This window comes from Halichoeres trimaculatus, unplaced genomic scaffold, assembly GCF_033239565.1.
Source record: "Halichoeres trimaculatus isolate MK-OKI-2021-1 unplaced genomic scaffold, fHalTri1.1 fHalTri1_scaffold_19, whole genome shotgun sequence".
Lineage (NCBI taxonomy): Eukaryota > Metazoa > Chordata > Actinopteri > Labriformes > Labridae > Halichoeres > Halichoeres trimaculatus.
In genome coordinates this window covers 2,192,933-2,337,111 of record NW_027437197.1, presented here as the reverse complement: position 1 = coordinate 2,337,111, position 144,179 = coordinate 2,192,933, and the positions used below count along the sequence as shown (strand labels likewise).

The 144,179-nt window shown below is 41.0% G+C and overlaps 1 protein-coding gene across 1 annotated transcript; it reads left to right on the top strand.

The window, feature by feature from the left end:
• Positions 1-44,455: 44,455 nt before the first annotated feature.
• Positions 44,456-135,034, top strand: klf7b (Kruppel like factor 7b). The gene is made up of 4 exons (XM_074695511.1): positions 44,456-44,916; positions 108,290-108,941; positions 126,105-126,228; positions 132,034-135,034. The coding sequence occupies exons 1-4, from the start codon at positions 44,815-44,817 to the stop codon at positions 132,083-132,085; spliced, it is 930 nt and encodes a 309-aa protein (XP_074551612.1). The 5' UTR covers positions 44,456-44,814; the 3' UTR covers positions 132,086-135,034.
• Positions 135,035-144,179: the final 9,145 nt, after the last annotated feature.

Genomic DNA, 144,179 nt, shown 5'->3' with positions numbered 1-144,179 from the left:
TTGTTCAACCAGTCTGTCCATTCTCCTCTGACCTCTGGCATCAACAAGGCATTTTGTCCCACAGAACTGCTGCTCACTGGATATTTTCTCTTTTTGGGACCATTCTCTGTAAACCCTAGAGATGGTTGTGGGTTAAAATCCCAGTAGATCAGCAGTTTCTGAAATACTCAGACCAGCAACCATGCCACGTTCAGAGTCCCTTAAATCACCTTTCTTCCCCATTCTGATGCTCGCGTGTTCAGTTGGCCTGTATGTGGCGCTGTCCGTGGTGCTGAAAGTTATGAAACCATATTCACTCCTCAGGACCTGCTTCACTCCAACAACCTACCATCAGTGATCAAACTTAAGCTTTAAAGAGACAGAAATGACTCTGAATCAGAGTTTAAAGACAACTTAAACTTTGTTTTCTAGCAGACATGCTCGGCTCATTTCACACTAATGCTGCCTTCCTGTTTTCAGTTTTGCGCTCACGTAAACTTTACGTTTCCCCTCAACTCTTTAAAAACCTAAAACCAGCTCTGACTCCTGATCCATCAGTGAGAAAAGAAAAACTCCCAGATTGCCTTTTTAATAGCTTCCTAACTCCCTGATTTAATTTGTTTGTGGAGGAGACAGGAGCTGGAGGAGTCGACATCGCGCTCAGTTCAGCAGGAGTTTTTGACCACTGCGCTTTTTCTGCCAGGACATTAATTATCTTTATATGCCAGCGTCCCCTCCTGTTTGTCTTTCTGCTCCTATCAGAGGAATGGATCAAAGTCATTACTCTGAATGATGAGCATGTTCACCTAGTTTACACAGGAGTTCAATTACAGCGTATAGATCTACTTTCAGCTAATGTTTTCTGAAGACAAACAAACCTTCAACTTAATGAGCAGCTCGCTAGAACAAATTTGGACTAAATTGAATTAGACCTCGTGCTGAGGCCGCCCATGCTGAGTACTCTGCACACTGGGTCGTTTGTCAGTGCCACCGCGGCGATGATGTGATGATGTTAACGTGACTTAAAAACAAATCTGGCTGAGTATCGAGCTCAGGACCTTGTTATGAAATGCGCGATGTAATTACGAGTCATTTTAAGTCTGGTCGCAGTTATTGTTGCTATCATCACACACACAAAGCTGCAGCCACTTCGCTGATGAACTGGAGGATGCTGCCATTTGTCACTGTCACACACTGACACACAGCGAGGGAAATACATAGCAATACACACACACACACAAACACAACTCCACTGGATCACATACATAGGTCCCTACATAAACACAAAACCTCAATTAGGCTATATGTTTTTTTTAAACGAGCTCTTTGTCAACACATCATGGAAGAAAAACAACTGCAGAGTATCAGAGTTTCTTTAATGATCACATTCAGGGTAAAATCCTTAAGAAAAAGTATGAGTTGTTTTCTGCACACATATATAACCATATATTTATAGCTTTAATATAAACTGCCATCCAGGCTTTATTAGGGCCTGTGTCCACTGACATAAGATAAACAAATAGAACTTATCTTTTCTTATAGTTCAGGATAAATGAGGGCCTGAGTCGACTAACGTTACATGAATGAATGTAATGTTGTATAACTCAGCAATCATGTTACATTAGGGCCTGTTTCCACTAACATTGCATAAATAATATGACCTCTCTAAAACCTACTGTACACATATAACTAGGGCCTGTATCCACTAATGCCTTATATATAAATACAACTCTAACTTTCCGGTAAGGCTCTATAAGGGCCTGTCTCTACTGACATTATGAACATAGCATTACTTTTACTTGTTTTTAAGGCTCAATCAGGGTCTATGTCCACTTACTTTGTATGAATACAATTTGACTTTTACTCATTTTTGATGTTGAGTTGGGGCCTGTTTCCACCAACACTTTTGAAATAACATTATTTTTCCTCTACCAGCTTTTCAGGCATAGTAAGGGCCCGTGTCCACTTAAATTTTCTCTAATTATTTAATCTTGTTTTTATTGACTGTTCAAGATTAGGGCTCTATCCTCTAACTTTATTTGCATAGATGCACCTTTAAATAATAATTTAAAAAAACACTCCTGTTAGGTAAGTTCCTAGTTTTACTAACATTATATAGAATTAACATAACTTTCAGTTTACTCACTGCTTAGGTTGAACAAGGGCCTGTCTCCACTAACTCAGTATGAGAATATTCAACTTCAAGTTTACCAGTCATTCAGGGTTTTTGTCCACAATGTAATATGGATAAATACAACTATACTTTCACAGACTGTTGACATCCAATTAGGGCCTGTCTCCACTAAGGCGTCTTGAATAACATAAATTTTACTTGGTGATCAGGCATAGGTAGGGCCTGTGTCCACTATCATTTTCATAAATAATGAAACTAAACTTGACATACTATTCACCTTTATTTAGGGCCTGTGTCCACTAACATTAACCATACAAATATAACTTTACTTTTACCTACAGATCAGGCTTAATTAGAGCCTGCTTCCACTAACATAGTATGAGTAAAAAATACTCAGTTATATAAATATTTTTGACATCATTTTTACTCACTGCTGAAACTGAAAGGGCTGGTTTCCTGAAACGACTGTACTTTTACTTACTATTAACATTCAGTTAGGGCCCGTGTCCACTTCTGTTTACGTAAATAACATCTAGCTTGTATAAATTTATTTGCATAAATACAGCTTTACATATAAGCACAGTTCCTGTTAGATAAGTGCCTGGTTTTACTAGTGTTATGTATATCAACACAACTGTTGGTTTACTCACTACTTAAGTTAAACTAGGGCCTGTTTCCACTAACGCTTTATGAATGACATAACTTACCTTTTACTTACTGTTCAGGCATAGTTAGGGCCTGTGTCTACTGTTATGTTCACCTTTATTTAGGGCCTGTATTCACTAACATTAACAAATAAGTTTAACTTTGCTTTTACCTACAGATCAGGCTTAATTAGGGCCTGCTTCCACTAACACTGTATAAACATGTACCTTCAGTTAGGGCCTGTCTTCACTAAGTTATATAAATGTTTTTTATGTCACTTTTACTCATAGTTGAGGCTCAAAGGGCTTGTCTCCTGAAATGACCGCGCTTCTTCTTATCGTTAACCTTCAGTTAGGGCCTGTGTCCACTCAGAGCAGTTATTAACCATACATAGCAGTTTAAGTAGCGTTAAAGCTGTCAAAAACCTTGTGTACAGTTTATTTATTCTTTTGCTGTCAAACCCTTTACCGTCAACTCTCTGTGAGGAGTTCCCATCCCAGCCTCTCCTCCTCTGAATCCTCCCAGCGCTGTTCTCATGAAGTAAACGGTACATTTAGTTCAGAACACATAATTTGTTCCCCGGTGGTCTCCACATGTGCCTGTTTTTTCTGTTTTTAATCTCGTAGGTATTAAAAACCGTATCCAAGGACACCGTTTTGCCTGGTAACAGAGAAAGAGGAGAAGAGAGAGCAGCTTTAAGGTCGATATAAAACAATTCCCTCAAAGGTGTTTCAGTCCAGCTTTTTGTATCTGAAACATTTTGGAGATGGAAATATTTTCTGGAGGTTTGAAGTCTCATGGTTTCAGCGGTGGACGCTTTTTTTGTTCAGGGTTTTTCTAGAAATAAGTGTCCGATTATTACGAGAGTGGGCTTTCCTCCAGACCTCCTGTGTATACCGTGTGTTCAGTGTGTGTGTGTGTGTGTGTGTGTGTGTGTGTGGGTTGGGGGTACACTCACCTTCACCCATTTCCTTGACCCAATTTCAGCGTTGTGTCCCCGCTGCACCTTTTTAAAGGCTGAAGGAAAAGAAATCCCATTTAAATCCCCCAACATGTCTGACCTTCTCTGCTGCCCCTCAGAACACACACACACACACACACACACACACACACACACACACACACACACACACACACACACACACACACACACACACACACACACACACACACACACACACACGCACACGCACGCTGCATGTTGTCCTCTTTCTGCCTGGCTTCACCACAGAATTTGGGCAAGAGAGTTGAATTATTCAGCATCACCCCACCCGCCAAACACACACACACACACACTCACACACACACACACACATACACACCCATCCTCAGGTCTTTCACAGGGCTGGAGTAGATTAAAGCAGAGGTGGAAATTACAAATCTGTCCACAGATTGAAGCATTCGAGTCCGATCACATCTCCTCTTCCTCTGGTTTTCGTTTTTCTCTGCTTCTCGTGGAGCGTTTTCTTTTTTTTCTGGCCTCACACCAGCTGACCTTTTGTTCAGTTTGATCCAAGTGTGTGTGCAAAAAACACACCATATGCACCATAACTTAAAGCAGCTTGTGTTATATTGTATGCATGATGTGTTTTGTTGTTGTGTGAGGGGTCGTTCATGGTGAGAATTATCACCAGCTGCACGCTTTACTGCTCTGGAGTCGTGGCACATTCAGAGTTTCAGCGGTTAAAAAGTGAGAACAGACATTTTCAGGCTTTATTTGTAGAATTAAAAGGTTGATAAAAACATTTAATGGTTAAAGATTGGGTGTTGTCTGATCCTACCAGGGGTCAGTTAGTGTTTGGTGTACAGGTGTCTGCACAGTCGTTATGTAAGACGCTGATTCTGTAAAGTTGTGACTGTGGTACAGTTTCCAGACAGACCCTGAGTCACCGCGCCTGTTGCGTAAGAAGTCAGCTGTCATAAACTAGACTGATTCCTTTAGATCTGTCACTTAATTTAATAAGCATCCTCCCCGGTTTACTGAATCACGCTGATTCTTCCCTGCCGCCGCCGTCCTCCAAAGGTGACCACATCATGTTTCAGCCAGAAAACTACAACAACAACAACAGCAGCAGCAGCAGCATTCATCATTTCATTTCACTCCACGTCAGAAAAACAAAGTGACAAAGCCGTCTGCCAGCTGTGAAAGTTATGTCCTGCGTCCGTCTGGAGTGAAGGAGGACATCAGGTGTTTTAACGAGGAGGATTCACCGTTCACAAAACGATGTGCTAACTCAGAGACTAGACGCTTTTTGTTTCCTGTTTTTCTTTCCTGTCAAAATCAGCTTCTTTTGATGACAACAGGATTGTTCCCTCAACAAGTTTTTAACGACTTTCCCTCTAACCTAACTTAAATCAAAGCAAAATAAAAAACTTTTAAATGCTTCTTTGCTGCAAATTACTTTTGAAAAAGCACAGACAAATTATGTCATTCTGATATAAGTAGAGTTTTGAGTCCTACCTATGATTTTTTTCTTCTACATTTTCCAGAAATAAAACTTTTTGGCCATAACATATATTTTTTAAACATTTTATGTGTTTAAGATTTCGTTTTAAATAAAAATATGAATATCTATACATTTTCAGCTTATTTGGAAACACGCATACAGAGCACATCAACATTAACACACAAATAAATAAATAACTAAATAAATTTATATGCAAAATAAATAATATATTAATTAATAAATATGTATGCAAAATTAATTTATAAATAAATAAATAAATTTATAAATAAGTTAATAAATAAATAAATATGTGTATGCAAAACATTTAAAATATAAATAAATAAATAAATGTGTATGCAAAAAATAAAATAGCTATAAATGAAAAAAAAACAATAAATGTGTTTGAAAATAAAAAATAAAAATATGTATGCAAAATAAAAAATAAATAAATAAAAAAATGTGTATGCAGAAATAAATAAAAAATAAATCAATCAATCAAAAAATGTGTATGCAAAAAAATAAAAAAAATAATAAATAAATAGATAAATAAATGAATATGTATGCAAAATAAATATTAATCAAATACGTTTGCAAAATAGATAAATTAATTTCTTCATCAATAAAAATATAAAAAAAATAGGAGTGCATTCTGATTTACAAAAAATAAAGGAAAGACCCGCAGAATTGAGTTTAGTAAGTGTTGCAGTTTTGAACATTAATCACATCAATGAATTTCTTAACACCCACAAATATTTCTCAAAAATGAACATATCCTCAAATTTAAAGAGGGGTAGCATGATTATATGAGATTTTCACAAGACTTGCTGAAATCATTAGGTCATCACATAAGGATAATTGTCCTAATTGGTTCATGATATGTTGGAGGGACGGGACCTCAAACACCAAGGTCTACATTAGCTTTACCATCTGTTTGCCTTCAGAGAGCTGGCCAATCAGAGTAGAGGGGGTTTGTAGAGCAGGGATCCAGACATAAGTTGAAATAAGGGTTTACTAAAACACCAGAGAGGGGATTTTTTTTTTTTTTTAGCTTTAAATCATGTAAAGATACTATGAGAGCACAAAAGGGACAGAATAACGACTGAAAAAAAGCAACATACCCCCTCTTTAAAACGTCTCGGTTTTTCTCATCGTCCTGCCTGTACAGATTAGTTAAACTGGACTTATTTTAAATGATTAAATATCTGATTTACAGTGTTGTTGGGTTATTTCTGAGACATTTTGTTTCAGCAGATTTTGAAACCCACCAAAAACACAGCCCAGCCTCCTCCGTCTATTCACAGACTCCCTGGTTATCTGTCCCCTGTGAGCGCTCGGATCAGCCGTTTCGTCTTTCGAGGCCGTACTGATGAAAAGTAACAAAAAGCCTGAAAAATTGTATTTTTAGTTTGCCAGCATGGATTTTTTTTCTGCGTGCCAACAAAACTGAAATAATCCGAGCGCTGCTGTGCCTAAATATACGCTCAGTGTTGTGCTGTCTTGTCATCTTTGTCCCTCGACATGCGTTTCTCCTCCTGCAGCACTCTCCGTCTCTGGGTTGTTATTTTGGTTCGGTTTCTCCCCTTAGGCCCAGCTTATCAGACAGACCCTGAAGTATTGATGCCGAAATCCCCGTCTAGATTCTGTGCAGCGCTCAGCAGGTGGCTGCACACTCACACTCGCAGTGATGCTCCTGAGGGACGACGGCAGAGGAGGAAGAAGCAGGGAGAATAATACCGCTCCTGCCCGCGCTGGTGTGGAATTAAAGAGCTTTCTGTCTTCTGTTTCAGATTCTTCTTTAACCTCCAGCCATCCTTCCAACAAGACAGATTTTGTAGCCTGTGGTTCATCACAGCAGGCTTCACACACATGGATGTACACTCACTGGCTGCCAAACGTTGCAGATGTCACCGCTGGGCTGATGAATGTTCGCTCTGCCAGCTCAAAACAATTATTTCCTACGATAAAAACAACTTTAATGAACCAGCTCTACCTCAGTCAGCGATATCTATCATCCACGTCTACATTTTCTGCTTTAAACGGTGAAAAAAGTGTGTCGACCCACCTTAAAGCTCTGAAGAAATCAGATTTGTTGTTGTACTCTTAAAGATATTTTAAGAAGGCTTCATTGATCCTTTTGTTGACATTTCGTCTCATTCAATCGATATATTTTCACATTAATTGTAGAAATCGACTCGAGCTGTGCCAGCACTGTACCTGTGATGTACCGTGTGATGTGCGTGTTTGATTTTATCCGAGCACCAGCACCAGATGGTGGTTTTATGTCCCGATAGCGTCTTCCTCACAGTGTTCAGACGCAGAGACGAAATCCAAAAGACCTGTGGCAGATTTTCAGGCAGAGATATGAAAAATACACGCTAACTACCTGTGGCATTTATTCAAATGAAGGACAGATGGTGGCGCGCTGATAGAGGAGCGTGGAGATGAGAGGAGACGGAGGAGATAAGGAGGGTCCATGAGGAGCTGGTCCTGTGTCCTGATCCGGTCTGGTGGTTGCTGTCGTTGGATGGTTCAGAGATGAAAGTTTACCGTGTGTTTCTGCTTCAAAATGACTTTCAGAGACAATGAGTCCCACAGAGAGGCCGATTCTGAGCCGGACTCTGGACTCTGGTCACGTCAGGAGTTACTGGTCTGTGAAGACGTGTTAAGCGTGTTTCTTGGATGTAGTCACCGTGACGTCATGTGACTGAAGCAGAGTGTTAAAAGCTTATCCTTGTTCGGTGCATTAATGCTGACTCATCCTGTCTTTAGTCACTCCAGGATGAGGTAAAGAGGCGGGTCTTAAACCTCTCCGCTAACAGCTACAGGAAACATCAGCCACGCCTTTGCTTTCTAAATGGAGCGCCTGCTTAGGGCCCAACTGCCACTAGGGGGCCCCCAAGAGCAAGTAACAAAATAGAATTCAAAGCATTTTCTTTTTCTTTTTTTTTTTTTGCATGTTTGAGTAATGAACTCTATGTCATCATTGATATATAACTGTACAAAAACACAACTTTCTTACTGTCTGGGTAATGGGAGCCTCCTGCTGTGCAGTGCGCGCTGCACAGCCAAAGCGCAGGTCGTTAAAAGCAAAATAATGTCGCCAAAAACAGACTTATCCTTCAGGGCTTTTGGGTTAGAGAAAAGAAAAAGAGGAATAGTAGAAAAAAATGCATGTCCTGGTGATGTTTATCAAAGAGGTTTGTGTAGCCGTTAATAGCATGTTAGCTAGCTGCTTAAAAACAAGAGAAACTGATCTCTTAAAGGTCCCATATTATGCAGAAATCACTTTATTAAGTGTATTTTATTTTTTTAGTGTATTTTTATTTTATTAAGTTAATTAGTGAAATTTGTGGGTCTTTGTCTTTCCTCCCAGCCCACAAAATGTGATATTTAATGACCAAACCTGTTCTTAGTAGAGCTTGTGAATGTAAAATCCTGACCTAACACCAGCTGTTTGGAATTTCCAGGATTTGCTGATGTCAGTGATTCCCTTTTTTGACCAATCAGGAGCAAGTCTGACCTGATTAGTCCACCAGAGCAGATACCCCCACTCCTCTCCCCGCTGCTGTTTAGAATGCCAAAGTTGAAGAGCCATCACTGCTCTGTTTTTGGCTGTAAACAGCCTCATAGCTCCATGCTCAAGCTTCCCATCTCAGAAGAAGACAGACTAAGTGTCTAGAGTTCATTTATCAGGAAATGTTCCAGCTACACTCAGTAAAACTGAGCATGTGTGTGCTAGTCACTTCACGGCCGACTGCTTTTCCAACTTTGGACAGTCCAACAGAGGGCTAGCCAATAGACTGGTCCTGAATCCAGGCGCATTACCAACCATCCTCCAACAAACCTGGGACCCTGGAAATGTGAGTATTTTAAATGCTGTGTGCTGTGGAGCAGATGGAAGAGCTTTTCCTCAGTGTCCCCCCTGTCTCTGTGTTAGCTTCAGGATGCTAACTTTAGCTGCAGTTAGCCTGTTGTTTTAGCCTGTAATGTTACGGTAAACGAGCTTCTCTGTTTTCTAAACATTGTGCACTCGGAGCTCGTGGCGCCGCTCTCAGTGACGTGGAAGAGCGGGGCGGTATCAGCGGTGGCTCATTTACATATGAAGGCCACGCCCACTAAATCAGACAAAGAGCACATAACTTAAGATCTGTGGTCAACTGCCGACCAGTCGTCAGCGAGGACCAGAAAAGGGAAGGAGGAAGGAAACAAGGAAGTGGATGAAGCTGTTCTAGAGGCCTGTGGGACAGGAAACGTTAAATAGCTGGTACTCGTGCTTTCATTTGGAAGAAATGAACGAAAATGTTTAATCTGACGGATCTGAGTCAGAGCTGTACATGGACCATCGCTCTCTGGTTACTGAGCTAAAATTAAGTTCCTGGACGGACGTACCGGGACTTTCTACCAGCTGCCAGATCTCCTTCCTGTCCTCCCCGTGTTACGGTTTCTCTTGGCAATTCATCATGGCACCAAAAATACATTACCCACGATGCACCATGTGACACATGCTTCCTTTTGTAGGCGTAACATGGCACTCACTTGTCAGAGAGTAAAAACTTTGAAAATAAACCACGTCTGGATCTCTGGTGAAGTCTTTAAACCGTTTGTTTTTTCCAACTCCACCAAACGAAGACATTTCTGAGGCCACAAGTTTTTATTCCCAAGAGAGAAACTCTCACAACGAGCCCTCAAAGATTTGGAGAAGAGGTTTTGGAGAGAAAGCGGGGCACAGATGAGGGATGGGTGGATGGACAGATAGATGGAAAGATGGAGGGATACACAGAGATGCAGCACAGACAGGAGGTGAGGAGGCGGAAAGCAGTTTGAGAAGTTTCAGACTGCACAGCAGAGATTTTCAGAGGGGCAACTGTGCATGTGTGTTCACGTTGTGTCTATCCATGTGGAAAGCTGATAACTGGTGTGAATTTATGTGCGTAGGTGTGTGTGTATATGTGTGTGTGTGTGTGTGAGTGTGTGGGTGGATACAGAATGTGCGATAAGGTTTCTGGTTCACAGAAGTTTGGAGAAAATCACCAGAAGCACAAAGTAGAAAAGTGCAGTTTAGAGGATTTCAAACTCAGATTTGGCTGTTTTTGCCAACCTGCGCTCAGCCCGGCTCCCGCCTCACACGACCTCCGCGGCAGAGGCGAGCGCAGGCTTCCAGTAACATGATGTCATCGCTGAATAAAACATGCCGCAGCCGAGCGAGGCTTCTCTGTCGGAGGAATGATCTCATCGCTTTACGGGAAGAAAATCTTCTGACATGATTTTAACGCCGGTGTCAGCGGGTTATATCACATCAGATCCAAAAGAGAAGCATGGCCACGTGAGGGAGGAGGGACACACACACACACACACACACACACACACACGCGCAGACATAGGATGACTCATAAACCATCATTAAATCTTAAAAACTCTCAGATTATGTCAGATTCTTTTAGGTTAATCCCTGATCTCCCTCATCGAGCTGTTTCCTCCTCTGAGTTTTGTCACTTAGCGACGCTGACGGCCTCTTGAGTCATCAGAGAAACATGGTTTAACACGTCAGGATTCAAACATGGCAGCCTGGTCCACAGCTCAACAAGACTTAAAGCATCTGCAGAAGCTTAGGTAGCAAGAAGGGGCTCCACCCTAGAAGAATGCAGCGTCCATGATTTCCAAAACGAATTTTGGACTTGGACATAGTGCTCCTCTCAGGCCTGGTGAGCAGCGAATAATGACCCCATCCTTGATCACAACAGGAGGGTTAAGACAAAATCAAGTTTCTGGATCCTGTTTTTAAAGATTTCCTTTTTCATGTCACAGTTTGAAGCTGTGTTTGTGGATGCTCCAAAAAAATGTGTTCAGACATGTTTTAGACATGATTGTGAGCCTATGCGGTGACTTCCACTACAGAGTCAAGTCTCTTTTTAATATGGTGCTCCCTCAGGTTCTGAAAATTACAGCCTTGTTCTTTAGTTTTGAGATTTCTTTACATTTTCTGGGTCTTTTGCCATGAAATCCACCAAATTTTATGCCGAGGAATATTTGTCAGATACATTTGCTCACGCAGTCTCTGTCCTTAGGTCTGAATGCTTTTTTTTACACCCGGTCATGTGGCTTACCTGATGAAATGAACCTAATTTATCTGGACATGTTCTTCCATCTGTTTTTATCTTGACCAACTTTTCCTGAGATTTGTCGTCACTGGCTCCATTTACATGAAGTCGATTTTTGGGTTAAGCTCAATTTTCTGTTTTCGGACACATTCAGAATAACCCGTTATTCCTGTTTACATGGTTACCTGATCAAAACAGCGACGCACAGAGAATTTGATGACAAAATGTGCATCATTTCCGCTTCCTCTTCCTGTATCCATAGCAACGGCAGCAACAAGAAGCGTACTCAAAAGACCAAGATTCCTTGCGAACAGAACATGAATACATATTAATGTTCCTGTGAATGGAGATATCCTGATAGGCGTATATATGAGCAAATATTCAGGTTATAAAAGGAGGAACCCAGGGGGATTTTCAGGTTTTAAAACCAGGATATAAGCATATTTTGTTTTTTAAAAAGTGTTTTTGGTGTTGACATGACCAGGCGTAACCGGGTTATTGCAAATACTTTGAGTATGAAAGGGTTAATGACTGCATGTAAATGTAGCCAATGTTTCAGCAACTTTAAATCTTGTTACTGGCATTACATCTTCACCCTTGGCAGCGCCATCAGCCGGAGCATCAGTCCATTGCTACGCTGATGATACTCTACTCTATATAAAATCGACCTTCTCCCATCTGCAGCCTCACTGTCATTGTGTCGTCGTCATTGGCTCTAAGTTCGTATCTTAAGGACATAAAGGTTTGGCCATTCATACATACATAACTCAAATCACCTTGTGGTCAGCGCATACCCCAGTTGACTACACCTGGGTGACCCTCATCTTACTTTTGACGCCCACATCTGTAGTCCTCTTTTTACCACCTAAGGAACCTTGCATGACTCCGTCCCACACTCAGTTTATCAAAAAGTCACACATTCAGCGTGAACTCTATGCAGCGTCTATAGCAGCTGGATACCCAAGATCATAAGGGAGAACCATGTGTTCCTGCAGGAATTCCCATGACCTATGACAACATACCTGCATAATGCATTTTAAACCCACCTGGTCCTCCCAAAACTTCAGCACCTTCTGCCTTCTCCTTTCTGTTAGTGTCCTTATAGAGGGATGTGTTGTGTCGTATAGGATTCTGAAGTTTTTCGCCTCCAAGATGATGTTTTCCTCATCCAAAATGTCAGATTTTCTCTGGGTCTGACCTGCTGATGACTTCTGCCCATTTGTCAGTGACGTGGTTCTGATGAACAAGGATGAGATTTCCGATCAGGTGCCAAAGCATGGGGCTTTATTTTGAAATAACCGGATACTCTGAATGTTTTTATGTCTGATTTCCTGTTTGGTAGGATCTTCTCTGCAGGGATTGACGCATTTCTGCAGCATCTTTCGGCAAAAATAGCCAAGTAGCGAAACAGCCATGCACAGCCGTTGGTGATCGCGGTGCCTGCTTACAAGAGCCTTTAAAAACTTGAGGACACCCAGAACGGCACTGATAGGATCCTGATGAGGGTGCAGGAATATGACTTTATCACACCCATCCTTCACTTCCTCCATTGGCATCTTGTCACATTTAGGACCAAGCTTCAGCTTTTAGCTCAGCTGCTATTCGCCTGCGTAGTACCCACCCCGACCACCTGAGGACTCCACTAACAGCTGAAGTTTGTGCCCTTACACTCCTGTTTTAATCTTGTTTAACTCTGTAGCACTTTAAGATCTATTATTAGTATCATTTAAGTTAAAACAGGTCATCATATAAACATTTCCTATGTCATATTTGCACAAATTTTAACTGAGTTTGGGAGCTAAATGACATTCAAACCTTCAAATTCAGTTTTTGCAACTTTTAAAGTTGGACTTCAGTTTCAGAAAACTGCTTCTCCTCAAAGACAAAGTTTGACCTGAAACTCAACAAACCCCTGACTGTTACGTATCATTTTATTTGATCTCTGAAAGTGGTTTTATGTTTCTGTTTTCTGGTCTCACAGATGAACACAATCAGAAACGCAGTAATGACGCTCGAAGCGGGACGTGCAGCCAGCTCAGTTGTTCCAGTTTGGCACAATAGAGCTGTAAAAATTACCCAGGAGTGACACAAAGCATCGTTCAGAGCCAAACTGTGCAGGTGCCAAACAAGTGAAATGCAAAGAGAACAAATAAAAACACAAAATCAGAAAAGTGAAAAACGCAGCAATCAGAGAGAAATCTGACACGAAAACGCTTCAATCAACTTCTCTGCTGATCATTTCAGCGAAGCAATCAACTTAATGAGAGCGAAGACGAGGAAGTGAACACGCAGTAATTACAGGAGAACATCTCGACCTCCTGCTTACACACCCGGGGCACAGGAAGTGACACGTGAGAGCGCGCGCTGCTTAATTACTATTGACACTGGGCTGACGTCCCACCTCAGCCGCTCCCCGTGCTAAAATAATTAATGCCGTCGCAGTCAGCCCCGCTCCCTGTAGCCATGGCGATGAGAAGATTTTCCCCCGGGTCCCCCCCTGGTTGTCAAGCAGCAGTGAGCCAATGAGGAGAGCACCGTGTGTGTGTGAGTGTGTGTGTGTGTGTGTGTAGTTACTGTACAGACACACTGGGGATGGTTTTAGGTGAAGCTTTAAGTCTGACGCATTTAAACCAATGATAAACTCAGAAAACAAAATCAAAGATTAACAAAATCACTTCCTGTAACATGAACATTTGACGCAGGAGTTTGACTGAAAACTGCAGTTCCTCAAGTGCCCACTAGAGGCTGTCTCCAAAAGTGAAGAAATCTCCATCAGAGCTCATTTTAAGAACGCAAACAGCAGCGAACCATGTCAACGTTTTGTCTCGTTGCCCCGGCAACCTCCCTGTCTGCTTCCTGTCTGTGTCCTCTTCAGGACTCTCCTCCGCTCTCCACATGACTGTCTCCTCCTCCTCCTCCTCTTCCTCCTCTTCTACATCGTTTTCTTCTCCGGCTTTTAGGGATTAAATCTCGATGAATATAGGGGGCAAACAATTTGAGACAATGCACTTGAAAAGGATTATGGGATACTTGACATTTGTGTGTGTATGTGTGTGTATGTGTGTGTTAGTGTGTGTGCGCGCATGCTCATACGGATCAGAAGGTGTCCTGGTGGTCCTCTGTTTTCTGTTGGACCCTCTAATCCTTTTAAATCAGCTTTGTTAATCCCACTTTCTCCTCTCAGCTTCACGGCTCCACGCAGGCACATACGAGCCGTCACAGCGCCGAGCGGACGCACGGGTTTTATTCTGTCTGCTCCGAGAGGAGAGTGGACGCTTTCTGAAATTGGCTTGTTTGTTGGCTCGGTATGACATTTTTCTTCACTGAGCACCAAGAGTGAAGCTTTGAGTCTGTTTCTAAAACCGAACTACAACAAGGACGTGTGAAGAAGTTTGAAATTCAGTTTAACTCTAACATTAGACTCATGTCAGTGATTCTTCAGTAGACGTCAACCACAAAGTCAGGAGGAAGTGTATGAGAGCGAAACACCAAAAACAATCTGGGCCTGTTGCTGTTTTATTTTGGTCAGTTCTGAAGTTTTTAACCCTGACTCATCGTGAATGTGTTAAAAAAGATGGCTGAGATGGCGTTTCTGCAAATTAAACATCAGAGAAACCAAAGAAAAGCATCAACAGGGGTCAAAAACACTTTGGAGCAACTCTTAAAAGTCAATACCATTTGAACTTGGCAATTGCAAAAAAAAAAAATCTGAAAATACCACATTAAAAAACATTTTAAGTGCCAAATTTACATTTATTTTGAAACCTAAAATTTCTAAAATTATTTATAAAGAGAAGTCATCATTTTTGTTTTACTCCCAAAAATCAGATTTTTGGGGGGGGATGTGATGAGCATCAATTTTGACAAAAAAATTCATAAAAAATAAAGATAAAACAATTTATAATCTGTATATAAATAAAGATAATTTAAAATATATTATCAAATAAGAATTAAAATTAATTAATAATATATTAAAAAATAAAAAAATAAAAACAATTTATAATATATAGATAAGTAAATAAATAGATAAAAAACTAAACAAATAAATAAAATAATTTATGGAAAAAGAATAAATAAAGTCAAAAATTAACAATAAATAAAAAATAATTAAAGATATATAAATAAATAAAATGAAATAATTAACAATAAATAAAAAATATTAATCTATAAATAGATCAAATAAAATAATAAACAATAAATAAGAATAATTTTTAATAGATAAATTAAATAAAAATAATTTGAAATATATAAGAGAATAACATTAAAATAATACATTATACATGAAATAGTAAAACATTCAGCCTCTTACACCCTGTAGTTTAACCTCTGTAACTTTGCATTGCTTTACTGCAACACCACAATATTTGTTACACATAATTTTAAGATGTGTAACTTTAGTTTTCTAGAGATTTTAGCAACTACTACATTTCTACTCTGAGATATTGTCCTAAACTTAAACATTTTCTTGGCGGAAATAAATCTTCAATGTGTGCAACATTAACTGTCTTTGACTCAGCATCGTTAAACTTACAGTTCCTCTTCTTTTAACAGGAGTTTCTGCTTCAGACCAACACAAAGATCTGTTCTGATGTGGACCAAAGCCACCTGAGGGATCCTGAATGGTTTATTGGTGAGTTAAATGTTTTAAACTTCTTCTGTCTGACTGCTTCTACCACTCAAATGTAAAACTGAGGCTGGATTTTGGCCTCACTTTTTGAAGATGTTTGAAGCATGTCATCCATACTTATCTACAGACAGTGAGTCAGCTCACTGCAGGGTTTGGTTCGGGGTATTGTCCATTTTTACACCTTCTCCAGTTTGAGTTTCAGCGTTTTGAGTTTGGTCTACTCATAATCAGCCTGTTTTCAGCGTCTTTAAGAATTCATGAGTTTACGTTTTTCTCATTTCGTTGTTGTTGTTGTTTGTGTGACCCTGGTGAATAGTAAGATTTAAAATGTGAATAAAATGAGTTGAACCGTCAGAGATGTAACAGGAAGAGGGAGAAAAGGACGAGCAGTGTGAGATATAAAGCAGCTCAGCCCCTCCCCAGAGCTGCCACTGGGATTTCTTTTTTGTTTTGCAACTTTGCCCTTTTTCTCCTTCACCTAATCTCTCTCAAATATTCTCTCAACTCTCTCCCACCTCCTCCTCCCCTCCTCCCCTCTCGCTCCCCTCTTCCCAAAGATCTGTTTATGGAGGCAGAGCCTTTGAACCCGGCAGTCTTTATAGTTCAGAGGCTGCGAGGTGGCAGCTGCTAATGTCAATGCTAATGATGCTTCCCCAACCTGGTGAAAACACCTCCACTCTCCCAGCTCTCCCAGCTCTCCCAGGCCCAGGTGCCAGTCCTGAGTGTTTATTCTGGAGGATTCAGGTGGGGTGAAGGTTTTTCCTGGGCTCTTTTCTGTGGATGCATTGAAGGGAAACAAAGATGAGACAAACAGCCCAGAGTTGCTGAGCGTTTCGAGATGAGAGGCTGCATTCTTCAGCTAGCATGTCAACACCAAATTAGCATGGCAGCTGGAGGCCGCAGGGACAGAAACACTGGGAAGCCCCTTTCTTCCCCGGCTAAAGAAATCCTGAAGAGTGACACAAAGCTGCGGGGAGGTGGAGGATCAGAATAAGGACAGTTTTTTTTTTTATGGTGAGTGTGTGCAGCTGTGTCCTCTGTCAGGCTCCGCCCTCCTGCGAAGGATGGCGTCTGTCCTTAAGAAGGCTGAAGGTTAGCACGCTAAGTCTGCAGGCTGCGGAGGATTTATGGTTATTGTGAGTTCATGCTTTGGCTCGCTGCTCATTAACGCAGATAGTTTTGATAAAAGGTGGGGCGCAGAGATGAGATGCAGGTGTGAAGCAGGGTGACGTCAGCTGGTTCGAGAGGCGAGCCCTGTTTGACTGACTTAGTTTCAGCTCAAAACGATCTATATCTTCTTTTCTCAAGGAGGATTTTTCTGGATACTGTATCTCCTGCTCAGTTGTGATGACCCAGCGTGCTCTCCTCTACCCACACCTCCAGGTTTCCAGTCAAACCGTCCCCTGCAGCTGAAATGAAACCGTGCTCGTCTTGTTTCCCTGCACCCCCCCTTCTTTCAGCCTGTGTCTATTTTCTGACTGGTATTTATCTTCAGTCAGTTTATGCCGTGGTTTAACCTAGTTTTCTATTCCCCTGTTAGCTCTGCTGTTCTTCACAATTAGCGTCCAACACTAACTGGCTCTTAGTTAGCAATTAGTGTCCTCTCCCACAATGAAAGACTTCAGTAATAACTGCAGGTCTCCGCGCGCTCTCCCAACTGAAAAATACATAAACACATCAAAGCAATTCAATTAGATGCCCACAAAACACAAAACACAGATTATTACATTAAGCAAATGAGGACGCGATGAGCAGCTGAGCCAGGATGAGGTGATTAACACGTCTTTTCCACAACATCCAGGAGAGGGCGCTGTGTGGAGGAGCTGGTGTCATTTAAAAGAGATTTTTATAAACTGTTGATGTTGATTTTAGCAAACGATCCACTTTTGACTCTACCAGCTGTTAGTCCAGAGATGAGCAGGAAAACTTCTTTATGTCGACTAGTAGCAAACGCTAAGTTGATGTCGTTTCTGCAAATTGAGCATTAGAAAAAACAAAAAAACAGCATCCACTAGGGTCAAAAACACTCTGAAGCAAGAGTAAAAAGTCAATACCTTCAGACCGGGCATTTAATAAAAAGAATTGGGAAAACACCATATTAAAAAACATTTGAAGTGACATGTTTACATTTATTTTCAAACCTAAAATTCCTAAAATTATTTATTAAGGGGAGTAATTTTTTTTGTTTGACTAAGGAAAAGTCAAAGACAATTATTTTTATATATGATGAGCATTAATTCTGACAAATTAATAAATAAATAAATAAATAAATATATATATATATATATATATATATATATATATATATATATATATATATATATATATATATATATATATATATATATATATATATTTATATATATGATAAATAAAAACAATAAATCAACTAAATAAATAAATGTTTCATAATATCTAAATAAATATATTAAATTATTTATGATATATATATATATATATATATATATATATATATATATGACTAAAATAATTTATAATATTGAATAAAATAATTAATATTAAAAGCAAAAAAATTAAAAATTAAATTTATGAGAATAAACTTGCAATAAGTAAATAAATAATAATACCTAAAGAAATAAACAGTTTATTTGGCCTCTTACACAAAAACACAAACGCAAAGTTTATATCTCCCAATGTGAGTTTTAAAAAGATGAACAAAAACATAACATCAAACCTGATAATAACCCTTTTATAACTAAGATAACTACCAGACATTTTTTAAATACACCAACAATTCCAAACAATAATCAAACTGATCAATAAACTGATCCAAGAAGGTTAATTTTGTCTGGAACTGTCGAACAATAACCAGTGAACTAGCTCCTGTTGGACTAATAACTGATTAATCCAAAAGTCAAACCCAACATCCCCAAATCACAATATTTAAAAACTGTTCCTTTGGATAGATTTGGCTTCTGTGGTATGAAGGTTTACTAAATTAACTTAAAAAAAAATAGTTGGCTCTGAATTTTGAGACTTTTTAAAAATCTAGAATAAAAAAAAAATCTGCTTTGTTTTTCAGGATTACTGAGATAAATTGCCACAGGTGCAGCCTGCTTCATCTTTTAACTATTAAAAATGCTGTAACAGGATGGCAGATCCATGACGAACCCTGCAAAGTCCTGATGATCAGAATGACCACATCAAAATAACACCAAACATCATCATGTTTCTAAAAATTCTTCCATGGCCTGAAACCTGGTCCAAAATAATACTGGATTAAAGGAATCGTTCATTACTTTTCTCGTAATTCTGAGATAATTTCTCATTAATTCAGAAAAAAAAACAGAGGAAAATGGCCTCAAGTGGACTCAACATCCAGACTAAAGAGTCTCTGAAGTCAGCAGGTTTGATATGAAGAGGCACAGAGTGTGAAGGACTGAGTCTCTGCTGTATGGTATAGAATCAGGGTTCAGCACCACGGACAGGGACGGCTGCAGATCTGAGTCTACGTTTACATCCACCACCAAGCTGGAGACACAGGACAGAGATTACAGCCCAGGATCTGAGTCTAACCAGCTCTGAATAATAATCAGTTAGAGGAGAGTCAGACTGACTCCACACGCTCATTCACCACTTTCCAATTTCAAAATGACTTTTTCACACGTTCACTTTCAGCCCTCCCACAGGCCGTGTTGTCTCCAGTTAGCTCTGCTTTTCATCCCTCACCCCTCATTAAAAGATCCCCGCCCAGCCAGAGAGAATGAAATGACATGAAAAAGAAAAAGTTGTGGGTTAAAAAGGCTTTTAACGGCTGGTTATCTAAAAGGCAAAATGTCAACACATTCCCAGCCTGGAGGCAGAATCCCCAAATCAAGAGCCTCCATCTTTTTATCCCCCGGTGCAGAACTCAAACACTGAGGCAGTTGGCAGTTGCATAGCAATTAGAGCTGGATAAATCAATACCTCCCAGGATGTGACACAGGGAAAGAGCCTCCTTTCACACAAGCAATGAAGTATTAAGGCTGCTGAGAAACATCTACTTTTAAAGTGAAGGGAGCCGGGGGACTCTGCGTTAGTCATCCCGCTCTTCAGGCAGCCCAAAGCCAGCGCGGGGTGTCAGAGGACGGGTTTTATGAAGAGACGCTAATATAAATATGCGCAGGTGGCATTTGTTTGAAGCAATAGAGCTGTTTCTAATTATTCCTGGCTTTGAAGGAAATACCAACCCAGAGCAGGAAGCGTCAGCTGTCAGAGACGCTCCTTATGCAGGGTTCAGGTTTTACCGTTTCAGCCCAATTAAAATCCAGACTGATGGGTCTGAAGCGGGTGTTAAACAGGGACAACTCCGGGTTTTGGTTCTGAAGCTTGTTTTACCGTGTTTCTACTGTGGACAACAGCTGCTATCACACGGCCTTCAGGAAAGATTTAGCCCAAGTCAAAGTTTTAATAGGATGAGTCGACTCCCACAGGACGATTTGATGCAGAAGTTTTTTAAAAGTTTCCTGAAAGAGGCTGAACTCAGGAAACGTCGCCAAAGATTCTTCTTTTTCACCAATCAGGGTCTGTTAAAGAGGAAGAATCAGATATTTAAAATAATTTTCTTTACTAATCTTATGTATATTAAAGCCTGACCTTAAACAGTTAGTGTACTGAAAATCACTCATACATATATATATTTTTTATTATAAACCAGTAAAATCATGTAATCAATGAGCACTTTTAGGGTTAAAATTTAAAAAATAATAATAAAATAAAATAAAAATGAGTATTTAGTGTTTTTGATTAGGACTGAAGTTAAATGTAACGTGAGGAAAAAAAGGGCAAAAATAATTATCTGTTATGTTTTTAAAGCAGTTTTTGGTCGAGGACATTTTTGCCCTCTAATTACCTTTAAGGGTAGAAAATAAATTAATTAATCAAATTAATTAATTAATTTGACAATACAAAAAAATAGAAATGCATTAAAATAATTTTCTTTACTAATCTTGTGAATATTTGAGCCTGATCTCTAAAAAAATATCCCCAGTTCTCTAACTTCTATGGTATGGAAAATAACTAATTTTAAGTGATTCTGCAACAATATACTTCAACCTTCAACAACATTCAGTATTAGTGCTGAAAAATCACTGAGAGCTGGGTCTGAGACCTTCTGACTCTGATTCTCCCCCTGAGGACAAAGAGGAGAAGGCTCAGATTAAGGGTCTAAGTAAGTCCAGATGAGTCTTCAGACAGCTCTTAAAGTAGAAAGGATTGTGGATTGTATAGAGTCAGGTATAGAGTCAGGTAATTCATTCACCATTTGGGAACAACAGAGGAGAAGAGTCTGGCTAGCGATTTGGAGCCGCGCTGGGCTGGGAGCACCAGGCGTCTTTCACAAGCAGAGCGTAGTGGACCTGAAGGAGTGTAGACCTGGATGAGGGACCCCAGGTAGGCAGGAGCTGTTCTTGTCAATATTTCTAAGCCAGAAGAAGAGCTTTGAATTTGATTAGAGACAGACATGCTGCTGCATTCTGGGTAATCTGCAGAGGTTGAAATGTACACGCAGGGAAGCCTGCTAGGAGGGAGCTGCAGGAGTCAATGCGTAAAATCACAAGGGCCTGTACCAGAAGCTGTGTGGCCTGTTGTGTCAGGTAGGGTCTGATCCTCCTGATGTTATAGAGGGCAGATCCACACGATCCACCAATCAAGGCCACATGAGCCTTAAAGATCAGCTGGTCATCAATCATGACACCCAGATTTCTGGCAGAGTTTGTGGCACAAGTTGATTGGCATCAAGCAGGACACTGATCTGAGGTAATTAAATACTTCTGTATATTTGATCCAGTTTGAAGCTGATTGTAAGACTTAAGCAATAAAAAGTCAAAAATTCAAATCTGTTATGTTAGGGTGGCTAATTGAAGCGTCCCGTGAGGGTCAAACTCTCAAACTCTGAGGCTGTTAGTATAAAGGTGTAAATATTTATACACTGAAAAGCATAAAAGTTTCTTGGAGATCTTTCGTCCTCGTTGCTGCTTTGGACGTGAGCGTCTCTTCGTCCTCGACCAGCACTTTTCATAACCAGGTGAGGAGCGCAGCAAAGGTCTGAAAATAATGACCCCCCTCTCTTAATATAGGCCACATTAGCATCACATTAACCTTTGCAAAGTGTGTTTGTGCATGAGTGTGTGTGTTAGAGGAGAAAAGGGTCAAACTGTTTTCCTCTCAGGTTCTTCGATCACCTTGAGGGATGTGTGGACTCTTCTCCTTCAGGAGCAGAGACGTCTCTAACATGAATCTAACATGAATCTGTCTGCAGCAGTGATGAACCGTGGTCAGAGCCCTCCTGATGCCTGTGGAGTAAATTAAACCAACAACATGCTGAAATTAGTGGAAATAATGTGAAGAAACGTCCTTTAAGTGGGTGAACAGAGTCATTCAGACCTCCTGGACTTAAAGGAGTCAGATATTACGCTCTGAAAACCCAGCTCCTCTTCTTTCAGGAATGTTTGATTTTTTTTCTCTTGCCCAAAACTTTGAAGAGTTACGGTAATCACAACACCCTGATACCACATATATCACCATAACGCATGTATTTTCTTCTCTAACACTTTAAAACCCAACATTTTCCAAGTCTGCAAGGACATATCTTACTTTTTCACAAACTGTAGTGCAGCTCTTTTAAGTACTTTTATTTGCTTTACATCAATCTAAGCCTGATATCCCAAGTTTTAATCTTATGTTTTTTTTCTTCTTTTTTTAAATTTAGGATCACACATTGACAAGTATTTGTACGTATTGTCCATTTGGAATTTGACAATGGAGTGATTCCTCTTATTACATATTTTTAAATTTATTCAGCAGAAAAAAATCATCTTAAAACAAAAAATAAAATAAACAGGTGAAAAAATGGAAGCAAAAGGAAAAGAAATAGAGGGTAAAAAAGGAAAATAAATAAAAAATAAATAAACAAACAAAAGTAAAAAAAAGAAAGAGAAAGGAAAAGAAAAAGAGGGGGAAAAATCTTAAAAAAAAAATAAACAAAAGTAAATAGAGAAAGTGAAAGGAAAAGAAAAAAAATAAAATTCTTAATATTTTTTTTAAAGAGCAGTTAACCTAACAGATCCAAATACATACATTTTACAAACTTGTAAATAAAAATAAGTTGCACAATATCCTTTGGAACCACGGGAAATATATTTGTAATCTGTTCATAACCTAATTTTTTAGATAATGTCATTATATTATTATTAGTATTCAATAGTTAAAAATGAAAATCTATTTTAAAAAGTGCAGAATTTGCAAAGAGACAGCTGATAAACATGAAAACAAAGTATATACAATGGTATTATCAAATTTCTAATTCAGCCAGACACAAAAACACATGTACAGCACCGTGCACCTTAAAAAAAAAGGGTTTACCAAGTTGAAACGACTTATAATTTTACAACATGATGACGTTAAGTTCAACAAAGGAAGTGCTGCAAATACCAGCGGCCTTGTTGATAAAGAGTTTTGTTGTGTTTTCTTTTTTTGTGCTCTGAGACGTGCGAAATATGGGTTTAACTCCCCAGATTTTATTTGCAAAAAGAGCGATTGATCCACCTCATCTGGTTTCAAATCCACCAAAAATCAAATCTGTTGAATTTTTTCACTTTCACAAGTTACAAACACTTCCTGGAGACCGACGTACGAAGACCAGGAGCGTGTGAGTTTGGGCCAGAGTGAAGAAAATCTTTATTTACTTTGTCTACTGTCTTCATCTTCCTCTTGTAACATCCAGAGAGCGATTAAACTCTTCCTCTCTCTGTCAAACTCAGCCTGTACCGTCCCGTCCCTGTCGGAGTGTCCACACACACACACAAACACACACACACACTAACACACACAGAGTCAGCGGGGATGTCAGAGTGGCTCTAATGGTGTGATGAACTATCCTTGTGTGTCTGACAGCTTCCTCGCTGTCAGTAAATATAGGATTTATAGAGTCAGAAACAGACCTGAGGCTCTGCGCTGCACCATATATATTCCTGCATGAGTGTGTGTGTGTGTGCATGTGTGTGTTGCCTCCTCACACACTCAGCCTGCTGGTGTGATGGAGCTGGATGGACTGCAGCTCTGTTAGAAGGTGGCAAAGGAGGAGAAGGGGACAAATTCGATCAGTTTCACCAGTTTGTTCCACTAGGAGGAGATCAGGGTGTGTTTAGCTTAGCTTAGCTTAGCTTAGCCTAGCTATGTTTCAAACCAGGAGCTGCTTACATCCTGTTTTTGAGCTGTTTCTTTACAAAATATCAAACTTAGTGCCCATAAAACCTGCAAGACATGTCCCTGGTTGTGTTTCCTGACAAATTATTTCTTTAAATTAATTTATTGTTGCTCTAAAAATGAGCAGCAGACGAGCTTTAGCGACATTTATCGTCCGTGTTACTCGAGGTGTGATATCTCCGTCCCTGACCTGCTAACACACGTCGCAATAATTGCAAAACTCCACTACAGAGAGGTCCAGACGTCCCAATGTCATTTTTAAGCTCCAGAATTTATAGTGTGTGTGTATGTGTGTGTGTGTGTGTGTGTAAGTGTGTGTAAGTGTGTGTGTGTGTCAGTCAGTCTGTCTCCATCCTCCCTCCTCTCTCCTCCCTCCCAGAGCTGAGCCACTAATGGAGAACAAGCCTGTTAGAGCAACACGCCACGCTTTGCTAGCAGCACACCAGGGACACACACACACACACACACACATACACACACACACACACACACACTGCACGGACTAAATAACACACCAGACAGACAGAAATACTCAAACACATTCATGCAAAAAGATAACACACCACAGAAGTCTCCAAAAATGGGAACACACACACTCACACACACAGATGAACACTCAGGGTAACAACAAGCATTCAGTGCCATAATAGGAGACTCACACACACACACACACACGCTCACACACACACATCCCAGTGGAGTAGAGCGCCATAGCAACAGCCTGCAAACAGCTAATCTATTCAGTGATGCAGCAGTCGTCTCTCAGCGGGAACACAGCCTCCAATTATACCTTCATTTGTTTGTCAGTTTGTTTTTGAAGTCAACATGAAAACCAGCAGAACGACGGCGCTTCAGTTTTAACTTTGGAGCAGCTTCACACACACACACAGATCTCTCAGACACACACACTCACACACACACTCATGCAGCGTGGTTTTATGTCTTGGAGCTTCAGGCCAGAGAGGAAGTATAAACACAGGTCACAGCTGGAGTCAGAACATCGTCGAGAAACAGAGAGGAGAAAATGAGGTTTGCAAAAACTGCAGTTCCTCAACCGTCCACTTGAGGCAGTCTCTGAAGGAACAGAATCAGCTTTTGGCCAATCCCAAACATCATTCTTATGCCTTTCCCTCAGTCCTCTGTTTTAAGGGCCAAGGGGAAGGGTGAGAAAAACATCTCTCAGAAACAGGACGCCACTCGATCCCTGCTGCGTCATCACCCCTAGACGCTCGCTGGCTGACGTAGGCAGAACACCTCCAAACAAAAAACATTTTTACAAAGTGATGATAAACTGACGTCAAACTAACAGTAAACAGACACCACCAGGATGAACTGCATGACGAGTAAGGAGACAGCTAAGCCATGAAAAGCTAACATTAAGCTAACGTTACAGTATCCAGAAAGTGGCGATTGCTCTAAGACTGCAGGAGAAGCTCAGCTTCCCCTAAAATGTCCCAAACAAAGTGTTGATATGTTCTGCTGTGTGAACATTTCATTGATAAAATCTGAGCTAGAATTCCTTCATCTTTTGTTCAGAATCAGCTCCTATCACAGGTAACTGGCTCCACCTCCTTCTCATTCATCCCCGCAGCGTCTCAGCGCTTTAACACAGTCGGACGCTGAGCGTCTTCTGACTTCAGCGGGGAAGCGTAGAGTGGGTTGTTCCACTGTGGAAACTGGACGGTCATTGGATAAAGGCTGGGCTTTGTCCCGCCCATCGGACGCTCAGCGTCTCTGGGGGTCTATGAGGCAGTGGGCTGGCCTGGACGCTGGGCTTCTGCATGATGATTGGATGATCTGTCTGAGGCTGAATCCCTTTTTGATTGACAGTGAAATGAGCCAGACAGAGATCTTGACGTGTAACCCTCCACCAGAACATCTTCTCAGTTTTACAGTCTGATCTGGAGGTTTTATCGATCCTCAGAGAGTTTACCTTTCCTAAAAACGACAAGCGTTGTGTTTAAAGATTCTCTCTCTTTTCACCAATAAGCAGCTACAGCTACAGCTGAGGAGCTTCTCCTCCTGTCACTCACACTTACAGCCTGTCGTAGTCTCACGTAGCAGCTCCAGCTGCTAACAAGCTGACACAGAGGGTAGAATTTACCTTTAAATTAATAAACAAATTTATTATGTAGGCTGGAAAAAATGAGCTTCCCCTCCTTGACTGACCAACAGCCGCCACTGCCAGAAGCTACATAATGTGGCTCCTGAATACTAACGTTAGCTTTTTATAGCTTGTAGCTGATGCAGTTCCTGAATGCAGCTTTTCTGTCCAGCTGTAGCTGTCCCTATAGCAGCGTTAGCTAGATTGTTATGTTATTTTATCATTTATTATTATTATTATATTTGTCACCCAGCTCCTCTTTGATTCTCCCAGAATCCCTCAAAGTCTCTACAGCGCTGACTCTGCACAACTGCTTCAATGGCGGCGCCTGTGACACTTAGTTTGTCTTCTTATATGTTTTGGAAGGGATGTAACTGAAATGAAATTTCCTCTCAGAGATCAATAAATTATTCTGATTCTGATCAACATCCAGCTTACACGCCGCCTATCATGATTGGCTGTGGAAACACAAACAGGATCAGGCTCTGACCTGCACAAACTGTACTGATCCAGACCGGACCACTTGGTAGAAACGGGGCTTTAGTCTCGTATTTCTGGTAAAACCATCCGTATGCATCACTAACGCAGCCTGAACCGTCTCTCTGACACAGTTTAAACCCAGTCTGCGTTTCCTCCATCAGCGTTTCCTCGTCCTCCCCGTCATCATCTCCTCGCTTCGTTCTGTAGACGTGGGTCACCGTGGCAGTCACATTGTGGGATTTTGGTCCAAAATTTCTGCCAATTTCGCCAAATTTCCAAAGCAGCCATCTGTGAACTCGTCTCACTGAGCGATCAGAGAACACTGTTTTTGGGTTGTTCACCAAATTTCACCACCTGTCCCTCCAACTTTACTGGGAAAGTCCAACATGAGAGTGAAACTCGCTCCAAACTTGAAAGCGTATATTTGAGTTTTTAAAGGACTGGGACCTTGTTTCTGGTTTGGCAGGAAGCGGGCAGATTAAATTTGGGATGAACCCTGAGGTGCTCGGCCCTGACCAGCTGTCTCTGCGACCAACAGTCCGAGAGCCCAGCGAGGGCTTCACCAGCTCCGGGCAACTTTTAGAGTTTGAGCAACTTCATGATCCTGTTCCTGTCAAACTCTCACTTCCTGTGGAGAAAGTTTTTAATGATACCATGGACTATTTTTCTACATTTCTGGGGCCAAGTTATTTACTGCTTTAAAAATATAGACCCAAAAAGAGGCTAAATTTGATATAAAAACATTAAAACAGTATTTTATGACCTTAATTTGTTTCCTGGCGTTGCTGTTTTGGGCATCACAGGTGAAAAGGCCAGGAACGAAAGATATTTCTTAAGAAAACACAAACATACAGGGTGGTTTCAGGCAAAAAAAAAAAAGAAAAGTTTATGTATGAGGTGCAAAAAGTGACATTTCACCCATAGGAGCTTTAAAGCTACTGTGAGGAAATTTCAGCTTGTGTGGATTTTGGCGCCACCTCCCTGGAAAAGATGGACATGCAGTCTCTTAACTCCTGAATTTATTAATAACTGTGAATATTTGCTGTTTAAATCTTAAGAAAAGCTGCTCTCCAGAGGGCTGTCAGCGAACTGGCCTGACTCCTACCCCCTCACTGAGATACCAGATATTATGAATTTCAAGGTAAAAGTTTTTACTTGTGTTTCTGACGGTCTGATTTGGTTTTTGTAGGTCATACAGATGTATAACCTTTATTTGATAAGAAAAAAAAATCCTCACAGGAGCTTTAATATTTCTCCAGTACTGTGGCAGGGCAGAATTTACAGCCAGCGCTCATTAATAATTTAATTTAATTTAATTTAATTTAATTTAATTTAATTTAATTTAATTTAATTTAATTTAATTTTACAATTTAATTAAAAGTAATTCAATATTCAATTTAATTTAATTTAATTTAATTTAATCTAATTTAATAATTTAATTAAATTGATTTAATTCTATTTAATTTAATTTGATGTGCAATTGAAGACAAAATCATATATTTTTTAACTTTATCTTGTTAGCAGAAATGTATTTATTTATTTTATTTTAATTTTATTTAATTTGAAATTAAAGACAAAATCATACTTTTTTTTACTTGATTTTGGAGAAATTTATTTATTCATTTATCTATGTATTTATTATCTTTGAAGGTCTCATCCTACAGTGCCGTATTAAAATAAAGTAAATTTAAAAAAAAATCGAAAAAAAAATTGATATAAAAACAGGCAATCTAAAAATTAGATGAATATTTGAAAATCTTTTATTGTCGTCGCAATGAAGAAACATAAAACATGTATCTATTAACTTAAACACATTAAAAAGCCAACCTTCTCTTTATTGAACCCAAACCTCTGATTAGCATCAAAAACATGCAGCAGAGCATCATGGGAAATCCTGTTTTCATGAGATAGTATCCCCTAAAACAGGTGATTTTGTTTTTTTTTCAAGTGAATGAAATATGAATAGGATTGTCAGCCTTGAATTGCAGTTTAAAGCAGGGGTGTGCACAGAGGGGGGGCAGGGGGAGGCTGTTGCTCTCCCTTGTGGCCCATTTGTTGAAAGCACGTGCTTTAGTGCTCTATCTGGAGCCAAAACACAGATAACAGCCCCTGTTGGATGGAAGAAACACACAAAAATGGCAAAACGTGCGCTCCGTGTGCCTCTTTTGTTCTTTTTGCCCCTGCCCTCAAAAAGTCTGTGCACGCCACTGCTTCAGAGTAATTTTATGCTAAATAAGAGCCTGTTTTTAACACAGAGCTTCTCTTTTTTGGTCTGTTTTTAATGACACAGAGTTGAATATCTCAGTGAGGGATTCACCGACCGCTCCATGGAAGAATATATCAGGAGTAAAAATGACAGAAGCATCCCTCCCCTCTTTTCCCTCCCCTCGCCAAACTTGAGAGCCTGCATACAGCAGCAGTTCAGGCCCCAGGGTAACACCAAACTTACAGCGCTCAGATGTTGAATCCTCGCTGGCGACGGAGACGGCGAGTAGAGCGCAGAGAGGAGCAGAGAGGAGCAGGATGAGAGGAAGCGGGGAGCGTTTCAGAGACACAGCAGCGTGTTAACGGGAGCCAAGCATGGCAAATTGGACTGAATTTTCCGCCTGTGCGATTTCAATACACAAACGCAGGCGTACATAACCACGCTTAATAAGTGCCGGGCTAATGCATTGTATAATCTCCTCTAAATTAATATGTTAGACACAATTGCCTGGTAATTAATTCCTGTCACAGCATATCCAAATGAGCAGATTTATTCTCTTCTGTCAATCATAAAACCCCCGAGCCCGCGGCGGATTATGGCCCAGCATGAGGATGATGGTGTGGTTAGTGTGCTGGTTTACGTCCTCCATGTATAAACATCCATTACCCCGGCCTTTAAAGAGCCAATGACGAGGGCCGGTCATCAAACGAAGGTCAGCGCGATGGAGGGAAACACAGCAGCCTTTTGTTTTACGGCTTCATAAAGAACAGGACGTCTCCACGGGCTCCTCAACCGCTCCACATCCTCCGCCGCTCACTTTCATGGCTTTTCCTTTCCCACCACTGCAGCCGCTGCCGCCGCCGCCGCCTCGCTGCCTGATTGTTTCCCAGGATTCCCTTGGAGTGAAACTGCAGCGAGGTTTCTGCGGTGCACACAGAGACTTGCCTGAAGACTCAGAGTTTTTTATTCCTGCAATTGAAGTCTTAAATGACTTGCACCCTGCAGCGGCAGGAAGTGTAAATTTGTGAGTAATGACTGTGGCTGAATGGAGCTTACTCATCCCGCGCTGGAAACGAGGATTTGTGAAGCTCACACACTCTGATGTCAGCTGCTGGAATTTATATTAGATGCAAATTTACAAAAACACAATTATTAACTTGGCTCGTTGTTCCCCATCTTCTTCTTCTTCATATTTCTCTCTTTATGTCGTCTTCCTACATCCTGCTCTCTCATTGGTTGAATGTTTCCATGGCCTCATTTTGACATATTTACACACACTGCTGAACCCAAAGTGTTCTGGTTCTGTTTGTGAGACGGTTTTAGACCGAGTGGGATCAGAAGGTTTTGTTACAGTGAGTATGGAGAGCAGAAGCAGGCAGGAAGCAGTCGACTGTCAGGACAGTTTGGCGATAATCTGAGGAATCAATTTATTCCTATAAACAGAAATCTGACGCCAACAGTTCACTCTAAATCTAAATCTTTAACTTCTTCTGTTTGTATTATGATGATATTTTTGCTAACCTAATATTTATTAGTTGCAATGAACATCATGGATTTCTGGGTTTTCTTGTGTTTCTTGTGTTAATCTTAGTTATTCTTTTCCTGTGTTTCCTGTTTTTGTCTTGTTCCTTGTGGTTTTGGTTCAGTTTTTGTCTGGTGTCGGTCTTTTGTTAAGTTTATTATTAGTCTTTCTGTGTTTCTTGAGCAAATGGCAACCTCGAGTCTAAGGTGGGCTTCACACGAGTATGAATTTCTATGACTCCGGTAAAATAAACTATCGATCCTGAGATACTGACACATGGAGACGCATATCTGTCCATGACTCTGAATCTTTTTTGAAAACGGGTCTGCAGGTGGATTTCTGCATATTTGTCTTCATGCCGTATTTGGAATAAACAGATAAGTCCGGAAAAGACGGTGACCTCATAGTACCCCTCCTACTCCCCGCCCCCCAACCCACGTTGTCACACACAACAACAACAACAACAACAGTGGCGGCAGGCGGACTGACGCAGCATGTTCACTGCAAAAAACTGAAATCTTATCAAGTGTTTTTGTCTTTTTTTTAAGTAAAAATTGTCTTATTATGCTCGATATGAGCCACTTTCAACTTATCAATCCAGAAAAATGTCTTGTTTCAAGTTATCAGAGTACAAAAATGAGGTTTGAATCGCTTGTAACCAGTAAAAAAAATCTGCCAATGGAACAAGAAAAAATTGCTTGAAAATTTCCATGAGACTAGAACAATGTCTTAATACAAGTCACTTTTCTCTTGTTCCATTGGCAGATTTTTTTTACTGGTTACGAGCAATTCAGACCTCATTTTTGTCCTCTGATAACTTGAAACAAGACATTTTTCTGGATTTGGCTCATATTGAGTCTAAGAAGGAATTTTCTACTGAAAATAAGACAAAAACACTTGATAAGATTTCAGTTTTTGCAGTGTTACACATGCATGAGCACAGAACCAGACGGGCAACCAGACGACAGTTTTGCATTGTCATGTAAATGCACAAGCCTCTGTACAATACAATGTGTAAACAGCGATACATGTTTTGATGCCTACGCCAAGACGATACGGGGAAGTCCTCGTGTGAGGAGGGTCTAAGAATATGAGACAATGTGGAAGTGCTAAAATGTGCTGTAAAATAATTCACCCCCCGTACAGAGTTTGTTGATAGTAAAATTAGCGACTCAGACAGGAGACGTTTTTTGAACCAGGCTGTAAATAGGTTAATTTCTGCTTTGAAAACTGTTTTTTTTTATTTGGGCTTCCTGTTCTTCCGGAGCCAGCCTCAAGTGGAGTTTGACCACAGCCCATCTGGAATGACTGGGGAGATGGATTTTTGACCTATCCTGGAGCCAGCCACCAGGGGGAGCAGTTTTTGTGGCTATCACACTTCGAGCCGAGCAAGATGACATCCATTTTTTTTTTTACAGTCTTAAATCTTTACATGATTTACAACTTTTAAAAAACCTTTCCAGATTTTTCTCTCTCTGTGGAGTTTTAGAAAAGTGGTTTTCAAGCTTTTTCAGTGATGAAATGTTTTTTCTGACAAGCTCAAAGCAGTTGTGGTTGGAAAAAAAAGGTAGATTCATGATTTTTTTTTAAGTATAATATTGTTTTAACCCTAAAAATCATGATCAGAAAGGCTTAAAACATTATACATACATTAGCTTTAAGATAAAAATGTCTAAAGACATATAAAAGGGAAAATTTGTGCAAATATGAATAATTATTTGGTGTCAAAGTGAAGAGCTCTTGCAGATAATGGATGAACTTATTTTTCCAAATACTGATGGAGTTTTGATGGTTCTGGTTTTGTCTCCTTTAACGCGTTTCCTTCGGTGTTTTTACTTTAATTTGTTTTATTTCTCTACTGAAGACTTATTCTTACAGAAGAGCTTGTATTTTGTGATTCTAGCCTATTTTTCTCTTATTTTATCTATTTTTGTGGATTTTATTGGTTTTGCTTCTGTTCATTTATTGTATTGTCTGGCTGTTTGTCTTGTTTTGGTTGTTTTTTACCATCTGCTTTTCATTTTTACCTATTTTTCACTGTACTTTGTGAAGCACTTTGTTGCTTGTGTTGAAAACACTAGAGCAGAAATGCTTTACAGACATCCTAGTCTGGCATAGTGAAAAGGAGAAACAAGCATGATATGTCCCCTTTAACAGGCAAAAAGTTAAGAAGCCAGTAAAAAACGCAGAGTTTGAGTTTACCTCGAGCATAATCCTCCAGGACTTGATGAGTTCAGAGTTTTGACCGTTCGCTTTTTCCTCTTTCTCTTTCCTTAAAGATTCCACCACATCCACGTTTGGTCCGTCTCCATCACAGCTCCAGATCTGGTAGGTTTCAAATCTAGTTAATTCAACTTCCTCTGGCTTTGCTCTGTCGCTTTTCAACTGCGATCCAGATCTTTCCACATCAGATGTCTAGCACCAGATTCGATTCATCAGTTTGCACGAAAGTTTTCTGCATCGACTGAAGAAGAAGCAGAAATAAAATGAGGAGCTCCGGTGTTCGATTGTTTCTCCTCCTGTTTTCAAACCTCCTCACTTTCTTCTAAAACTGATCTGAAGTCGTCACGATGTGCTTCCCAAAAATCTGCTCATTAATTTGTTTTTATTTTGTGTTTTAAAGATTTAATGACGAACCTGAGCTCTGCAGAGAAATCCCTCTGTGAGCACACACACACACACACACACTCTCTCACAAAGCCAAAAGGTGTTTCACTTTCCAACTATTTGCTCATGCTCGGAGCTGGTTTGAAAACACACACACACACACACACACAAACACACACACACACGGGCCTGCAGGCGTGTGGTTTTTCTTTATTAAAAACCAGAAAGCGCAATTAGCTGCAGAATCTGCTTAACCCCGCGCGGCTCCTCAGCTCCAGGATATATCGCTGCTTCCTCTCCATTATTAAAAATATCACAGACGTGAGAGGAGGAGGAGCAGACAGCAAATATCACAGCTGTGTGTTTGGGGAGGCCAGGTGAGGAAGCGTGTGTGTGTGTGTGTGGAGATTGATGGAGTGTGACAGCGTCAGATTGACCTGATTTCTGATTAATCTGAGGAGAAATGAGGAGTAAATTCACAGACAGTGTTTATTCTCCTCCTCTTCCTCCTCTTCCTCCTCTTCCTCCTCTTCCTCCTCGTCCTCCTCTGACTCTGAGGAAGTTTCTCCAGCGTCGCTCTCGGTTCTTTACTCCAGCGTGTCTGACGGTTCACAGCTTCTGCCTTCACCTCCGAGCTCTCAGGATGACACAAAGTTTCTGCTCGTGTCCGGTTCACTGCTCCAGCTGTGACCCTCACAGCAGAACATGGAGTGTGAGAGTGTGTGTGTGAGTGTGTGAGTGTGTGTGTGTGTCGCCTCCTCCTGTCAGGGACACGGAGGATTTGTGGGGTGTGTTCGGCGTGTTGTCTGCTCTGAGTCCGTTGTGTACTCTGGTCTGAACTGGGGAGAACATGCTCAGGCTCCATTCAGATTGTAGCGTCTTTAAAACTTTGAGGCTTTAACGACGTCCTGCTTTAACCCATTACTGCTTATATATTCATTTACTCATCATAAGTTATAAATTAGACCATGAAGAAGGGACTGGAGGTGTTTTTGTACCTGTAGTAGCTTCAAATCAACATTTAAACATGAAGTTTCCTTTGGCTTTTGGAGTCTGCCTCAAGTGGACACTCAAGGAACTGCAGCTTCTGTGCACTAACATATCACTTCTTTAGAAAATGTCCAAAAATGTGATATGTTCAACTTTGTTTTCAATCATTTGAGATCAAAAGTAGGAATTTTCTGGGAAAAAGAGTCAGAATTCAAGTTAAAGAGGGGTGTTTACCATTGTGCAGTTTTGAAGCCAAAATTCCTCGTCACAGGCGCCGCCATCAGCAGCCAGAGTCTGCGCAGTAGAGACTGTGGGAGAATCTGAGTGGAGCCGGGTGACAAAAATAATATATATTTTTTTCTTTCGAGAGTCTAATCACTTCTTGACTCTACCTCCCAACATATTTCACAATCCCAGAAAAAAATACACAAGAACGTCAGCTGTCAATCATCGTTAAATGTGACGTAAAACCTTGTTTTTAACAATTAATAACTAATGGAAATGAAACTTTTCGGAAAAAAGAGGACTTGGATACAAGACAGCCAAATGATATCTTCAAATCACCACAACAATCAGACGTGAGAAACATTTCTACCAGGTGTATTAATTTTTTAAAGTTTGACCACAGCCCATCTGGAATGACTGGGGAGATGGATTTTTTGACCTATACTGCAGCCAGCCACCAGGGGGAGCAGATTTTGTGGTGATCTCACTTCGAGCCGAGCAAGATGACGTCCATTTTTTTACAGTCTATGATTTTTATATGTTTTACAGCTTTTTTTTAAAATCTCAATTTTTCTCACTGATGTTTTAGAAAAGTGGTTCTCAGGCTATTTTCAGTGACATTCCCCCTGTGAAATTATTTTTCTGCCAAGTTCCCCCTGACAAGTTCAAAGCAGTTGAGGTTGGAAAAAAGACATAGATTCATGATTTCATTAAGTATGACATTGTTGTTAACCCTGAAAATCATGACCATAAATCAGCTATAAGATAAAAATGTCTAAAGACGTATAAAATGGAAAAAAAAAGTGCAAATATTAATTATTATTAATTTAAAGTTCCCTCTTTTGGTGTTAAAGTAAAGAGCTGTTGCAGTTTATGAATGAACATCCCTTTGAGCATATTTTTCCAAATACTTATGGAGTTTTGATGGTTCTGGTTTTGCGTCCTTTAGCGCATTTCCCTCCTGGTTTTCAGCAGCATTGCTGCTATACTTTAAATATGATGCTTTCATTTGTTTCATTTCTCCATCGAAGACTTATTTTTACAGAACAGCTTGTGTTTTGTGACTCTGTCTTTTTTTAAATCTGGATTTTATTCTTTTTGCTTCTATTGATTCGTTTTATTGCTTGGCTGTTTGTCTTGTTTTAATTGGTTTGTACTGGACATTGTGAAGCACTTTGCTGTTTGTATTGAAAAGTGCTATACGATTAAGTGTTACTGGTTTTATTATACTTTGTGTTATCCTGGTTTGAAGGAGACTCTTATTTTGGCGGGGCTGAAACGACATTGAATAACCTTCTGGATCTAACATTTAGTTTATGAATGTGAGCTCATATTTGGTTCAAACTGTTCAAAAAATTGTGAGTTTTTCGGGGTTGCTTTTTTAAATTATACATTTTTAATCTTGTGAATGCCCTCGCGTACCACCAGGGGGCGTGTACCCCCATTTGAGAACCACTGTTTTAGAAAACTCTTTTTTCAGCTTCTTTCTGAAAAACTTAGCAGCTGTCTCTTTAAGACTCCCTCTTTCATTTGATTGGCCAGCTCTATGGAGGCCTGTCAGGGGCAGAGCTATGAGCGGGCCTTGGTGTTTGAGGCCCCTAAAGAGTTGTTATCGTTTAAGCAGCTTATGCTAACTGTAAAATGAAGTGGTGTAGAAAGCGGTTTCCTTATGAAATGTGAAAAAGTCTGATTAAAGAGGCACTTCAAATCTATCCTCCTCACGGCCTCTTTAAACCGTTAAACCGAAACATCAAAGAAAAGTTTGTTTAAAGTGACTAAATGCAGTAGATGGACCTCAGCTGAGTCAGATTCCTTTGTTTATTCATCAGATCTAAATCATATTCAGCTCTGAGTCTCCTCGACTTTAAAACGCTCCCTCCTCAGATCTCTTCAGGCAGATTCTCACCTGTTAACGCAGGACTTACTCTCCGTCTCCAACGCTGGGTTTTCCAGACACAGAAATAATTAGAAAAGACTGAAAATGAAAAATTCACACTGCCTGAGGCTGTGCAGGAGCCGGCGCAGCTGAGGGACGCTGCGTGGATGTGGGGCGGCGCTGCGTCTGTGAGATTTACAAACCGATCGTTGGTTCACCTGCACGAGGACGAGACGCTAACGTGCAGAAAGTTCAGAGGAAGTGGAAGAAGATGCAGAACTCAGATGTGTCACGATGCATGTCAAACATGAGCTGACTGCACAATGCTGCAGCCCACATGCAGTGGGCGGAGCTAGAGAAGTGTCAATCAAATTTGAAAGGCCACGCCCACACAATCTCAAAAAACGGTGAAATTAGCCGCATGTTGAGTCCAGTTTTTTCATCTTCTGCTCGTTTTATTTCACGTTTATCTTCCTGGATTCTACCTGAAACTCTGAACTTTCATCTCCTATTTTTTTTTTACTTTTAGACGAATTTCTGAAGCTTTCAGTTCGTCTCCTGATGAGATGATGGAAGCGCTGATAAAATCCTTTTTCCTCTCCTCCGCCCTCCTCCTACTTTCCTCCTCTCCATCCAATTCTTCTCAGTGCCAGAACAACACAACACAATAATAAGATTACACACCAGTGTGTGTGTAAGTGTGTGTGTGTGTGTGCTGGGCAGAGATGCCCACATTTAAAAGGTTGTGTAGCAGTAAACACACACACACGCCCACACACATGCTTGTGCACACACACACACAGAGCGTTTCTGGTTTCTCGACAGAAAGTGAAAACGTGGAATTACACTGATGATCCATTTTACTGTGAAATTCTCTTTTCTTCTTCTTCTTCTTCTTCACTCCTTTCTCCTCCTCTTTTTTTCTTTTTAATCCTCTTTGTGTCTCTTTAATCGTTTCTCTCATTTTCTGCAAAAATCATTTTCAGCAGAGGAGACAAAGAGGAGAGGTTTGAACAAAAACAGGAGGAAGAGGAGGAAGAGGAGGAGGAGGAGGAGGGTTATGGTGGTTGATGTGATCCAGGTGAGATCCAGGTGTGAGTCGAGGACAGTGGTGATTCTTTGTTACCGTCACTGGAGATTAAATCTCAGCGTAAGGATCTGATAAGAGCCTCTTAAAGGCAGTCAGTGGTTATATTGATCCATTTTTCTTCAACTCCACCCCCTCCACACACACACACACACACACACACACACACACACACTGCATCTCCTTCCTGCCTCCCCCTCCTTCCTCCCTTCCTTCCTCTGATCCTCGAGTGGCAGACTGAGCTGTAAAAATCAATGTGGAAAATGTCCTGAAACAGGCGATCCAGGAGCCATCTGGCCCCCGCTTGTCCTCAGAGACCTGCAGCCCGTCTCCCAGGGGGGAGGAGGGGAGGCGGGGGACACTGAGGAGGAGCAGAGGGAGGAGAGGAGAGGAGAGTCAGGCACACGACACAAAGAAAGTGTTAACTCAACAACATGAACTCAGAGCGAGGCTGCGTCTCGTGTTTCTGTTACATAAGAGACCAGCAGGGGCGTATTTAGTGGTTTGGGGGCCCAAGGCAAACCCAGTCCATGGGGCCCTCCATGTCCTTGTAACTCCTCTTCCTCAGAGCTAGACTGGCCTTCCCTGGGTCCACTGTCTCTTTCCCAGAATCAAGGCATGAGACAGCGCTAATCTTGTTCATGCTAACTTAACACAACTAAATGCATTTCCTCAAGTTCTGTACTTTAGTTTGATTTAGAAAAAAGTGAATCCATCATTTAGTCCACTTTGTCCTGGATTTGAAATCTTTTATGGTCCATTGACAGCTTATTTGTCCCACAGTGTGGAATTTACAGAGTAACAGGAACAAACAAGAAAGGATGAAGTGAAAAATATTACAATAGGTAAATATTGAAAAAAAAAAATCATTTAGTAAAGAAAAAATATGTAAATATCAAGCACAACATCAAACTGGAAAAAAATCTACTGAAAGAGGTGATATTTACAGTTACCATACTTTTTGGTACTATTATTTTAAAGTTAATGTATTTTTATTTGACCCCCTGTCCAGTGAGTTATGTTTCCAAAAAAGAGATTTTATACAATAATGTTTATCAGCAACTCCAAAAGTTTGATTTAGAGAAAATGATCCTGTTTCCTGGGCTAGATAAAGTCCTTAAAATCCTAAAAGTCTGATATGTTTATCTCAGATCTCAGAGCAACATTGGTTTGATTTCACACTTGGTTGGAAATAAAAAAAAAATGGTAAAAAGTGTTTTTACCACTTTCTTCCTGAATCAAATGTTCAGATGTGTTGTAACATGGAATAGCCCATTGAATAAGAAGGGAGGGGGAGGAGCCAAAACCATCATTACAGATTAAGCCTTTGATGGATTTTGAAGCATGTGAAGTAAGATTTAGAAAAAAGAAATGCTTTCAGTTGAAGAGAACTTCATAAATCAGTTTTTAAGAGATGCTTTTTCAGTGTCTGACCTTTGCTTCATGGACTCCACGCTGTTGTTTGATTGTTGTTGTGTCCTTTAACGAAAGAAGAGTCAAGATGGTTCAGTCTCCAGAAAGAGCCAAAGTTGTCATCCTCAGGGCCCGAATGCATGACCAGCCATTAGCGAGGAAAAAGGACCGCTTCTGCTAACAGCTGTTTATCGCGCGATGCGTTACTGTGCAAGACGAAATAAACAAAGACAGTAGAAAGGTGGCGATGTGTAGTCATACCGAAACTTTGGATTTAGGAGACGCAACATTTTTTCAGTGAACAGATGAGATAAGGGAGACAATCAAAGTCATAGATGTGTGAGGGTGAAATGTTGGAGTTCATTAACTTCTTTGACAGTTATTCATGGAGGTACCGGGGAATTGCTGCAGCGCTCGTTCCTCAAAACAGCTTTAATATTACAGATTTTATTACTGAATTTTTCTACTGTGAGCTCAGAAACACCACACACATTCACTCTGTTCAAGATCGCCAAACTTTCTCTTTCTCTTTGTTTACACAACTGACTCACTGATAACAGCTGTTTTTGTATCCTTGTGATAAAATCTCCATTTCTTCTGCTGAAAAATGTTTTTCTCGATCTTTTGTCTGTCACAGAAGCTGCGTTTCCAGTTCACTTTCGGAAAATCAAAGCGATATTTCTGAAGTATAATAATGTCCGTCCAGACGCTGCACTGATGATGATGCCGATTCTTGAATGTTAGTGTTTTTATTCACTGCTCAAACTGTCGGTCGTGGTCGTGCGTTGTTATGACAACGTGACGTTTTTGCGAAAAAGGTGTTTCCATTGCACTTTTGCGAGAAATTTCAATACCGAAACTTCTGAAAAATCACCTCATGACAGCGTAAAAACTTTTATCGGAATTTGAGTTTTTTTTTTCAAAAATGTGGCGTTTCCATTACCGTTTTTTATTACAATTGTTACGTTTTGCGCAATACTAGGTGTAAAGGAAACACGGATACTGTTACCACTCGCTAAGTTTATTTCTGTTTATGAGAGGTAGACATGCGCAGTTCGACTCTCTATTATGGTGATTATGGTGGACGATTATTTGCAGTCGTGCATGTGGCTAACGCTGCAGCTAAACGGGCCGTTCCATAACACGACCTAAGGACCTAAATACTGTACGTAAGTAGATTTTTTGGTATTTGTACTTTCATGAGTATTTTTTCAAGTGTGTAATTTTGCTCAAACTTTAGTACAGTTTACACCGTGTAATCTACTTCACTACTTTTAAAATCACGTTACCACTGAGTACGACACCGTCTGCATCAATATTCAGACCTTCCATCTTCACGTTGGAGCCATTAAGGCTGTCTGATCGTGACCGCGCCGATGACGTGAGGAAAGAAAAACTGTGCTACTGCAAGCACAGGTGTCTGAAAGTAACATACCAATGCAACAGAGTTAATACTCGAACTGATACTTGACGAGGACCCATGGTCGTACCTGGAGGAGTTTTTCATGCACAGGGGGAGAAAAGGAGACAGCCTCCAGATGCATCAGTCAACCGTAGAGCTTTCCATCATTTTCTGAGATGTTTTTGTAGATAATGAGCTGCGTATTGGAACAAGTTACACGTGGAAATCGATGTTTCACTCTCCATACCATTCAATCAATCAAACTTTATTTCTACTGCACTTTTCATCGAGGAATTTGTAATATAAAGTGATTTACATGGGGAAAAAAAAATAAATAAAATGAAATAACAAGAAAAAAAAGCAGAAAAATGCGTAATTTCCTAAAATGAAAACATAAGACCCCTGCAATCCCCTCCCTAAACCACATTCAACATACACACACACTCAAACGCACAGACATAAAAAGGAAATTCTGACAGAAAACAGAATTAGAGGACTGAAGAATGCGATCTTCAATTAAAATGAGGAAATAAAGGAGCTAAAACTAAAATAATAATTTAAAAAAATACTCAAAAATACTAGAGGGTAAGATAAGGAAATGTGAAAATACATAAATAAATAAAATAATAAAATAATAAAACAATATAAATTAAAGTTGGAAAAAATTGAACTGAAGTGTATAAAAAAAACAAAATAAAAGGGTTGAAATGAGTTAAAATATAAAATAAAATAATAGCAATTACTATCAGCTAAAAGCCAGATTAAAAAGGTAGGTCTTGAGTTTACCAGTCAGTTTAACAACGTCTGAGTCTTTAATAGTTTATGATGTTAATGTGAGTTTTCTTCTTCTTGGACCTTGCTGTCAAACTCTCAAACGCTCGATATCCAAGCAACCAGAAAATGGTGATGAGGTCACAAATTATGACTGGTTGCAGATGTTTCTGCAACACTGGCACGTTTTTTTTTTTTGTTTTTTTTTTCTTGTGGAAATACTGTGTGTTTGGTATGCATGCATAATGGAAACTTTTTCTTTACAGATAAACAGCTTACAGAATGTAGAACGTGAATAGATAGAGTTTTGCAATGATCCCAAAATTAGTTTACACTTGCGACATGATAAAGCGATATATCTGCAAAATCAGTGAAAGAGTGACTGTCATCAGCTCTCTAACCCAAACTGGAGGAGGAAGACGTTAACGTGTCTCAGATTAAGTTTTGACCTTTAAATAAAAACCACCTCCAGCAGCAGCTCCAGGTTTATGCTCCGAGTCCGACCGGCGGTCTCTGCGACCACGGCTCTGGTTCCCACATTTTGACCTTTCATTGCTGCACGCTCATTAATCCAATTAATGTGATTGGTTCAGAGGAGCTGGATGTGTGATGTGGTCTGTGTCAGTCAGGATGACGGCGTCAGAGGTTTAGGAGAGTGAGGTGTGAGGGGGGACAGGGAGGGATTACCAAGACCTGGGTACAGGTACAGAGCAGGACTTACAGTTTACGTCACTTTTTTATGTTTTGAGATTTAAAGCCTTTAAACTTTCTTCAAACTTCACCAGCATCTCCAGGCCAAGAGGTAAACAAAACTTAACAAACCCAGAATAAATTAAAAAAGAGACGAACGTGGGGAAGGTGGAGATGTGTCTGTAGACCTGGTCATCTCTCATCCATTCATCCACTCACAGCGCGTTCATGCCGCTAAAGAGGGCACCACATGTTGCACGCTTTCAGGCACCTTAGCGCATTTTTTACCACCCAAGAAAAAACAATACCGAGTTTTTCCAGCCAAATGTTTTTTTCCACCCTTCAAGGGCCACTTCAACACGTGTTTTTAACACTTGGGCCAACCCCCACCTTAAAAACAGCTTAACTGACTTCTTTCGATGTAAAGGAGCATCAGCTCCTCACACTCACTTTGGCCTCTGCAGCACAAATAACGGCGCCATGCCAGACTGGACCTGGTCACGTTGTTCCAGTCTCTCCTCCCTGGTTTGAAACCCTCACCAAAAACTTTCAGAGATGGTTAAAAAGACTCAGATTAAGGCTTTCCTGGTTAGAGCGAACTTTGATTCAAGGTTTGGTGACTCCCTGCAACAGTGGAGGAGGCTAAACATCGGATGACGTATTTTTCTGGAAAACAAAACGATATAAGAACAATGAAGAATACCACAAGGTGAGACCCCTACAAAGATTGATTTATCATCGATAAAGTTAGAAAAGAAAATCATTTAGTTTCACAATTTGTCTGTGTCTGTTGGAATACCTCACCTCTTCTATGCATTCATGTTGTCACTTTTGCAATAATGTTTTTGCTTTTGCATTTCTGTTTGTCGCTTTTGCATTAGTTTTTTTGCTCTTGCATTGGTGTTGTTGCTCTTTCATTCATGTTTTTGCTTGTTCATTCATGTGTTTGCTTTTGCATTTGTGTTTTTGCTCTTTCATTCGGGTTTTCGCTTTCGCATTTGTATTTTTGCTTTTGCATTTGTGTTTTTGCTTTTGCATTTGTGTTTTTGCTTTTGCATTTGTGTTCTTGCTTTTTCAGTGGTGTTTTTGCTATTCATTGGTTATTTTTATTCTTTTGCTTTAGTGTTTTTGCTTTTTTATTCATGTTTTTGCTCGTTCATTCATGCTTTTGCTCTTGCATTGGTGTTTGTTGCTTTTGCAATTGTGTTTTTGGTCTTTCATTCCTGTTTTTGCTTTTGCATTTGTGTTTTTGTTTCTGAATTCATGTTTTTGCTCTTTCATTTGTGTTTTTGCTCATTCATTCATGTTTTTTCTTTTTCATTAGTGTTTTTGCTCTTGCATTGGTCTTTTGCTCTTTCACTCATGTTTTTGCTTTTATATTTCTGTTTGCAGCTTTTGCATTTGTGTTTTTGGTCCTCATTCGTGTTTTTGCTATTGCATTGCTTTTTTTGGCCTTGCATTGGTGTTATTGCTTATTAATTTGTGTTTTTTTTCTTTTGCCGTTGTGTTTTTGCTCTTGCATTGATCTTTTGCTCCTTCATTCATGTTGTTGCTTGTTCATTCGTGCTTTTGCTCTTGCATTGGTGTTTTTGCTCTTTTATTCTTGTTTTTGCTCATTAATTTGTGTTTTTTCTTTTGTATTTCTGTTTCTTGCTTTTGCATTTGTGTTGTTGCTCTTGCATTGGTGTTTTTGCTCATTCATTAGTGTTTTTGTTTCTGCATTCGTGTTGTTGCTCCTTCATTTGTGTTTCTGCTTTTTGCATTTCTGTTTGTCGCTTTTTGCATTTGTGTTTTTGCTCATTCATTCGTGTTTTTTTTCTTTTGCCGTAGTGTTTTTGCTCTTGCATTGGTCTTTTGCTCTTTTATTCATGTTTTTGCTCGTTCATTCGTCCTTTTGCATTATGGTTTCTGCTCTTGAGTTTGCGTTTTTGCTCTTGTGTTTCTATTGTCACTTTTGCATTCAGGTTGTCACTTTCGCATATGTGTTATGGCTTTTGCGAAATGTTTGACACCCACCAGCCACCGTACAAATGAGCCTTTCACAAACTTAATTTTTTCACAAACTGGAAACCAAACATCCTGACCTGAGTTTGTAGCTCTGTGCGATCGTCTCATTAAAAATAAAAAATAAATGAAGTTTTTTTGGGGAACAGGGATTTTCTGATCGATAGACCTGTTCGTTTTATAAACTTCTCTGGCTGATTTTTGGATTTTTCTCTGAACGTTCAGTCACATTTTGCAGCTGTGTGGACGACACATCTGGAGAGTTTTCATTTGAAGCGAAGCGACAGAAAAAGCTGTGATTTGGATTTCCTCCAGAGAAGGAAAGAAAGAAGGAGGAGGAGGGGGCTGTGTTAAGGTGAACAGGTGGGAGGATCGTGTTGAGCTCTCCCCTCCTCTGCCTCCCTGCTCTCCGCAGACTCCACCACATGGAGACCACATGGAGGAGTCTCTGCGGTAAAACCTGACAGAAACTAAACCCAGGACGCAGCGTCTCTCTCCAGGATCCCTGCTGCTGCTCCTCACCCTCACACCATCACTTCCAAACTCTCTCTTTGGATGTTTTCACGGTTTTGCGGCTGCTTCCTCGGCTGCGGAGGGAAACGCGCTCGTGGTTTGTCTCCTCTCTGCCTGCGCAGCTTGTAATGACTGAGAGAGGAATGCTGCTGCTTTTATATAGGCCTCTAAAAATAACTCACCCCTCACTGCCACCCGCTCTCAGACTGACAGCGCGCTGCAGCCAATGGCGCGCCTGCATCCCCCAGAGCTCCGCCCCTTCCCTCAGTCTCAGCGCCTCCTTAATTGGACGCTAGTGACATCATCAACCCCATTTACCTTATTAGGTCACGCATGAAAGTGAGTGACAGCTGGCTCCGCCCCCCGCTCCCTCCCCTCGCGCGCCGGTCGCCTGGATTGCAGCGGGGTCCAGTCTGCTGCTGCAAGCGGAGCAAACCTGGCAACCTGGCAGCTTTTACGGGAGACCGACTGGCAATCTGGCAATGCGGAAATAGATCTGGCACCCCCGATCCCGGACTGAGGAGAGAGGCGTGATATAGCGCAGGCAGAGAGGAGAGGAGAGCAGTGATAGAGATAAAACAATCAACTCTTTCTTTCCTGTTTTTCCTTTTTTTTCTTCAAAGTGCTCAGGTGCGCTCCTCCTGCACCGGCTGGATCCTTCCAGCGCTTCTTTCTTTTAATTTGACAAGTCTGAGAGGAGCACAGGAGGAGCACAGGAGGAGCAGGAGTGCGTTTTATCGCTCGGGATCCGGACTTCTTTACTGACTTTTCCTTTTTTTTGCATCAAGCATGGATGTGTTGGCGAATTACAGTATTTTCCAGGAACTCCAACTCGTTCATGACACTGGTTATTTCTCTGCGATGCCTTCCCTGGAGGAGAACTGGCAGCAGGTAAGATGCGTTTTATCATCTTTTTCTTTTCCTGGGGTTTAGATGCTGGGTGAGGTGTCACATGGGCGCAGTTTGGGGGGTGTTTTCTGAGAGTGTTTTTACCGCTTTGCATCCGCGGCAGCAGCGGTAGTTGCGTTTTTTTTCCTACCTACCTCGCTCACATGGAGCACGGCGAGGTCCGCTGACAGGAGAAAACACACACACACACACACACACTCACACACAGGGAGAGGGAGAGTGGGAGTGGGTGAGGAAGGGGGGCAGACAGAGCTTTACGCACTGATGGCACAGACGCGTTTTTTAAGACGCGTAAAAAGACTCTTTCCACTTCCACACGTTTACCTTTCAACTCCACGCGCTCCACGCGCTCCACGCGCTCCACGCCTCACCTGAGACACATCTCAGGGTCCTTTAAAGCCGTTTGAACGATCAGGCTGCAGCTGGAGCGCGTTGTCTGTGGAAATCATGGTGAAATGATCCCACATGGCGCAGAAAAACAGCCTGAAATGTGGATTAAGATGGAAAAGATGGAAATGTAGCATCTCTTAGGGATCAAATTCAGCAGATTGACTCATGCAATTTTGGAAATGACCACTAGAGAATCCTCAATTTGCTGTTTTGTAACATTAAACCTCTGAAAAGTTGACATTTAGAGCTCCTCTTCTTCTGCTTTTCAAACCTTCATGTCATTAATCTTTATCCTAAGTTTCAGATTTTTGTGAAATGACTCTGTTTCCTTGGTTTGGATGTTTCAAGAGAATCTGTGATGCAGTCTGGAGCTGATGCTGGAGGAGAGAGGCTGTTTTTAGAGTGACAGATCTGATCGATAGAGCAGTCTGTCAGCCTGATGTGTTTGGATTATCACACACACACACACACACACAGATGCCACAGGAGATGGACACATGCCTAACAGCGAGTGACTCCTTCTTAAATAATATATCTGCATCTGCCACTGTTTGTTTGCAGATGCTCCTGCTGAATAAAACATCATCACCTACTATAGAATATTTACTGGACTCTGTGTGAGGGTTTTTCTGCGACTAGAAATCTGTCTGTGTCTCTGCGATGTGGAAAATCTGGTGTAGTGTCATCGTTTGTGTCGTCTGAGGAAGGAAATGTTCAGTTTTCTCTTCTTTTCCTTCAAGTTTCTCCTCAAACTGGAGACGGTTGGTTTGAAGCATCCCTAACGGTGTCTGCATTCTGCTCACATGGTGCCTCATTGGTCAGATGTGTGTGTTTAAAGGGGCTGGACTGTGTGTGTGTGTGTGTGTGTGTGTGTGTGTCATCCCTCCTCTCTGACTGTCTTACTGACACAAATTCTCACAGCCTCATCCTATTTTTAGTCCCAAACAGCTCGTCGTTTCGTCCCCTCTAACCTCCTTTTTTTTGTCTGTAAGCATGTTGTTAATTGATTGAGAGGTTTTTGTAGAGTTTCAGGTTTTTCGTGTCATGTCTCATTTTCCACAGAGCGGCTGGAAAAGCTGTTTAAACCGGAGCCTGGAGACAGAAATACAGACCTGAGCGAAAAGCGATTTCACTCACTTTATCCACACTTTGCTCCAAGACACAAGGTTTACATTTTTCAGACTCTGTGAAAGAGGAGTCTGCGTAGTTTGTCTTTTCGTTCTTCTCAGAAACTGACATAAATCACTCCTGTAGCTGCATGTTTTAAAAAGTTAACCCAAAGATATGATTAGCCTAGCTTAGCATGAGCACAAATGAAAGGAAACTGCAGCTAAACTCTTCAAAAGTAGCATTTGAAATCAGTTTTTGCTGACATGTTTTAACCATCAGGTGCATATCTTGATTTTTTTTTTTTTTTATGCGGCGTATTCATGTGTATTTAAACCATAATTTTGTAGTTTTGTAGTTTCGTAGTGCAACAGAGAGACAGCGTTAGCTAAAAAAGAATAAAAATATCAGGAAGCTGGAAGCTTTTCGGGCATTTTAAAGTCCAGTTTGTTCATTTAGCTTCTGATTTTGCAGATGGGAAAAGTGCATGCAAAGGGTGGCCAATCAGACTTTTAAGGGCTCGTGCCACCTTAAGTGTAACCCTGAGAAACGCCCCTGTCAGTGTCATGAATTGTGCAGAAAATCCCCACAACACCCTATAAAGCTTCACTCAGCTGCTACAAACCTTCTTTTAGATTCAGTTTGCAGACATTTTGCTGTTTATCTTGACATTGTCAGACTTTTCCAAAAGATTCTTTGACCCTTAAATATCTGTTCTTTTTGAATATTTCATCTTGGATGGTCATGCCAAACCACGATGCCCTCCACCTTTGAAACAGCGCTAATCCTGTTGTTAGCTAAAGGCTAATAACTGCCTGTTTTGCTTGCTATAGCAGATGCATAATTAAAGTTCCCATATTCTGCTCCTTTTCTGCAGTTTAATCTGGATCATTGATGTCTTCATGAAATGGTAGTAACATGTTTTGGTCCAAAAAGCCAATAAATCAAGCACAGCAGCATTGTTTCCAGGCTCTCATAGCCCCTCTGTTCAGAACGCTCTGATTTAGTGGGCGTGGCCTTCATATGTAAATGAGCCACCGCTGATACCGCCCCGCTCTTCCACATCACTGAGAGCGGCGCCACGAGCTCCGAGTGCACGATGTTTAGAAAACAGTGAAGCTCGTTTACCGTAACATTACAGGCTAAAACAACAGGCTAACTGCAGCTAAAGTTAGCATCCTGAAGCTAACACAGAGACAGGGGGGACACTGAGGAAAAGCTCTTCCATCTGCTCCACAGCACACAGCATTTAAAATACTCACATTTCCAGGGTCCCAGGTTTGTTGGAGGATGGTTGGTAATGCGCCTGGATTCAGGACCAGTCTATTGGCTAGCCCTCTGTTGGACTGTCCAAAGTTGGAAAAGCAGTCGGCCGTGAAGTGACTAGCACACACATGCACAGTTTTACTGAGTGTAGCTGGAACATTTCCTGATAAATGAACTCTAGACACTTAGTCTGTCTTCTTCAGAGATGGGAAGCTTGAGCATGGAGCTATGTGGCTGTTTACAGCCAAAAACAGAGCAGTGATGGCTCTTCAACTTTGGCATTCTCAAGGGGAGTGGGCAGGAATCGTTGACGTCGGCAAATCCCCAAATTCCAAACAGCTGGTTTTAGGTCAGGATTTTACATTAACAAGCTCTACTAAGAACAGGTTTGGTCATTAAATATCACATTTTGTGGGCTGGGAGGAAAGACAAAGACCCACAAATTTCACTAAAAGACTTAATAAAGAGATTTTTGCACAATATAAGATCTTTAAAAAAATTGAAGCTGTAACTGACATTTACAAGCCGGTAGAAGATGCTTGAGCTTTCTTTTTAAAGCAGCATGCAAAACTGAGCTAACAGCATCATGTGCTTCTCCATTCATTGTAAACAGAGCTAAAGCTAACGCTAAAGCTAGTGCTAACCTGATTCTTATTCTGTGAATGCTGCGTCCTCCATCACATTTTTGGATTCAGCTGTTAAAAAAAAATGTCTCCATTCTGATTCTACAAACTACAGCCTGAGTTTCATATTCTCCATAGACACACACACACACACTCACACACACACTCACACACACACACACACACACACACACACACACACACACACTCAGTATTTCAGAGCTGGCTTATTGTGTATGGACGACCACGACTGAGAGGAAAGGATGATTTTTTTTCCTCCCTCAAATGTATCTGCACCAGTTGGGACCCACACACACACACACACACACACACACACACACACACACACACACACACACACACACACACACACACACACACACACACACACACACACACACAGAGTGAGAGCAGGCACACCCACGTTTTTTCCACTCTTGTTCCTTCTGTCTCCCTCCATCCCCTATTTCACTCCATCACACACACACACACACACACACACACACACACACACACACACACACACACACACACACACACACACACACACACACACACACACACACACACGCTCGGCTGGCATGCACTAATGGAAAGCTATGGTCTGGCAGGACTCATCCCGCCACTTTCGACAGTAATTGGCCGTTTGCTGTCAGACGGACCGAGCCACACACACGTGTACACACACACACACACATACACACACACACACACAAACAAACAACAGGATTTGTGTGCGTCATTTATCTTCCCTGTCTGTCGCTGCATCATGCTCCTGCTCTTTGTTTCCTCGGACAGGCTTCTTTTATCAGCTGCTTTGCATCATGGCTAAACATGTGGAAACACACACACACACACTCACACACTCACACACTCACACACACACTCTCTGCTGTCTATCAGCCTTGTTGCCTCTGACAGCACTCGCCCATGTTCTGCATATAATTGCTGCATCTTTGCAGGTTGGGATGATGTGACGGCTTTAGGGATTTGTGTGTGTGTGTGTGTGTGTGTATGTGTGTGTGTGTGTGTGTGTGTGTTTGGAGTGTCCAGGGATAAAGTACCATACCCAGACTTCCCAATTAGATCTGATCCATTTATTTCTGAGCAGAGCTGGAGTGGAGTGTGTTAGAGGTGAAAACTGACGCAGGTTTTTTACGTTTGGAGCATTTCTCTCTCTGCAGCGTCTGCAGCGTCTGCAGCGTCTGCGCCGTGCTGCACCGCCGTCTCTCGTCTGGACTCTTAATCGCGCTCGCTGTGTCTGTAGATCTTTTCAAGCTGATTGATTTATTTGCTGCGGGGTCGTTACAGCACGATGCATCAACCGGCTCCGTGTTACTGATACCCAGAGTCTCCATCAGGGCCTGGGAGCCTGCAGCACGCGGCCCTGCATCTCCCAGGAGCGTGGTCTGTCAGAGGCAGACACACAACGGCTTTAACCCTTTCATGTCTGGTCCTTACAGCACAGAAAACTCCACTTTATCCTTTTGAAGGAGCAGTAGAAGCTAGTAGCATTTAGCCAAACAGAAACAGTGGAAACGGAAATGTTTATATCAGTTTGTGATGTGAACAAACTGCCGTAAAACTTTCCTTTTCTGTTTATTAAGTGAGAAAAAAGATTTTTATATTTACAGTACTGCAGGTCCTGTTCACAGAGGCAGACATAACAAACCACCATGTTTGTCTACGGCAGCATTTAGGGGACAGAAAGAGTCAAACAGGGTTTTCAGTTTGAGTCTGCCGGTCCTAAAATCTACCTGGTAGTCAGACAGAGAAGAAGAGAGAGGACGTAATTTTTTCAGTAGAAGAAGAAGAAAAACTTGTTGTTGAAGAAGAAGAGGAGAGGGTATATTTTAATGTTTTGAATGAAAGAATTGGTATTAAGTGGGGATGTCCCAGTACAGACTTTTTGACTTCCGATTCACAGTTTTACAGTTTGATTAATCAGACGCTTTTGTCCAAAGCGACGCACAGCACAAGCAAGAATTTAGGCAGACGGAAAACCTAGTTAGTGCAACAACAGCGCTACAAGTTAGCTGCAGGTGCTCCCATTAAGAGCAGGATTTTTTTGTTTAATAATGTAGAATAATCAAGCAAACAAACCACAATTAACTACTGCAACAATATACTTCAACCTTTGGCAATGTTCAGTAATTAGTGCTGAAAATTCCCTAAGAGCTGAGTCTGAGACCTTCTGACCCATTCTCCCCCTGAGGACAAAGAGGAGAAGGCTCAGATTAAGGGCCTAAGTAAGTCCAGATGAGTCTCTTAAAGGTATACTGGCAGACTACCTGTGCTTGTTTATATCTGGCACCCCACGCGCGCCTCGTAGCCAGCTGTGGCTCTGCAGCGGAGGTAGCGCTGTTTTACGACACGATGAGAACTAGAGCCTTATTTAGCGGTGTTTTTGTGTGAAAGTAACGCGCTGAAAATTCTCTAAATAAAGCGTGAATGCAGACCCATATCAGATTTTTTCAGTGTGAGTCCGTTTATTTGTGTTTTTGGTCAAGTAAAATATGGTCCCGTCTGAGTGCAGAGGAAACCAGCAGAGGAGCAGGGAGGGGGTGTTTGGTGCGAGCGCTCTGGGCTTCTGCTGCACAAAAACACTGCTGTAGGGGTAATTTCTGCCCTAAACCTTGTGATAGGACCCAACTTGTTCCATCCTGGAGTATCACTTTAAAGTAGAAAGGGACTCTGTGGATCGTATAGAGTTAGGTAATTCTTTCACCATTTGGGAACAACAGAGGAGAAGAGTCTGGCTAGTGATTTGGAGCCGCGCTGGGCTGGGAGCACCAGGTGTCTTTCAGGAGTGTAGACCTGGATGAGGGACCCCAGGTAGGCAGGAGCTGGTCTTGTCAGTGTTTTGTAAGCCAGAAGAAGAGCTTTGGATTTGATTGGAGCTGCTACTGGAAGCCAAAGTGCTGTTTTGGGCTGGTTAAAGACCAGATGTGCCTCTGAATTCTGGGTAATCTGCAGAGTTTTAAATGTACACGCATTGACTACTGATCAGATCTGATTTTTTTATGATATGTTCCAGTGCCAACCCGATATGTTTCCCCTTTAAAGCCTGTCCTTCGTTGAATGATCTCGTAGTAAATGAAGAATCAAAGAATTTTTTCTAACTCCGTTCAGAGGATATTAAGATCCCGAGCTCGCCCAATCAGAGGCACAGCTCAGGGTCACGTGACCGACAGTCGCCCTATAGCTGTATGCGAAGCCCTTGCCCCTACCAATATGGCCGAGATAGCCGATCTGCTTCGTTTTCCATTTCAGTAACAGATGGGTGATGTCAGGGAGACTTCCTCCATGTTTTATACAGTCTGTGGGTTTGATTTACAGCAGCCGTAAAGTGTGATGGTGCTGAAAACACATGAGAACTTGAACTGGTCCCGATTACATAACATAATTCGATGCTTGCCTAAAAAAACAGCCATATCGACGCCGATACCAATCAGTGTATCGGATCAGGACATCCCTATTATTGAGAGCATTTTCAATCCCAAACATCGTCACATTTTGGTCCAAAAAGATCAGGAAGAAATGAAGAGAAACCAGGACAGACAACGACTAAAAGGAGAGGAAACATGTGAGTTGTCCATGAAAAGGCGCTAAATTCTCATTTCTACGCACTGCACCTTTAAACTCATCAGTGAGACACAGGCCGATCACACACATAACCTGTTTTTGCTGCTATTCAAAGTGGAAACAAACCAAATGCTGCGTGAAACAAAGGATGAAAGCCGGATACTGAGCTGAGCCGAGTAGCTCCTCAGAGCTAACCTGTTAACCCGCTGAAGCACCGCGCGGGGCCGCCGCTCCTCGCCGCTCCTCGCTGCTCCTCGCCTCTCCCCCCACCCGTGGCTCCAGGCCGGCCCTGGGAAGTTTGACAAGATAATGAATTGCCATGCATGCTGCAGTTTTTCACATTTCACAGCCCAGTAACCCTGCGTGTAGGGACGGGGGCAGAATGGATGGAGGGATGACGGGTAGAGACGGAGGAGGAGAGGAGGAAACCAAACACACGAGCAGAGGTCAGGAGACGAAACGCAGGCCGGTCAGGAAAGACGAGGCTGTTTTAGGAGCTCCATCCTCCTGTTCCTCTCTTGTTGCCACTCTTCCTGTGTCACACACTCACACACACACACACACACACACACACACACAGAGTTATGTAATTGTCTGTGGTGCACAGCTGCTTCCTCATGATCACAGCAAAAAGAGGAAGACGTGAGAAAAACAAAGGAATGGAGAGAAAAGGAGGAAGGAGGAGAAGAGCAACAAAGAGGGACTTTAAAAAAAGACAGGAAGGAGTGATTATGTAAAAAAGATTAAATGTCAGGAAATAGTTCATTAAATGTCACAAACTGAGTGTTTGTGTCACGTTTCCTGGATTTATGAAGCAGAGGAGGAAAACGTTTGAGGTAAAGAGTCAAATCTGTCTCTTTGTCCTCGGTGACTCCTTCTTTCTGTCAGTAAACAGAGCTGGAGCCGCTCGAACGTATCATCACCTGTAAGGACTGTTATCACGGCCCAACCGGGCCACAGTGAATTACCTTAATGACTATAATACGGGTCGCCATAAAGTTGACCTCGGTGATTCTCAGACTTTTCTTAGAAGCTCAGCAGGAGGTCAGATCCTCATTTTCTTTCATTAACTCCTGGTTTTATGGAAGGAAAAATTAATCTACTACATCAATATATCGATTTATATTCCTATGATCCAGCTCCATCGATCTGTGCTCGGCAAGTTGTCCTGAAAAATCGATTGTGTTGTCTCCGTATGTCAACCTCAGACTTTCTACGGATGTTTTTGTTGCACTTTGTTCAAAGAAAATCTTAATTATCTTGCCGTTAATTGTTGTTTGTTGATGTCCATGAATAATTTACACCTGATTCATGAATCAACAGAAAGCTAGGAAACTTCAGCTGCACTGACCAGGTATTTATTTCACAGTCACACTGGTTAAATTATGGCTGAAAAGTCACTGAATTGTTTCCGATTGTATCGTTTAAACGAACCAATATCATCCTTGAATCGTATCGGAAATCACGAATCATGATACGAAATGAATCGTTGTTAAAACAAATAGTTACGCCTTCACTAATTCTGTTTGTTTTTCACGCTTGTGGGTAAAATGTGAAATTATAAACTGGCGTTTCATGACCCACGCTTTGGGAACCACTTCACCAGAGTGTACCCAGCTTTACCGTCTGATTACAAACGTGACTTTAGTTTATACATTAAACATGATGCCATGATGAAACTTTTGCTCAACACTCTAAAATTATTATTCAAAATGTTAACTGAGGTGAAAAATTAGTTCAGATCCAGCTTTTTTCTTTCATAGGTCACTTTAGCCGCGTTTCCACCAAGCAGACCGGTTTGGTTCGTCTCAGTACGGCGCGCATTTTGTGGCGTTTCCACTGACTTATCACGGGACAGATCCCCAAATAACTGAGACGAGCCGTCACACTTTTTGGGACCCTTTCATATGGGTGCCAGACTGAACCGATCCACTCTCAGAAAGTGGAGCTACAACACTGCAGACCGTTGATTGGTCAAAAGAATCATCACTTCCTGTTCCTGGTGGCTCACAGACTTCTCTGAAACAAAGTTTGATTGTTCTTTGTATCAAAGAGCTACATGCCAATCACGGAGAGGGCGAAATGCTGCATGTCTTCATCGTTGATCTTTGTTTACTGTGTCATGTTTTTCGTCTTTGTTGGATTTATTATCGGGGTAAACTGTGTCGCACTTTCAGCATCCAGCTTACACGCCGCCTACTAAGAGAGGGCACAGTTTGCTGTGGAAACGCAAACGGGATCAGGCTTAATTAAACCAAACCGTGCCAAACCATACTGAACCGAACCAGACTGCTTGGTGGAAACGCGGGTTTTGATATTAGATTATTCTGCAGCCAAAGGAGTCGCCCCCTAGTGGTGACTACAGAAACACAGATTCTGAGTGTGTCAGGGTGTTTTGAATGGATGCAGATGGTTTGGAAAAGGAGAAATCTGCATGACTTAAAGTAAAGTTACATGCAAATGTCTGTCGCAAATGCAATTTAAAAAACTTTATTTATCCCTGAGACGCAATTTAAGGCACAACGAGCAGTAAACAAGATGAGGAAACAGACAGTGCACCAAAACTTTAGACGCTAAGTTACAAAATTCAGGAAAATAAAGTAGAAAACAGTTTGTTTGAATAATAAAAATACTAAAAATACTGAGTATTTTGGTGGAAAGTTATGAAGTTGAAGTCCAAATTCAAAAACCTGCAGCATTTGATGACAGAGACATACAAGTCTGATCCTGGGAGGAGCAGAGGCTCAGCGGGGGCCCCTGTGTGAGGGTCTGTGGAGCCAGCACGATACCTGCAGGGCTAACTCAGATCTTTAGAGAGCAGCGTCATCCTCACCTTTTGTAAAATTAAAGATTTAAAGCATTAAATTAAATTAAAGCTGGGTCTCCTCTCCGCTGTGATTTCGTTTTCACCAAACCCACCAGGCCCCGTCTGCTCCGTCTTCATGTGTCGACTGTGATTGACTGGCGACCTGTGCAGGGTGACCTGCCTCTTGCCCAATGCATGCTGGGAGTGAGCTCAGCCTGCTGTGACTCTGACAGGCCGATCTCTGCAGAGTGAAGTCTGAAGTATGATTGATGAGCGTGCAGCTGTGCAGCTCTTTATTAGCCGTACGAGACGATAAACATCACGTTTCATTAGACGAGCGTCAGACGCTTTAAAGAGAGGAGGTGTTAAAAACAGGACGTCCTCAGGATAACTTGACTCGTCACTTTTTGCAGCGTGGGAGCTGCTGCCAATATTTTCCTCCTTATGAGCCGCTCTAATCACTGCATTCATTCATTTTCTTTTTTATCGTTCCCCCAACACACACACTCACACACACTCACACACAGTTATTGTTCTTTCCTCATAATTTGAAATCACTCGAGTTGAACACCCCCCTCACACACACACTCACACACACACACACACGCTCACACGCTCTCGCCCCAGAGCCCATAATTCAGTAAGTGAATAAGGCGTTGAGTCTACGGTGGCAGAGATTAGATAAGAAAGTGAGCAGTCAGGCTGCTGCGGCAGGAAAGCAGAACAAATGAAGTGCGCTGGTGATGGAGGGAGAGCGTTTACTGTGAAAACCATCGGCCTGATCTTTCAAGATGAGTGCTTCTCTATGGAGGGCAGCTCTCCAGCACCATTCACCAGCGAGCCTGATTACTCCAGTTTACAAGGAGATTTAGCCATTCATCTCTGCACGCCTGCAGCGCACGAGGAGCTGCTGCTGCTGCTGCTGCTGCTGCTGCGTGTGAATCATCCTTTGTCACCAGTTGCTTTACGTTTATTGATTCCTCCGTGTTTATCAGAGCCCAACATTTCAGGAAATGAGTTTGTTTGGTTGTGATCGGCTGTCAGACGAGGAAACCTGAATCAGTTTCTGGTCTGTGGTGTCGGTGGAGGCAGGTATTCAGAGCAGCTCATGTCTTTGTGTCTAAAACTGCTGCAGTGATCAGCTTCAAGCTTTTTTTAAAGCGCAAACAGCAAAGATTCTCAAAGAGTGACAAATCTGATGGTTAAAAGAGATCAGGAAGACATCTAACCACACTGGAGGGCGCTAAAATCAACCTAAAAGTCGTTCAAAGGAGCTCGTCCATCATGTCGATTTGATTTTTTGACTTTAAAGAGGGGGTATCCTGGTCTGTTTAGTCTTCATTTTGTCTCTTTACGCCTCAAAACTCACCAGTTTAACGTCCTTGAAAGCTTCTGTAATAAATTCCACATTTTAGCTGCTGTTTAATGAAGCATCCGAGAAGCCTCCTCCACTGTTGCCATGCTTAAATTAAGGTTTTCATTGAGTTTGATAGTCTTTAAGTTGTTTTAAATGATCAACAGCTCAGAAAATATCAGATTGGTGTCACTGAAACCCACTGTTAGAAAGCGATATTTAAGCTACTGTCTCTTTAAGGTCTTTCTAGAAGCCTCCTCCACTGTGGCTGTGCTTAAAAAGTTTTCATTGAGTTAAACAGTGTTTTAGTTGTTTTAAATGATTAACAGCTCAGAAAATATCAGATTGGTGTCACTGAAACCCGCTGTTAGAATTTAAATATTAAAGCTACTGCCTCTTTAAGGTCACTTCAGAAGTCTTCTCCATTGTTGCTGTCCTACAAAGTTGTTGTCATTAAGTTTACTATTGTTTCTCTTTCTCAAATGGCTAATTGTGAAACCAGAAAGTTTATTTTGAACATAAAAACTTGTGCTTCAGTGCATTAAAGAGGGGTATCATAGTTTGTTGTCTTTATTTTGTCCCTCAGGTGCCCCTGTAGTATCTTATCATGACTAGCATCAACAACAAAAAAACTATTTTTCTCTTACTGAAATACTTTCTTTTAGCTGCTGACTTTTTAAGGTCTCTCAAGAAGCCTCCTCCACTGTTGCCATGCTTAAAAAAACAGTTTTTATTGAGTTAAACAGTGTTTTAGTTGTCTTAAACGATTAACAGCGCAAAAAAAAAAAGATTGGTGTCACTGAAACCCACTCTTAGAAATACGATATTTAAGCCACTGTCTTTTTAAGGTCTCTCCAGAAGCCTCCTCCACTGTTGTCGTCTTACAAAGTTGTTGTCATTAAGTTTACCATTGTTTCTCTATCTTACATAACAAATCATGAATCAAGAAAGTTTGTATTACACATGAAGGGCACACTTTGGTACATTAAAGAGGGGTATCATGCTTTGTTCTTAGTCTTTATTTTGTCCCTTGGGTCCCCCTGTAGTATCTTTACATGATTTTCAGCATCAACAAGAAATTATGTTTCTCTTACTGAAACACTTTGTTTTGGCTGCTGTCTTTTTAAGGATGCCAGTTGCTCCACAAACCCTCTTCCATCTGATTGGTCAGCCCTCACGAGGCCTGGGCGGAGCTATAGGATCTCTTCCTTGGTGTTTAAGGCCCATCCTTCCAATATGTAAATAACTTTCACCTTGAGCCGCAAAAACGATCTGATTGGTTGATTCAAAGACATGTCGAATCACAGTAATCCTGTGATTTAAGCTCTTCTTCAAGCGCTAGACCACTCTTTAAAGTTTAAATTATCACTTTTACTTTTACTTTTGCTGAGACAAAAACCAGCAGGAAAGAAAACAGAGTAGCAGACTGCAGCGTAAAGTGAAACTCAGACCAGAAGGTTAAAGAAATTCGTTGGAAGCGTGGAGTCGTTTCCAGGGAAAGTTTCAGCGGGATGTTTTCACTCTGAATCATTTCCATGAGCTGCTCGAGCTTTCTGCACAGTTTGCAACAAAAACATCTTTATTTTTAGTGTTCTTGACTCACGCTTTGTGTCAGCTTTAAACAACATTTCAGTAAATTTCTGGAGGAGACGTCAGCTGGTGTTGGTTCATCGATCACTCCTCTGTTTTCTGTGGCGCTCCTGCTCAAACACGCTCGCTCAGATTCAGGAAGTTATTCGGGAAAAGAACAGCCGGGAGGGTTTGATTTGATTCCTTTTTATTAAGAGAAATCCTCCTGGTGATCTCAGGCGGTGCTGTGTTGACACACACACACACACACACACACACACACAGGTGCATTGTGCTGTGTGTGTGTGTGTGTGTCTACATCCTGCTGAGCCAGTGTTTGCAGACCGATTGGCTCAGGGATAAAGCCTTGTGACCTGGAATCCATCCAGCCCTCTCCCTTTCTCTCCTCACCCCACTCCTCCTCCTCCTCCTCCTCCTCCTCCTCCTCCTCCTCCTCCTCCTCCTCCTCCTCCTCCCTCATGTCTGCCTCCCAAACATCCTTTTGTTTATGCTCATTTTGATTCTTCACAGTTAAACACAGAATAAAAGACGAGGAATGTTGCAAACAGCTAAATTTAGCGAAAGTATCTCGGTGCGGTCTGAGTCAGCAAAGAGGAGAAGAAGAAACAGAAACACCGTCTGATGGAGGAAAAAAAACATTTTCCAAATAAACTCTGACTTTATTTTCTCCCCTTCTTTCCTGCTGCAGCAAAAACTTTCCAGAAATCTCCCAAAATTCAGAATAAAACCAAGCGGTTAGGAAAATAAGAGCGTGAGGAAACGAAACAGCTCATAAAATGAACTCAAACGCAGCACGTTGATGATGTTTGAGAGGAGTTTCTGCAGCGCTCGGTGAAATATTTATCGAGTTTTAAAAACGCAAACACACACACACACGTGTTCGTGTTTTCACTCTGCAGGGCTTTTATTTTGGTAATTTGTTTTGGTATCTTCACATCTGGACGGAAACACGCCCTCTTCCTGTCTCTTTGCTTCTCAGCTCCTTTGAGAACCAACATCCAGCAAAGCAAACACACACACACACACAGTAGTCACATGTACAGTGTGTGTGTTTGGGTAATGACATCATTCATAGTGTGCAAAGGATGTTGACACGAGCAGAGGAAGCGTGTGTGTGTGTGTGTGTGTGTGTGTGTGTGTGTGTGTGTGTGTGTGAGAGCCTGGCTAGGCCTACATTTGGCAGTCAGCGTCCCAGGATACACACGCATAAACACACTCAAACACAGGCAAACACACACACACACACACACACACACTTGCTGCTGGAGGAGGGCAGAGGTGGATCGGAGCGCGCTCAGTTTCAGAGTCAGACAAACATTTAAACAAAGACCGATCAACGCGCTCTGAGGAGGTGAAAACATGACTCCACTCCTCGGCTGCTCGCTGCTAACGGATCATTGTTGCATGCTTCATACCATGAGGGAGCTAAGTCTGCAAATGTCCTAGCATGCACCACTGGAAAACTAACTCAGATGTCACCTTAAAGCAAATTTTGCCGTTTTGGATCCAAAATTGGTTGATTTTATGATTCATGCACATCTGTGACACAACACTCTCAGTGTGTGTGTGTGTGAGTGTGTGTTAACTCCGCCGTGCATGATACAGAAAGCAGAGAAACATGAATTCGCCACCATAAGACAGAAACTATGAGCAAAAATGACATACGTACAAATATCTCTGAGAAGCATTTGTATCCTGCAGCGCCTCATGTCTGTGCCCATACTTAAGTTTCAGTTTCTCTTCTCCAGGTGTGCTCCTCTCACTCAATCCGCCCCTCCCCCTCCTCTGCTGCTCTACTGTGAGTGTTGTCGGTTAGACCAGTGCAGTTTGAGCCCCTGCTCCATCCGAAAAACATCCTCACTTTTAAAAAGTTATGGGAGTTTTTGAAACTAGTTTGTCGGGATGGGTACCTTTCATATTTGAAACAATAAGGTACAGATGCCCTGTACCTGACAATTGGTATCAGTACTCAATGGTACCAATTCTATGTACCTTTGTTTTAGGGCTTCATTTTTTTTTTTTCCCAAAATCAATGTCGATATCTAACAACTCATTTTCAAGAGAATGATACTGATGCTGATATTTTTTCTGCACACATAATTGCAGAAATCAACTCTCTTCTCTTCTGTTTTGGAAGTAGCGTATTGTGTTATGGTGCAAACTCTTATCAGATTTAATATGAATACTAACAATGATAATACATTTTATTTAAAGGCACCTTTCAAGACACCCAATGACGCTGTACAAAACATAGTTTAAAAACATTTTAACAAAAGTTAAAAAAGAAAAATGATTTAAAAGATAAGATGAATGGGGGACTGTCAGGTTAAGTAGGCCAGGTGGAGTAGATGGTTTTCAGGCGGGATTTGAAAACAGTCAATGAGTCAATATCACGGATGTCTGGTGGGAGGGAGTTCGAGAGACGGGGAGCAGAGCGACTGAAGGCTCTGGTTCCCATGGTGGTCAAGCGGCTGGGGGGAATGTTGAGGCAGACGGAGGATGAAGATCTGGGACGTTTAGATTTGTGATGTAATGTTCATTTCTTGTGTAAAATAAAAAAAATGTATACTTAAAACTTTATATTCATTTATGATGAATGCTTTCAAACAAAATATCCTAAAGAAAAATCCAACATGAAAGCTGGATGATGCTTGTTTACGTTCACCTTAAAGACTTAAAGGCTTAAATTCATGTTTAACTTAAAACAGGAGCAAAATGAGGAACAACTCAATCTGGACTGTGTAAAAAAATCACAAAAAGTGCCAAAAATGCAGCTTCAGCTCATTAATCTATTGGTTAATAATATCAACACAGTTTGGTGTGTATTTTTTTAAAGCCAATATCTTCCGATACCGATAATGTGCCAATAATTTTGGGCATTCCTCATTTGTTTAATAATGAAATCTCAAAGTTTTTCAATGTAACATTACACACATTAATGCCCGGCATGGAAAATCTCCTACTCTTCAATCAATCAATCAATCTTTATTTGTAAAATCATAACAAACGTTATCTCAAGACACTTTACAAAAAAATTCAAAGGGCTAGACCAATAAATGTTAATACAGTTTTATTAGCAGAAACCCAACGTCAAGAAAAGATAAGGAGTCTGATCTTATCTTAATCCACCATGAGTACAGGACTTTGCAGCATTTAGCAAGTTACAACGGAGAGGAAAAACTTCCCTTTAACAGGCAGAAACCTCGGACAGAACCAGACTCATGTTAGACAGACATCTGAAGAGACTGTGTTAAGTTTAGAGAGAGACAGATAGAGGAGAGAGAGAAGTATAGAAGTATAGTTAGTTAGTTACTCTTCCAGTCCCTTACAGTCACAGGGATGTGTTTAAGTAAATAAACAATGGTGCCTTTTGATTTTACGTGAATCGGTGCCTGGAACCACAGACAGAATTCAGTCTGTATCTAAAAAAGTACCTGATTCTGTGTAGCGGCTGTGTACTCGTCGTTGCGTTGTGTGATGGATCAGACAAAAGCTTCATATGTCTCTGGCACCAACTTGCCGTTTAATCTGATAAACACAGAGGGAATTTTTATGTCTCTCGTCGTCTTGGGCATTCAGTGTAGAGCACGAGGATGGCAACATACAGACTGGCGTGGTAATATATATAACAGCGGACAAAGTAAGGCAGTACCTGATAAACACAGAGGGAATTTTTATGTCTCTCGTCGTCTTGGGCATTCAGTGTAGAGCTAAAACAGAACAACAACATATAAGAACAGAGCTATGATGCTACACCGGAGTTTGTTCACATTCAAACAGGATTCCACAGCACATGGTGGAGCTAACAAGGTAAACAAAATATTAAAACCACCAGAAACTCCTAAAACCAAACCCAAAGTTATTTTTTACACATGTCAAACACAGAGGCATGACATTTACATAAGAAAACAAAAGTATAAAAGACATTTAGCTGAACTAGTAAACTTAGTGACTTACCACGAGGATGGCAACATACAGACTGGCATGGAAACACGGGCTGCACCACCCAAGTCTGCACGGGCGCCAATAGAGGGCGCTGACGCCACACTAGCTCCCCGTGGATACACACTTACATTTACAAGACTAAAACAACACATGAAACAAAACAAAGGCATCTCATAAAACGAGATGGCAAGTGGAATCTTACTCCACTACATTCCCCCTTGCTGATCTCCACTTGCCCATCTAAAAAAAATTAAATGCGCAAGACTCGTGAGGACACCCGGAACCAAAAACACATCAGGTACCAACCAAACATATATACATACAACCATAGAAAAAGAAGAAAAGAAAAAAAAAATACATATCATTTGTATACAGTACTGTTTGTATTACAAATACCCAGTAATCCAGTCAACGACCATTCCCAAAGAATTAGAATGAGGAAGGGGAGCTAATCCTTCCAGCACCCATAGGAAAACATGCCTTCTTACATGTTAAGCAACCAGGTATCACATAAATTACACAGTACTGACAAACCACATCACGTCTCATACTTAACAAGATCACTCACACATAAGTAAGAGAGATGGTTTCTGTACAAAAGAGAACCAAAATACTGTCCCAATAGTCATAACAAAACTCCATGACATAAAACTAGTGTCCAACAAAAACCTTTTGTTGCATTTGCTGAATAAGCCTCATAACAGGCCTCACGACCCTCCCATATCTTGTGTTAACACTCACTGCTCTACCACTGCAGGGAATGGTGGGGTTACCTTCTCCTGCCTCAGATAAGACCACACCACCCGTGTTCAAAGAATGTGTCTCAAGTCCGTGTACCGAAGTCACAGGTCGAGAATCAGAGAGGTCCGCAAGAGAGCTAGTGTCAACAGGCACATCAATGGTCATGTCAGGTATGTCAACAGTCTCATCCAAGCCAACAGTCAAAGGTGCATCAGGAGAATGAGGTTGGTGATCCCCAGTGGAAGCTGGCAGTTGGGAGATCCACGACACAGTTCTGTCCATAGGCTCACAGTCAGGCAGTGCAACTGAACCTGTAGCATCAACATCCTGCAGCGAGTCATCAGTAGCTCCAGTGGTAAGATCACTTAAACCGGAACCATCCTCATCCTCAGAGCGAACTGGCAAAAAGTTGACGGGCATTATGAGGTTCCTGTGGACAACTTTCTCCTGATCTGTAGCGCTGTTCTTTATCCTGAAGGTGTGAGTGTTGTCATGTTTCTCCACAACAGTGTAAAGGCGGTTTTCCCAGCGATCAGCCAGTTTCCTTTTTCCTCTTTCGCCTTTGTTAGCCAGCAAGACTCTGTCTCCAATCTCAACTGCAGCTCCTTTGAACCTCTTGTTGTAATAATCTGCTTGTTTCTGCTGCTGTCTGGAAGCGGAGGCCTGTGCAACTCTCACAGCCTCTGCTAGGTCACGTCTGAGACTCTGCACATAGTCATCATAGTCCACCACCCGATCATCCATGAGGACAGATCCAAACATCACATCAACAGGCAGCCTGGGAGTTCTGCCAAACATCAGCTGAAACGGGGCGAAACCAGTGGTCTCATGCACTGTAGCGTTGTAAGAGAAGGTGAGAGATTTCAGCAGTCGAGGCCATCTGTGTTTGGCTTTTGGGGAAAGTGCTCTGATCATATTTCCAAGGGTGCGATTAAATCTCTCCACAGCACCGTTGCCCATGGGATGGTAAGGTGTCGTGTGTGACTTTTGAACACCAGCAACTTTCAGCATCTCTGCAATCAGACTGCTCTCGAAATTAGCACCTTGATCTGAGTGTATCCTCTCAGGAAAGCCATAAACACAGAAGAAGTTGTTCCAGAGCTGTTCAGCAACAATCTTGGCTGACTGGTTTGGACACAGGTACGCCTGCGCTAGCTTAGTAAAGTGGTCAGTAACCACGAGCACATCAAGCGACTTGTTGGAGGAGTCCTCAGCTGACCAGAAATCAATGCAGACCAACTCTAGAGGTCTGGATGTGGTCACACTCTCAAGTTGGGCTCTGGCCTCAGGCTCAGGAGACTTACTACACACACAGCGGCGACAGCACTTCACATAGCCTCTCACGTCTCTCTCCATCCCATGCCAATAGAACCTTTGTCTAGTCAGATAGAGAGTTCGTCTTTGGCCTTGATGACCTGCCTCATCATGCACACCTTTAAGGACCACTTCTCTCAGGGCAGAGGGCACAACGTAATGGTAAGTCTTTTTCATAGTAACAGGATCTTTTGAGACACGATAAAGAACACCATTCTTGACTGTCAGCTTGTCCCAATGTCTGAGAAGCCTGAGAGCTTCAGCAGGCTCATGTGAACGCTCTCGTCTTGATGGGCGCCTCTGACGTTCGACAAACAGGAGAACACGACTTAAACAAGGGTCAGCACGTTGTGCATCCATCAGCTTGTCTTTTGGCAAAGGACGAATCTCAGACAGCTCAGGTGGTTGAACAGACTGAACGAGTTGAGGCAAGAGGAAGGCTTGAGGAGGCAACTTGTCCTGGTTCAGAGACTCTCTCAAAACAGCAGAAACAGCAGCTCTGCAGGCCGAAGTAGGCTGATGGTGAGTATGTGGCAGTGTTGGAGGCTCACAGGACCAACGAAAAGCATCTTGCACACAATCTGAGTCTATAGCGTTAGCCTCCTCCAAAAGCGCACCGTAAGGGACTTTGACGAGGCGCTGGAGCAAACTCGGCTGAACAAATGGCTCGCGGCTTAGTGCATCCGCCACCACATTCTTAGGACCAGGAATGTACTTGATTTCGAAGTCATATGGAGCTAGCTTCGAAACCCATCTCTGTTCACACGCATCAAGCTTCGGCTTACTGAGGATGTAGGTCAAGGGGTTGTTGTCAGTCCACACAGTGAATGGATGACCCCTTAACCAGTGACTAAACTTATCACTGACTGCCCACTTGAGAGCCAGAAACTCAAGTCTGTGTGCTGGATAACGTGACTGGGCGTAGTTTAGTGATTTGCTGGCAAAAGCTATTGGTCGAGCAACATCATCCCCATCTGCCAGTTGTGATAAAACAGCACCAAGGCCGTTGGAAGAGGCATCAACAGACAGCAGAAACGGTCTACTGAAATCTGGATGAGCCAGCGTGACATTGTCCAACAAAGCCTGCTTCAGCTTCCTGAAAGCTCCACTGCACTCTGGCGTCCAATCATCAGGAGTCAGCTGCCTGTTCACAGGTAGTCTCTTTTTACCTTTGGTGTGTCTTGGCTTTTTCATGCCTGATGTCAGGGCAAAGAGAGGCTTGCTGATGCTGGAGTAACCCTCAAAGAACTGTTGGTAGAATCCTACCATACCAAGAAATGACCGTATCTTGGAGGGGGAGGGGCTGTTACTGCTCTCATCCATCAAATCCTTCTCAGTCAGGTCAGTGATAGCTTTGACCTTCTCTGGGTCGGCAGAGATGCCATCTTTGGTCACAAAGTGCCCCAGGAACTTAACAGACGACCTCATAAAGTGGCACTTTTTGGGCGCTAGCTTTAAGTTGTGTGCTTGCAACCTCTCAAACACCATTTCAAGTCTCTTTAGAGCAAGCTGTTCGTTGGGGGCAAAGACAAGAATGTCGTCGAGGTAACACAGGAGGCTTAAGAAGTTTTGATCACCAAAGATGGACATCATCATCCTCATGAATGTGGCAGGGCTGTTACAGAGTCCCTGTGGAAGCCTGTTGTACTCATACAACCCAAAGGGAGAGGTGAATGCAGTAAACTTCTTGTCCTCCTCATGGACTTCCACGTTGTAATATCCAGAGGTCAGATCCATGGTTGAGAAGAAAGCATTCCCTCCAAGAGCTGCCAAAGCATCAGCCTGATGGGGCAGGGGATGAGCATCTTTGATGGTCCTCGCATTGAGCCAGCGGAAATCATTGCAAAGTCGAAGATCACCATTCTTTTTCCAGACCAAAACAAGTGGTGAAGCGTACTCACTTGTTGACTTTCTTATGATGTCCCGCTCCTCCATCTCATTTAAAGCCATCCTTAGCTTCTCATAATGTAAAGGAGACAGACGACGATAAGGCAGTCTGAAGGGTCTGCTGTCACTCAGTCTTATACGGTGAACAAAGTCTTTGGCTTTTCCACAGTCCAAACTGTGACGAGAGAAGATGGACTCATACTTGGCCACAAGTTCAACCAGTTTTGACTTCCAAAAGGGAGACAATTCACTTGAGTCAATGTCAATGTCCTGCAGTCCCAGCTCACTTAGCAGTGAGACACCAGGTTTAGGAGGCAAACTGTCAGAGTCAACAGTCAAGCTTTTTTCACTCTCAGCGTCTGTCTTGTTAGCAGTCCTGGTCACATTGCATTTCACATCGTCTGTCTTGTCACCTGCATACAAGTAGTCAATGTCAAAGTCCTCAAGAGCAGTGCAGGGGGACACGTCAGCTAGCTTGCAGTTGCGTCTGAGAGTCACTGGCTTATTGGAAGGGTTAATGACTTTCACTGGGACCCATCCATCACCCCATAATGGAGTCACAATCCGTCCCACCATAACTGTCCTGGGAACCGTGCGGGACTCACTTGGCTCCACAATGACTGTGCTGCCAGCTGAAAGGCAATAATGACTCGGCAGACGACCCCAAACCAGATGTTCCTTCATGGGCTCTAAAGTCACAGCACGTTTCAGTTTCACAGTGCCTACCTTATCTGGTATGTCACTGCCCCTCCACTTTTCCACAGAAGCCAATAGCTGCAGCAGGCTCTCATCATCAGCAGCCAACTCATCTGAAAGTGACACTTTGTCCCAGAAATCACCAGAAGCCTTCAGAACACGGATGAGGTGTTTTATGACGTTGCTCCCAAGAATCAAGTCATCACTTTGACCATCCACAATCAGCGTTGGCACTGAGATGTTACAATCCAGCACTTTCATCTGAAGTTCACAGACACCAACAGGGCTCGTTCTCAAACCCCCACATCCAATCAGGACAACTGAAGTGGGTGAGAGAGAGTCAGGAGAAACAACATTAGACTTCTCAAGCATAGGGAGCACACTGGAACTTAGAGAGCAAGCCATTGAGCCACTATCCAACATGGCACGCAGAGTCACAGCACTTTGAATGGTCACATCAGTGTAGAAAAGGTTGTCTTTTTCTGACAGTCTCTGCGTGTTCTGAAATATCACTGTAGCATCACCTTCATTTGAAGCACAGAACTGAGAGTAAACAGACTCAATATCAACATCATCATGTGGGGACGCATCGACTGGCCCTTCACTAGTCCCCTCCTCGTGTGGGCCGTCTAGTTTCCCTGCTGTGTGGGTGTATCAGCTCGAGCAGCAGGTGTATCAGAAGCAGGCGTGACAGTGCAGGTAACTGCTTGATGTCCAGCAGCATGACAACGAAAGCAGAGACGTTCCCTCCGACAGTGAGAAACAGTGTCGTGATCACCACTCCCACAGATGATACATGGGCCTCGAACCTTGGCACGACTGTCACTTCTGGGTCTAGAAGGTCTGGAACGTTGAGAAGATTCCTTTTGCAGCAAGCGCTCCAAAAGAGTGATCACATGCTCGAGAGACTGACCCTCACTTGACAACACTTTGCAGGCTGCAGCTGGTTGTGGAGCAGGAGCAGGAGTAGGGGTAGGAGGAGGAGGAGGAGGACTCACCGTAGCCTGAACATGGCTATGCAGCTTCTCCACAGTCTGGGAGGGATGCCAGCGATTCAATGAAGTAGCAGACTGACGTTGCTGCAGACGTCTTTTACGGTGGTGTTCATCCAGCCGTACTTGAACATCACCAGCAGTCCACTCCTCAATTGGTCTGCAGCTGAAGATTAGAGACAGTTCAGGATCAGGGCAATGAGTGATGAACATTACTGTCACCTCCCTGGAAGGGTTATCAAGGGTTTTGCCTTGTCTCCTAAGCCCCTCAGCAGCAGTGTCAACAGCTTTGTTGAGCCGGATCCAGTAGTCGACAGCAGTCTCCGTGGAGGATGGTTTTGTGTCATAAAAGTCAGCCAAAGGCATAAAAGAAGTCACAGAGTCACCAAAGTGCTGTTTCAAAATGTCAAAGATTGGCTGAGGACCTAGCTGTAAGTCCACAGTGTGTCTGCTACGAAGCCCAATCTTCACTACATCACAAGCCTTACCCTGTAGCTTACTCAAGACCTCATCAGCCTGATCACAAAGCTGAATATTACTTTTGGACATGTACACTTTGACAGCTTCCTCCCACTCTGAAACTGAGAATTTGTCTGTGCTGTCTCCCCTGAAAGGTTGTGGCTCGTAACTCTGGTGACTAACTGTCAAGTTAACTTTTGAAAGATCAGTCATTGTAGAGTGAGCTACACTCACTTCATTAGCTGGAATAGACTTAAGACAAGAGACAATATTTTCACCAATACTTGTCCCGATCTGCTTAACTAAGTCACTGAGAACATTAACTGAGACAAGTCCCCCATCTTGTTCTTCAGAAACAGCAGAATGATCACCTGACCCAACAGCTGCACTAACATAAGTCATATCACATTTCTTATGATCAGCTTTTGTAGGTTGAGGTGTAGAAGTCAAAAGATGTCCCTCATCAAGCCCACCCACAGTTGGTACAGATGAGCTAAACCACAGTGTTTGACCCCTACCAAGACCAGAAGAGTGTGGCTTCTCCATTCTCATTAAAGTATTAAACCCACAGTGAAAGTGAAAGTGAAAGTAGGCAGAGAAAACTTAACTGACTGCCACACACACACACTTTGAACTCTTTCCAAGGCAAAATATCACATTCACCATCAAATCTCACATTAGAAAAAAAAATGCATAAAATGAGCTACTGCATGTAAAAAGACACACTTTCACAAACACAAAGAACTTTGTTGTCGTTTTCCTTCTTTTCTTTTTTTTTTATTTTCTCTCTTTTTTTTTTTTTTTTGGAGACTCAACTAGGAGTTCGAGTCACAATTCAGTCCATACACGACTCACTGCACCCTCGTGGAGTAGATCTCGAAACACTCAGAACAGCGGCGCACTGAAGCTGCGTCCCATCGACGTCGCGGGGGAATCCCCTCCTTGAAGAACGGGTCACGGCACCATTGTTGCGGCTGTGTACTCGTCGTTGCGTTGTGTGATGGATCAGACAAAAGCTTCATATGTCTCTGGCACCAACTTGCCGTTTAATCTGATAAACACAGAGGGAATTTTTATGTCTCTCGTCGTCTTGGGCATTCAGTGTAGAGCACGAGGATGGCAACATACAGACTGGCATGGAAACACGGGCTGCACCACCCAAGTCTGCACGGGCGCCAATAGAGGGCGCTGACGCCACACTAGCTCCCCGTGGATACACACTTACATTTACAAGACTAAAACAACACATGAAACAAAACAAAGGCATCTCATAAAACGAGATGGCAAGTGGAATCTTACTCCACTACATCTGCACCCATCCCTACTGGTTTGAGACTCAAAACCCCCAAAAATATGTCAATAAAATAAATAGAATAAAGCTCTTTAGTCCGTTAAATGATATAAACGTATAAATTGATATAAATATAAGGAGTTTGGGCCCTGGAAGTAGAAAATGTTAAGAAACTGTGACCTCGTCGTTGCACAGCGAAACCCTCGGCTGGTTGGTTTCTGCTCGCGCTCAGTTGGGTCTTTGTGTCAGATCAGCGTCAGATAAAGGTTATCCGAAGTGTGAGACAAAAACTCGTGGTGATGCTGTTCCCGAGCGGACCTGCAGGGGATCCTTAATGCAGAGTGTAAACTGATGGCGCAGTTATTACCGTGTCATGGCGGCGCAGAGCTTAAATGTCAATATGCAATAATGTTGAACTGTTGCCTCAGAGCCCCAGAGAAGAGTGTCTGCATGAAACCAGCTCCTGCAAGACTTTCATTAGGGATGTCACATCGTCTCAGGGCATCTGAGCGGAGTGTACAGTGTGTGTGTGACTGTCTGTGTGTGTGTGACTCTGTCTGTGTGTGTGTGTGTGTGAGATGTCACTGCTGAGAGAGAATAAGAGATGGAGTTGCAGTGAGGACGGAGCGTGCCAGCGCTCCAGTGCGCCTTTCTGCATGAGTGCATGGTGTGTGTGTGTGTGTGTGTGTGTGTGTGTGTGTGTGTGCAGAGTGGGACACAGTAAATGGGTCAGATGCAGCGGAGGAGGATGACCTTGGGAATTTGTCCTGTTTTTCTTCCCGAGTCTGCAGACGCAGTTCTTTGTCTGGGAGACGGAGTGAAAGAGAAACACGGTGACAGCAGGACGCAGCGTCTCTCCTGAACCACGGCACAAACTTCATCACATGTTTCATCATGAAGCCGTGTTTTCTAAAAGTTAGATCCAGATCCATTTCCTGACTGTATAAAGCTGTTAAATATGATGTATGATAAAGTTATACTAATTAGGGGTGGGGAAAAATGATTCACATAAGTATCGTGATATTTTTCAGTTTTCTTCTTTGTTGGAACAAAGTTACCGCTTTTCTCCAGCAGAGGGCAACGTGTTTTTCTTCGACTATCCATTAACGAGATGTCAGATGGCCAAATCTTAAAAACTGACTCACATGTGACGTGCACTTTTTGGGAAAATATAGCTCCTGATGCAGTCTGTAGACACCAAATCATCATCATCATCGTTCACAAAAACTGGAAATATCAAAGAGTCGCAATTTAAATTGAATCTCCAACGCTTATACTCTAGTTTCACCCAGAAAAGTTTGCTCTTAACCTTATCTTTTCTAAAAAACATCAGAGATTATGCTCTGAAAGCTGGTCTTCTCTTCTTCCGGGAACATTTTGAATGTTTTCTCTTGCCCCAAAGGTTGAAGAGTTACGGTAATAAGAATTACCTCCATCAGTTATTACCTGTGATTGGAACTTTGTTGCACATGGATTATTTTGTGGCATCGTGATACCTCGGATATCACCATAAAGCTGGTCTTTTCTCTTTTTTAAGGAGCTGTTTGTGTGTTTTCTCTTGCCCCAATAGTCAAAGAGTTATGTTAATAAGAATAAACTCCATCAATTAATTTTATTTCCTGTGATTTGAATGTCGTTGCACGTGGATTCTTTTGTCGCACCAACATACCCCAGGCATCACTGTAAAGCTGGTCTTTTCTCTTTTAGGAAGCTTTTTCAATGTTTTTGTTTGCACAAATAGTTGAAGAGTTACGGTAATAAGAATTACCTCCATCAGTTATTACCTGTGATTGGAACTTTGTTGCACATGGATTATTTTGTGGCATCGTGATACCTCGGATATCACCATAAAGCTGGTCTTTTCTCTTTTTTAAGGAGCTGTTTGTGTGTTTTCTCTTGCCCCAATAGTTGAGGAATTATGGTAATAAGAATTACCTCCGTCAATTAAAATGACCTGTGATTGGAATATTGTTGCACATGGGTGCTTTTCTAGCACCAAATCCCCCCCAAGTATCCCTATAAAGCTGCCCTTTTCTCTTCTTCCAGGTCCATTTGAATGTTTTCTCATGCCCCAATAGTTGAGAAGTTACGGTAATAAGAATTACCTCCATCATTTATTACCTGTGATCAGAACGTTGTTGTATGTGTGTGCTTTTGTAGCACTGTAATGCCCCATGTATCACCCTAAAGCTGGACTTTTCTCTTTTTAAGGAGCTGTTTGAATGTTTTCTCTTGCCCCAATAGTTGAAGAGTTACGGTAATCAGTATTTCCTCCATCAGTTATTACCTGTGATTGAAATTTGTTGCACATGGATTCTTTTCTAGCACCACAATACCCCAAGTTTCATCGTAAAGCTGGTCTTTTCTCTTCTTCCAGGACATTTTGAATGTTTTTTCTTGCCCCAAGAGTTGAAGAGTTACGGTACTATAAGTTACCTCCATCACTTTGTACCTGTAATTGGAATTTGTTGTACGTGGGTGCTTTTCTAGCACCATAACACTCCCAGCTATCACCCTAAAGCTGGACTTTTCTCTTTCTAAGGGCTGTTTGAGTGTTTTCGCTTGCACAAATAGTTGAAGAGTTACAGTAATGAGAATTACTTGAATCAGTTATTACCTGTGACATGTTGTTGCACATGGATTCTTTTGTGGCACTATACTGTCCCGTATATCACCGTAAAGCTGGTCTTTTCTCTTTTTATCAGCTGTTTGAACTTTTTGGCTTGCACTAATAGTTGAAGAGTTACGGTAATTAAACGAGCACCTGTGGAATGGGAGCACAGGTGCTCTGATGGGTTTTAAAGTGTGAATCTCACACCTGCAGCTGGCACTGAGGCTTTCACATGTTATGTTGGTATTATTGGAAGGATTTTGTTGTTTAGCAGCAAAAGGCAAACAGCTTTAGACACTCTACAAACACCATCAGGAAAAAACACCTGGAAAATACTTTTTAAGGTTATATTTTCTTAAAGATTCAGATGAAAATTACAACTCTTTGATTTTTTATCATCAAACCTGGTCCAGAGTCAGACCCAGTGTCCAGACTCTCCTGGGTTCATCCTCGTTGGCTCAGTCTCTCCGTCTTTGATGTCGTTAGTTTGTCTTTAAACCTCGAGCCTCTTCGCTGCTTTCTGCCTCCGAACCATAACTCCTCACACTCGCTTTGAACGCAGACTGCGAGCTCGAGTTTCTGTGCGCTCTGCTTCATTAGCGGGCGCCGTCACGTTTGCTTTTAAGTTTCCTGACGCTCTGATTGGCCGAGCCCACCTGATCTGATCTCTGGATATCAAACAGACGTGAAAACAGCTGCAGGGCCCCGAATGTTTAATGCGTGAGTCACCGGCTGAATCCACATTATGTCATTACCTCTGATCTGTTTCCTGCTCCAGACTCGGGTTTGGAGGAAAGTTTGGAGGTCAGATCGTCGGAGCGGGTCGTTAATTTTTCCTCATGAAGTCTCCAGACTTTTTCTTCTTCTGCTGCTCTGAGTTTTGGCTCCTCAGGTTTCCATTTTTCTCTGTTTGTGATAGTTTCATGTTCTGTGAGTGTTTCTAAATCAGGCCAGCCGTGCACGTGTGTGTGAGTGTGTGTGTGTGAGCGTCTACATGTGGACAAATGGTTGTGGTGTCTGGCCCAGCAGTGCCGTCCTCGCCTGCTTCACGGGGATATTTGGGTCGTCGTCTATTTTCATCCAGGATGTTAGCATCCAGCTGCACCTGAGGGAGAAGACGAATGCTGCAGTGTGTGAAAACAAACGCCTGCAGACCCAAACCTCGTCTCCACAGACACCAGCAGCACTGTGTCCAACAACAAGACGTTTAGTCGACATTTATGTCAAACACAAAACTCTGCAGCTTTTTGCAGCTTTCCTTCAGTTTCTGTGTTTCTTTTCCATCATGTTGTTGTCGTTAAATGTTTGCACTCATGAGAAGTGGAGACTGAGGCCCAGTCGACTTCTGGGTCGCTGCTTTGAGACCCCGGCTGAGGTCAGTTTTCAAAGGTTGTCGGTCGAGTAGAATAAAAATAGGAGGCACTTTAAAGCCTGCTCTGTTGATGTGCAGAGATAAATATTTATAACAAGAGCTTTAAGCTGTAGATAAGGTCAGATACAGAGTTATCAGAGGTATTTTAAAACCCTATAGGCGATGAGACGAACACGGATGTTTGACGTCTGCAACAGGAAACTTTAAGACGTGGATTTTACCAACGATGAATGTAGTTTTTTTTATTTTTCAAACTATCATCTCTCAGTGGATTTATCCTGAGAAAGAAGTCTGTGAGCACGCCAGAAACCAAATTCTAATCAAGTGTTTGTCGTATTTTTAGTCAAAATTTGTCTTATTAGACTTAGTCACGTTCAGCTGACAAGTCCAGAAAGATCTGATTCCAGATTTTATAAGGTAAAAATGACGCCTCAATTTCTTGTCAAGACTTAAATGTCTGTTAAAAATAACTAAGAAACTAAAGAAGGCAGCTTTTCATTTCCCACTGGCAGAATTTTTTACACTTTTAAGTGACTAAGGTGTCATTTTTGTCTTCAAATATCTTGGAATAAACATTTTTTGTGGACTCATCAGCTGATCTTGGCTTATATTCTGCCCCAAAAGGCTATTTTTAAGAAAACAAAACATAAACACTTGTTTAGATTTCAGTTTTTGTGGTAATTCTGACCAAATGCATGGGAAGTGCATTACTTAAAGTAAGGGTCTGCAACCTGCAAATCTATTTTTTTCCTTTTAGTTTCTGCAATATTTTGTAATTTTTTTGGATTCAAAATTTTTGAAAAATGTTCCGATTTTTTATTTTTTTATTTTTTAATTCTTGAGATGTAGGAAAAAAATTGGAAATTAGATTTTTTTTTTATTTTTGCAAATTATAGAATTTTGGCTTTTTTTTTTCTTTTTTTTTTTTTTTACTTTTTTTTAATGAAATATTTTCAAAATTTTTGGAATTTCAGAATTTCAAAAAAAATCATAAAAATTGTTTTTTTATTTTTTAAATTTTGCAAATTTGTGAAATGTATGTTATTACAATTTTTTGCATTTTTTGATGATTTGATTTTTGATTAAAATTTCTTTTAAAAAAAGAAAAAACTAAGACATCGCATGTATAATTTTATACTCACAAAAAACATACAGTTTAGATAATTGTGTACTAGATCTTTGCTATGTTTAGAATTTTATACGATTTATTGTCTTTATTGTGAAGACCAAGCAGATTTTGTGGCTCCTGAATGACTTTAATCCAGCTGAGCTGAGGCTAAATGGCTCATTTGAAAGTAAAGATTGCAGACCCCTGACTAAAAGCAAGAGAAGAAACCAAGCATGTTTGACGGGGGCAGGAAATGTGGAAAGAAAAAGGAGAGAATGACTCTTATTCCTGTTTTTTATTGAGATTTATGACTTTAGCTGATTTGTTGTACCTATAAGGCTGAAGAGAGTCTCAAAAATATGGTTCAGCTCCTGTACCCTAACTGTGAAGTCTGCTTTATTCTCCTGAATTAATCTGAAGATGTTGGTCCTCTTTCCTGACGCCTGACGTTCACCTCCTTTAAATGAGTTTTAAAAGCTTTTTCAAAATGAACGTTTATGTTTTCATGACCAGTCGAGATAAATCAATTCCTGGCAGTGTAAAAAAACTGATCTGTTTTAAATTTTAACAATGAAACCTTACCCCGTCAGTGTTGGTGGTTTGCTATTGTCCCAGTCCCTGATCCAGCGTGAGCCTAGTTCAGCTCTGAGCCCCGAGCAAAGACAAGACGTCACATTTCTGCTCATTAGTGTGGACATGACCTCCACTTCCAGCCGGATGAAACACAAACTTCACTTTGATGCCAAATGTAGACACAATGTGTGCGTCTGTGTGTGTGTTTCTGAGTGTGTGTCTGTGTTTCTGAGTGTGTGTCGGGGAAGAGGAGGGAGCCATCTGAATTATTTAGGGATGAACTGCAGGACACAGCAAAGTGGAGGAGAGGAGGGTGTTTCTCTTTCCCCCTGAAGACAACTTCCTAATGCAGAGAGGGGCATCACACACACACACACACACACACACACACACACACCACACACACACACACAGGCATGCATGAGTCATGTGTCCACCCGCTTTGCTTTCCAGCAAGGCCAGGAGATCAGTGGCTTCCTCAAAACACAAAGGCCTCTGGAGGAGAGAAAGAGACCCTGGTGTGAGGAAAAAAAAGGTGTGATGACAGGAAAAACCTCCCTCGAGTCTCACACACACACACACACACACACACACACCACACACACTCAAACACACAAACAGGGCTTCCACTGACTCAAGCAGTGAGTTTTGCCTGAGCAGTGATTTTAATTTGTGTCTTTTTGGAGATAAGCTTCTTTTAAAGTTACAATCAGCGATTTTCGCAGCAATAAAGAGGGGGTGTAGTCTTTTTTTTTTGTCTTTATTTTGTCCCTTTGGTGCCTCTGTAGCTTCTTTAAATGGTTCAAACCTCAGAGAAACCCTGTATTTTACTCTCCCTGGTGTTTTAGAAAACTCTCATTTCAGTCCCTTCATTTTAGCTGATGTCTCTTTAAGACTCCCTGTAAGGGGGCGGAGCTACCGCTACAGACCTTGGTGTTTGAGGCCCTGCCCCTCCAACATCTCCCTAACCCAGGTTTTTTGTTTGTTTTTTCTTAATTTAAAAAAAATAATAAAATAAAAAAAAAAAAAATAATAATAATAATAAAAATAAAATAAAATAAGAAAGAAGAATTTAAAAAAATAAAAAATAAAAATTAAAAATTAAAAAAATTAAAAACCCAGGGTCTTTTTTTACAGCGTTGCTATCTCTCACATCCATGTTGAAAATAGTGGAAAGCAGAATACCCTCTCTTTAAAGCCTGACGGTACCCTCTCTTTAAAGCTCTACAGTACACATGTTGAGAAGCATTTTAGGGAAAAAATAATCAGCTAGTTTGTGTTTTCTGGATGTTTAGCCCGTGTAAGCTTCTTGTAGTCATCAAAATTGACATGTCCTAAATAATTTAGTGTGATTGTTTGTTTTTTCTTAATTAAAAATAAATAAATAAAAATAATAATAATAATAATAATAAATAAAAATAAAATAAAAATAAGAAAAAAGATTTAAAAAAATATATATATATGTATTAAAAATAAAAAACCCAGGGTCTTTTTTTACAGCGTTGCTATCTCTCACATCCATGTTGAAAATAGCGGAAAGCAGAATACCCCTCTTTAAAGCCAGACAGTACCCTCTCTTTAAAGCTTTACAGTAAACATGTTGAGAAGCATTTAAAGGAAAAAAATAATCTGCTTATTTGTGTTTTCTCGATGTTTAGCCCGTGTAAGCTTCTTGAAGTCATAAAAACTGGCACGTCTTAAATAATTTAGTGTGATTAAGTTGTTTTTGTGTCCGTTTTTTTGAGAAGTCTTTGATTTTTAATGTCGGAGGAGGTCAGTTCAGCTCATTTCCACCCCAGACGACACAAAGAGTCTCTGGATTTGTCTCCCTCTGTAACTGATTGCCTGTTACACTCCTGAATATAATGAGTTAATTAATAATCCTGATATGATTTGTCTCCCTTTGATAAATTTTCGTCGCTCTATTAGAGACGATGCGATGACTTAATTTAAAGGAGTGGAGCATAAAGGAAGGGATCAGCTGCTGCTCCGTCTTAATGGATTGACCCTTTCTGTATATGAGTGTGTGTGTGTGTGTGTGTGTGTGTGTGTGTGTGTGTGTGTGTGTGTGTGTGTGTGTGTGTGATAGGGGGGTGAAGGGGGGATGATGTGAGGGATGAGGTCATTGTGGGGAGTGAGCATGCGTGACTCTTTGTGTGTGTGTTAAACAAAGACATTTGGGAGTGTGTATGTATAAGTGATGACTTCATTCGTTATGCATTTATTTATGATCAGTGTTACGCCTCAGGCAGAGCGTGTGTGTGTGTGTGTGTGTGCGTGTGTTTCTCACCTTAAAGGGAGAAGGCAGTTCAGAGGGTTTAATTTCCTGCTGCTGCTGTGATTTCTGACGGTTCAGTCGGTTTCTATCAGAGTTCATATCTGTGGGTGAATCCTGAAACCGTCTGATATTCAAAGATGAACTGTGAGTGGGTGGAAAAACAATCCTTAGATTAACTCTAGTAGAGAATTATCTTATCTAATAAAAACCACATGATGAAGCTGAGGAGAAGAGTCAGGATGTAACTTTTGCCGTTTTCATGCACTGGTTCTGAGGTTAATTTATTTAATGCTCCTAAATCTTTGTGCTTTTATTTTGAAGGGATGCAAAGATGCCTCTGTAAGATTTTCAAGTAAAAGAAGTTGATTGACAATGACGTCATCTTGCTCGACTCAAAGTGAGTTCGCCACAAAAACTGCTCCCCCTGGTGGCTGGCTGCAGTATAAGTAAAAAAAAATCCATCTCCCCAGTCATTCCAGATGGGCTGTGGTCAAACTTTAAAAAATGAATACACCTGGTAGAAATGTTTCTCATGTCTGATTGATGTGGTGATTTGAAGATATCATTATTTGGATGACTTGTATTCAAGTCCTCTTTTTTCTGAGAAGTTTCGTTTTCATTAGTTATACGAGGTTAAAAACAAGGTTTTACGTCACGTTAAACGATGATTGACAGCTGCCGTTCTTGTGGGTTCTTTTTCGAGGATTGTAGAATATGTCGGGAGGTAGAGTCAAGAAGTGATTAGATTAGCAAAAGAAAAAAAATAATTATTACTTTTGTCACCCAGCTCCACTCAGATTCTCCCAGAAAGTCTCTATTGCGCAGACCCTGACTCCATACGCCAGTCTGTTACTACCTTAACCACTGTTGTATGGCAAATTTGTATAACACTCTGTAAGCTACTCTCTACACCGGCGGAAGACAACCTAGAGCACATGCCATAGCAAGCATGTAATGCTATTTATGATGGCTTGCAGAGAATAGACTAAAACTTTATTTGTCATTGCAACAAGTACAACAAAATTGCAAAATAATAATAATAAAAATAGTAATAATAATCATAATAATGTGGCCAAGGATGAAACAAATATAACACTAAATGAATAAATAAAACTACTGTGTTGCACTCTAAAAATTGCATAATAATAATAATAATAATAATAATAATAATAATAATAATAACAATATTATTATTAATAATAATAATAATAATAAAACAAAACATACAATAATTAAAATATTTTAAATAATAAAAATTATTAAGATAATTTAAAAGATAAAATTAGTAATGAAAAAATAAAATGATAATAATAATAAAATTGATAAAAAATAATTTAATAAATAAAATTAGTAATAAATAAAATAATTTCAATAATAATAATAATAAAAGTAATAATAATAATAATAATAATGATAATAATAATAATAATAATAAATGTGGCCAAGGGCAAAATAAATAAAACAATAAATGAATAAATAAAACTATCCTGTGGTACTACTAATTTAACACTTCAAAAGAAATTGAGCACACTAATGTTCTCAGAAATGTTCCGTGAAAGTTAAACAAATAAAGTTAAATAAATGTAAATCATGACGATACAAGACAAGTGGGAATGTGTCTTGCAAGTACATCACTGCAAATCTCTTGGGAGGACAGTCTGCTAGCCTTCAATCGCATCCATGTAGCGTGTTATCAAGGCAAACAAACCAAGTTCCAGTCATTCTTTATGGAGTATGGATTTATTGGCCAGGGACATCTAGAGATTATGTGACCTTTGCTGTGAGAGTGTGGTATGTTAGCCATCAGGTCCTGCTAGCAAAGAATGTGAAACAGAGCAACACATTAAAACTTTCTGTACTGAAGTTTTACCATGTCTTACTGCATAGTTTTCTGATGTATCATCTGTGTTGTCGTCCATCAGGTTTTCTGATTTTATCACATTTCCTGTCATGATGTCTGATTCGCTGTCTGTTACATTGGTGACGTGTGGTTTGATGGAGATTGTCAGAGAAGTTGTTGAATGAAAGAGTTACAGAGAAATAAGTTTGACTCGTATCAAGTTTTAAAAAATACTAAAGAAGAAAAACTTCTGAACACTTGGTGTAAAGTCTGTTTCTGCCAGCAGCGTGTGTCAGCCAGGCGACGCTGTGCTCGTGAAGCTCTGGTCTGAGTCAGGACGCAGATGTGCTCACAGATGTGCTCTGAGTGGAAGTCAGAGACGCTCTGCTTCTAATTTACACCGAGTGAAAGCAGGAAGAAGTGTTTTGGCTCCATCCCTGCAGAAACATCTTTTCCTCTAAATGATAAACTCTGAAATCACTCGAGTGGCTCCTGATGAGATAAAGTTTGAGTTTGAAATCCAGTCCAGCTGAGAGCGATGAGGCTTTGGAGAGTGAACAGTTCAGCTAACGGCTTCATCAGCGTCCGCTCGGAGCTGCTCCTGGCGCCGCTTCACGTCAGCTGATCCTCCGCTCCGTAAAATCTGACGTTAGCGAGAAAACCACAAAAAACCGTCTCTGTGCGTTTGTGGAACAATCAAACTGAATTCTGGGAAAGTGAGTTTCACTGCGGCACCGTCCTGATCTGTGGATTAACAGCTTTTATCAGGTAGACCGAGCCTTGAGTGGTGATGTTATGAGCTGTGACAGAGAGACCGAGCACTGACACACACACACACACGTACTGTACACACACAAACACACACACACACACACACACTGGAGGAGTTGTTGATGTAACCTCACTCAGGGGAAAGGTGACTCTCTTCTTCTTCTACTCTATTATTGCTGGGTGACTGCTTCTCACTCTGTCATTTCATGTGTGTGTGTGTACAGTACATATGTGTGTGTGTGTGAGTGTGTGTGTGTGTGTGTGTGTGTGTGTGCTTTCTTTTGTTCTCCCTCCTCTCTCCTCGTCTTTGTTTCCCTGTTGTTCTCCCGCTCTTCTCTGGCCTCCTCATCGCTGTGAGCAACAAAGATTAGCTTAGCACATGTCACACACACACACAGTCTCCCACTCTCACACACACACACACACACACACACACTCTCCAGCATCTTATAACAAGCTGTTAACCCCCGTTTATAAGTGCGGCCTCTGAATCAGCTCGGTGAAAGGGAGTGTAATCCCTGCCGGACGGTTTAATGGTAATCTCTATAACCTGATTAGATTACACACACACACACACACACACACTCACACACTCAGAGTCACACAAACACTCACCCATGTTGTGTGCAGCGCTTCCCTAGACTGAACTGAATCCTCCTCTTATTGTCCTCCTCTCTGTTTTAGATCTACCTTTAATTAATTTCTATCAGTGTTTCTGGGTTACTCACACACACACACACACTCACACACACACTCGTCTGATGGTGTCTTTTTATAGCACGTTTGCCTTTAAGTTTGGGAGCTGTCAGCGCAGTGACAGAAACATGTGGAGACTCTTTGTGGCCGGCAGACGTGCAGAGAGCATCAAGGCGTTTTTTCACTCTGAAGTTTATTTTTAGATTTTGATTTAACTTTTTCATTTTCTCCAACTGCAAAACAGTTTTTAGCTCCGACACATTTTACACAGACTCTCTGAAGACGGACTTCAGCTTAAATTCAACATTTTACAGGACGCTAAGTTATGTTTTGTTACTGTAACTGCTGTTTCAATAAATCTGTAATTGTTTAATTCACTTTATGATTCAGAGCTGATGGCACTGAGAGACATCAGTCAGACTTACAGGGATGAACCAGGGAGTCTGCAACCTTTACTTTCGAAGGAGCCAATTTGCTTCAGCTCACCTGGATTAAAGTCATTCAAAAGCCAGAAAATCTACTTGATCTTCGTAGTAAAGACAAAAAAGTGGATGAATTTTATCCAAAATAAAAATTTGGAGAACAGAAATCTAAATAAGATGAGTTGTTTTATTATATTATGAAATTGTACAGGTAATGTCTTGATTTTTAATAATTTTGACAAAAGTTTATTTTTTTTTAGAAATTTTAAAATGTAAAAATTGGGTGAAAAATTTAAAAAAAAATTCAAGAAGTTTTGGAACAATTTTAAGAATTTTGCACATTTTTAAAATGTTTTGTAATGAATTTAAAATTTAGTTAATTTAATAGATTTGTTATAAAAAAAATTTTAAAAAATGTTATGAAATGAATTTAAATTTGTTTTATGTAGAATTTAGTAAATTAAAAAAAAAATGATTTTTTTAAAAAAAATTGTAATTTGATTAATTTGAAAAATGTTATGGAATGAATTTAAATTTATTATTATTTGAAATTTATTAAATTTAATAAATTTGTAATTTTGTTTAATTGTTATCTAATTAATTTGAAAAATGTTCCAAATTTTAAAAGAATGCTTGAATTTGATAATGTGAATTCATAATGTTGTAAACTCTTTTTTTTTTTTTTTTTTTAATAGCTAATCTCTGGCCACACACTGCCAGCAGCTGGACACGTTATGTTTCTTAAGCTAGCACATTGGCAGTTAACTGAGTCCTATGGAGCCAGATCAGTTTCCGAGTTCAGGAATGCACAATCTTGGTGTGTGTAAAAAAATTCATAAATGTGTAAACAGATTTGCTTATGCAAAAAAAGAAAGAAAAAAAAAGAGCTGCAGTTCCCAGAGTGTCCACTAGAGGCTATCTCCAAAAGCCCTGGATACCACATTAACACCCATGTTAAAACACCCATATGTCAAGCTTTCTCAAAGTGAAAGTGGATTTTTACAGAGTTAGTAACACAGCCAGTTTGACTGACATTTGGTCTGTTTAGTATGTTTTAGCTGTTAGCATGGAGGCTAACAGTCTTCCCTGGCTCTGACTCTTTGCCTTTTGAAAGTTTGTTTTGATAACCACCAAATCTTCATCTCGGCAACCACCACTTGGTGCTGCTGAAACTATGTCTATGTTTCAGGAAGTCTCTGGTGACACCCTTGGTGTTGAGGAGTGATTGCAATACAGACCTCTGCAGAAAACTGCAGTTCCCTGAGCGTCCACTTGAGGCTAACGAAGCCCTGTTGGAGTCTGCATGGAAATGCTTATTTTTACACCAGTTTTAAATCATCAATGGGATTTTTTGATCTAAACCTGAGCAGTGATCTTAGTTGTGACTGTTCAAGAAGTCTTTGCTGAATCTGTTTTTGTTTAGAGAGGATAATCACCCTGTTAGCATGTTTAGCGTTTGTTAGCTGTTCCAGAGAGAGACAGCAGCAGGCTGTCCTGACAATAACTCAAATGGCTTTTTCTCTTATTTTGGATAGAAGTTATCATAGTATGCTCCTATTTATGGTCTATAAATTAGATATTTACTGGTGTATGTGCTGTAAACAAAAGGAGTCTCACTTCTAACTCCAAAACATCGCCAGCATCCAAATTTTTACTCGTCAGGTCTGAATCCTGAAGCCTGTTGTTGAAGGTTAACAGATGTGTTTTTATGATTTTAATTAATCGTTCTGTGTTTTTAATTCACTTTAATTTCCTCCATCTGCTCTTTATGAAACACACAACCTGCCAGAGTCTGCTGGTTTCTGAGCCGTGACCTCCACCACGGCTCTGCGAGCTCCGAGGAGGCTGTTTGCACAAAGGAACCAAGCTCTGTAACACACACACACACACACACACACACACACACACACACACACACACACACACACACACACACTCAGCCATCATTAAATGAATGTATTCTTCAGACTGCAGGCTGTCAGCAATACACCAGGAATACATCAGGGGGTAAAAGTCAGCATGTGTGCCGCTGTACGCAGTCTGTCCTCTAACACCCACACACACACACTCACACACACACAGAGCACCATGCTGCTGACATCATATATAAACACCATCATCATGCAGAACATCATTTAGCAGCTTGTGGTGTCTGTTTGTGTTCAGACTGATGTGCTGGTGATAAAATCCAGCGTGTTGTTGGAGGAGAAGCCGTTTAGAGGAAATCATCATCAGCAGCATTAACGCCGTTTAACGACACGAGGGACGGCCAGAGAGACACAGTTCACCCCATAACCGCCGGATGAACCGATGAGCTCAGCCAGCAGCTGGGAGGAAACAGGAAGTTGGATTCAGAGCTGGAGGAGACTGATAATGTGTCTCAGTTTGAAGGGTACAGACCCAGGGACAGAAATAGCTCATGTACCTGAACCCAGCCTCACAAAGTCAGCAGCTCTGGGAGCAGCAGGGTGGTTCAGGCGCAGAGTTACGGTAACAATGTTAGTCCACGCTCTATCCGCGCCTCCTCTGCCCTCTGACAGGCTCTGCAGGCCTCAGGTGTTAGAGCCTGATCCTCTCACAGCTTTCCTCTGACACCAGCACGGCAGAAAAAAAAAAAAATGTCCGTGAACTCGGTCAGACCCCCCTCCAGGACCCTCCACAGGGGGGGCGGGGCTGGAAAGGCCACGCACGACACAGCTTGACTGACCTTAAACCGGCTTCTTCTTCACACACACGCAGGGAGTTCAGGATGGGTCGTCACGTTGTCGCACGAAATGCAGCCGCGTTTCCGGCGCTTTCCAAAGCGCTGCTACCTGCTGACAGCTGCTGATACAGAGTCAAAGTCTGCGCTCAGGAATAAAAGTAATCACATGTGGATTTGCATACTTATCATGATTGGAGCAGCTGCTGCTCACACGCTGCGGCGCGTCTTTCAGACACCTAAAGAAGCAGGGAGCCCCCTGTGGTTTGGATGGGAGATATAAAACGTGTGTTAAAAGTGTGTGTTACATGCACGCTATCTCCTCTTTGGCAACTTGGCAGGGATGCAGTCTCTCTCATATCGCAGCATTTACATAACGCTCTCCTCCAGTGGGTTCAGTGGGTTCAGTGCAGTGTGTTAAGTAAGGCTGCAGGAATGAGACGCTGAATTATCGTTCATGTTTGAGATGCTCACAGACTGAACTTAAATAACCACAATTCTCTTTGAAAACGCCGTCACCATACACACACAGATTGTGTGCATTATAGGAGGGGAGTGTATGTGCTGCAGCAGTTTCAATATTTGACAATGAAACATATCTGAGAGCGTTTTAAAGTACAATCAGAAATTAACGCCTCAAACTCTGATTTTACTCTTCTATATCAACCCTACTCTGTATTTTTTGTGAATGTTACGGTCTTAAAATGTTTGTTTTAAAGGAAGTGAAATGGCTTCATAACAAAAAGCAGTCGGTCATGTTCATTGCATTGTTATTAATGATAATTACACTATCATTCCATGATAAGAAGGTAAAAAAAACACTCGTCTTGTTTTTGTGGCATTTCTTTAATCAGCACTTTTTAAAAGTTAAATACTATTCTGGTCTTATATTGAAGCGTTTTTCCAAAAATTCACCCTTAAACTGAAGTTAGTTTATCATCAAGGTTGGTTCTACTTTCACATGCTTTGAATTTAGACTTTTTATTATCTAAAGTCCCTGTGAGTAGTTTCAAAATGATTTAAAAAAGTCTTCCTTCTAGATATATTTTCAGGATCCTGATCCCCACTTTAATATGAGATTATCAGCACCAATATATGTTATAACTGATTGCTACTTCTTAGCTTCCTAAGCTTTTCTCTGCTGAAAATAATTTCTTCATGCTGTTAGCATGGAGGCTAAAGGTCCACCCTGGCTCCGACTCTTTGCCTCTTGAAAGTTTGTTTTAATAATCACCAAATCTTCATCTCAGGAACCAGTGCTTGGTGCCGATGAAACTACATCTGTGTTTTCTGATTTCTGTGAAACAGAACATGAGCTAATGGCTAACACATGAGCTAAAGGCTGAAATACAAGCTAAAGGCTTAAACACAGGCTAATTAAGGACCAAAACACAAGCTAAAGACTAACACTTGAGCCAAAGTCCAAAACATCAGCTAAAGGCTAAAACAAGAGCTAAAGGCTAAAACATGAGCTAAAGGCTAAAACATGAGCTAAAGGCTAAAGTATGAGCTATAGGCCGAAATACAAGCTAATGGATAAAAAATACAAGCTAAAGGCTAAAACACAGGATCAGGGCCAAAACACGAGCTAAAGGCTAACAAACAAGCTAAAGGCTAAAACATGAGCTGAACTATTTGTGATAATGTTCACTACCGTACAAACTGACAACCGACTGATTGTTATTTTGTTGTCACGTTTCAGAGTGTAGCTCTACCCAACTGTCGATAAATACCTTACCTTACGCCGTGGAGCTGGATCTGGTAAAAGTCGCCCTTAACGAAGAGAAGTAGAGTCAAAAAGAAGATCTGATCTCTGTTCTTTTTCAAAACAAACACACACCTTGTTCAGAGTCACTTCTTCACCACAATGTGTGAACATCTTGCATAAATTCTTCCCCTTAATATAAAAACCGGAGTGGATAAAGTTGTAGAAATTTATATTTCTAGGTGTTTTCTGTCTATATTAACCCCTTACTGCATAAATTAATTAGCAATTATGAAAAAAGATTGTTTTATGTTTTTTTGTTGTAGTTATTTTTTGCTTTATTGGAGATGTTAAAATAAGTGGAGACTGTAACTTTGAGTATAGTTCACACAATAGTTATAACTAAGTTTATTAATATATATATATAGACATGAGGAGTTCATCCCCCGACCAATATAATATTACACAGTGGATCTGGTACAATCTTTGGTTTGTGTAGAATATGAATCAATAGGTGATGGTGAGATATGAAGGTCATTTCAGCTGCATCAAGACCTGACAGGGTGTGTTACAAATTTGCAACAACAAGCATGAAGAGGTTAAAGAGGACAGGAAGGGGGATGGAGCAGGAAACAGGACACGAGTGAGGACATGAGGGTCGGATCTGAACCGCTTGGACACGACCTAACGCCAGGGCCGTATTTTAAATTCTCCAACCTGAGATGATATTGACATCTAAAGAGATCAATATTTACTTTTATAATAAAAGAGAATGATTTGAAAAAGGTAGAGGAAATTAGAAATCAAATTAAAGTGGGGGTCCATGTGTCTTTTTTTCAGGGACCAAAGTTTCTATTTTCAGAGTTTAAACTACTCAGAAGTATAATGTGCTTTTATTTTGTTAAATTATCTTTAAAAAGTCCAGAGAAGCAGACGCTTGCGTGAGAAAGAGACTCCCATTTTCCAGTTTTTGCCTCCCAAAGCGTAAATGCTGAATCTGTTAGCAAACATCCAAACGGCACGGATTGATCCGGACCAAAACAAAGCCAGAGGGCAGATTTCAGACCTGGTCCCAGAGAGTCTGGGCCCTGACAGACAGCGGAGGGGACAAATGAGACAGTGTCAATATTGAAACAGGCTAATGGGCTAATGAATGTGGAGAGTTCTGCCTAATGTTCCCAACAGAGCTCCTAGCAAAACCATTAAAGCACTTTTATATGACGAGACAGGCACAATGCAGTAACTCGATTTATGGGGTACTTTCATGGTCAATTAGAGAGGCCAGCGAGGAGCGGGGGCCTGATAGGAGAGCTCAGAGTCAGTGTGTGTGTGTGTGTGATATGAGCTTATTAGCTTCAGACAGCCTGCTCTTGTCGATACCGTCTCCAGCCGCTGCTTCTGGTCGTGTTGTTTGGATCAGAACAAACAGCAGTCCGTCTCTATCAGACCCGTCCAGTGTGGATCGGACACATGTGACCGGGTCCACGTTTAGAGAAGAAGACTAATATCAGTTTAAAGAGTCACCTGAGAATCATCAGAGCTCACATTTCAGGGTGAATAATAAAGTTTGACGTTACTTTTATGAAAGCTTCGCTCCCCGTGGAACTATATTATCACCTCCTTGATTAACTTTTCTACAGCTCCTGCAGGTGTGGCTAAACGTCCTATCATCTTTAAAACATAGCTCCTAACTCTGCCCTGGAGGGTCTTAAACCAAATGACAAAGATGAGAGCTGCAGAAATGGAGCCAGCGCAGTAAAACCTTGACCAAAGTAAAACTTGGAGAGAAATAAAAAGTGTTCCTGTGCAGGAAAATTAACTGGATGGAAACTGTTGGAGGAGAGTCGGTCAAGGTTGTTTTATTTTACAAGTCATGAAGTCATTTGAAGAAACAGACTGTTGTTATCTGTATGTTTACGTTGGAGATAGGGAGTTTAAAGAGGGGTGTCCTGATGGGGGGTTTAAAGAGGGGTGTCTTCCACTGTTAGCATGCTACAAAGTATTTACCTTAAGTTCACCAACATGACCGTTCTGACCCCAAATCAATAAATAACAAGCCAGAAATTTCGAGATTCAATACTTTATTGCCACGTCGACGCTGTTGATTTGAGTTTGTTTCAGATGACGTCACACACTGACAACACTTAAACACACATTAACAACAAAGACAAAAATAAAATAAAATAAAATCAACCTGTTTTATAAAATAATCTAGTGAAATTGGTCAGATAGTACGATACGATAAATAAAACCACTGTAAGAAATATGGGCGCTTGTTGCAAAATCTAGCGAAAGTAAGAATAAAATAATAAAATAAGATTGCCCCAAGATAAAAAATAAAATAAAATGAAAAAATAAAATAAATAAATAAATAAAATTCAAAATAAATAAATAAATAAATAAATACTGTAAGAAATACAGGGGTTTGTGGCAAAATCTAGCGAAAGTAAAAATAAAATAATAAAATAAGATTGCCCCAAGATTTAAAAAAAAATATATAATTAATTAATTAATTAATTAAAAATTAATTAATTAATTAATTAATACTGTGTATATTGAAAAGTCCCAAAACTTAAGATAAAACCCATATGTGATTGATGAACTTTAGTGGTACTAAAGGTGCTTTTACTTGAGACATCACAGTTAAATGCCTTAAAGAGGGGGTATTGTGCTGTTTTTGGTCTTTATTTTGACCCTCTGGTGCCCCCGTACTATCTTTAGCCCCTTTTTCCTCTTCTTAATGTTTTAGCCGAGTCTTATTTCAACCTCTGAATCGCTTTGTTAAAGCTACTGTCTCTTTAAGGCTCCCTGTTCCATAGACCCCCTCCCCTCTGATTGGTCAGTCCTCTAGAGGTCTTTCAGGTTCAAGCGATTCTTTGAAAAAAAAGAATCGATTCGTTGATTAAAACTGCTGATTTTGACGTAAAAAAAAATAAAAATAAAAATAAAACCTTAAAGGTACAGTCTGCAGGATTTTCTGAAAAAACTAAAATAACTTTTACAGGAATAATCCTGCTTAATTGTCACTTCTGGGCTTCTATACATGTGTGTCAGTGTCTGTGTCTGCCCCAAACCCTCTCCTCAGCCTGGATGTTGGTGTTTTGTTGTTTTAAGACGTTTCTGGGCAAAGAGTACGTGTGGTTATATCAGCCAATTATTAAGTTTTCTGCAGCAACGGCTCAGAATATAAGTTATATTTCGCTAGCTGGATGAGAGAAAATAAGAAATACACACAAGTGTTGGATTGTTTAGGTAGCAGGGATGCAAAAATCATCAAACGCTGAAATTTCCTTTCCCTGAAATCAACTCTAAAGGAGATACAAGGAGCAAAGTTTGGTGCATATGTGAGTAAAACAGGGAAACAAGCAGATATCAGAGCTTTACAGAATCATTTAAAGATGAAAATCAGAGCTCAGGTTAGAAATGATGACCCTGATTTGTGCTTTTCTGGAGGATTGTTTGCATGTTGACTATTTCTTCTAATGGCACATTCAGGTGATCTGTTAAACATCTCTCCACCCTCCATCTCTGACTGACACCAGTCTGCAGAGCACGCTTCACATCTCTCATCAAACAAAGCGGAGCAGCCTCATATAAAGCTAAATATTGAGATAAAGCTCCTGCATCGTCTCTGGGTGTTTAGTCCTCTCTGGATTTCCATCTCCTCAAAGGTCGGAGCGGTTAAACTGAAGGAGCGTTCAGACTTTAAGGTGGCAGACGCGCTGTCTGTGAGAAAAGATGTTTATTGACAGATGAAACAACCAGAACGCCTCTGAAAGCTCTTTGTAGCCTCAGATGTGACATTTGTGAATGAATCCAGATGATGGATGTGTTTTGACATTTAGATCTGAGGTGCTGTTTTTGTGCGCGGTTAGTTGGATCAGCTGAGGTCGGCCTTATCTCTGAATCCATGCATTCAGCTGCAGCTCTGTGCGTTCAGACGTGCTCCTGCAGACAGACTAAAACTGGATATTTGCTCTGACAAACTCCAGAAACGATCCTCTCTGCCTCTCTTTGTGCTGCGTTACAGTTTTCCTCAGAGAGTTGTTGCAGGAGGCGGAATCAGCGGAGGATATTTTTAGTGTTTTCAGGTTGTACAGCTTCTGAAAAGTGAAAAAACAGGTCTGAATGAAATGCTCCAGTGGTTAGAGAAGTGATTCAGTGTGTAACTCTGGCTCGGAGACGCCTGTGGTGGAAATCATGAACATGCTAGGCTAACGTTAGCCTGTGCCAGCTCCTGTGTTCTCCATGTTTTTGTTGCTGATGTTTACGTTGTTGATTCTTCTCCCTATTCACAATTCATGAGAGAAAATGTTAAACTGATCTTTATCTTGTCAAATCTTCCAGCAGAAGCGTATTTGTTGTATCTGTGAAACACGTCTCGTCTGAAAGCAGCCGTCTCTGTTCCATAAATAATGAAACATTAAGTATTTACAGAATCAAACTGCAAGTTGTTAGGGCTGAAAATATGAAGGGAGACCTCCCCATGAGAGGAAGACTAACAAGCAGATTCTTCTTTTTACTCTGCGTTTGTGAAACGGCTGATTTCTTCATCTCACAGTGTGTGTGCTGTCAATTCTTCTGACGGGTGTTGATGTGTTTATTTTGCTGTTCCAGGACGGTAAAGAGGTTTGTAGTAGGTATTTATTCCTGGGATCTCTGAGATAAGAGGTTTATTTTTCAAAGCAGTTGCTCTTAAATTAGGTGAAAACAGGTCGTCACAAAACAGGGTTGGTTGAGCTTAAAGAGGGGGTATTCTGCTTTCTCATACTGTAGCCACGGACATTTAAGTATCAACACTGGATGTTTAGACTGAGCATGTGCAGATTTTTCAGAACTCCACCCTCACAGGCCTCCGAAGGGCTGGCCAATCACAGAGAAGCAGGTTTGTAGAGCAGGGAGCCTTAAAGAGACAGCAGCCAAAACAAAGTGTTAAAGACAGAGGCTGAAATAAGGGTTTATTAAACACCAAAGAGAGAAAAATAGAGTTTTTTTTAGCCGTGAATCGTGGGAAGATGCTACGGGGACACCAGAAGGACAAAATACAGGCTTTTTAAAAAAAAGCACGATACCCCTCTTTAAGTTCCTGGAATCAAGATCAAGAAATAACAAGCTCCTTTGAATAACTTTTAAACTCTTTAAACCATGAGACTAAGAATCTTTGCTTTATGCATTTAAAAAAAAAGAAAAAAAAAAAACAGCTGATCACTGTTGCAGTTTCAGGCATAAAAAAATACAAAATCATCTTTTATGGCTCATATCAACTTAAGTCTGTGTTATACTCATTTGTTTTGGAGCTGTCAATCATGTTAAGATGACACCAGAAGGACAAAATACAGGCTTTGAAAAAAAAATGATACCCCTCTTTAAGTTCCATAAATCAAGATTGAATAATAACAAGCTCCTTTGAGCAACTTTTAGACTCTTTAAACCACCAGATTAAGAATCTTTGGTGTATGCAAATTTATTAAAACACAAAAATCTGATCACTGACGCAGTTTCAGGCCTAAAAAGAATCGTCCTTATGGCTCATATTAACTAAAATCTGTGTTATACTCATTTGTATTGCAGCTGTGGATAATGTTAAGATGCTACGGGGGCCTCAGAGGGACAAAATAAAGACTTAAAAAAATCCCAATACCCCCTCTTTAATGTACCAAAAGTTCATATTTGAGGTTAAATATGAACTTGCTTGAGTCATAATTTGACATGTGAGAAGAAGAAATGATGGTGAACTTAATGACAGCAACTTTGCAGTACAGCAACAGTGGAGGAGGCTTCTAGAGTGCCTGTCAACGACCTTAAAATGACAGTAGCTAAAATGAGACATATTAGATCATGATAACCTCTCTTTAAGTTTGTGTTTGGGTCTGTAGGCCTTCCCAGAGGACAGTATGTGTGTGTGTGTGTGTGTGTGTGTGTGTGTGTGTGTGTGTGTGTGTGTGTGTGTGTGTGTGTGTGTGTGTGTGTGTGTGTGTGTGTGTGTGTGTGTGTGTGTGTGTGACAGTGACAGAGCGGCCTCTCCTCATGGAGAACCCACAGGCGGCTAAATGTGAACGGCTGAGTTCATGAACCACAGACTAAGCAGATTTTCATTGTGTCGTTTCCGTTCAGGAGACTCTTTGTCCTCTATCGGCTCCAGCGTGAAGCTTTCCACTCGATAGAAGAGTCTCTTTACCTCTCACATCAGTCCTGTTTAAGTTTCAGAGTCAATGGTTTTTCCTAAAGTCAAGAGTTACGGCGTGCGCTTTGAGTCCGCCGCTCTCGCACGCCGGCGTGAATGAAAGTGAACAAAGGCACTCAGAGTAAAAAACCCTCAGAGCTTCGAGTGTCTCAGCTTCACCATGGAGGAGAAATGAAAACTGTGGAAACGTTGATGAGATTCATTCAGAAATTACAGATTTATTCATACAGAGATTCAGCACTCTGTGAAAAACTGAAGTTTTATCAAGTATTTTTGTTTTATTTTCAGTGGTAATGTCTTTTTAGACTCAACATGAGCCACATTCACCTGACCTGTCCAGAAAATTTGTAAAGTTATTTAAAGAAAATTATTTTAAAAGAAAACTCGAGACCTACCTATCTAATCTGGCTTTTAGCTGATTGTAGTTATTATGATTTTATGTTATATTTTAACCTTTTTTAACCCTTTTATTTTTGTTTTCTTTCTTCATTTTAGTTCAGATTTTTTAAATTTAAATTTTATTCTTTGTTTAATGCTTTTCCTTTTATTATCCTATTTTAGCTGATTTTAATATGCACCTGACGCTATCTCATTTTGTCATATTATTTATCCAACTTTTTTTTTATATTGTTATATTATTTTATTTATTTATGTATTTACACATGTACTTATCTTACCCTTGAGTATTTTTGAGTATTTCTCTATTTCTTATGTATTTATTTATTTTTTTATTTTTTTATTTATCATTTATTTATTTATTTTTGATTAATTAATAACTATTTTAGTTTTAGCACCTGTGTTTCCTCATTTTAATTCCTCATTGAGTATTTTTTTTATTTGTATTTATTTATTTATTTATTTATCATTTATTTATTTATTTATTTATTTTTGATTAATTAATAACTATTTTAGTTTTAGCACCTATTTCCTCATTTTAATTCCTCATTGAGTATTTTTTTATTTGTATTTGTTTATTTATTTATTTATTTATTTATTTATTTATTTATCTATTTATTTATTGATTAATTTATTTGTTTCAGTTAATTTATTACTATTTTAGTTTTAGCCTTTGGGTTTCCTCAATCCTTTAATTGTAATTCTATTTTCTGTCAGAATTTCCTTTTAATCTCTTTGTGTGTGTGTATATTGAATGTATATGAATGCGGTTTGGGGAAGGGGGGATTGTGGGGTCATATGTTTTCATTTTATTCAATTATGCAATTTTCTGCTTCTTGGTTTCTCTGCTAAAAACGTCTGTCCCCCTAATATCTGTCCACTCACTGCTATTTCACAAACCAGGGAGCTGTTTACCATCAGTTAAAGTGATGATATATGGTTTAAAAATGTGTTCGTTGGTGGTTAACTCCTCCACGTCAGTTGACAAACCATTGTATTCCCGATGCTTCTGCACCCAGGTTGATTTTTTCAATTGTTACAGCAATTCAGACCTCATTTTAGTCTTTAAATAACTTGAGATGAGAGATTTTTCTGGACTGATCAGGTGAATGTGGTTCATATCGACTATAATAAGTCAATTTTCACTTAAAATAAGACAAAAACACTTGATAAAATTTCAGTTTTTGCAGTGTGGCTGGGTGTTAAGAAGAAAATTATTGAAGTTGAGGAAGAGTTTGTGCTCAGGAGGCTCTCAGGGATTTATAGATAAGACCTGAGAGGATTGTGTGTGTGTGTGTGTGTGCGTGTGTGTTTCTGTGTGTGTTTCTGTGTGTGTAAACTGTCTCTTTGTGATGTGTGGACAGCAAGACCGTCATTATTTCAGTCTGGACAGATTCCTCATGGTGGAGGACAGGCCCAGCGACATGACGAACAACCGAGAGAGGGTGAGGAAGACGGAGGGAGACAGAGAGGGGGAGAAAAAAAGACTGATTCAAAGAGAAGAGAGAGAAAAACAAATACAGGGAGAGAGAAAAAAGACTGATTCAAAGAGAAGAGAGAAAAACAAAGACAGACAGAGAGAAAGAGAGAAAGAGAGAAAAAGAGAAAAAACGAGAGCAGCTTCATTAACAGAAAGCACAACAGACAGAGGAACAGATGATTGTGCCGCAGATTTCAATCCCTACATCTCAGCCAATTACTGAAATAGCTGGGACACACACACACACACACACACACACAGGGACAAAGAGAGTGGCCATAAGCCTGGCTAAGCAGTATTAAATTATTCCTCAAATTAAAAGGCCGTACCTGCCTCGTCCTCTCACCGCGCAGTGTGTCCATATGTGTGTGTTTGTGTGTGTGTGAGTGATTAAGCTGTTAATTAATTTTATGTCCTTGTATTTAATAAGCGTGGACAGTGAAAATGGAGTTCATGTGAGTGTGTGTGTCTGAGAGACAGAGGGAGGAGGAGGAGGAGGAGGAGCAGTGCGTTCTGGGTAATATCTGTGGTGTGAGAGTTCAGTCTGAGACGAGCAGACGAATCCAGACTGACACGTCTCTGAAGAGGTTTTTATATATCTGTGTTTGAGTTTTTCAGACTGTCTGTGAGATAAATGTCTCTAAATGGAACCAAACGCTTAATAATCCACACACACTCTGTGTCTGACTCCAGCTGTTTGTCAGTGATAGAGGAAAATTTGCTGTGTTGCTCTTTTACAGCGGGTTGTGTCTGGAGGAATGATGCTAACTTTAGAGCTGCAGTTCCTCGAGTGTCCACCAGAGGCTGGCTGCAGAAACACCAGAAACCACACACACATATATGCAAAAACACCGCTAAATAAGGCTCTAGTTCTCATCGTGTCGTAAAACGGCGCTACCTCCGCTGCAGAGCCACAGCTGGCTACAAGGCGCTCACCACTTAGTGTATCAGTCCGTGCGCACAGAAACACCACAAAATGTGTGCCCTACCAAGACGAAAAAGGGTCTTCAGTTTTTAAAAGTCACATTTTCAGCACATCTCGTCTTGTTAACGATAAAAACCATGACTCATCATCTTTGACTCTGTCTTGCAGCAGTCTATTGTTGGACCAATGTTTGATGAGCATAATGTCTTTCCTCTATAAAGGTTCGATTTAAGTCAGACACACAGGAAACTTAAGGTAGTGTTTTAATTCTCTCTCAGTGTTTCCTCTGACGGTGAATCCATCGTCCTCGGCTCGGCTGGAGGCTGAAGGAGCCATCAGCAGCTCGGCTCTGTTCGTCTCTCAGATTAAATATGAAACACTCTGTGTTCAGTTCACCACCACACAGAGAGTTACTGAGGAACAGGAAGAAAGGGAGACAAACCAAACACTGAGAAGAAGAGAAGAGGAGAAGGAGGAGGAGAGGAGGAGAGGAGGAGGCGACCTTTGCTTTGTGAATGAGGAAGAGAGAGATGAGTGTTGAAGGCAGAGAGGAGGAGGAGGAGGAGGAGGAGGAGGTGTTTATAGAGGTGGGGAGAGGGAGGAGGATGGAGGGGAGCTCAGTGGCGTGAAAAGATGGAGAGAACAGAGAGAGAAAAGGAGAAAGAGGAGGAGCAGCTCCCCAGCAGGAGCGTCTGAGTGCTCTCCTCCATCAGAGACTGTTGATTAAAATTTCATTGGCTGAGGCTGCAGGTCGGAGGTGATGCTCTGCCTCTTTCTGTGTGTGTGTGTGTGTGTGTACTATAAAAGCCCACAGCCTCCTCTTTTCATGCACTCACTCACTCCTGTACTCTCTCTCTCATTGGCTAATTATCTCCCTTTGTCTCTCGTCCTCTTGAGCTCGCTGCTCTGTTTTCCTCTGGTTCAGCTGCATTTAGACCCAAACTGATTTTATTCCTCTTTAGATTCTTTGAAGATGTTTAATCCTTCGCCAACATCAGCGTTTGTTTGACAAATTCATGGAAGAACTACAGAAAAAGTCACACGTGGCGAAACGGGTGGTTTGGATCAGGGTCTGTAACTTTTACCTGAGCTCACCTGGATCAACGTCATTCAGGAAACACAAAATGTTCTTTATCTTTACAATAAAGAGAACAGAGTGCATAAAATTCTGTATACAGTTAAAATATAGATCTGATATTACTATTCTGGTAAATAATTATTTTTTTAAAAAAGTTATTTTTTAAATTAATGAAATTGTACATGTGATGTCTTAGTTTTTTTAATTTTCAATAAATTTGCAAACAAATTCAAAATGATATTGAATGTCCCAAAATTTGTAAAAGAAAAAAAAATAACAGTAATAATTGAAGAAAATTTAGAATTTAAAAAATTTGCAAACTTAAAATATTTTTTTTTAAAATAGTGATTTTATTTGTAAAAATTCAACTTGCAAAAATTTGCAAAAAAATTTTTTTCAACCTACATAAATTTGGAAAAAAAATTCTTGAATTTATTTTACTTTACAATTTGCAAAAAAAATTGGCTAAATTCTAAAAAAATAAAATAAAATAAAATAAAATTTACAATTTCTGAAAAAGAAATTTGAACATTTTGCAAATATATTAAAAAATAATAATTTCAAAAATTTGCAAAAAAATCTTACAAAATTGATTTTTCATGAATCAAGCATGTATATTGAGCCAACACATTGTCAGTGAAATGAATCCATCCACACAGAATTAAAATCAGTATTTTCTTCCAGATGAGTCTTTTTGTAGATGTAGTTATCTTCCCAGGGCTGTAAAACTTGAGGTTAGCCACAGGTGCATGGAAAGTTGGTGGGCTGTTGATGTTGTAGGAGGTGAAGTAGAGCGGTGGCAGGCTTTATTGACAGATGGGATGAAGATTTAGTTCAACTAAATGTTAACACAGGATTTTATTTAGTGTCAGTGTCTTTAATCATCAATACTCTCTGTAAGAAAAATAACAATTCTTTATTTCAATTATATTTTTTAAAACTACAAGGAGCCACTGCAGAGGAGTCAAAGTGCCACATGAGGCTCCAGAGGTTTGAGACCTTTGGTTTGTAGGAAAAACACTTTGACTTTCAAGCATAGATAACTATGTCTGTATTTGCAGATGAACCAGTAAATAAAAATAAATTTCAGATGTTAGCCGTGGACGCAGACGGACCTCGCTTTGTCCAGGTTTCTCTCCCCTCAGATGAAAGCCGGAGTGATTCCAGCGCCGGCGCCTCGTTCCTCCGTCGGGTCTCGTCTCCATTAACCTCTTTTATTAAAGCGCTCCCTCTCCTTCTTTTCAAATCAGGGCCCACAGGACTGGACTCTGTTTGTGCCGCCGCTTTTTCAATTACAGCAGACTGAGAGGATACCTGAACACACCAAAACACACACACACACACACTCTCTCCATGTCGCTGGGAAAACATTGTGTCATGTCAGCGTCTTTATCTGCTGCTGAGGGTGTCATCGCCAGCAGATTGATTTTCTGTTCCTGTATGAGCACGGTAAAGAAACCAGGAGCACGTCCTGGCCTTTGGTTGTTCAGTGGACTCTGTGTTTGACGGACTCTGGACGGATTTTATATTTAGAGTCTTTGAAAGAAATGTTTGATGCTCCAAAAGTTTGAGCCATGGTTTGTTGACTTGTTTTGAATCAGGGTTTCTTTGACCAGATAACCCAGCCTCGTATTTCACTGATCACATGAAGAGTTCATTTTAAAGTCAGGCAGAGACGACCCGATCCAGTGGAAGCTTCTCCATGTTTTATCATTGACATGCGTCTTTCCAAAGCCTGAACAGCTAAAGGGATTTTCTCTGCACATGAGCAGCTTTGGAGTGAGGATGAAACTCTGACGCCTGAATGCTGAGAAGTTTCACTGTGATGAACTCAGAGTCCACTGGACCCTGAACTCTGCATCAGTCTGAGTCTCTGTGACTCCATGAAGCTGATCAGGGGATGGTTTTATTGAGTCAGACTCTAAACCTGGACGCTTGAGCTGGTTTGGAGTTGTTACAGTTGGAGTAAAGAGCAGGTTGAGAAACGATAGGGGCTCACATCGTGTCACTTCTGAGAAACTCTGAGAGCATTGAGCGAAGCAGCATCCATCCCCTTGTCAGAGGCTCAGAGAGGAGGTTTCTCTGGTACTTGAAGCTGGTTCAGTCTCAGCGCTGGAAGCAGAGGAAGGTCGGGATGGTCCCAGTCCAGCAGAGCGATGTTGGCTCGTTAGCGCAGCTGGCTCTGGACGCGCTGCAGCGGCGGCCCGGGGAAGCTGTTTCCAAAATGGCAGCTGTCCACGTGGAAGAAAGGATTGGACAATATGTTCTGTGTGCAGCAGCACAGGGCTCAACACATTTAGACCTGTTTATAAACACATATACTGTATACTGTGTGTATATACGTTTGTTTACATCTGGATGTCTCCTATTGTTTGGGTTTACAGCAGACGATAATATTTTAAACTTTGCTCTCAGGGACAGACAGAGTGGGTCTAAGAGGGACGGGCTTATATCACAGTTGACTCCTGTTTTTTTGTATTTCTACAATAACAAATGAAGATGAAATAGTAAATAGTTTTTGTTTTATTTTGGTTACATTTTACAACCTACTTAAAGTTAGCTTTGTGCTAATTATGAGTACTAGAATAGAACAGAACTTTATTTGTCATTGCAACATGTACAACAAAATTTCAAAAATTAAAAAATAACTAAATAATATTAATAAAAGTAAATAATAAAAAACGATAAAATGAATAAAAATATAATATTAATAAGATAATAATAATAATTAAAAAGAATAAAAATAATAATAATAATAATAATAATGATAATAATAATAATAATAATAATAATTATTATTATTATTATTATTATTATTATTATTATTATTATTATTATTATTATTAAAAATAATGAATAAAATAATAATAATAATAATTAAAAATAATAAATAAAATAATGATAATAATTAAAAATAATAGATAAAATAATGATAATAATTAAAATAAAAATAATGAAAATAAAAATGATAAAAATAACCAATTAAAACTGAAAATTACTGCTGGGTATAAATAAAGTAATATAAGTAGGGATAAGTATGAATGAGTGATCCAGGCCTTATTTTAAGAAATCAGTACTCTTGAAAACTGCCGATACCAGCAGCTGATACTCGAGGCCAAGAAATCTTATGTGGACTTAGTCCTCCTTGTCAATAGATGGCGCTACATTGCTGCTTGACACCAGCACAAATGTGCTTCAGCTCCTGTTCAGACAACATGAACGAGACAGGGGAAGTTAACTCTTAAACTGTTTTATTTTACTTTTCAGTTTATTTTAAAAAAAATCACTTAAACTCTGAAAGTTCTTTGTTTCATTTTTTTCTTTTGTTAATTTATTAAACAAAAATCATAAAATCAGAGAGAGTTTTACGTGTATTTTTTTTGCATAAATATTTCGCACATTTTTTTTTTTTTTTTTTTTTTTTTTTTTTGAACCTATTGTTTTTCAATGCAAGCTTTCACACCAGCAACTTTTGTTTTGCTGAGTAAAATTGTGGCTTTTATTATTTTGGACCCAGGTCGATGTTTTCAAGGTTTATGCTTGCGACAAGTACACATCCAACCAATCAAAATGCTCATTGTTGACACGTCACATACCAAAACATTCAATATTGATTGTGTTCATGTCTCAGCGCCTGGTTCTTTACGACAAAAGACATAAAAACTACAAAGATAACATTTACAGAGACATCGTTTGGAGGAGAATAGCTGCGGAGATTGAATATGACGCAATTTCGTGCCGTTTATTCGCGTCCCCGTTGGTGTCAGAGTGACTGTGCTGTCATTAATCAAAATGATCTGTCACTGTTAATTAAAATCTTATGCATCAAAAGTATCAGTGGTATTGGTGCGTACCTCAGTGGGAGTACTTGTACTGGTATCAGTCTGGAAAACAGTGGTATGGAGCATCCCTAGTAAGAAGCTAAAGTTGTGATGTAAAGATAGGACAAATGAGCTAAAACGTGTTTTTCACCTTCAAATATGACGACAGCAAAACAACCTGTTGTCAGTAAAGGTGCAAATTTGTCCAGAAACAGTGATGATGATAAGTTTTTCAGATTTCTCTTAATGCAAATCTGGAAAACAGCTGTTACGTACAGCATGATTAGGATTTAGCTTCCCACTTTTAACGTAATGTAACATATGAGAGAATTCACACTTTATGGAAAGCAGCCATGCATCCAGTTTGGTGCTGTTTGCTCAGACTAGAGACACAGCTGTAAGTCTGAGTGTACAGAGTCTGTAACTCAAACAGCATCTTCACACACACACACTTTGTTCTGCTACAAAACACCAAACACACCGTGCATGGCTGATTCTCGCTCAGACTTTAAAGGAGGCTGCTCGACTCCGATGGCACCGGTTTGATGCTGCGCATGCTCCCCGAGCATGAGACATTACACATTCACACACATCAGTTAAAAGTCATTATGCTCCTCTTTCGCTCTCACAAACACACATCCGCCGTGTACACAAGCGCATCAGCAAATTAGCTGAATAAAGAGCCTCTTTTTGCCTTTTGCTTTCGAGTGGCTAATTAGCCATCAGAGCCCGCTGCGTGGAGAGAGGGAGATCCATCAAGAGGTAGAGCTTCAAAGAACAGTTTATAGAAGCCAAAGCACTTTAATTAGGACCTATTTGTACCAGAAAGTGGAGAGAAAAACATCATTTGAAGCCAAAAGCTGTAGAAGGTTGGGGGAATAAACACAGTCTAATGCACACACAGATAAAGAGAGACAGAAGCAAACTGAAGGGATTAGACTGGAGCAGAGACCTGATACAGGAACACTAATCACAGACTGGATCCAGAGTCAGAAACGCTAATCACAGACTGGTTCTAATGTCTGGAACACCATTCATAGACTGGATCCAGTGTCAGGAACACCAATCACAGACTGGATCCAGAGTCGGGAACACCAATAACAGACTGGATCCAGAGTCAGGAACGTCAATCAGACTGGATCCAGAGTCAGGAACACCAATCACAGACCGGATCCAGAGTCAGGAACACCAATCACAGACTGGATCCAGAGTCAGAAACACCAATCACAGACTAGATCCAGTGTCAGGAACACCAATCACAGACTGGATCAAGAGTCAGGAACACCAATCACAGACCGGATCCAGAGTCAGGAACACCAATCACAGACTGGATCAAGAGTCAGGAACACCAATCACAGACTGGATCTAATGTCTGGAACACCAATCACAGACTGGATCCAGTGTCTGGAACACCAATCACAGACTGGATCCAGTGTCAGGAACACCAATCTGGATCCAGATTGTTCCTGACTCTGGATCCAGAGTCAGGAAAACCAATCACAGACTGGATCCAGTGTCAGGAACACCAATCACAGACTGGATCCAGAGTCAGGAACACCAATCACAGACAAGTTGCAGGAGATCAAAGGCAAGGAAAGGCAAGGCAAGTTTATTTGTAGAGCACAATTCATACACAAGGCAATTCAAAGTGCTTTACAGCTAACATAAAATGAAATCACAATGGGCAAAATAAAATTATTGCATAAAATCACATCATAAAACATTAAAAATGATTAATTAAATTAGAAGAGGAGACTAGAGTTGGCCAAATTACCTAAAAAGAGTAATTAGTTATATTTTTTGTTTCCCTTCCGAAAAAGTAACTGAATTAGGAAGTATTCATTTCAATCCTTTTTGAAAAACTTTTTTGGCCTCTTTTTGCTCTTGTTTTGGTCACAACACAATTTAAGGGATCACAATGAGCTTCTGTTCTGGAGGACTTAAAATAAGGAAGTTACTGAATCTTTCTTCTTCTGCAGTAAACAGCAGATGTAAAAAGTTACTTACTACCTTGTTACCTTGTACCTTGTTGTTGGGCTATAGTTACTCTTTACTTTCCCCAAAAAGTAATTGAATTAATAATGGAATTACTCTTTTATTATTGTAATTAGTTACACAGGAAAGTAATTCTTGTGTTACTTTTTTGAAAAGTCATCTCTGATATTTTTTCCAAGTCAGAACAAGTCGGCTACTTGTGCCTTACATTCAAACCTAGAAAAGCATCCCCCCCTCTCCCTGGAGTTGGTTTGATCCAAAAACGCTGCATGAGATCCTCTCTGACTGAGGTTACACAGACACACACAGGTAGCTGTGTGATATTGGTTTTGAAAAGTTGACTTTAGCATCAGCTCCTTGTTAAAGACGTGTCAACATGATTGTTCTCATCATTTCTTGTGTGCCTGACGCTTTTTCCCATGTTTTAACCCCAGCTCCTCTCTCAGATTCATAGTAACGCGTTGTGGTCTGAAACAGGAACCTCCAGCAGGCGAGATGTTTGACTGTTCAGCAGCTCGTGGAGCAGTTTTTATGTGCACCTGACATTTGCGTCACATGATTCCCTCCATGAATCCCTGCTGGCGGAGCTGCTGCTTCTTCATCTGTCTGTCTGACGCTGCACACGTCTTAATCTTTAAGAGCTGGTTGAAAAAAAAGCTCATTTTATGGAGAAACTCATGAATAAGGATGAGCAGGGAATCATTTCTGGGTAAAGTAGAGTGCAGTGAGGGTGATTGTCACAATAATTTGTCTCTTTTTCAAATGTTTTATGGCTCAGTGTATGGTTTGTTTTTATCACAATGAACAGAATTTGATTCGTCTTTTTTCTGTCAGTGTGATAACAAGGGGAGCCAGTGATAGCATGCATTCATTTTTAGGTAATATCACCCTTTGTTTATTGAATAACCTCCAAACTAGCTAAAGGAGGAAGCTGTTGGAGGCTCAGATGTTCCTTTCCTCTGATTTTATTCTGAAATTTTCCATCAGTGAGTCTCGGACCGACGTTGAAAGGCCTGAATGAATCCCTCACCACGTTTCATCTGCTCAACAGAGAGCCGTGGATGTTTCCCGTGTTGTTCACTTGGCCGCTGATGTGGCAATAACCACATGTGAAGTAGATCATTATAGGAAGTGTCACTTCACTGAATCACGTAAATTGCTTAATTTCACTGTTGTTCTAATGGAAATGTGGGTAATGGTGGCATAGCTGTGTGCATGCAAACACAGACGGGGCATCTCCTGCTGAAACCACTTCAGCGTGTTTGCTGAGCTCCGTCCTCGATGATCTTTTGTCTGTCAAAAGCTCTTAGCGCTTCCATCCAGAGCCCTCTGCTCTCTGCATTCATTATTAATGGACCTCAGCAGGCTGAGGAGACACACACACACACACACACACACAGAGCACACAGAGAGGGAGGGAGAGAAACAGGACCTGCACGTCACTGGAAGCTATTTTAGACCAGATATTAAATCAAACACTCCAGAAAGAAAAGGGGTAAAAACACAGAGAGCAGGGGGAGACATGAGGACGAGACGTTTCTGGAAAGATTTCAGTAACGTGAAATATATTCACACAGGAACAGTTTGACAAATATGTACAAATAAAGAATCCCTAAATGATTATTAAAAGCAGTGCTCAGACCTTCATTCCAGCAAGGACACTGGTTTAAACCTTAAAGAAGGGGTACTTTTTTTTTTTAGTTTGACCTCCCCACGTTCTCTCCATGTTTGGTCATAACCTCGGCCCCAAACCGACTTTTCCATTAGATATACAAAGTAAAAACTGGATTCAAGACCTAGTTACCTGAGATTGGATGAAGAAGACACATTTAATAACTGACTGTCAGCCAGAAATCACTGACACATTCGACTGAGGGTCACCAGTTAGCATGGTCGCTATTAGCCCCAAAACACCGGTATCTCTGCAACAGTCAGAATTCAGTAAAGGTTGACACCGTGGTGTAGTATGGTTTCTAACTGACCACGGAACAACTGAACATTTTTATGCTATCAGCTCTACTATAGACTTTAAATAAGGCTAAATGAAAGGAGCTAAACGTTGCTTCTGTTGACATCAACAGTAAGTTGGTCTATATAGAGTTTTAAGATCTGCACGTGTCCAGTCTGAACATTCTGCATTGTCACTTTAAAGTTAAGTATAAATTTAAGTTGATTAAAATTGACTGAGGTTTTGAAACGTTTCCTCACATATGTCACAATTTTGACCCAATCTCTCAAAAAACAAGATATTTTGTAGTAAATTTTGTCAGAAATCCATCCATGTCATTTTAAAGCTGTACCACTTTTACTTTTTGGTCTAGAGGCCCAAAAGCGGCAGCTTGTGTGGAGCTGGATACTCCTCTCCCATTCATTCTAATAGGGAGAGCTGAAACGGCTTCTTTGGGGTTCACCGACTTTGAGGACTCATCATTCAAAAACCATTTGAGAAACAACAAATTCCTGAATCAGTTTTGTAAAACATGGCCTACTCTGTCATCTGAGCAAATTTCAAGCCAATACCATTAATGGCCTGGGAGAAGATCACTTTTGAAAAAGGCCCCAAAATGTGGCAGAATTTTATTTTGAAAGGCAAATTGCGGGCTTCCTGTTTAGATAGCTCAGAGGTGTCAGTGTATGAGTTGTGGGTCTCAGTGAGATGAACATTTTAATGCTGGTTTGATCTCAGTATGACATACCTACTGCTATTAAGAGCCATTTTAGTGTGCCTAGAAGAGGACATTTTGGTATGTTGGGGATCAATTTTTGTATTATATTGAATTTCTGGCTGAATTTGACAGTTTTGTACTTTAGTGGAGTAAAAACAAAGTTATGACATCTTTCAGTTTCTAAAGTACTTCATAAGTCTGGAAACACTTGTGGTGAATGAATCCAATATTCAGACTAATACAGTCGTATCATCCAGGCACAATAAACCCAACACTATTTATTTATTACGTTAAGTGATTGGATGTGACTTTTTTGGGCTCATTGTGTCTTTGTGTGACTGAAGCTTCATAAATCCTTATAAACGAGCTTTTTCCCTCCTATGAATGAATGTTTCCCCACGTCTCAAAGTGAAGTGATACAAACTGATTATTTTGGTGCTTCAGAGCATCATTAGCCTCCAGAATCTGAGCATGAAGCTGCGTTCTGATTGGACGTCCCTCTGCAGCAGACTCCTGGACTCTGTGTGACCCCTGTCCTTAAGCCGTTGTGTTCCCGCCGTCTCGTAGCGTTGACTTTTTGTCAGTGCAGCAGATTCTCTCGGTTCACTGTCTCATTGTTTGAGATGATAATTCAACAGAAGAGTGTCGAAATGCTGTTTTTAAAGGAGAGGAGTGTGTGTGAGAGTGTGTGTGTGTTTTGGATGTGACCTTTCTCCATATGGTGTGGGACTGAGCAGGGGGACAGGAGGTGAGCCCTGCACATGCTATCAGTCTGAGTTGTTAGCCAGCAGCCTCACACACTCACACACTCACACACACACTCACACACACGCTGCAGGCCCTACATGTCATTGTTACCTGATATTCATGGTGTGTAGGAGAAACACACCAAGGAGAAGGTCATTCATGTGATGTCAGAGGCGGTGCGTTCGCTGCCAGCCGTGGGTTTGATAGCCGCGCCGCCTCGGGCTTTCTCTACCCTCTGCCCCCCCTCCTCGCTGCCCACCTCCCACAATCCTCAGCATCCGTCCAGCCCCCGCCAGGAGACACGCAGACCTTTCTATTTTAGATTTCTAGTCCAAGTGGAAACGAGGCTTCAGCTTTTCTGACAGGAATCATGAACAGAGACGACGTTAGCTCACATTCATGCTGCTTTCGTTAGCGTTAGCTGTTGATTAATCCTGTAAGGTAACTCTGGGTCATCGCTTTGTGTCTTTGTTAAAGGAAAACTCTCACCTGCTCACGCTCCACTCCAGATAATCTGATGTCTGTTTCATAATCTCCAGTTTCCGTTTCCAGACGCTTTAGCGCCGCCTGAATTAATTACAGCAGAGATTTAATAGCCTCCTTCTCCATGCTTGACTTGATATTGTATTACACGCAGCAGTCGCTGACAGGAATACCAATGCTAACAAATCACAGCAACAATCAAAGCCCAAGGTCTCCTCACAGCGCTCCTATCAGCTTTCCAAAAGACTTTGTGACTTGGCGTCATCGTTGCTTTTGTGCATACATGCGTCTCTTTTTCAAGTTTCCTCATGAAGCAGTGTAACCCCTGCAGAAATAACTTTGATTTATGTTCATATGCAAATCAGCATCCTTAAGGAAAACAGACATTCTTTTAAAGAGGAGAAGAAAAGGGGAGACGGAGGGAAAGAGGGGGAAGTTCAGCTTATCATCACTCAACAGATGTTCAGACGAAATGTGTTGGTTTGTCTGTCTCGCAAAGCTCCAGCGCTGGCCCGTGTGAATGAACCGCGCCGACCAGCTGCAGCTGAGGATGAATTCTATAGTGGCTGTAATTTGCTCCGATGGCAGAGGTGGAGGGAGCCAGGGGATCAGGATGAGACCTGTCAGCTGCCAAAGGCCTTTGGAAACAGAGGAAATTCATTTTCCGAGTAGGTACAGTGCGGGCAGTGTGCTGCAGCGCGGAGCAGGAGCCAGGTCGCTGCTCGGAAAGTGCTGAGTGCACCGTTCTGACGCTGTGGCCTCCACCTCCTCGCTGCATCCAGAAACAAACACCACAAAAACAGCCTCAGCGCTGGGTTTAGTCCAAGTTTGAGGGACTGGTTTTGATACCTCAAAGTTTTCGGCGTTTGCTTGTTTTCCCCGTTGGATGAAAAACAGGAATTCAATAAAACAAGTGTTGCAGGTGTTTGGGATCAAAGCCGCCGTCGGATCGACTAAACGGTGTCATGTCAGCCTCTGAAGTGCAGCTTGTTGTTCAGGCGAGAGGATTCAGGCAACACGAGAAACATAAAAGTCAAGAGAGGAGCGGCATCGCCTCTAAGGTTGGAGAAGTAGGTTAGTGACTTGACCGTGTTTGGCGCCGAGCCCTGCAGGTAATGTGGCAGGTGCCCTTGACCAAAGAGGCGGCGGACCAACAACTGTGGTGATGCTGCTTCGCTGCCAAAGTCTGGCGCCGTCTATTAGCAGAAAAAAGGCCCAGATGTCCCTGTTATCTCTGCAGAAAGGTGGAATAAACAATTACAGAGACAGCCCCTTATTTCCTCTCCTTATCTCCTTATCTCCTTTCCTTCACCTCTGTTGTTTCCTCTGACTTTCCTTCCCTCCTCCTATCTTGCGATGTAACCTCCACGGCTGGTTGATTTGGGTGAACAGAGAGAAACAGGCGAGGCTTCCACAGTTCAGGGCTCCAGAGAGCTCGCCCAGGCAGGAGCAATCAATCACAGAGTAAATCCTTCTTCTCTCAGGACCGCCGCGTGCCAGGTGACATGGTCAACAGCTGCAGAGGAGTGTGAGCCTGCGCCGGGTTTATGGGCTTAGATACACTCATACAGAGAGGGGATGAAGGGTCTGATGTTTAGGGGAGATCTAGGATTGACCAATGACCAGGGACGGGAACCAAAAACCGGATCAGAAATGTTTCAACCCATTGATATTGTTACCCTTTATTGCTTAATGATTCCCTTATCAATTCTGTACATTATGCCAGAGCTGTCAGACCTTCTGTCGACTGGTGCTGCAGCTAGCTTAGCTTAGCAGTTAGATAATGTTTCCAGAAAACTCTGATTCAGGATTTTCTGCTCGAAGTTTGACCGAAGAATTAAACTAACAAATGTTATTGCATTTAATGATTTAAAATAAATAAAGTTTAATAAATAAATAAATAATAATAATAAATCATAAATAAATATTCATATAATAAATAATTAATAAAAATAATTGAATAATAAATAAATAAATAAATAAATAAATAAATAATATATAAATAATAAATAAATAAATAACTAAATAAATAAAGTTTGACTTGACTAATGCGCTTTTTCTGTGAGCTGCTGTGACAAAAAAAAAAAAAGAGAATATTCTATTCTATTCAATTCTATTCTACTCTATGCTATTCTACAAAGAAATGAACATTACTCTGTCACAGGAGATTCCTGTTCAACACATTCATCATGATATAAAACTCCTTACTTACCAAAAACTATATCAACAAAATAGCGCTAGCTAGATGCTGTCATATATGGGAAATTGTATTGATATGCTAGCAGTTAGCATACATCTTTGTAAATGATACGGAGAAAAGTTACGTGCAGGCTCATGGCTGGCTTTATAACTACAGCATGGTTTCAAACTTCTTGTAGCCTAGCTATGAACAAAATAGCACTAGCATGATGCTAACATGTATGGGGAATTGCATTGATAGGCTCGCGGTTAGCATACCTCAGTATAACTTTACAATTTTTCTTTGTCAAAATACTAAAAGCTTAATGTGCAGGCTCATAGCTACGGCAAGGACGACTTAAACAACTGCTATAACCACTTTGAGTCACTAGATGGCCTACTTCAGTCAATAACCCACAATGATAGTATTATTATTTTTTTTATTTATTTATTTTATTTTTCTTATTTCTATTTACATCCAGATATATCCAGATCAAGTGACCAATTTCACATTTATTCACTTGTAAACTCAATAAAATGTTGTTGACTTAGAAAAACCTGTAAAGCTACTTCACAGGAAAATTGTACGGGAGGAATTGATAAAGAATCGGATCGTTAGCAGAATTGATAAGCATACTGGTATCAATAAAATTTGATCAAAACCCATCCCTACCAGTGATTGCTTGACTTTCCATTCAGATTTCCCATCATGCTTTTTCACTCCATTTGTTTTTGTTGCATTTCCTACAAATCCGTCGCTGAGATGCTCTATCTTTTTCCATAAAGATTCCCTGTTGTGTTTTTTATTTTGAGCTGTTGAGTAGCTGCCCATTGTGTTTCATGTGGGTCTTGTTTGTCAAGAGGTGAGGGTCAAACTAAAAGCTTGACTTGGGGATCAGATGCCAAAAAGGTCTTGGAAAGTGCAACTTGCAGGCTGTGTGTTTTTCATTTCATCATAACTTTATCTGAAAAAAGCTGCTGAGAAAATCGATGGTTGTTTTTAGGGGTTTTTATAAGGTCACAAAAAGTCGTCATCTTCAGATCTAATGTGGCACCATGTTGCATCACATCAGAGACTCGGGCTCCGGTGCTTTAGCTTCTGCTAAATTTGGGGCTGGATTTTCTGACACCAACAGCTGATTTTAAGATGAAAACAAAGATAATGAGGCAGAAATTCAGGATGAAAAATGGTCGTAGAATGAAGGAGTCGATTTTGACCCTTTTGCTGTGAAGTGATCTTGAGTCTGACCGTCGTCTCTCTCTGCTCTGTTTCTTGCAGACTTGTCTCGAGCTGGAGCGGTATCTACAAACGGAGCCCAAGCGACTCTCAGAACTCTTCGACGAGGAGCTGGACTGCCTCTTAACGCCGGCCTTCATGCAGGGCGGCGACAGTGACGAGGACCTGATGGACCCCCTCCTCCCCAGCCTCCCCGACCAGCCCAGCCCGCCCCCCTTACTGGTTACCCTCCCTAAGGTCCAGGCCAAAATCCTCCACGTGCCCCATCCCGGCAAGACCCAAGCAGAGGCCGGGACTGAATCCCTCACGACGAAAGACAACGTCCTCGCAGGAGTCAGCGCCGCTCAGCTAAGTGCTGCCGTCACATCCCTAACACCGCCATCGTCGCCAGAGCTCGGCCGGCATCTCATCAAACCCACGCAAACGCTGACGGCGACGGCAGACGGTACGCTAACGCTCAAACTGGTGGCGAAGAAGGTGGGGTTAGGGGCGGCCAAGCTGGTGGCAGCACGGGTGCTACCGTCGCCGCCGAGCCGGGGAGGGGCGCTCAGTGACGGCGAGCAGGGCGGAGGAGGAAGTCTGGGAGGAGATGTACCGGAGAACAAGAAGAGAGTCCACCGGTGCCAGTTCAACGGCTGCAGGAAGGTTTACACCAAGAGCTCCCACCTGAAGGCGCATCAGAGGACTCACACAGGTCAGAGCACACACACACACACACACACACACACACACACACACACACACACACACACACACACACACACACACACTGCTTCTCATTTACATCATTCAAGGCTCAGGGTTTTGTCCAGTGCAGCGTCTGAAGAGATCGACTCGAGGCTATTTTTAGTCGTTTTATTTGGCGCGGAGAAAAAAGAAAAAACAACTTGTTCAGAAAATGTTGCTATCCAACATCTCTGATCTATTTCTCACAACTCTGTGTTGAAAAAGTCGTCGTTCTCGCCAGTTTAAGAAACATAAAGACCAACCGAGCGGTTTTAAAGCCAGACTCTGTGCCGGTCTTGGTTGTCCGGTTGAGTCGGATGACCTCCATCCCACTGAGCGACTCTTCCCCTGCCAAAGACCGGACTGCAGGCAAATGAGCGGTCTTGGACTGAAAGTGAAGCTGGCTGCAGCTCGGCTGGCAGAGCAGCAACAAGAAAAGAAAAAAATGATCGTCTGATGATGTCTGGCATCAAATACTCAAAACGCTGACCCCGTTCAGGTCCGTCGAGCTCGCCCAGAAACTTTGTGTCCAGGAGAAGTCGATGGCCGTAAACAGACGTGGCTGAAGCCTCTGCTCTGCTGACACACTTTAATTACAGACGATCGTCTGAAGCTCAGTGTGAGCGCGCTCAGAGCCAGAACAGTTAAAAACATGTCGGCGTCCTCGGACTCCTGCCAGCTCCGTGTTTATGTCACAAACTCTTACTTTAGTTTGTTCGGCTCAGCAGGAAACTCGTGAACCCACAGTTTGTCGACTCATGATGAGTTTATCTCCAGGAGGAACCTGCAAAGATCTCACTCTTCAGGGTTTTTCTCCCTTCATCCTCCTCCTCTTCCTCACTCTCTGTTCATCCTCCAGCGTTATTAATTTCCTCCAGCTCAGCGCCTGGAAACCGTGCCTCGGTAATTGCCTGATGATTGATAGAGTGGTCGTAAATGACATTGCGAATCCAGCCGTGTCGGCCGGGTTCTGACACGCGGCGCTGCCCGCTAACTACGCCTGCCCTCTCAGCGACCCTCGGTCAGAGCACACGCCACGCCGGCGTGACCGGGGGCGGTTTGCTGAGGGCTCTCCAACGGGGTGGTGTGTGGAGACAGAGCTGGAGACTGATATGATGAAGATAAAGATGTAAAATCTCTCTGTGCAAGTTATTTCTCATTACACGTGAAAAGACCTGCCCTTCAAAATAAAAGCATGGAGCAGCTTCAGCTTCGGATGTTATTGTCCCAGGTATACTGTGAAAACTGAAATCTAAGCTTTGTTTATGTCTTGTTTTTTAGTAAAAACTGACTTTTTATATTTGATTCATCAAGTTAGACAAACAGGAACTGACAAAAATGAATAATAGTTACAGTATTTGCAGTAAGTGCACAACATCTACATTTGTTTATAAATAACTGTTTGGTCTAGGGGTGGGGATTAATAAGTTTATACTTCATCTCACTCCTTTTCGGATATGTGACCTCATGTTCAAAATAAAAATTTCAAAAATAAAAAAAAAGTAATAAAGCAAATAATTCAAACAATGCAATACTAATAGTTACATAACATTGTTATGATTTTATTTTTTTATATTATATTTTTTTACTAGAATAGATTTTTTTGTTCATTTTGCATTGTGTAGGGCAATTTTTTCCAAAATTTTTCTTTTTTTAATTGTATTTTTTAAAGAAATTTTAGGTTCAAATATTCAAAGATAAATATTTTACCCCCAAAAAATAATTAATTATACTTATAATCTTAGGATAGTCCTTTCCCCCTTTCTATTTAAGTAAAATCTGCATGGCTGCTTATGCTAAAGAGTTAATTTATGTGAACTGTTCCTTTAAATAAAAAGTTAGATAAATACATTTTAGCCAGATTCACTCGACAAGTCCAGAAAAATGTCTTATTTATTTGTTTGTCTTAATGTAGGAAACGAAACAAATGTGTTTTTCTTAGCCCAACGGCAGATTTCAGATTTTAACTTTGTCTTTTATTTTGAAATAAGATTTTTTTCTGGACTCTTCAGCTAAATGTGGCTCAAATGAAATCTCATAAGATAATTTAAACTAAAAATAAGACGTTAACACTTGATTCGCTTTCAGTTTTTGCTGCCGCAGCCATATTTTGTTTACCTGGAGACCAAACGGACACAGGAAGTCATTTTGTCCTTGTCGTCTCAAGATTTTAAACCCTATTTTACACCCTATTTGAAATCAAATTTGTTAATTTGATAGGGTTGATGCAGTTTGACATATTTCACAACAAAGTATGAATATGATTTTGTCTGTTTATAGTGAGTGCTAATTCCCAGCTCGTGTCCCCTAGCTGAGCCTTTAAATAACTGGATCATGAAATGTGCATTTTCCAGCAATAAAAAAAATACAGTATAACAGTAAATTTAAAAACACATCAACTTAAAAAACAACAAATTCTCATTTCAAACAGGAAATTATCTCAAAGAAGCTTAATCCCTCTACCTGAGTGGTTGGATAACTTGGTCCGATTCGTTTCAGGTGATCGCTGTGTCTCTCCGTCTCTCATCCCTCCTGGTGCTGAGGTTGTGAGCGATAGTTAGACCAAATCATGAGGGATGGATTCACTTTTTTCAGACATAGTTAAGGGGAAAATGTGTCTAATGTTCCCGTCATTCACGCTGGAGATAGTTTGATTCACTCTTAAAGGGACAGTAACACAAAGACATGTGCGTTCTTTGGATGTCAGCAGCCAACAGGTCACCTGATTTGATGTATTGTCGTATATTAAAGTAAAGAAGTCAGACTCTGTCCCTTATCTGCACCTGCAGCCAGCATTAGCCAACGTTAGCCGCTTTAGCCGCAGCATCATTTACACTTCCTGTTCTGCTCCACGGCCTCCAGGAGTCGTCATCCCGCGTTAGCAGTTTCTGGGTGTTCACCAGGATTACTCTTCATCGCCCGCAGACCTCGCGCTGTATTAACTCCCTCAACCTCGGCGTCGTTAATCCGGCGTGTTACAGGCTTATATATGATCCCAGTGACCACATCATGGCTGTAAGAGCAGCATTACATCGCAGGGCAGCACCTCGCGTCGCCTGGGGACCCCGCTGCTGTAGCTTTATTATAAGTAATCCAGGCTGCAGCAGCTAGCTTCCTGTTAGCCTGGCCGCTAGCTGCAGTATCTGTAATCTTCTGGTGATTGTATAGTTGAGTCACGCCAAGCGAAGATGAGCTTTTAGAGGCTGGATCATTCACTGAGAGAGACAGGCCCCCCCGAAGCAATGCAACCTCTCTGCTCTGTGTGTGTGTGAGTGTGTGTGTGTGTGATATAAATGTGGAGGCGGCGTATTCCCTCCCGATGTGTTCACTACAAGCACAGCACTGTGGTTTAATTAGCTTAATCCTCTTTTTGGGTTATTATGACCATAAATCATTGAACATACATGTAGGGAGGGATTAGCGTAGCAGAGACTACGGGGAGGAGCGACCGCAGAAAGCCTGCACAACATCAATGCACTTACTGTCACAGAGAGCACACCAGAGGCCATTAGAAACATCATTACAGCGAGCTCTGTCAGGAGGATTCAGTGCATGTGCTGCAATTCCACATAACGTTGGCAATAATATGCCTCTGTTTGGATCCGCTGCCGTTTCCTGGAGCTGCAGCTCGCGTTTCAATTCAGGTTTATGTCCTGATACTGTACGAAAATGTTCAATTAGGGATGAGCTGCTGCTTTAATACATGCACAAATTAATTCAGCAAAGCTCCGTAGAACACTGTCGCAGAGTTTCTGTGCCTCCGCCAGCGTTTGCAGGGCTGTCTCTGTCACTCTCTTGGATCTGGTGGGATCTTTAAAAACAGTAATAATTGTATCATCCTTATTAGTGAAGCAGCCGTCCAAAAACAATTCACTTAACTACAGACTTGGCAGCTGAGGTTGCAGAATAGACGGGCAGTTTTGGAAGGAGTTTAGGAGTGTCTTTCAAATGTCCTAGCTGTACTTAATGAAATTTTGGAAGAGAGCGTTTACTCAGAGTGTGGGCGCCTCCCCAACAATAGCTAACGTGCCTCATCCACACACTTACAGACTGCACCAACAGCTTCAATGAAAGTCCGTGATTGACATCTGCATCCCCCGTTCACCGAGTATCCAAATCCAACCCATCGTGGTTTCAGGTTTTGGTGGCGTGACATTTCTCGGGGGCCGTGAGCGTGTCAACATGCTCAAGCAGCACCTGAAACGCCCGACAGTTCAGTGTTGTGTGACATTTAAATGTTCGCTCTGACATTTGAGGTTTGCAAACAAATATTTTACCTTTTGGAAGTCATGACTGATGCACGCAGTGATCCGTTTCGTTTGGATCAGACGGTTTAGAAATGCTAATGAACAGCATTTTCTGATAATGAGGTGTCACTTTAAGAGCTGTTTGTAGTTTTGTTTTAATCAGTTTCTCAAAGATTTGTTTAGTTTGAATATCTGTAATCATTAAAGGAAGTCAGACTTTACAAAGTTCGTAGTTTCTGGTGTTTTCTGACCTTTACAGCTGTTTTTAGATTCATAAATGAATTTAAAGCTCCACCAAGGAACCCTCTGTTCATGTTGACTTTGGTGCCCCCTGTGCATTTCTATTTTTCTTCCAGAGGGTGTTGATGATTAAAGACACTGACACTCAATAAAATCCTGTGTTAACATTTAGTTGAACTAAATCTTCATCCCATCTGTCAATAAAGCCTGCCACCGCTCTACTTCACCTCCTACAACATCAACAGCCCACCAACTTTCCATGCACCTGTGGCTAACCTCAAGTTTTACAGCCCTGGGAAGATAACTACATCTACAAAAAGACTCATCTGGAAGAAAATACAGATTTTAATTCTGTGAGGATGGATATATCTAACTTACAACTTGCCAGCTTAATATTTGTGCTTAATATGTGTAAGAGAAAAGCAAACGACAAAAATTGGTAAATGTATATAATCAATATATGTAATCAAATTCAAATATTATTTCAAAAAAATTTGAAAATGTTGCAAATTTATTAATATGTTTCAATTTCTGCTTTTAAAAAAACAAAGTTTTACATTCTTTATTTTAAACATTTTTGCAAATTTTGGAAATGTGAAAAAAAAAAAACATTTTTGAAAATTTTGTTAATGTCTGCAAATTTTTGAATTTTTAGTAAAATTTTTACAATTTTTTATTAGAATACAAAGTTTTACATAGTTTTACTTGAAACAATTTTGCAAATTTTTGAAATGCCAAATGAATAGTTTTTGAATTTTTTGTAAATGTCTGAATTTTTTTTTTTTTTAAATAAAAATTTTGGTTGTTTTTTCTTAATACAAAATTTTACACATTTTCATTTTAAACATTTTTTGAAAATTTTGGAAAAATCCAAAAAGATTATTTTTTTAATTTGATTGTTAATGTTTACAACTTTTGATCTTTTTTTTTTTTTTTTGATAGATTTTTTTCTTCTTTTTTTTATTTCAGAAATTTTGCAAATTTTTTAAATGATTATTTTTTGGTTATTTTCCATGCAAATTTATTTGAAATAAATAACCAAGACATCATATATTCAATTTCACAATTTCCAAAATAACTTTTCATTTGATTATTACTCACTAGATTTGAACTACGTATAGAAATTTAGACATTTTTATGTTTTGGGGTTTTTTTTTTTAAGATAAAGTTGATCTTGTTGGTTTTAGAATGACTTCAAGCCAGGTGAGCTGAGGAAAAGTGGCTCTTATCAAAGTAAAGGTTGCAGACCCCAGGTGTTTTGAGTCGTCAGACATGTTAAAGCTCCCTCAATCATCTGGTCTGACTCCTACCCCCTTGTAGCAGTCACAAACTTTAAATATAACTGCACAGAAATAGTCTGTAAAGTTCCTGAAGGTCTTGTTTGCTGTTGGAGGTCATGAAACTGTGTCACGGTTGGTTTCAGTCAGTCAAAGAAGCTGATAAAATCTCCTCACTGGAGCTTTAACACATGCATGTTTATAAATGAAGCAACACCTTCAGGCTGACGACTTCAGCTGCACTTTCAACCCCAACACCTTCCCAGCATGCACCTGCAGGCGTCTGCTCAGGAGGTTTAAGACATCGTCAGGACCAAGACGCTGACTCCTGATGGTCCTGTTAGCTAGAGCTAGAAGAGAAGCTGAACATGATTTAATGCTGAAGTCAGACGTCTTTGGTGTGAGGTTTGAGTGTGTGAGGGTGTTTCTTGGTGTTAGGGATAAAATAAAACCTGCACGGAGAAAGAGTCTGACTTTTAAAGAGACAGACTCCTCCTTCATCCTCAGCAGGTAACTCCTGCAGCTCCTGTTGGAAAACCCCCTGCTGTAACCCCAGACCCACACACACACACACACACACACACACACACACACACACACACACACACTCCACTCCTCGATACACCCACTGGATCCAACCTCCAACCTCCTCTCTCTCGTCTCCTTGCTCATTCGCTTTCGGTTGCCAAGCAACTGCATCACACTCTGCCATAATTGGTTGGTGGCTGCTTGATTGTCCATGCCTGTTAATCTCTCTCTCCCTCTCTCTCTCTCTCTCTCTCTCTCACACACACACACACACACACACACACAACCTCTTTCTCTCAGTTGCTAGGTGACTTTATCACGCATCCTTGCCTTGCTGTGCTATAATTGGCTGGCGTCATGGTTGCTGTGGCGTCAGGCCCGAGCTGGCCTTGCTTCATTCCTCCGACAGTGTGTGTGTGTGAGTGTGTGTTATAGCATCTATATGTGTGTGAGGGACTGTGTGTGTGTGTTTGAGGGGGGTCCTATTGAAGGAAGAGTGGGAGCTCCGGCCAATTACAGAAGACGGGTGTGAAACGGCCGCCTGTCTGGCACCTGCGGCCCCCACTCATACCCCGTATCACACACACACACACACATGCACACACACTCTTACAGACATGCAGGTTGAGAGTGTAGCATTTCTCCAGCAGGATAAGCTGCCAAGTGGTTTGCTATTGTATGTAGAAAATATTGGTGCTGTATTGAGTCCTGGGTGAGGAGGACTCTGAGGATGAGGAGGAGGATTTACGCTCGCTGATATCGCTGCTGTCGATTCACCTCAGAGGAAATCTGGTTTCCTTCAAGACCAGGAAGAGTCTAAGAACCAAACCCTTCAACCTTTAGCTGGAAAGTAGCTCAAATATTTCACATTTCTCTCTTTTTATGTGGATTTAAGAAACGTACAATCTTACAACAACTATTTTCTCATCACATTTATTTCCAAAGATGCAATTCAAACAAAATTTCTACCAGACATTGGTATAAACTCAAATAATCCATGAAGTCAGGTGACTGACTAGGCCGTTCTAACAGATTGATTTTCTTTTTCTGAAACCATTTGAGAGTCAACTTTGCCGTGTGCTTTGGATCGTTGTCCTGCTGGAAGGTCCAGCCACGTCTCATCTTCATCATCCTGGTGGATGGCAGCAGATTCAGATCAAGAATTTCCCCATACATGGCTCCATTCATTGCTCCGTCAGTTATATGAAGTTTGCCAACACCATGAGATGAGAAACAACCCCATGCCATGATGCTTCCACCTCCAAACTTCACTGTTGGTGTAGTGTTTTTTGGCTGATGTGCAGAGCCATTTCTCCTCCAAACATGGTCTGTAGTATGACAGCCCAAAAGTTCAGTTTTGGTCTCATCTGACCAGACAACATTCTCCCAGTATTCTACAGGCTTGTCAAGATGCTGTTTAGCAAACTTTAAACCAGCTTCAACATGCCTTTTCTTGAGGAATGGAGTCTTGCGGGCTGAGTGTCCATAGAGGCCATGGTGGTGGAGTGCATTGCCTATTGTTTTCTCTGTAACAATTGTACCTGCTGCCTCCAAGTCTTTCTGGAGCACTTTCAGGGTGGTCCTTGGCTGGTTGAGTCCTCTTCTGACTATCTTTCTGAGCAACAATCAGGTTGTGAATGTCTTCAGAGAGCTCTTTGCCTTTACCCATCATGAGGTGTGTGCTATTTAACTGCTTGGTGAAAAAACACCTTTTTTTATAGGACCATCAATTTGCTCTAGCCCAGCTGATGTTGGTTTGCACTAATTGGAAGTTCAAGTAATAATTACTGACAGATTTCAGGTGGTATGGTACATTTCCTTGCCAAAGTACACCTGAACGTTGTGATTTCTTTTCATGTGTGGATTATTTGAGTTAATACCAATGTCTGGGAGAAATTTTGTTTGAATTGCAGCTTTGGAAATAAATGTAGTGAGAAAAAAGTTGACACGTTCAATACTTATTGTCCCCACTGTATAACTAGTGCTACAAACATGTATAAAGTGAATTTTAAAGCATCAACTGTGAAGTTTCTACCTCATACCATGAAAATCACATTATTCACAGCGCAATAAGAAAGATCGACTGTGCTATAAACATCAATCACTGAGCAACGCACACTTCCACTGTATCAAATGTTTAATATTTGTCGTCCAAACACACAATCCAATCTGCATTATTCATTGTAAACAGTGTAATATACATCATCTGCCGCTCAGGGTGCAGTAATTACCGTGCTATCCTCACTATCTGCCATGCAATATGTATTAATCAGTGTGCACAATGCATTACCTGACGTGCAATCTGCATTGATCTCTGTGGACTTTTAATTATCCGTAGTGCAGATTGACTGACACGTGGTGAAATTCATGCACTAAAGGCGGGGAGCGTTCCATTTATTTTTCTGTGCTGTGTAAAAACAAGAAAGACATTTAACTGCAGAAAGTTTCCATGCTAATTGTTTTTATTTATTTTTTTTGTCAGCAGCCGATTCCTCTTTGTGAGCGTCCCTGCAGTGGTCACAGTGACAGCACCGAGTTCCTCCAGCTCCTCCCGGGGGTTCAGACTCACGCTGCTAGATTAAGTCCCTCAGATTGTTCCCTCCTGTGGTTCCCAACAATTCGGCCTCCCACTGAGGAAATGTCTCTAAAATTCTGCAGCGGGACGACGAAGAATAAAACAAAACAAAAAAAAAATCAGTGGATGCTCTCACTCTTCATCACTGGCTTCAAAAACCCTCTTCATCATCTGCATCTTCGTGATCCTTCCTGTCATCTCCTGAACCCGGTGGCCACTTTATCGTGTTATTTTATGATACAAAGCTTTAATGACCACGGTTAGAGCCCCTAACTGGCAATCAAGCTTACAACCCTGCATTACAACCCATTAGGCTTTTACGGTCTGTGCCAGTCTCCAACAGAGCGCACGATTAGTTTAACAATATGTACAGATATAAATCAGTGGATTTACAATAAATCAACCAATCAATCAAAATTTATTTATATAGCACTTTTCATACAAATAAAATGTAGCACAAAGTGCTTGACAAACAGACACGTGAATTGTGTGAACATAGATAAAAGACAATAATAAAGCACACTGCTGTACTCAGTACGTACTGAGGAAACGTCGTCTTAAAGGTTAAAAAATTCGGAAAAAAGTATAAAAATAAATATATCATAGAATAAAATTAGAAAATGATTTTTAAGAATTAAGAATAAAAAATACTTGAAATTAAGTTAAAATATACATTTGTATAAATAATGATAAATAAATGAATAAATAAATAAATAAATATAATAAATAATTAAATAAGTAATAATGATAAAAAAATAGAAAATAAATAAAAATAAATAATAAATAATAAATAATAAATAAATAAATAAATAAATAAATAAATAAATGAGGAATTAAACAGGAAAACTAGAGAATAAAATACGGAAAATATAAAAGATTTTAAAAAGAAAAGATTAAAAAAATAATAATAAGAAGACAAGATAAGATAATAAAAATAATTTTAAAAAAGTCGAAGTTTTGTCCTGGTTGAGTTGTAAAAACTTTTCTGCCATCCATATTTTAATATCTAAAATACAATTTAAAAAGGCATCGAGTGGCCCTGTGACATCAGGAGAGACGGCAACATAAAGTCGTGTGTCGTCAGCATAGCTGCGGAAATTGATGACGTGTCTCCTGATGACATCACCTAAAGGAAGCATGTAAATATTAAAAAGAGTAGGGCCTAGAACTGAACCTTGGGGAACACCACACGCAATGTCATAGCATTTTGAAGAGTGATCCCCAAGATTCACATAAAACTTTCTATCGCTAGGATAAGATTTAAACCAGTTAAAAAAAAAAAGTGCCAAAGATGCCAATAAAATCACGAAGTTTGTGGTTGACTGTATCAAACGCAGCGCAAAAACAATCTTTTCTAAAATTTTACTTGAGAATGGCAAATTGGATACAGGTCTAAAATCATCAGCTACTGCTGTATCTAAATGTCTCTTCTTCAGGAAAGGTTTTATGATTGAAGTTTTAAAAGCAGAGGGATATACGCCTGTCTGAAGAGAATAATTTAAAATTGTTAGAAAATCCTGTTTTAAAAAGTCATAAAAGGTTTTACAAAGAGATGCTGGGATGGGGTCTAAGTTTGTCAACCAGGACAAAACTTTCCAGTGTTTCCTCACTTAGAAACAAAGCTTCTGAAGGGTTAAAATTTAAAGGCTGAGAAAGCAAAAGGTTTGATTTGATAAAATCTATTTTATAAACTCCTGATATTAACACAGATGATTCATCCTAACAGTCTTATTTTCTGCTTCTGAACACCAGTTTGGTCGCCTCGAGCGCTTGATTCAACTCTGAAATATAAAACTGGTGGAGTTATATTTCAAAAATTTGGAGCCCGCTGTGACTCATGTTGGTTTTGATGGCAAAAGAGTGGTTGTTGACGTCTTTAATGCAAACTATTTGTTGATTAAGCGTGAGTTAGTTGCTAAAAAATGGGCAGAAACTCCATATTCATGATGCAGCTTTTTAGAAAAGGTGATAAAATTAGCCCTCAGTGGATGATAAAGGATAAAAACTCTGATATCCAACAACAAATCCTGAATTCTCCTCGAGCTGGAAGAGGAAGGTCTCTCTGATCCCTGTTGTGTAAATCAGCGAGCGACTGACTGCCGCAGATTTGACTGAAGAATTTGAATATGTAAATCCGTGGGAGAGCAGCTCATGATGTGGAATCCATTTAGTCTGAGAACAACTGCGTCACCTTGCAGTCACGTTGTATCAGCGGATGAAAGACGCCTCTGATCAAAGGGACACAGGAAGTGGAGGGAAATAAAGTGGAAGGGGGGCAGCATTCACAGTTGGATGTTTCTGTAGCACATCATCTTTTACCTGTCGTTGCATCACCTGTCTCTGAAAGCTGCTCTCGCCTCACATATTTGTCCACGAAGGGCGACTTGTACAGCCAGCCGTATTTGGAAAGGACGATTCAAAGGAGGTGAATTTAGGAAAATAACGTTAAAAAAAAAAGCAATTTGAGATTCTGTTCGAGTCCTGTGGGTAAACAGCGCGACAGTAAAGAAGGACGCTGACGTTCTTCTTTGTGTTTCCAAAACTACGCGACTCTTTCATCAAGAGCTGGAGAATATTTCATGAAAGTGACCCCGGACTTCTTTGACATGCAAATCTGCAGGAGCAGCCGCGATTGTCTGACACGTTTTCTGACGTTTAATCATTTCAGCAGCACAAAGACTTTGAAAGCTGCTTTCATGTTTACACTCCTGGAAGTGTGAGCTGCCTCTCAGATTTTGGTGAAGACTTACAGCTGTTTAAGTTCATGAAGTGTGAAGCCGTGACTGAAAATCCTGTGTGTGGTTCTGCTTTTCTTTGCTGCTGCTCTCCCTGCCTCAAGCTTTGGCATTCAAATTCAATACGTAGAAGTGCAGGGAGCTCCTGAAACAGATCTGTAATATTCCCAACATCTGTTTTTAAAAAAATGGACCTGGTGCTGAAGAGCTTAAAGTTGCTGTTCATCAAGAATCTGCTTGAGTCTGGCTGCAGAAAGACCTGAAACCATGTACACACCAAGACAAAAAAAACACAGAATTTTATGCAAACGTATTTACAGCCTGGTTCAAAAAACAGCTTCAGTCTCAATCGTTAATTTCTGTATCAGCACACACTGAAGGGGGGTAGAAAAAAATAACTTGACATTTTAGAAGATATTAGATATTTGTGTCTCTGATTGTCCAATCAGAGTCACAGCTCAGCTGATGACTGCCCTACAGCTGTTAGAGAAGAAGCTCAAAGCCTGAGTCATATCCAATATGGCTGCATCTGACGAGTGGCTTCGTTTCACTGTTTCAGGAACAGACAGGTGACATCACAGAGACTATGTCCATGTTTTATAAGGTCTATGGTAGCCTGAAACCTTAACTTCCATTAAAAAGTAAGTTGCGAATTTTTTTAAGAATTTTGAAATTTTAAAAATTTTGCAAAAAATTTTGAAGAAATAAACTTTTATAAAATGTGCCAAAATTTCCAAAAATAACAAATCTAAAAATGTTTAAATTTCAGAAATTTTCAAAAATTGTATGTTTAAAATAAAAATGCATTTTAAAAAGAATACTAAATTAAAAAAAGGAATTTCAATAATTTGCAGAATTTTCAGAAATTTCACATATCTGCAATAATTTTTTAAAAAGTATTTTTAATTTGAAAAATGTAAAAAAAAAAAATGTAAAAAAAAAAAAAAAAAAAAAAAAAAATTGCAAACACTTTGAAACAAAATTAACTTTTAAAAAATTTGCCAAAATTTGCTAATAAATAAATCTAAAAATTACTACATTTCAAAAAATTTCAAAATATTATGTATGGAAAAAAAAAAATATATATATACTAAATACTTAAAAGGGATTTAAATAATTTGCAGAATTTTCAGAATTTTCCCAAATATACAATTTCTTTAAAAAAGTCTTCTTTAAAAAAAAATATATCAAAAAAAATTTGAAAAAAGATTATTGAAATTCCACACATCTCAAAAAAAATTTAAAGCGTTATTGCAAGAGGTGATGCAGTTTTGTTCAACAAAATGTTAACGTAAAAAAAAGATAAATAAATATTTTAAGAACATTTTTTGAAAGCTACAGGGAGCCACTGCAAAGGAGTCAGGTTGCAGACCCTTGGTCTATGGGTTCGGTACCTAAATGCATCCTTGTGACTGTGAGGGAGTGAAAGAGTAGAAGATTTTCCATGCTGGACATGAACGCAGCATTGCAAGTTTTTATATTGAGAAATGAATATGTTAAATTGAAAGATTTAAGATTTATTATCAAATAACCTTATATTTGTTACCAAGTTAACACACAAAAGTACTGAAAATTGGTACTGTTGAGTACCGATTGCCAGGTACCAGGTATCGGTACCGTATCATTTCACATGTGAAAGGTGCCTATCCAAAATCACACGCAAATAATATAATATTTTAAACAAACTAGTCCCGAATGAATTGCCTTTTTGTCCCTTTCAGGACACCATTGCAAACCCTCTTCTCCCCCTGCAGCCAGACTTTCAGCCAAACGCTTTGTTTCCACATCGGTTCCACTTACGTTTGGATGGAGTGTGTTTGTGTTTGTCTCCTTAAGAAGATTGGTGTGTGTGCTGTGATGGCAAAGCAAGGGCTGCTGGGACATCTGGCTAACTGAGTGTAAGCTGCTGTATTACTCCCCATTAGGAGTCATTAAGACCCCAATTATAGTTACCACCCCCCAGTTCACCCACACACTCACACACACACATTCACACACACCAGGGGTCTGCAGTGCGGCTCAGACACATTTCTCTGTGAGTGTGTTGAGCAGAAAATGAAGTGTGTGTTTCTCTTTATTGATACTTTAAATATTGTAAAGTTAACGGCTCGGCCGGCGTTTCAGCAGAGGAGGGAAATTTCCCGCCTTATTAATTTGGATAAGGCTGCAGGGACTTCTCTCTTTTTATTTATCCTTTCATTATTTGTCGTTTGGACTCACGGCCTGCGTTAAAGCTGCAGATACCATAAACCCTCCACCTCTCGCATGAACGAACTCGATAAGTGACCACATTTATTTCCTCCCTCTGCAGCAGGCGGCTCCACTGCATCCTCACGCAACAAGTGAAGTCTGTGAGACAGGACGAGTCAGTGTTTCTGTCCCAGCCGCCGAGCGCAGACGGATTTATGACTTTAATTGACTCTCCAACACTTTCTCATATCACAGGAACACGCAGAGGACACACAGAGGAGCGTTTCTGCTGTAAACCCTCCTCCAGTCGTAAAGTTTGGGCTTATGAGATGATAAAACCTTTGTGCGGTGTCTTCATGTCTGAACTCTGCTAACTGGACCCCCCGGACAGTTTATTTTCTCACGCTGAACCCAGAGTGTGTGAGTTATACGTCTGAAATGAAATGAAGCGCTGCAGCTATACGCTCAAACCGGCTCATGAGGGAAGAAATGAGATTTCCTGAGGAAGACTGCGAGCAGCGGCAGCAGCAGCAGGGGGCCGTATTCAGGGAGGAATGACAAGTTTAGTCTGAAATAGAGGAAAACTGCAGCTGTGCAGAAACAAACACATTTACTCACAGTTTAAGGAGTAAATACTTCTTCGTTTCTGTCGCACTTTTCATCGTAAACCTGTTCACTTCACAAGACAAAGTGTAAAAACCAAAGAGTGAAAAGCTTTGTTCAAATGAAAGTCAATCACCGATCAGTATATGTCGTGTTACGATGAGTTGCGATGAACTCAGAGCCCTTCAAACTGTTGGGAAACAAACAGGAAGTTAAACTCTGTGTCATCATCTTAGAAACATGTTTCTGTCAGCAGACTTCTCAAACCCAGGACTGAACTTATAACAGGAGAAGCTGCAGAGTTTGAAACAGAGTCCTCATCCTGGTCCGTCCCCTCTGACCCACAAATCAATCCACGTCTGGCAGAGAGACGAGGTCTGACTCCTCTGAACTGTATGCACGCTGAATGAAGAGCACAGGGTTCAGAAACAGACTGTGAGAAGAGGAGAGAAGGAAAGGTGAGGTGAGGAGAGACTCAGTGTGATAAGGAGGTTAGGAAAGAAGACTCTGAGTACGAGAATAAGGTTAGTAAAGTAGAGTCTAGTGTAAGGAGGTTAGGAAAGGAGAGTTGCAATGTAAGAAGGGAGATAGGAAAGGAGGGTCTCAGTGTGAGAAGGAGGTTAGGAAAGGAGAGACTTGCTGTGAGAGGGAGGTTAGGAAAGGAAACTCTAAGTGTGTAAAGGAGGTTAGGAAAGAAGGGATCTAAAAGTAAGAGGAGGTTAGGAAAGGAGAGTCTCGGTGTAAGAAGGAGGTTAGGAAAGGAGAGTCTTTACGTGAGGAGGTTAGGAAAGGAAAGTGTCAGTGTGAGAAGAAGGTCAGGAAAGGAGGGCTCCAGTGTGTAAAGGAGGTGAATGAGGCTAGGAAAGGAGATACTCAGTGGTAGGTAAGAGTTTAGGAAAGGACACTCAGTGTTTTATGGAGGTTAGGAAAGAATAGACCAAGTGTGAAAGGAGGTTAGGAAAGGAGAGACTCAGTGAGAAGGAGGTTTGGAAAGGAAGCTCTCAGTGTGTGAATGGGGTGAGGAAAAGGGAGTCTCTGTCTGGAGGTGCTTAGGAAAGGAGAGAGTCATTGTGAGAAGAAGGTTAGGAAAGGAGAGATTCTCAAGTTGAGAAGAAGGTTAGGAAAGGAGAGATTCAGTGTTTGAAAAAGGTTAGGAAAGGAGAGATTCTCAAGTTGAGAAGGTGGTTAGGGAAGGAGACTCTCAATATTGGAGGAGGTTAGGAAAGGAGACTCTCAGTGTTAGGAAAAGGATAGGAAAGATGGGTCCTTGTGTGAGAAGAAGGTTAGGAAAGGAAGGTCCTGTGTCAAGGAGGTTAGGAAAGAAGAGAGTCTTAAGTTAAAAAGGATGTAAGGAAGGGAGAGATTCAGTGTGAGAAGGAGGTAAGGAAAGGAGACTCAGTGTAAAGGAGGTTAGGAAAGGAGACTAAGTGTAAAGGGGGTTAGGAAAGGAGACTCAGTGTTTGGAGAAGGTTACGGAAGGAGAGACTCAGTGTTAAAAGGTGATTAGGAAAGGAGGCTCTCAGTGTGAGAAGGAGGTTAGGAAAGGAGAGACTTTTTGGTAGGAAGGAGGTAAGGAAAGGAGACTCAGTGTTTGGAGGAGATAAGGAAAGGAGAGACTTTGTGGTAGGAAGGAGGTTAGGAAAGGTGGGACTCAGTGTTTGGAGGAGGTTAGGAAAGGAGAGACTCAGTGTGAGAAGGAGGTAAGGAAAGGAGGCTCTCGGTGTGAGACAGAGGTTAGGAAAGGAGACTTTGGGTGTGAAGGAGGTAAGGAAAGAAGACTCGGTGTTTAGGAGGTTAGGAAAGGAGAGACTCAATGTGAGAAGGAGGTTATGAAAGGAGAGACTCTCAGTGTGTGAAGGAGGTTAGGAAAGGAGACTCAGTGTGTGAAGGAGGTAAGGAAAGGAGACTCAGTGTTTGGAGGAAGCGTGTGTTTGGTGTTCGCAGTAAACGCAGAGAAAGTTCAGTGTTCAGCCAATCAGAGTGGACGTAGCTTCAGACATCATCAAATCCCATCTGATACAGTCTGCTCTAACACACACCCACACACACACACACACACACACACACACACATCTCTAGTCAAAATACACACTCGTACACACACACACACACACACAGCTGGAAGGCTTTCTATCATGGAGAGATAACTACAGGCTGAGAACAATAGAGCATCTCTTCTCCCATCTGGTGAAGTGGGGGATGAAACTTCATTTACATTTCAGATCCCACCACCTCAGGGTGTGTGTGTGTGTGTGTGTGTGTGTGTGTGTGTGTGTGTGTGTGTGTGTGTGTGTGTGTGTGTGTGTGTGTGTGTGTGTGTGTGTGTGTGTTGTGACTGTGTGTAAGTGTGTGTGTGTGTGTGTGTGGGCAGGGGGATGTGGAGGGAACAAAACGAGATTCATTTCAGGGTGAATTTGGGATTATGAATTAACACGCCGCCGTGCTGAAAGACTTCATTTACGGCTAATTGAGTGTATTGGCTCATTGAAATGGGTGTTGTGTTAAAACTGGTCTGCGTGCCTGGGCCCCAAGGCTGTGTGTGAGTGTGTGTGTGAGTGTGTGTGTGTGTGTTTGGGTTTGGAGAAAGCCAGGGGTGGTAACCTGTACATTAGCGAGCAGCTGTAGTTTAGACGTGTGAAATTAAATCTGGAAATTATAATAAAATGTGACACCTCCTCCTCTCCTCCTCCTCCTCCTCCTCCTGTTCTCCCCCCTCCTCCTCTTTCTCTCTGGCAGGTGAGAAGCCGTATAAGTGCTCATGGGAAGGCTGCGAATGGCGCTTTGCCCGCAGTGACGAGTTGACACGACACTACCGCAAACACACCGGAGCGAAGCCATTCAAGTGCAACCACTGCGACAGGTAAACACACACTCACACACACTCACACACACACACACATTGGGCAGCCGCTGCGTCCACAAACAATGACAAACAGTCAAGTTTACACTGCGAGGGCATCTGTGACCTTTAGCTGTCGAGAGCCAGAGTTTGACCCGTGTTTCCGACGAGTACGACTCACAAAAACTACAAAAACTACAAATCCCACAAACCCTCAGTTTGTTCGTTTTTATTCCTCACAGCTACAGAAACGAACGACACACACGGGTTATTGTGTTAGAGAGACAGTAACTGCTCTCTGCTCAGTTCCCAGTCATAAAGGTGGAGTGTGTGTGTGTGTGTGTGTTTCCGTGTGTGTGTGTGTGTGTGTGTGTGTTAATGCTTACTCATGCCCCTGTGCTGGCAGTTAAATGGATTCTGGCTATTGGCAGACCGGTCACGGCTAATTGAGTGGCACCAGATGCCAGCTCCACTTTAACATACACCCTCTCTCTATGTGTGTGTGTGTGTGTGTGCTACCTTTCTGTAGAACACACACACACACACTGAGACACACTCCAGCCCTGGAGACAGTGTAATTGGCTGTTGTGGATTCCCTCTAGTTCGGGTTTTAGACATAAAACCCTCCAGAAACCTGCTGGAAGCTTCTAATCCTGGCTGAGAGCTGGGACTGTATTAGCTCCTTTTTGGCACACACACTCACACACACACACAGAGGCGCATACACACACTATAGCGCAAAGATATTTAAATGCAAAGTCGTATTGATGAGATGTAAACAGGTGCAGAGGTTGTTACACGTCTTTAAAACGCTCAAAGGGAGCTAAACTACAACTCCCATGATGCATTTCAGAGAGACATGGAAACAGCACTAAGGTTTTTCTGCCAAAGCTGAAATAATGCAAGAATGCTGATGAGGAAGTCTGAGATAAAGACTATAAATGGTAAAAGGAGACTTTTATTTCCTCTGAGTGCAAAAATAACTAATTTGCAGTTTGCTTAATCTGGTTGAAACGTGAATTCTTCAAGCGTTTAAAGATCGAACACTAAAGATTATTTCATGCAAGAAAAAAGTTGTAAAGTCATGCTTCAGGTAACGTACAAAAAAACACTCGGCACAGCATCCACCGTCCTCTGTGCACCATGTTTTTACTGCAGTCTGATCGTCCTTACAGCAAAAATTCACCAGGTGCATCTTTGGTCCGACTCCTCCATCACAGTCCTCTGAGTCAGATATGCTAGGCTCCATTGGGAAAAACTGAAATCTCATCGAGTGTTTTTGTCTTATTTTTAGTAGAAAATGTCTTTTTAGACTAAATATGAGCCACATTCAACTGACCAGTTCAGAAAAATGTCTTATTTTAAGTAATTAAGAGACAAAAACGAGGTCTGATGGGACAAGAGAAAAGTTTCTTGTATTAAGGTATAAAACTCAGCGCAAACCTTTTGTGATGTTGACCATTTTATATTTTTGTCTGTAACTGCCCATGTCTCTTTTGTGGAGGATGATCTTTCAAAATTTCAGGAAGAAAAACAAAAAGAAAACAAGTAATAACTAGTAAGAGGGTTAAGTGTTTTATCAGATGCTCCATCACGGATTTTGTTATTTTCATTTTTATATCACATCATTTTTCTTCTTCTTTAGTTGAATAATGCAATCTAAAGCTTATCAACAAAAGCGCTACACCCTAGCTGGTGGCACAAGTTGATGCAAAGTCGTCACAAGTTTGCACATCGAAGATTCAGGCAGCGACCAGCGACTGATGAGACGATTATCACCCTGTAAGACAGTTTTAACCTCTCTGCCTCAGAAACCCAAACTCAGCCTGGACTCATGACTTCCTCACACTCTGAAATCAGACTCACAGGTACAGTGAGGTCACACCAGGTGAGGAAAACCCAGATTAAGACCTGACCCCTTAGACTGACTGAAAACACTTCAGACCTCCTTCCAGGTTTCCAGTAATTACCTCTGAGGCCTTTGGATGCTCCAAAAACAAGTGGAGTGGAAACATGTTAAACACAGCAGAGAGTTTTAACAGTAACACACACACACACACACACACACACTCTCACACACACATCTGTGGTGGGAGGAGCCTGGAGTTATTACCATGTGAATGGCAGAAAGTGGCAGCCATGGAGAGGTTAACGTTAGATAGACTGTTCAATCTGACAGAGTTTCTCCAGGGAAACACACACACACACTCACACACACACACATTAGGCAGTCTGTCATTAATCCCGCCTAATCAAGCGGGGACCCCCTGATGTTTCCATGGAGCTGGAAGAAGGAGGAGTGATGATGAGGAGGAGGAGGAGGACAAAAAGAAGGAGAGAGCGTTTAGAGGAGGAGAAGAGGAGGATGGGAGGAGACCAGCTGGTCTGGCTGCTCCGCACCCCGACAGTGACACAGTAACTGGCATGGCCATCTGTCCGGTCTCCCTCACACACACACACACACTCACACACACACACACACACACTCACAGGCTGGTGGAGGTGTACAGTAGGTAGCACATGGCCGGCGGAGGATTGAGGGGAAACACTGGAGCTGAGACAACAGAGAGCAGAGTTCAACCGCTCACATTAGCGCCGCGAAAAACTGGAAACTGGCGCCAATTAAAACGTCAACGTCCGGTCTGGACGAACTCGAGAGTTTCTGACCTCGTTTCCTGGACTCACTTTTTACAGTTTCACACAGAAATAGATTCAGAAACAACTTTTATGCTATGATTCAGACATTTAAAGGCCTTTGAGGTGTCTGTCTTGACTTTAGCTTAGCTTAGCTTAGCTGAAAAAAAATCAGACATTTGTTTTCATCTGTTCAGAGAATATCCTTTAGCTCCCATGCTAATATTTATTACTACTTAAAGTATATATCCTCAAACTTTAAAGCAGCAGATCTGGTGTTTTTAGCTAAATTTAGCTTGATTTTCAATATTAAAGAGGGGTATAGTGCTGTTGTAGGTCTTAATTTTGTCCCTCAGGAGCCCCTGTAGTTCCTCTACATGATTCACAGCTCAAAAAAATCACTATTTTTTTCTTCTTCTGTGTTTTAGAAAACCATATTTTTTGCTTCTGTCTCTTTAAGGCTCCCCCACTCCACAAACCCCCTTCTCTCTGATTGGCCAGCCTTATGGAGACCTTTTAGGGGATGGGGTGGGCATACCTTGGTGTTTGAGGCCCAGCCATTCCTGTGTGTAAGGAAAATCTGCACATGCTCAGTCTGAACATCCATGTTTATGATATGAGAAAGCAGAATACCCCCTCTTTAAACTTTAGCTTTAGCCAGAAAACCCTCTCCAGGGAAAGCCTTTACTGAACTGTTTACAGATAAATATTCAGATTATATCAGCGTAAAGCATCATGTTTTGTACAGAGCAGTTTGATAAAGTCTAGTTTTAAAGAGGGGGTATCAGACTCCAGCTTTAAAGTGATTTTATTTCATGATTTCTTGTTATTTTCAATCTCATTTTTCTGCTCTGAAATCTCCCTCCTGTACGATTGTCTTTGTCTTCTCCTTTCTGGATCGAACATCAACCTGCCTTAAAAACACACCCACACACTCACAAACACACACACAGATTAGTCTGTGCTAATTAATAATGAATAAAGCCTCTGGCAAACTGAATTTTTAATTTCCCATTTTATTCTCTCCCACGTTTTGTTTTTCTCCTCTCGTTTAGTCATATCATTTGTGAGGCGTTTTACCGGGGATGTTCAGCTTTAATGTCTCCTCGGCGCCGTAATGAAATTAAAATCCTGGTGACATTATGGTTCCCTGAGCGTTACACATCAGCAGCACCTGCTTCAGATCCTCTCACACCAGGTGCAGCCTCTGCAGAGTCAAACGGCCTCACAGAGTCCTGCCAGCCCGTCTGCGTTAGCGTCCCTGTTCATGATGCATAGCTAATGAGTTTCTACAGTCGTATTGTACCAACAGCTCCAGGACCCGGCGCAGGACCGTGGAGGTCTGGCTGTGATTTATGGCGGTGCTGGAGTCGTGTTTAGGAAGTCACTGAGTCTGAGTTTCTGACACGATGAAGTCGGACTGAAACTCTCTGGATGTTTCAGACGAACTGCTTTAAATTCTCTGCTGTGGTAGATTTATGATCAGCCGTTAGCGTGGTCTTAATCTGTCCGTCTGTCCGTCCTCCAGATGAAATAATGCTCTCACTTCTAGTTTGTACTGAAATATGAGTCAGAGAAAGTCTCAGAGACTGAGCTAAGGAGAGGCTCTGAGTTCATTAACAGTCTCGCTCTTTATTTTCACATCTCCTTAAAGCTCCTGTGTGAAATTTTAAGCTGATTATGAAACAGAACCAAATGTAAACAGATAACTTTAAACTAATTATTTAATTAAAGATAATGTCTTTGACCTCTGCTGTGGGGTAGGAGTCAAAGAAAGACATGACAAAGATCACTTTGATGTATCTTTAGCCTGATAGCATTATCGTCTAAGTTATATTTCAGTTTTCAGAAAAGAAGAGAAAGTGTTTTTTTTTCTTTTTACAATATTATGTTTGGATTATCTTATACTATAATAAAACTTATTTGTTTTATTCAGATTTCTTTGACTTAGGCAATTGTGCTGACAGACTAATGTAGTGGTCTGCAACCTTTACCCCCATAGGAGTCGTTTTACCTCAAGTTCCTTAGATGAAAGTCATTCAGAAGCCACAAAATCATATTTATTTTAATCATTCATGAAAATAAAGTGTCTAAAATTTTATGCATTGTTAAAAAAAGGGAGTATTAATCTAAACTGGGTGTTTTTTTAATTAATTAAAATAAATATGTGATGTCTGTTTTTTTTTTTTTTGTTATTTTCAATAAATATTCAAAAATTAAAGATAAATAAAATATTTGCAAAAATTACATAAATTCAAGAATTTAAAAAAGTTTAAAAAAATTCACATTTTAATAATTTACAAAACTTTGAAAAAAACTAAAAAAAAAATTAAAAAAATTAATTGGTTTAAGTATTTGTAAAATTAAAAAAAATCAAAAATGACATGTTTCTAAAGCTCAGAATTTTGCAAAAGTTAAAAAAAAAAAAAAGAAAAAAAAATTGCCAAAAAAAATGTAAAAATGAATTTTATTTATTTTTAGGAAAATAAAAGTGAATATAAATTTTGGGAGGGTAAAAAAATAAAAAATATTTTTTTTAGAAGAATAAAAATTAAAAAATTGAAATTTAAAAAATTCACAAAAAATTTTAAAACTTTGGGATTGTTTTAAATGTAAATTTTGAAGTGCAAACCTGACATCTCCTATAACGCCCATGATACTTGCAAGCCAATAGACAATCATACAAATTATGTGACAACGCCTTTAGCCACTTCTGGGACAGCCAATAGCTACTTCCCTTACTGAGGAGGTGGCAACACGGCCCATTCATCACTCCTCACTCCACTCCTTTCAGGTCTTAGAATCTTTGTAGTCTCCTTTCATTTCTTTTAGAGCAAAAAACTCAGCGCTGAGGGAAAAACATTCACTATTTAAATATCGGCTCAGACAGAAAGGACACAGTAATTATCACAAAATGAATCTATACTTCCTCTATGGATCCTCTGAAGGTTAGCTCAGAGCTGCAGAAGCTTTATGCACAGCTTGATGTTTTTTCAAATATCAGCTTCTTATTAGAGATGAATGCTTCAATGGTTAGCGTCTAATGCTAACTGATAGCATGGAGCTCAAGATGGCACAGAGCCTCAGGAAGCAGGAAGTGTGGGTTGTTAGTTTGTCTTTTCCAAATGTGAGCAAAGCATGCTGGGATGTGTGAGGCTTGTCCCTGACACAGTTTGTGTTTTCTGGCTGCAGGTGTTTCTCCCGGTCAGACCACCTGGCCCTGCACATGAAGAGGCACATCTGAGGGCAGCAGGACGAGTCGGAGAGGAGAGGAGGCGAGAGGAGGAGGAGGAGGAGAGATAGGAGAGAGGAGGAATCAAGCTACCAACCACCCGCCTCGTTCAGCCCGTCCACGGACCAGCCGGCGGCCGAGACGCCTGCAGGGCCGCACATCCACCTGAGGGCGCCGTACAACCCAACTGGGAGTCCTCTCAGGACGGGGAGGAAACGAGGAGTAGCTGATTGTTGATTTTCTTTAAGATTACACATTCACACACTCGCAATAGTTAACACTCAACACCGCCGTCTTTGAATGCATCATCCTGGTGAACCCCGGCGGCTCCCACGCCGCTCCGGGGACTCGGACACTGCCAACATTTACTCAACTTGCTTGCTGAAACATTACGCCGCCTTCTTTTCTTTCTCTGTAGTCAGTGTGGGTCACTTTGGGTCAGGAGGTAGTCCAGTGGAAACTTTAAATATCCATATAGTCAGTTTGTTAGTGCTTTACCGGATTCTCAACAAATACTCAACGTTTTTCTTTCTTCATACACGGAACTAAAGGAACCATCACCTGCCGCAGTCAGCTTCAGAAACCTACGTGAAGAAAACAACAATCTGCAGGAGACACTGACGATCCAAGACGTCTGGACGTGGGGTGCTCCTGCAGCTCTCAGGCTCTCCTCTAGGGGGTGTTTGCATCTCTCACCTTCACTGAGACGCCTGCCGCCTCCGCAGGCCATCTGACAGAAATGCGCAGCGACACTTTCTTCCCTTTTTTTTCTACGTAGAGGACAATAATTCTTCTTATCGTTGTTACAAAGAATGACACTTTGTTCTCCTCTCTGTCCGGGAGGAAATGTCTTAAAACTCACTGAGAAACTGAAAACCTACGATGACTTCGACAGAATGTGTGGGATGAGGAGGAGAGCGTTGTCGGTCTTTTTAATCCCCGTGTGCGCCGGCTCTGCAGCCTGTGAGCAACCAGCGGATGAAGGAGAGAAAAAACAAAACCCAGGATGATACCGGCCGACTCTCAGAGAGGGGATTTGTATTTTCCTGGAAAAAAAATAAAAGCGAGGAGCGGAGAGGTCTTGGGTTTTTTGTGCTGCTCCTCATCCGACCCTGGAGTCAGGCGGAGGACTCGCTAAAAACCTGTTTTCTTCTTTTGTTTTTCTTCTTCTTCTTTGTTTCTTTCTTTCCGTTGGCTCTGAAGCTCGTCCTGGAGCTCTTCGCCGACTCGGAGACCTCATCCCCCTGGCGTCACCGCGGGGCAGGAGCGGAGGCCGAGGAGCCGCTTTCTCTTTATTCACGTGGGATTTAAGACGCCAACGGACCTTTTGTGTGCCGCACAGACTTGGTCACACACACACACACACACACAGAAACACACACACACACACGCGGCCCGGTCAGACTCGCCTGTTTTTATCGTATCCATTGACTGCACTGACTTTTTTTCAATGTTATCTGTGATTTTTTTTTTCTACAGCGAAAAAAAAGGAAGACAAAAAAACGATAAAAAGACTCGAAAAAATCCAACAGAAAAAACAGTCCTGTCTGCTACACACTGTATACAAGACAAGCACACACACTCCGTCTACACACACACACACACACACACTCTTACACTGCAGTTTCTTTGCTCACGGCTCTCCAGATAAGACTAATAAGATTTAGGAAATAATTATTAAACTAATGAACAGAGTTGGAAAACAAAACACTGCATGGCAGGCTTTAGCGCAGACACACACACACACACACACACACACACACACACACACACACTCTTCCAGGAATTATATGTTCTGCTCCCAGATCTTTTTTCACAGTAGGAATTTAGCAACTGTTGTTTGGTAGAGGAGTATCTTAGCTCTCGGCTGGAGGTAACAAACGAATCCAAATCCTTTGAAGTGAGAAATCAGCTCGTTCTCAGCTCCAACAATCACCCACACATCCTCCGCTCCGGTCTCTGCCTCTCCTTTAATCAGACGTTTGACTTCACAGACGCTCAGCTGCAGTCGAGGCTTTCAGACGCGTTTATCCGACTTTCATCTAAAGTAAATAAATCAATGCATCGGGTCCTTTTTTAATCAGAGCGGACGACACGGCTGAAAACACGCCGATAATCTGCTGAGAGGCTTTTATCACGCGGCGTTGAGAGGACGAGTCCAGACAGAAGCATCTGGATCCTCAGAAACTTTCAAAAATCAAAATCAAATCTAGAGATCCACAAAAAAGGCTCAATTATCAGTTAACGACGTAGCGCTAAGAGATGAAACTGATGGAGGAGAATAAAGTGGATTATGGGAATCAAAGGTTTTGCAGCCTGCGCTGAAACGACTCTGAACTGACAAACACTTGTTGATGCTTCCTCGTTTTGATGCTAATTTAGCATTTAGCATTTAGCCTCTATCTTTAGTCTCTGAGTCTCTTTTCAAGTTTTGCCCCAACGGCCAAAATACACCAGATGCATCTCCAGGTCTGGCTCCATCAGTTACTGCGTCAACTCCATCGACTCCAAGCCGGAGTCGTTAAGATCAGATCTGCAAAGCCCCGTTCCCACCAAGTGGTCCAGTTTGGATCAGTAAAGCCTGATCCTGTTTGGGTTTCCCCTTAGCCAACCGTTGCCCTTCTTGGTAGGCGGCGCATAAGCTGGATGCTAATAGCTGCGTCAGCTACACTGTAAAAAAAAATCTGTAAAAAAAAAAAAACGTTGAAAGCTCTGGCAGCAAAGTTTCCAGACGGATACCGTAAATCACTGTAAAAAATACAGGAATTAATTGTTTTTTTTATCTGAGACAGATTTTAAAAACAAAAAAAACCTCCAAACAGAAACACACTGCTCTTCTCCTGGAAACACTTTCTGCTCATACGCCATATTTAATTTTTTACGGTGAAGTCTTTAATTTTACGGTTATTTATTGTAGTTCTATGTTTTTACGATGTTTGACTGTAATTTCACGGTAACTGTATGGAAACTCTGCTGCCAGTGCTTTAACCATATTTTTTTAACTTTTTTTTTTTTTTTTTTTTAACAGTAAATTGCAACCATGAATGAGGAGGGTACGGAGTGTAGCTGAATGCTATAATTGGCATGATACCTAAAATAATAAAAATAAAAATTAGAATAAAAAAAAAAATCAGGATGTTATTTTGCGGATAATTTCTGTAATTTTGTAGTTTATACATTTTTGAAAAACAGAAAAAATACTTTAAAAATTAAGGGTTTATAAACATAAAATTTGGATTTTTTTAACTGTGTAAAATTACTGAAAATGTCTGTAAATTGAATAGCATTTTGTTGTTTTATCAGAAAAAAAAAAAAAAACAGGAAAAATCTGTGAAATGTCACAGACCATTTTCTGTAAAATTACTTTATTTTTTTACAGTGTATGTGATAGCTTGATGCTGTAGCAGCACGACACACTGTATCCCACTAATAAATCCAACGAAGAAGAAAAACGCAACAGTTAACAAAGAGGAATGATGGAAGACACCCAGCTGTTCCTCTTCTCTGTGATTGGCTGTGTGCTGCTGTCACACAGGAAGTGATGATTCTTTCCACCAATCAGTGCACTGCAGAGTTTCTAGCTCCACCTTCTGGGGTTGGATCTGTTTAGTCTGGCACCCCAACAGTTTTAGTCTGAGCTGAACCGCTTGGTGGAAACGAGGCTTAAGGCTTTTCAATTTACAAAAAGCAGATCGAGCAGGACAGGAAGTTGATTATGAAAACCACATTTAAATGCCCAGAGACTTTCAAAATAAAACGAAGAATGTCCAAATCAGATCATATGCAGCTTGATTATGACAGGAAACTGACATAATGAGCAGAGACAGACCAGGAGCCGACAGGTTGGAGGTTTTACAGCCCAACATGAACCAGGAGAGGATCCATCTGGTGTCGTTTTGGCGTAACGTGGCCTAAATCTTCTGTCACGCTGATACAAAAACCACAGGACAGATGATCGTGTAAAATCATGCAAAACTGCTTCAGTGAAGTCTCGTTTTCCAGCTTGCAGCTTCGTTTACAGCGTGTTTTCACTCTGACTTAAGCATCTCAGTGCTCGGACTTGCACCTTTTGACTTTTCTTTAGAGGTCTGCAAATTTCATCGCACTTAGGTAATAATTAGACAACAATTTTTTTTCTTAATTCTTTGAAATTACCGCTGAAACTTCATGAGTATTTGGTGAAAATGAGCACATAACTTAAATATCTAACTATCAACTGCTTATTGGGAAACTGAATTATTCGCTGAACATTTCCAGGGGCGGAGTCAAGGGTGTGCCCAGCATTCCCAGGCCCACCTCAAACTTTTCTTTCAAAAATATGTTTATTTATTTCTTATTTATGTTTTGTTTTTTTTGTTTTGTTTTTTTAAATCAATTTTAAAGACGAATATTACTTTTTGGTCACTTTTTGCTCGTTTTGTTATCATTAGATGCCCTGTCTTTATAAAATTAGCCAAATTTAGCGATTTTTAGCCTGTTGGTAAAAAATATTGTGAATCTTCAGCCTCATGTTTTAGCATTAGGAGTAGAGAAAGATTTTGGGAAAGACTGTAGATTTTTGTCTTTTTTGTCTTTTCTCTGTAACACATGGAAAGTTGAGGCGGCTCAGCCCATTGGTGCGTTAGAGCGCCACTCTGTGGCCAATACCGTCTGATAAACGAAGATTTTATCAAATATTAAAGGATGAAAAAGCAAAAAAATCTGATTTTGTAATTTAAGCCCCACCCAGAATTGAAATCCTGACTCCGCCCCTGAACACTTCAAAGGTAATTATCAAAATGATTTGCTAATCGTCAACTTCCTACCTTGCAATTTGGAGTAAATTTCAAAGAAACTGGAAAAAAATGAAACAGTAGAAATAAGAAAAAACTTTAATTATTACCTGAGTGTGGAGAGTAGCTTTGGCTCCTCCCGTGTCTCCGTCTCTCCGACCTTCTGGTCTTTAACGCTCCACAAACAGCTGATAGAAATGTCTGTGATCACTCGCGCTGAAACCTCTGACGTAAAAACGACTCGAGAGGTAGAAACCGTAACCATCACGTTTCCACGCCAGAAAAAAAAAAAAAACACCATCCTGCAGTTTTTACTGACACCCCCGCTCACACCGCTGCTTCACCCGCCCACCACCGCCCGTCCGTATGCCCCGTAGCGCTCGCTGACAGTCTGATGCTCGCTCTGACTGGTACGGCTGGGTGAGGGGTTTTCATTTCCCAGCATGCCCAGTCATGGTGCCAGTCGGCCTTGCCAGCCTTCATTAGGTGAAACAGTGAAACATTCCCCTTCCAGGGGGTTTTATGGTGCAGCTTCGAACAATCGATACCAAAAACCTCCAGCGTGGAACTGCCCCTCAGCCACGGGCAGAGTCTCCCGGGTCAGGAGAGATCAGCGGGAGACCGCCTCCATATGAGGCCTCGTATCCAGCGGCAGCTTTCTCTACTAACTCTGTTTCTGCTCGACACCACAAACAAACCACGTCTGGGAAGAATCCAGTGTTTCACTTTTGGTTTTCGTTGTTTGGTTCCTGGAAGAGAAGCTGGTTTTTCTCCAGCGTCACGCCGAGGAGGACGCCCCCGAAACAGGACGTACAATCATAGCGGGCCGGGGATCGTAGCACTTTGTGAAGCTTTGATGGCATGAATGTGTGTGAGAGTGAGTGTGTGAGAGTGTGTGTGTCCATTAGGCAAACTGTGAGGACGGCAGTGATTCAGCTGGAGGTCGATAACGGTGTAAACGCTGAACACGCGTCGGTTGTTACTTCTGCTGTTGAAATGCTCTCAATCCAAGCGACGGCTGTTTGTTCGCTCTTTATTTCAACCCTTCTTTCATTCATCCATTCATTCATTCATTCATTCACAAAGGAGCTCAAGTCAAATGTAATCCTGCACCTTGAAATCAGACACCTTAACCCAAAGCGAGAATGCTTCCTCTAAATTAAAACCCCTTCCTCGCTTTTTGTCCCCGTCGTAAATATTTGAATGTAAATTGGATCCTTAAAAAAAACTTGATATCCAGCACAAACTCGGGGGTTAACTGTTTTTGTTCCTCGTTAAAAAGAAGTAGGACACATTATCGGCGCCTCATTTGCATTTTGTCCCTGTTTGTCTTGTTGTTTTGTGTTAGCGGGCTCGTTTTCTGAGCGGCTAACGCTAAAAGAGGAGCTTGTGTCGAGGGCAAAACTCAGTCAGTTAAAACTGGTCCACTTATTTTTAGAGATATTTGGAGGAATTGATGAGCAGTGTGCTCCTGCAAAGAGGAAACATGAGTTTTCTTTGCTAGCTGCAGAAATTAGCCTCACAGTTCCTCCCCTCCTGAATTAAAACCCATCATGGCGTCCAACAGACCTTCAAGTCGCCTCAGATCCCGCTCCACGTCCCGTCACGGCGTTGCTCTGGGTCTCCTGTCGTCTCTCAGGCTCCTCCAGGCCGGCTAGCTGCCGTCCCACAGCTCTGATTAGCATTAGCACTCCCGGGTCCTCTCCTCCAGTCGCAGTTCAGCTAATGAGATCGCTTTGGGTCACAGGGAAAACGAGCGGTCTGGAGCAGAATTAACAAAAACAACAGGGACCTTGAGTCAGAGCGAACGCCGCGCCCCGTGCCCGGCGGACACGTCGGTGCAGAACAAACAGGAGATCCTGTTAGCGCGGAGAAACGCCAGGAGCTGCTGAACTCTGACTCTGAAAAGAAACATTCACTCACAAGAAACCCTGAATCTTCCCATCAGCCCCGGCTTTTTATCTCACGGATTACAGATAAAACAAATGAGCGTTTATCTGCAGACGTGTTTAATCCCCGCTCCTCCTCTGTCCCCCTCCTTCCTCCTTCCTTCCCCGTCCGTCCACAGCAGTTGTCCATGCACTATCAGCTGCAGGAATGCACACTTTACACATTTTGCCCAAAGATTTGCATATTTGCAAGTTAACTGCTGTGAATGTAGTAGATTTAGGGACGCGAGCCGAGAGGCAGAGGCGCAGAAAACGAGTCTCGGACGAGAGGTGGAAGATGAGAGACGAGCTTTTCTTACCTGATCGTCCCATTAAACCTTAATGACCAGCGTGCTCCGACTCTTCACGCTCCATAACGTCCTCAGTCTCTCGTCTGCTGTTAGCTGGAGCCCAACTCATTGTTCACAAATGTAAAATAATGTTCACACGGTCTTATAGGGTGCCTGGGGTAGTGGCGCTAGCAGGGTTAGCTGAAAGAAGGGAGGGTAGAGTTTATCAGCTTAGCGCTGCAAACGGCACCGTTCAGTCTCATATTTCCAGTCAAAGGAGGAAAGGAGGCTGCGGAAACTTCAGCTTCAACGTCAGGAAATCAACATGTGGGGACATCCACGTTTGGGGATTTACTGGAGACACTTTCACGATGAAAAGTTGGACTCAAGATTTGTTCTTTGCGCCCAAAATCCAGCAGAATCAGGCAGTCAAAACGAAGCGCTGGATGATCCTTTAGAGACTAATCTTCTGCATGAAAAGAGGGCTCAAAGTTTGAGCTTCAGTTGCACTTTTTCCAGAAAGTGTTGTCACTTTCAGTAGATCCAAATTTCCAATCAATGTTTGATGCAACTGACAGGAAACATTTGCCAAAGTTTGAGACAAGTTGCGCAAATTTACCCAAACTTTACCAGGCAAAGATTTCCAACTTAGGTTGAAAAAATCTTGCCAAATAAATCTGTTTTGCCCCAAAACATCATCCCAATCTGTAAAAAAAAAAGTGAAAACAGTCTCGGTCCAGTTTCCACGGCCTCCTCCCCTCCCCGTCTCTGAAGAAGGATTGTCATTTTAGGCAGCTTTTGTAAATAGCGTGCGATCTTTCATACGTGGCGACAGCACCGTCTCAGACATTTCAGCTCAGTTTCTAGCTCGGCTTTAGTTCTGGCAAACATTGCGCTACATGATCATATTTAGCTCTCACACTCTTCAATGTGCACGCACTGCTAGCGTAGTCTGTTGGAGCACTTTGTCAGATATCCACTTAACATTCGTCACTTACCCAGGATGCACTTTGCCGCCAGGAGCCGTTTCTACAGGTTCACGCGACCTCCGGTGAAATGCCTTTTTTTCATCTCAGCAAACGTTCAGTCATCCCGGGCTTTGGTTGACCTTTTCTTGGCATCGGCGTCATTCTGAGGTGACTGTTCTCACCGTGTGTGTCCATGCTTGATGTGTCAGTATATAAGAGATTCACAGATCTTTACCCCGTCCTCATGTCTGTATATTTCACCTCACTCCCACCCAACCCCGTCCACCCAAACCTCCACCTTCAGAGCCCTCTGGGGTCCAACACGACGTAACTTTCCTGCTTTCTGCTTCCTGTCGAGGTTTGAACTTGATTGGCACCAAAAAACGTCTGATTGTCTCTGTTACTGTGCTTCATGAAGCTGTACAGAATCATATCTGAGTAACTTTTGGTGATTTCTTAGCAAACACAAAATATTTTATTTAGATTTTAACCTTCAAGTTACTGTTGCCTTTAAAAAAAAACAAGATTTTATCGCAATCAGTCGACATACTTTCAAGTCACCTCACGTTTTGAAATATGCGGTTGAAGTCACGTTGTTTTTTGTGGAACTTGAAACTTCTAATCTGCAACCTTTACTTTCATAGGAGCCATTTAGCCTCAGCTCAACTAAATCAAAGTCATTCAGGAGCCGCAAAATCTACTTTATCTTCACAAAAAATATTATACAGTGTATGAAATTATATACATAGTTGAAATCTGAGGAATGACAATTAAAACAGGAAGTTTTTTTTTATTTGTAAAATTGCACATGTGATGTCTTGTGTTTTTTTAAATTAAAAAAAAAAAATTTAATTTTTTTTTTTTTTTATTTAAATTTTAAAAAATAATTGCAAAACTTTTCCAATATTTTTACATTTTTGAAATTTAAAAAATTTTCAAAAATTTCAAAAAAGGTTGAAAATTTTCAAATTTAATAGATTTGCAAAAATTTGCAAAAATGTCAAAAATGTGCAAAAATTCAAAATCTATTTTATTTCTAAGTGTTTTTAATGTTTTATTTAGTGTCAATGTTTATAACCATCAAATACCCTCTGTAAGAAATATAAAAATTCTTCGTTTCAATAATTTTTTTTAAAGCTTCAAGGAGCCACAGCAAAGGAGTCAAAGGGCCACATGAGGCTCCAGAGCCGCAGGTTGAAGACCCTTGCTCTTATCAAATAAAAACTCACTGTCTTCTTCAGCGTGCAATCTGTTAATTGTTGACTGTCAGCATTCCTTATTTCAGCAACAGACAGTGGGGCTAATTTGAAAAACATAAAAACTATTAAAACTGTTAAATTCAGTTTCCTATGTCGTCAGTTTCACTTTAAAGTCGTCACTGCTGACGCAGTCCTGACCAAAAGTTTTGAAAGTGGCACAAATTTTGTTTTTCACAGAGGTGATTTTCTGTTAATTGTCATATTTCTGAATCACCTTTAAAATCTTAGAGTTACTCAAGATTTCACTGTAAGAACTGAGGCAGCAAATGTTGTAAAAAACAACATTTGTGGCCACAACTTCATCTATAGAGGGTTTGCATGTGACGTCACGGCTAGCAGAAGTTGCTGTGGTTAAACCCAAGTGGCAGGAAGAGGGAGATAAGTGGCAGCGTTAGCTTAAATAGCATCTAAACTTAAAAACAAAATCCCAAAAACCGGGAAAATAAACTGATGGATCGCTGGAATTTACAGAAACAATCCAGGCAACGAAAGCTTGATTCCCATTTTTTATCTGTTAACATTAATTTATGCTGTATTTTGAGGTTGAATCATTCCTTAAATTACCAAATTGCTAAAGTTAGCGAACTTGAATCTTATTGAAGCTTTTGTAGCTTCAGGTTTTGCATTCCTTACGTTGACATCAGGAAGAAATAAACATCAGGATATGATTTCTGGCCACATGTCGATGTTGAGTCTAACTCTCCTTAATTTCATGTCATGTTTCACGTTTTTCCTGGTGCCAGCCTTGGAGAGACATGTAGACGTTGAATCGTCTCACCTCTAGGTGGCAGCAGTGTGCGGCTGACTGACACCGACGGCGTACAAAGTTTTACCTGAAGTTCAGAGGCTAAAGAAAGAATTCAAAATCCAATCAACATTCGTTACATCTCCTGTTTGCTATCATTTTAACGTTAAAGCTAAACTAGCGAATTGATTCTTATCAAAGTTAGCATTTTTGTTGATAAATATCAAACAGAGACAAATTTTTAATCAACTGTGCCCAAAACCCTAAAAATTCCCAAACTGACAAAGAAACTTTTTCTTCCTCTTCTTGTTTTTTGGCCAAAGGCAACGACAGAGAAAATCACTACTGCCCCCTATGGACCAATCAGTTACTCAGTATGACTCACTACGATATTTACTGAAAGCAAAACTTCAAAATTTCATTTTAAGAAAAGATGCTTTTCAGCGATACAGGCGACAGAGACTCAGACGTCACTTTGGGCCGACATTTGGCCCTTCATTTCACCTGTAGCGTCAGGTGTTTCCGCACCTTCAGCTGGTCCAGCAGGTTGGTGCCGTCAGCTCCAACACGGCCACCGAAGCCTCGGCCTCTTTCCGTCCCGGGGTGAGTTAACACGCTGAGAAAAGAGGAGACGGCAGATGTTTCTACCACCACATCCTCTCACCTGTGTCTCCGGGGCTCTGTTACTCCTTTCATTTCAACCTTCAACCCATAATCCTTCACTCCACCCACCCTCCCTCCTGCCCGCCCGCCTCCCCCTCCTCCGTCACCGTCACATCTGTTGGGTTTTTTATTTTCTGAGTTCAGTTCTCTTGGTTTACTTACGATTTTTGCTGTACAAAGTGTTTAAAATATTATTTGTATTATATGATGTTAGTATGGTAATGTTCTTTATTAAGGAAGAAGAAAATTTATTTTTGTTACTGGTCTGTTTCATAATTCTTTTCTAAATTGGTATTGTAAGATATCTATGCAAGAACTGTTAAGTGGAGCATTTTTATTTAAGAATGTAATATGTGTAATAAATGGTAGAATCTGCTCATGGCGTCGTTTCTGTTTCTTCTTCCTGAGAAGGAGTTTCGCTGTGAGTATAACCTTCCTGGAAATGACAGAAACCACCCCTGTCTGGACACCCAGACGACGTTAATTATAAGTACCATAGTGGCGCGTTATTCTTTCTTAACGGCCGTTTAAGGCAGATGGACACATCCTGTACAGCCGCTGGCAAGAGCACAGACGTACGGAGGCCCAGCGTCGCATAAGCACAACAGAAAGTCTCATATTCTCAATAAAGCCGCTAATTTCGCTCTTTATTACAGATTAAAACAATCTCATGAATATCTATGGCTCTCCCCTGCCTGCAAATGGCTGCTTATAGTGTCCTGCTCTTTAATTAGAGCCAACTTGTCACTGCCTGAGCTGACATACAAACCAGTGACATGCACGCTAAATGAGGTAATCAAATAATTAATGGCTAATTGGGGATCAATTAAGCAGAAGTAAGGGAGCAGATCTGCTCTGTGAGTGTGTCCTCTTACATAGAAATGGCTAATTAACTAATTAAAAGGGACCAAACTGACGATATTTCTCTGTAAAGACGGACTTGACATCCATTCATCGGATTTAAATCATCTTAACTGGTCACTGCGCTTTTCTGTAAACACAGACTTTGCATTTCCACACATGCTTATATTTCCTTTGCTTACAGAGGGCTTAAGATGCTGGATGGAGACGTCTCAGCAAAGCCAACGCAGAGGATTATTATCTTTTCTCAGCAGTGGGCTGTGTTGGCTGGAAAATGGGGACTCACAATGATGATTAGTGTGGGCATTTTGAAGGTTTTGCGAGCTTATTCAGTTCTTGTCAGGGGGAGAAAAGCAAGACGAGTGAGCTGTTTATAATCTTATTCAGCAGCATTAGTCGGCGTGGTGTCGCTGAGTGTTTACACAAACAGCAACCATCAGCTTTCCCTGGGAGAGGAAATGTACAGAAAGGTGGTGAAACGCCTCATAGCAGATTCTGAGCGTTTCTCCCAGAAGGATGTGTCAGCTCGTTTTAGGGACTCGGAAACTGCTCTGTCCACCAGCAGGACCACCACCGACCCAACAACACTGCTGTGTGGGAGAAGAAAGAGGAAAGAAAAA

Excerpts from the sequence above, each read along its gene's own strand:
- klf7b (XM_074695511.1), top strand. The coding sequence starts at position 44,815 with ATGGATGTGTTGGCGAATTACAGTATTTTCCAGGAACTCCAACTCGTT. Across the intron at positions 44,917-108,289 it reads TGGAGGAGAACTGGCAGCAG|ACTTGTCTCGAGCTGGAGCG; the intron begins GTAAGATGCGTT and ends TGTTTCTTGCAG. Across the intron at positions 108,942-126,104 it reads GCATCAGAGGACTCACACAG|GTGAGAAGCCGTATAAGTGC; the intron begins GTCAGAGCACAC and ends TCTCTCTGGCAG.